This window comes from Amblyomma maculatum, chromosome 1 (assembly GCF_055883805.1).
Source record: "Amblyomma maculatum isolate TAMU_Amacu chromosome 1, ASM5588380v1, whole genome shotgun sequence".
Lineage (NCBI taxonomy): Eukaryota > Metazoa > Arthropoda > Arachnida > Ixodida > Ixodidae > Amblyomma > Amblyomma maculatum.
Genome location: NC_139344.1, coordinates 461,742,797 through 461,886,975, shown reverse-complemented (window position 1 = coordinate 461,886,975; position 144,179 = coordinate 461,742,797). Strand labels below are relative to the sequence as shown.

Here is a 144,179-nt window from a genome sequence, read left to right as displayed (position 1 = left end):
CTTGACCCCTTTGTGCACACTACATAAAGGCATCCGTACAACTTGTGCAGGTGCTAGGTGTTAGGTGGGTCCCCAAGCATTCTGGATCTTCTGAGCATTAGGCAGCGTCCAGTAAACCAAATCTGAAAACGTCGACATTGACGCTCATTATAAGCACAGTCCTTTGATTCTGTTCCGGCGTCCTACGGCAGTGCGGCGTTTATCTCATCAGCAGGAGGGACACCAAGATGAAGGCGATAGGCTGTCTTCCTACGAATCAGTCAGCACTACAAGGGGAGCGACTTTCCAAAGAAGGGAGGCTATTTTATTACACGCACGTGGTGAAACTTATATCGTAAAACTCTTTCTGGACTGCTTATAGGAGAGGAGTTTTACGCCAAGCAATGCTCATGTTAAACCATTCAGCACGCCATCAAGACCTTACCCAGCTACATAAGGACGTCGTTGACCTCTGAAAACTTGTTTCAGTCACGACTGAAGCGCCAACCGATTGCTGACGACGCATTCGAGATGTTCCAAACGAAAACCCTGTATCTCCGTCACGACAATTAATAAGCTTTTCTAGAACTAAAATGAGCTCTGAAAGCAACGCGGATCTGCACGGCACTCCTGTATCTGCTACGAAGTACTTTCAACATTAGCCATTTAAGGTCTCAAGCTAAAATATTTCTCGCTTATTTACCTTCGTTCGGTAAGTGAGGATCCTCACAAGATATCAGTGATCTGTCATTTTCAGTAAGGGATCCGCAAGACTTTGGTGTAAGCGCAAGCAATTATTAATTCACCCTTCGACTATTTAGTTAAGAATTTGGAATCAATATCAATAGGGAAAGAAAGATGTTTAAGTAAATAATACTCTAAATGAACGTTAAAGCGGTAAAGCGCCGACAAAACATCTTCCGCTGCGCATTATATGCGGTCTTCAGCCTCCAGTCTCATGGGTTGGATCCAGAAAGCACCGCTATGACATTATCCATTTTAGTTAAGTTTATCGTGCGTTGCAACTACCGTATTTTCCGGTGTATAATTCTAGCCTTTGTATAAGTGGCATATCCCTCCAAAAGGCAGTTTTTCTATAAAAAAAAAACGAAACAGAAAATTTTCACCGCTGTATAAGACGCACTTGTTCATTCGGTAGAAAAACTCATTGAGGATCACGCTGTGACAATGTGCCACAAAAATACATGTTACGGCGGTCGGCGCATCTGCACATATACCTTTATCGGCAGTACTCACACAGGTGCATGTGGCATCCAAAGTCTGCAAAATACTTTTCATAAATCTTTTATTTTGATACATACATATGGTATCAACTTGCACACGGCGTATAGGCAAGATCAACGGAGAGAAGAGAAAGAACGAAGGAAGGGAGAAGAAAATATGAAGAGAGGGCGAAGTAACGAGGGGAAATATGCGACGCCAACCAGACAACTGCCTGCCCTATGTAGATTTCTTTGTGCGGAGCCCACTGGCGGCTTTGCTCTAGTCCCGGATAAATTTTCTGCTGACCTCAAACTGCCTTCCTGGTGCCCGGTACCCATGGTCCTTGGCCAATTTGATTGCGCGCATCTTGAATTTCGCGTGGCAACTTTTATGCTTCTAGGCCGGCGACATGACTAGCAAGAAATAAGGCGTGACGCGGTAGATGTGGAGCAGGCATGAAGCGCGCTACTATGTTCACCACAGCGGTACAGTTATAGCGTACCAGAGTCCCTATTCTCGACACACATGGCTGCCGTTCGGCCTCATTTTTGTCTCTGATTGGTTCTCAGAACAGTCACGTGTTTCACATTTGTGTCGCGAAATATCGGTGTGTCGAAATGGCTTTTTGCGTTGACGTGAAAATGACGTGAGCGTGAAAACGGAATTTAAGCAGCGGTATTCATGATGCATGGAGGGTATATAGAAGTAACTGTAGAGGGAAAACAGAGGTATATATGATAGAAAGAGAAGCACTTACGCTTGTATCACGAATGAGCTTCAATGAACCGCCCACTGTCAAGAGCCGACTCCTGAGTTCTGATTGGCTGACGTTGTATGGTGGGAAATACGTCATGCATAAATATTTAGAGATGACGTCAAAAGGACGTTTCATTACGCAAAGGATGTTCTGCCATTGCTGTAAATGACCAAAGTTGGACGCCGCATTTTGAAACACTTGAGGTAACTTGAGGCGGCCGCGAAAAAAACGTGGTGAATTCGACATGCAGTGTAGGCGGCTGTTAGCTCACCGCAGTTTGGTAGAGAGTTTGGTGTGTGGAGAAGTAATCTGACACATCTCGTCATCTTGTTGTAATTGCAGAAAGCACTGAAACGACGTCATAAGGTAACTTTTCAGCTGGGTCATCGTTTAGAGGATTAATAATGAAGGCGCAGATTTACAGCCGCACAAGGGTCCTACCTACCCTTCTGTTGCAAATGCTTTGCTCTCCTAGAGAAACCATCGATCCGCGCCGTCATTGCCAAGCTCACCAATGCGGCCCGCTAACTCAAGAAGTTGGTCTGCGTGAGACGAGGCATTTTAGAGAGCAACAGAAGGGGAGGTTGGGCGAGTTGTAGGTTGTTCATGATGGTTTCGTGGGCACTCTTAAACACAGAGACAAAGAAACGAACAGAAATAAAGGCCCCAGTCCCGTGTTTTCTTCTCTTTGTCCCTGTGTTAAACAGCGCCCACCAAACCAACATGAATTTCAGAGAGCACCGCGATGCTTTCTAATTATCTGTCTGATTGGCTCGTGAGCCCAACCTGAGGGGTCATATTGTGCGGAGGCTGTGCAGGAACTTCGTGCGACAGGCAGCGAGGGATCAGTACAGCGTGTCTTCAACATCGGCCCTAAATGCTGCCTTTTTGGCTTGCACTATGCACTCACTTCCCTTCCCTTGGAATCCAGTTTGTTACCCTCAGGTTGTTAATGAATTTTGAATGTTAATGAATTGAACAGCCTTTCCACGATGGGCAAAGCAAGCAAAAATACTCACAGCTTCTATTTTAATAAAGGAATGCATGTTCCATGTACATGGCACATGTGTGCTTGCTGCATGTGATGTGTTTCATATATAAAGTTTCCTTTTAATATGCATGAGGGCTCCGGAGTAAAAACAACGCCGGAGCCCGTTACGACTGTACGTTCTAATCAGATGATGTAGTTGATTGACACTTTGCGTTGATCGCTTTTTTTAATGCAGCCTGAAAATAATCTCCCTTTATTGATTTGCTTTTTACCGTTTTGACGGTAAGGATTTTTTTCAATCAATCAATCATTTATTTCAATAAATATAGAAATTGCAAAAACATGTTGGGCCAATAGCCGAAGCTAGTTTAGGCCCGTACATGCATACATACATACATACATACATACATACATACATACATACATACATACATACATACATACATACATACATACATACATACATACATACATACATACATACATACATACATACATACATACATACATACATACATACATACATACATACATACATACATACATACATACATACATACATACATACATACATACATACATACATACATACATACATATACACAGCAGTGGAGACACGCTAAAGGACATGTAACAAATGTTTTCAGGCTTATACATAAGCAAACGTAAGAATCAATGAGCACACAAAGTAAAGTAAACGCGTGCGCGGCGCTGCCCTCGGTTCATACCACGATTTCCTCAGTTATCTTTCGCTTTCTTTCCTTATTGTCCGTTTAACCCCTTCTGCACGTGTACAGTAGCCTGAGAATCGCCTAATTAACCTTCCTGCTATTCTGTTCTTCTGTTTCCTTCTCTTTCACGGACATTTTTTTGCGTTTCGCAAGAATTTTTCGCACACCAGCGCATGAAAATTTAACCAACTAGGTGTAAGACCCAGCCTATGCCTTCCGCTTCCTGTGTGTGTCTGTGGAAGACTCTCTCTCTCTCTCCATGCAGCGCTTCTTTCCGTGCTCTACACAACTCAAGCCGAAAAATGTGTTGGAAACTTAAGCACACTTGGTGACGTGACGGTAGCTGGTCATGACGCGGCTTTTCGAAAAAGGTGGGTAGCCCAGCCAGTACCTAACAGTAATTAATACTTTGAGACTGCAGGCGTTGTCTTCAGAGGTGGACATTACCGGCTGCGCAAGCGCCTCTTTGTCAGTGCTTGAGCTACTTTAGAAATCTGTAGATTCCTTCTGTTTACGACCAAGTCCTTAAACGTTTTAGTTCCTGCATTTAAAAGCCGCTTATAAGTGAACGCGAGAGTTCATTGGCGCTTATGAACAGCAATGCGACTTTCCGCTCCCATTTTGCACCACCCCACTGCGAATATTCCATTGCCGTTCTCACTCTTCAGCTGAAACTCGCGTAGCCTTTCCGTGCGTAGCTGATGCCGAATGTTCGACCGCAAGTATGTCATGACACAGTAATACCGCAACGCCACAACATACTTACTCACCTCACTGCAACCCGAGGCTTCCGAATCATGGAATGCATCGTAGAGTATCGGTTCGTGCAGGAGCACCGTCATTTTTCATACTTGGCGCCATTATATAGCAGCAGACGAAAGCGCGCTTTTTTTTGTCACTTTAGGGCTATTTTTTTAATCTACACCAGCTACATCAGTGTATGTGGTTTAGCACAGTGTCATTTTTTTTTTTCGGTGTAAAAAAGTGTAGCTCCGCCCACCTACACAAACTTACACAATTTCATTTCTTTTTCTTGTGGTGTAGCATGAGAACTACACTCTCTACACCGCTGTCTTTGGAGGTGTAGACGGTGTAGAGAAGCGAGAGAAGCAGTCGACAAATATTTCTGCGGCAGTTCCAAACTCTCGCTTCTAAAGGCCGTTTGCAAGCGCGACAACTTGCGTTGGCAGACGAGCACTAGTGGACCACTGCCGCTGAGTTCGTAATTTTTAAGCAATTTTGAAGGCCCTTTATTTTTCTGGTGTGCCATGGAAGGCAGTATTCTTAGGAGTCTGAAAATTCGTATCCGCCTCGAGGACGGCAGCGAAGCGGCGACGCACACGCGGACAGGAAAGAACGGGAATCTTGTCTTTTTCGATGATAAGATTGCCTATGTCACTGACAGTACGTATCTGTTGCTAGAGGAAGGGCATTTTTGCGCACGATGTGTAGTGCTTCGGACGGTCATTTCCGTATATCTGTTATATATTTGCGGCCATTCATTCTTTATATGTTTTTGCTCGCTTTGGGTGCGCGCAGTAATGTACGCCAATTCATTGCAGCTGGGGTGCCGATCCTCGTTATTCCTGAAGCTGCCGGGCTGCGCACTGTTCAGTCGGCGCTGCCGCTGTCCGCGCCGCAACCCACACCTACTAATGCTGGAGGAGTCGGGTCCAGAGATGTAACACAGCCGGCAGTAGACCGTGACTGCTGACACAATGAGCGCAGCTGCTGGACGCATTCTAAAACGACCCATCTAATTGAACCTGTCAAAGTACGTATTTGTATTGTTTTATCCTGGCAATGTATATATATCCCACCTGAAAATGGAGGATATTATGCAAGTGGAAAATAGTTATATGTTCACCTATGGTCTGCGTGATTTCCATTTCCATGCTGGAAATTGCAATATCCTAGCTGGAGCTAGCTGGAATGAAGTAGAGGCTCTCCAGCTAGAAGCAAAAATATTTCAGATGATTTTCAGCTCCATGCACCCAGCTGAAACATATTTGATATGGAATATTGTGAACAGAAATTTCCAGCTATACAAGGGTGCGACTTCCAGACATGGCACACATATGCCAATATAATAAAGTGAATACAAATGTTTATTCAGCTGCACACACAGCACAGAAAAAATTATTTTCCCCATTATCGACTGCACCAGGGCATATGGTAAATCTATAGCCAAGATGGTTTCACAATATGTAGAACAAATATAGTTATAATCTTAAGTCTGGTTTACAATGACAATGTGCCAAGCACATTTTTTTATTGACTGAAGGGGCCCAGCTACCCCGAAAATCGGTCTTGCCTCCCTCCCCCACATCCTCATTTTATTGGCATTGGTTTTATTTTTCATGTGCCATACGGAGCCCCCCCCCCCCCCCCCTCCTTTGATGCATCGCAATAACACCTGGTGCCCTGTCCTGAAAAAAAAAAAAATTCGGTCTCTGGTTTATGTAAGATTTGTGTGTGTGTGCATGCAAGCGTGCGTGCGTGCGTACGTGCGTGAGTGAGTGAGTAAGAGAGAAGCAATTAACTGTGCCGTTTAGGTGCAGTATGTGTAAATTTTGTGTTATGGAGAAAGATTTGTGTAGACGCCTATACAACCATATCTCTGCATTTATTTTTCTCCCCCCCCCCCCCTACATACTGCAAACAGAACAATCTGGAAAATCCGGCTAGCTTCAGAACATGGAAGGCTACGTGGGAGGACCTGGCAGCACTTTTGAACAATCGCCTCCCAGGAAGTGCCATTACACCCCTGCAGGCACAAAACAAATGCAAAACATTAGAAAGAGCCTGCAGGAGAACTAAATACCACAACAGCATGACTGGCCGCCAACGCAGGACTTGCGAGTATGAAGAGTAAGTAAAACATGAAGAGTCATAAAATTACAGTTGATGCAGTTGATGCCACTGAAGTAATCGCATATTTTGCAATAATTTCACTCCTGAGTGAAGGGCTTTAAGGAATTATTGCGATATACATTAAAATTGAATAATCACAGTGACCCGCATTTGATGGAAAAAAAACAGACAAGAAAGATGCCACAGCGGCAAATGCAAAAGGTGTATACGAAGCCATGCTGCCATGATCAGTATGTGCACGCACCTTTTATCGCAATGACATACCCATGAATTCCTATCATACCTATGACCAGAATTTTAAAACCTACATGGCCTTCATAATTCATTGTAAGAAATTTATGGTCATCATCATCATCATCAGCCTGATTATACCCACTGCAGGGCGAAGGCCTCTCCCATATTTCTCCACTTAACCCGGTTCTGTGCTAGCTGCATCCACTTGACCCCTGCGAACTTCTTAATCTCATCCGCCCACCTAACTTTCTGCCGCCCCCTGCTACGCTTTCCTTCCCTTGGAATGCAGTTTGTTACCCTAAGCGACCATCGGTTATCCTCTCTTCGCACTACATGTCCTGCCCATGTCCATTTCTTCTTCTTAATTTCCACTAGAATGTCGGTAACTTGAGTTATTTCTCTGACACACTCTGCACGCTTTCTATCTGTTAATGTTACCCCTACCATTTTTCGTTCCATAGCCCTCTGGGTTGTCCTCAACTTAAGTAGAACTCTCTTGGTTAGCCTCCACGTTTCAGCCCCATAGGTGAGTACAGGCAAGATGCAACTGTTGTATACTTACCTTTTGAGCGATACCGGTAAGCTGCTAGTCATAATCTGCGAGTGCTTGCCAAATGCGCTCCATCCCAATCGTATTCTTCTTGTTATTTCCTTTTCATGATCCGGATCTGCGGTTACTACCTCTCCTAAGTATACATATTCACCTACTACTTCCAGTGCTTCGCTACCTAACGTAAACTGCTGTTCCTTCCTGAGGCTGTTGAACATTACCTTAGTCTTCTGCATATTGATTTTTAAGCCTACCTTTCTATTTTTCCTATCTAGGTCATCAATCATTATTTGCAGTTCATCCCCCGAGTTACTTAGCAAGGCAATGTCATCAGCAAATTGCAGATTACTGAGGTATTCTCCATCTACCCTTATCCCTAACTGTTTCCCTTCCAAGTCTTTGAATTCTTCCTCTAAGCAAGCTATGAATAGTACTGGAGAGATCGTGTCTCCTTGCCTAACACCTTTCTGTATGGGAATTTTGTTACTTTCTTTATGCAAAACTATGGTTGCTGTGCAGCCACTATATATATCTTCCAGCACTTTCACGTACGGCTCGCCTACCCCCTGATTTCGCAATGCCTGCATCACCGCCGAGGTTTCAACTGAGTCAAATGCTTTTTCGTAATCAACGAATGCTATTTATAAGGGCTGGTTTTATTCCGAGCATTTTTCTATCACCTGATTGATGCTATGGATATGATCGATAGTAGAGTACCGTTTCCGAAACCCTGCTTGATCCTTCGCTTGATTGCAGTCTAAGGTTGTCCTGATTCTATTAGCGATTACCTTAGTAAATACCTTATACGTAACAGACAGTAAGCTGATTGGTCTGTAATTTTTAAGGTCTTTAGAGTCCCCTTTCTTGTGAATGAGGATAATGTTTGCATTCTTCCATGGTTCCGGTACCGTCGATGACACCAGGCACTGCGTATACAGGGTGTCCAGTTTTTCTAGCACGATATCCCCCCCGTCCTTTCGCAAATCTGTAGTTATCTGATCCTCTCCAGCTGATTTCCCTCTTTTCATAGTTTCTAGTGCTTTCTTGACCTCGTCCTTCGTCACTGGTGGAACGTCTGACTGTTTTTCCCTACCGCCAATCTCATTACGGTCCTGACTACTTTGGCTACTGTAGAGATCTGTATAAAACTCCTCGGCTACTTTGACTATCTTGTCCATATTAGTGATGACGTTGCCCGCCTTGTCCCTTAGCGCATACATCTGGTTTTTGCCTATGCCCAATTTCTTCTTTACCGCTTTAAGGCTTCCCCCATTCCTTACAGCATGCTCAATTTTGTCCATGTTATACTTCCTTATATCGGCCACCTTGCGCTTATTGATTAGCTTTGATATCTCGGCCAATTCGATCTGGTCTGTTGGATTGGAAGCTTTCATAGTCTGGCGTTTCTTAATCAAATCTTTCGTCTCCTTAGGCAGCTTACCGGTATCCTCTCTAACTATCGCCTACTTCTACCGCGCACTCAGTAATGATATCTCTGAAATTATTGTTCCTTGCCTCTAGGGTAATGTCTTCATCCTCAGTTAGAGCTGAAAACCTATTCTGTACCGAGATCCTGAACTCTTCTGCCCTCCCCCTCACCGCTAATTCGTTGATGGGTTTCTTTCTTACTAATCTGCTGCGTTCCTTCTTCAGATTTAGCCTAATTCGGGACCTCACCATCCTGTGGTCACTGCATCGCACTTTCCCGATTACCTCTACATCCTGCACAATGGCGGGGGTTGAACACATTATGAAGTCGATTTCATTTTTAGTCTCTCCGTTAGGACTTTTCCATGTTCATTTCCGGTTCTTCCGTTTGCTGAAGAAGGTATTCATGATTCGTAAGTTATTGCGCTCTGCAAACTCAACTAGTAACTCCCCCCTGCTATTCCTAGAACCAATGCCATAGTCACCTACTGCCTTGTCTCCTGCCTGTTTTTTCCCTACCTTGGCATTGAAGTCGCCCATTAGTACAGTATACTGCGTCTTTACTTTTCGCATTGCCGATTCTACATCTTCATAGAAGCTTTCAACTGCCTGGTCATCATAACTACATGTAGGTGCATAGGCCTGTACAACCTTCAGTTTATACCTCTTATTAAGCCTAATTACGATGCCTGCCACCCTCTCATTATTAGTATAGAATTCATCTATATTACCTGCTATATACTTATTGACAAGGAAACTTACTCCTAGTTGTCGCCTCTCTGGTAAACCTCGATAACACAGTACATGCCCATCCTTCAGTACAGTATATGCTTCATTCGGCCTTCTAACCTCACTAATCCCTATGACATCCCATTTCATGCCCTCTAGTTCCTCTAACATTTATGGTCACTTTACCATTACTCTCGAATAACGTTCGAATAACTCAAACTGACGACCAGATCAGAAAAAACCGAGTCCTTCATTCCTTGCATCTTTGATTTGAAGAATAGGACATGTAAATTAACTACACCAAATCAACTTCCGCACACATAACAAATAAAAAGAGTGTTAGGTTATACTCTTATAACGTTGAAAACAATAAACTAAAAAATGTCGATACCTTCAAATATTTAGGAGTTACAATTACACATAACCTTCAGTGGCATAAACAAATTAATGATTGGTGCTCAATAGCTTCACAAAAACTTTACCTTTTGAGAAAGAAATTAGAATATGCAACAAAAGATGTCAAATTAACAGCCTACAAAATGTTCATACGCCCATCCTTGGAGTACGACTGCGCTGTAGGAGCCCCCACCAAAGCGTTTTAAAAGATAAACTGGAACGTATTCAAAGAATTGCCGCTCGTTTTGTTTTGTCAAGGTACAGAAGAACAGACTCAGTGACGAAAATATTAAAAACATGTGAACTCGAGTTACTTGAAAATCGAAGGCAAAAATCCAGGTTAAAGCTTTTATTTCAGATACTCCAAGGACATTTAAAGATAAGCCAAGATAGCTATATTCACTCCCCTGGAAAACGGAGCGCCAGAACAAACCACACGAGAGCAATCAAGCCTTATGTCACACGTGTTGATGTTTTCCGCAACTCCTTTTTTCCTGATGTGAGTGAATCTTGGAATGCTTTGCCAGTTGAGGTTTTTGAGCAGAGGGATGCCGAACGATCCATTGATGTTTTGTATACAGAGCGTACAACTTGACAACTTGTCATTATAATATGTTATGAATTGTATTTATTTCATGCCCTCCCTATATCAGCCCTCAAGCGAGGGTTTAGAGTATCAATAAAAAAAAAACAAATTTTCCCAAGGTGGAGTTTATTGCAAACATCATGTGTCTAACAAGCGGTTTCTCCATGGAATCATACTGCAATCAGCACCTATGTTGTATGCATTCTATTATGATTATTAAGGTATTTTGTCATGCAATGTGTTATAATGTTTTTGCAGCTTTAAATGTATACAAGAATAGTACATGCAAGTATACCAAGTCATGCGTCCATTTACTGTTTCTGATACACAGATGGTAATTGTAATGTATGTACTGCATTTACTTCTTTTTTGTAAACTTCTCATATGACACTACAGGGAGCTGGCAGAGACCCTGGATTCTCAGCATCACATCCAGCCGTGTTTTATAGCAGGGCCTGGGCAGTCAAGGTACAGCTCAATGTAACAAAACATTAATGATCCTTCAAAGAACGCTGTACATGTAAGCTTTATTACTGCTCAAGAACATTGCTATGTAATCATGTTAAAGGCCAGAATATGTTGAAATGAATAGATTCAAATAATTCAGCATGTTTCCTAACCTGAGTACCCACAGCAAAGAACATAATATACATAATAAAGGAGAAAAAAGAATTCTCACCCCATGTGAGGCACAAAGTAATTCTCCACGGCCCTGTCATGCAGCCTGAATTCATGAAACAGGGAAGTGTACACAATGGCTGCAGAAGGTACTCCTGAAAGTAAATACACTGCAGCCTGGCCAATTTCAAACAAAAGAAGGTTAGATGAATAACTGCAATGTGATGTTAGAAGGTTTGTTTTGTTTGATAAGCACAGCTGACTATATCAGTGCATCCGCTAATATTGTGATAGGTTTCTGATGTGCAAAGATCAAAGATGTGGAAGGCAGTGCTATGATTTTTTGTCACGTGGCAGGTATCAGACTTGTATTTTGTTGCTTTCAGTTTGGAAGAGCCCCAACCTGAATCGAGCAGTGCACAGCAGAAGGTAGTCAGCCATGAGAATATTGGACAACTTTCTGGACAACCATCCAAAAAAAAAGAAGACGACAAGTCTGGCAGGTGCACTGACTGAAAAGTTAGGCGAAATAGCCGCCTAGCTTGATGAATCCGAAGAGCAACGCCACCAAGAAAATGTCAAGAAAGAAAAGCTCGTCTCTTGGAGAAGCTTGTGTGGGCAATTGGGAAAACACATCCTGAGGAAAGCAATGAAAATTAGGCATTTTTGTATATATTGTGGGATTCGGGCTTGCTGCGGCTGCCCTTTGCGCGGCCGCCGCCCGGTTCCCAGTTGTTCTCATCGTTCCCTTTCTCCCGCCTGAGGCGGCGGAGAGAGGCTCGGACGACTTGTCACTGTCGTTCGGGCCATAGCTCCGCCCTGGCGTCCCAGTGGCGGTTCTCATTGGCGCTTTTTGGCGGGAACACGGCACCGCTTCGACGGCCGCGCTCGCGCGACTGTCCGAGCGGAGCTCAGGGAGAGACCCCTCCGAGACATCGTAAGGTGCGTACGCTACTGTTCTTGTCTGCCGGCCTTTGTCCGCGCAGACCAGTGTGTACTCGAGTTCGTCTGCTCCGGGTCGTACCTGAGAGCGCAACTCGAGCCTGTAGATCATGATCCAACGATCCCAGACAGGCGTACCTTGCGGTGGTTGCCCACTCTCTCTCAAAGGAACCCTCTGGTCACTGCGAGAGAGAGATCACAGCACGCCCTTGCGTGCTTGCGGCGCGCACTCCGTGTCACTTGTGCGTTTTGTATATTTTGTATGCGTGTGCATGTGTGTGTGTGTGTGTGTGTGCCGCTGGAGGATGGCGTTTCAATAAACGTCTCCTTCGTGAACTTGGAGGTTTGTGTCCTTGCAGCGAAGTGCTCTCCTCCCGGTGGAGGTTGAGTGCGCGCTGCGGTGTTTCAGTGTGCGCGTGGTGACGGCTGATCGGGGCTACGGTTCGCGCGACGCTCGAACCCGCGGTGGTTTGTGGCCTAGGACCACGTAGAAACCACCTAGTCTTAATGCAATTTTCCAATCTGTTCTTCACCATTCTTTTCATTTTTAACACTGATTATATATGACGTGCATTTTATAATCAAATATTTTTTTTGTTGCATTCTTTCTTTGTTTTCGTGTTTACCTTATATAACACATATTCTATATCACAGTTGTCTATGCAGTTCACATATCTGTTATTATTTTACCTTGCCCTGTAATTCCTGAAAAATATGTGCGTCGTGAGTGTTACTGTAGTTCTCGTTTTATGTTCAATCTGTTTTTACACCACCACCAAGAGTGATGAAAATTAATTCTAAAGTTGTAGACAGAACAATATGGGCTATGTTGTCATGGTTAAAACACTGTACACATTCCTAACATCAATCAGTTGGTGTTTAATGTTTGTGCAACTAAACTGCCCTTGTGTGTAAAGGCTTGAAATCTGTGAAATTGTACTGCAATTTTACTTCGTTTTCCAGTAATTACAAAAACCCTTTGATGGAGCTTGTATGCGACTTTTGCATGCCGAATGATGTTAGGCAAGGAGACAGAATCTTCCCAGTATTATTCACAGCTTTCTTAGAGGAAGTATTCAGAGACTTGGAATGAGAGCGGTTGGGGTTAAGGGTTGATGAAAAATACGTCAGTATACTCGGCGATTCGCTGATAAAATTGTCTTGCTTTGTAATGCAGGGTATGAACTGCAAAATATTATTGAGGACCTAGACAGGGAAAGCAGAAAGGTGGGCCTGAAAATTAATATTAAAAAGACTGAGGCAATGTTCAACAGCCTCAGGGACGATCAGCAGTTTATGTTAGGTAGCGAAGCACTGAAAGTAGTAGTCGAATATGTCTATTTAGGACAAGTAGTAATTTCCTGGATCCGGACCATGAAAGCGAACAAACACAAACACGTCCAATTCTTGTGCTGCTCGTGTCCTGCAACGGTTGCAGGTGTCGTGCTGTACGTCTTGCTTGTCCTCTGTCGATTTGTACAACGTAGGACCTTGATTCTGATGTTGGCTGTGTTACCACGCTGTGTGATTCAGCTCCAGCAAGGATGCGCACCGCTGTGCCTGGTGGTAAGCGCTCTCGGCTACGTATTTTGTGCGGGGCGTCGTATGATCGTTTTGCACGAGCTCTGTGGGCTTCATTATTTTGTCTGAATTCGCTGTCGTCCCACTTCGGGGCTAGAAGCTTCGAAGTGGTTGGTACTGTGGTGTTCAGTCGACGACCCATTAAGCGGTCTCGTGGTGAAATCTCTTCCTCGTTGGATGTGGCCCTGTAGGCAAGCAGCGCTTCGTGTAGGTTGGAAGACTTCCTCGAAAGCTGCTTTGCTGTCTGCACAGCCCTCTCAGCCATACGGTTGCTCTGCGGGTAGCAAGGGCTTGAGGTTGTGTGTGAGGCTCCCCAGTGATGCACTAGTTCTTTGAACTCTGTGGAAGTGAACTGCGGCCCGTTGTCTGTGCGTATTGTCCGTGGAACACCGTACCGTGCAAAAGTTGGCTCTAAGACTAGGGCTACGTTTTTTGTAGTTGTCCTCGGCAGCTGTTCTAGCTCGAAAAATCGGGAGTAGTAGTCTACTACTACAACATACTCTTTACCCTCCATCGGGAAGAGATCCATGCCGACTGTGTCCCAAGGGTGTGCTGGCAATGGGGTTTGAAGCAGGGGTTCTGTTTCTGGCTTTCTGTGCTCTCTGGAAGTTGTACACTTTTCCACGTAGTCTTCAATGTGCTTGCCTATGCCTGGCCACCATATGCATTCTCTTGCCCTCGCTCGGCACCTCGTTGTGCCCAAGTGGCCTGCATGGAGTTATTCCAGAACCTCTACTCTGATGTCTGGCGGGATGATTATTCTCTCGCCTTTGAATAGCAGACCATCAACGAGCGAAATCTCACTAGCCACCTCGACGTACCTTTTCATGTCAGGTGACAGCCCATGCACAGTTGGCCATGATGTAGCGCAGAAGGTAGCCACCCTGGAAAGTGTTTTGTTTGACTGGATGCTTGCCCTGATTCTGTCCAGCATTTGGTTTGAAGCAGGGAGCTGTTCAAGTGCTAATTCGTCAAACTCGCGCATTGTACTCTCGAGAGTTCTTTCTTTGTCTGCTGGTTTCCCAGATGGCTTCCGGCTGTGTACAGCTTTTTGCCGGGTGTGTGGGACATGGTGTAGTCGTACTCCAAAAGGCGCATCCTGAAACGTTGAAGGCGAGGACTCTGCTCCTCAAGTCGTTTAGTCGCCAGCAGTGGTATTAAAGGCTCGTGGTCCGTTTCCACGTGAAAGGTTGATCCCGGCAGGTATTTGCGGAAATGTTCGCAAGCCCTTGTGATTGCCAGTGCATCCTTTTCGATTTGGGCATATCTTTGTTCTGTATCCGTAAGGGAACGTGATGCATATGCCACAGGTAGGAGCTTTTCGTGCGACTGCTGTAGAAGTACGGTCCCAAGACCGTATGAGGAAGCATTCACAGACACTGTGTAAGTCAACTGAGCATCGTAGTGAGTGAGAATCGGCGTCCTGCTTAAAGCTTGCTTGAGTTTGTCAAAACTCTGCTGCTGAGCTGGGCCCCAGTGCCAGTCGGCGTCTTGGTGGAGCAAGTCTCTGAGAGGCGTCGTAGTCTGCTAACTGTGGAAGAAATTTTGCTAGGTGGTTTGCAGAGCCCAAAAAAGACCTGACTTCTGACAGATCACATGGTCGGTCGAGCTGGACTATGGCCCTGACCTTTTCCGGGTCGGCGCTGACTCCTGTTGAGTTTACGACGTGTCTTAAGAATGTTACTTCTGTTTCTCAAAAGGAGCACTTGTCGATGTTGAGGGTAAGACCTGCATCTTCCAGCTTCCTCAGCACCAGCAGTAGGTTGGTGCCGTGTTCCTCAGTTGTCTTCCCTGAGACAATGATGTCATCTTGTAGACAACTCACACCATCTAGTCCTTCGAGCACACGGAGCATTTCCCGTTGGTAGAACTCTGGCGCTGTAGAAATTCCGAAGGGACGCCTCGGGAACTGGAACCTGGCAACTGGTGTGATGAAGGTTGTGTATTCGCGAGAGTCCTTGGACAGTGGCACCTGCCAGTACCCTGCTCGTGCATCTAGGCGGCTGAAAACTGTTGCACCTGCTAATTTTGCAAGACGCTCGTCTTCCGTAGGCATGAGCACACGTTCGCATATTATTCTTTGGTTGAGTTCACCATAGTCCACGCAGATGCGCAGCTCATTGTTCTTTTTTTTTTGTGAATCCATTGGAAAACACCACTCGGTTGCTCGCTCGATCTTCTGGATGACTCCCAAGTGTTCCATCCTTTCAAGTTCTTTCTTCACAAGTGCAAGCAGTGGAAGAGGCACGCGCCTAGGATAACTGACTGCATATGGCTCAGCGTCCTTTTTGTCTTTGATGCGGTACTCAGTCTTCATGACTCCAAGCCCAGACATTAGCTTATGACGCCAAGACGTTGGGGACATCAGTTGATTGTGCGAGGGTTTCGTCTAGCTCAAGAGGGCACTGTAGAATCCCAAGTGATTCCATAGCTGGTCGAATGAGCTGCGGTTCTTTTATGCCTTTGATGATGAAGACTGCTTCTTGGACTTCAGTGTTGCGCCAGGTGACTGTTGCATCGATGTAGCCAAGAGTGGCTATCACTGTCTGGCCTGGGCCTATCAATAGCTGTTGCTTTGACTGGATTGATCCCATGACGGTTCTGTCGTACTGGTCGTGTGTGATTGCAGTCACATCCGCGCCGATGTCGACCATGAAGGTAAAGGCAAGTTGTTCACGGTAGCAGTAATCCTCCACGGCATGTTCACTCCCACTTTGATTTCGCCTAGATATAGCTCTCCGAGGTCTTTTGGTCGTTGTCGGATACTCGAGGTCTCGTCCTTCGGCTTAGACATGCAGACGCAGGCGTAGTGGCCTTTTTTCCCACACTGGTTGCACGTCTTGTCTATCGCGGGACACTGTGTCTTCGTGTGGTCCCGCACACCACCACACCACTTCAGCGGTCGTCTCCCGTCTTGTGTGTACGTTGAGGGCGCGACTTGAAGGTCACCTTCGCTTCGTTCCAGTGAGTTTTGACATTCGTCTGGCCGCGAACTTCTCCCATGTCGAGAGCTGGCTGTTCGATTGAGCGAATTTCCTTGTGTTGAAGTTTCACGCTCTCTGAATTGCGGGCAGCTGTGATTGCTTTTTCGAGAGAGAGTTCTGCGTCAAGCTGCAGCTTCTCGCTGAGGTTCACGTCTCGCAAGCCGACCACGAGCCTGTCCCGAATCAGTTCTTTGAGAGTTCCGTAATCGCATATTTCGGCCATCTTGAAAAGTTCAGTCGCAAATGCGTCGACGTTTTCATGCTGCTCTTGTTTCCGAGAGTTAAATCGCGCTCTCTCATAGATGACATTCTTTCGAGGTAGGAAATGCTTTTCAAAAGCACTCACCACGGCGGAGTATGATGCCATATCTGTTCGTCTGTCAGTTCCAAAGCAGCGAGCACGTCCTCCGCTTCTTCGCCCATGGCGTAGAGTAATGTGTTGATTTGCGTCGTCTCGTCCTGTCCTGTCAGACCGGAGATGAGTCGGTAGCGTTCCCACCTGCGGTGCCATCGTGTCCAATCTTCGGGCTTGCGGAAATCGAGCTTTGTCGGCAGTTCCACGGCGAGCGGGTCGAACGTCACTCGAAGTGCCGCTCACGCGCTCTTCGTTCGCGCCGCGAGTGTCTGGCATGACGCTGCGACCGCTTACGTTGGGCTCGCTGTCCTTCTGAGGGTCACGCTGCGTTGGTTATCCCGCCGCTGCCGCCATGCTGTAGACGTAGCCGGTATAACGAGCGAAACCGTTTATTTATACATCAGGTAATGGCGCCCGTTTTCGCTCTGCTTGGCGCAGTCGCCCATGCTGGGGTCTCCCGGCGGTCCGCCTGGTTAGCTTGCCGCTTGGGGCGCTGTCGTCAGTGGCGCCCACAACACTAACAAAGAGGGTTCTACTTAAGTTGAGGAGAACGCAGAGGGCTATGGAAAGAAAAAATGTAGGTACGTGTAACGTTACAAATAGGAAGGATACAGCAGAGCGGATCAGAGAAATAACTCGAGTTAATAATATGCCAGTGAAAATCAAGAAGAAGAATGGACATGGGCAGGGCACGTAGTGCAAAGAGAGAATAGCCGATGGTTGTGAAAGGTAACAAATTTGAATGCAAAGGAGTGCAAAGCGTAGCAGGGGGTCGGATAAAGTTAGAAAGGCAGATGAGGTTTAGAAGTCCTTAGTGGTCAAGTGGATGCAACTAGCACAGGACTGGGTTAGTTGGACTAATATGGGAGAGGCCTTCACCGTGCAGTGGGTATAATCTGGCTGATGAAGACGATGATGGTGTATGTGACTAGCATTTTGTACTGCATTTTTAGTTAGACTAAAATGGGAGAGGCCTTCACCGTGCAGTGGGTATAATCTGACTGATGAAGACGATGATGGTGTATGTGACTAGCATTTTGTACTGCATTTTTGAACCTAATGTGGCGTGGTTATTTTCTCATTTTTATTCATACATTTGTGACAACATATGGGATGATTGTTGTTTTATGGCAGTCTGTCTACTTTGGTCTCATAGGTGGTGTTCCCTTCCGTACATTGAGCGTGTGCTTCTGCATACATTTTTAGAATCACTAACTGCTGTATTTCAGCCTCACTAGCGGTTAGAGATATTTCAGTGCTTTGAACACCTTCCGAAACTTTTTTTTTGCACTATCTGCTCATTTTTAATGCTTCAACCTTTAATGGTTTTAATCTTGCCGCATGTTTTTAAGCTTTTATCCACAGCTAGCCTAGGCCATCAGGGAAAGCGTATATATGCCTTCTGCTCTGGTTGTTTGCTTAAATCGGCATAATGTATCCTAAAATAAATTGCCCTTTCTTATAAGAGCTGCCACAAACTCTCTAGGACATTTAATATGTTGTTCTCACCTCCCAGCTGTCAAATTGCTCTTGTACGTGTGCAGCATTTATCAGCAAAAAAGCACAACTGCACCGTATCAATTTAAAGAAGTCAAGGACGAAAATAAATTAATTTCTAGTTTTTGGCCCCATTCTTAAGGGGTCTTTTTATGCCATATACAGTAACAAACATACATCTATAGGCGACTGCTGTGAACTTGTTCTCAAACGCAAATTTGTGCAACCAACAAACAGTACCAGAAATAAGTTTTTGTATGAACACCCTGTCAACTTACAAATAATATACCAAGACATTTCTGGGACATACAAGGCCTTACAATACAATTGGATTATTGGGTCTTACAATACAAGAGCTAGTAATCAAAGTACATGCATGAGGATATGAATGCTAAGTGCAAACATTGTTAGAAATTGCAAACAGATTTGCATTATGCAAACGATTTGTCAATACATAAAAATGTAAGGAGCTTTTCAAACAATTAATTACCTGTGCATTGTGTGAACAACATGTTGAAGTTCCTAAGAATCTTTTAAGCAAGAACAAATTGTCATAGCCCACTCATGTGTCCAAGCACTCTATGTACGTATGTTTAAATGATGGAAGCAAATGTAAAGCAGTGCAACATTTTGCAATGCTGAAATTTGGGATTATTTCATACCTACACACATAGCTGAGCTCATGTGTTCTCATTCACCATTGGTTCTATAGACTAGCCACAGAATATACTTTCTGAGCGTAGCACGTGTGATGCAAATATTGAAAAAATACAGCATATTTACACACACTGTGCTACATCATCCCTAATTGCTGCTTGCTCAAGATGGAATCTCATTTTCTTCTTCTGCATTGCCGACATCCAACCCCTGGCTAGGCAACTCATCATTGTCCTCATCAATGATTGCCTCACTGCACACATTGTGTAGGACACAGGACCAAACAACAATAAGAACAACTTGCTTAATCGATGGTGAATTAGTATAAAAAAGCCTCCTGAGACGGGTTTTTAAAGGCCAAATGTCCCTTCAATGACGAATCGCTGCTGGCTGTGGACATGGTTGAACTTCTCTTCATAGATCATGCTTGGACACTTGTAGGGGGTGAGAAGCCATGGCTGTAAGAGGTAGGCGGAGTCGCCAAGAAGATATTCGCCTGCATATATTGTTGATAAAGTACTGTTGGTTGCATGACAGAAAATTTGCCCTCCTAGTTTGTTCATATCTACGGTGGCAGACATTTTTGCGCACTCAACCTATTAAATAAATGCTCGAGGATTAAAAGTGCATTGCAACTAAAAAGTATGCTGACTCTCTAGCTCTTCCTAACCATGCATGCATGTCGCTACAAAGTTTCATAAATGAAGAAAAATATGCATGTGCGATTACCTTCGCACTTTTCAGATGCCTCTTCTTAAAAGAAGCTGTTCTGAAGCACTCGCGCGTCATGAGCAGATCCCGGAAAGCCGGCAAAAACATCTCTGAACTTTTTCTCAGCATTGCAGATTCCTTGTAATAATACAGAGTAGAACGTCTTGCGGTTGAAATACGACGGTGCCGATTTTTCGGTTTGTGTATATGGCATGGCACCCGTCGATGCACCCGATGACCTTGGGCAAGCCTTGCCTGCTGCTTTTCGAGGTTGCCAAGGCCTGGAATTCTTGATGGCTATGTTCACGATCGGCTGGAGTAGGCCACCGAATTATCTCCGCACAGATGCTGAATAAGAAGCTAAGTAAGCGGTTAAGGCAGACTTTCACACAAGATTCGGCGACGTCGAACTTGTCGGCGATGTGGTTCATAGTGATCTGCGTCGCCAGATACATCAACCCGATCAGAATAGTCTCCTCGGCTGCTATCCGAAGTCTTCCATGCTCGCCTCTCGGGTAGTACGGTGTGCATCGAAACGGTCCGTCAGATCGCGGGCTGTCTCGCGGTTAAGCCGGAAAAGCCGTTCGAACTCGCCCTCTGTGTATCGCGGAACGACGGTCTCAACATAGAGTGGGACGCGACTACTATCTACATTTATCAGAAGCAAGGATGCTTCATGCATCATCTTCTGACAAAGAAGACTCAGCAAAAAACTCTGCGATCGCGTAAAGTTCCGCAGGTTTAATGTTTGCAGTAAGGAGACGGCGCGGCGCGGTTGTGCCGTGGAGTTCGTCTGAGAACAAAAACGACCCAGAATTGCTTTTTGCATTTCGTCGCCGCATAAAAACGCGATATAAGGTTGTAATATATCTTTATTTCGCTTATTATTGCACGACCATGGAAATGTTTTATGTTGTCGTCTGCTTCAGCAGACAACGACGCTCGGTATCTCGCCATTGGTCGATGCTTGCACTCAGCAGTGCAGCTCTTACGTCACGCTGCTAGCCCCGCTCTCCACCAACCTACACCACGCTGCACAAAGTGACAAAAAATAGCCCTTTTCTCTTTCTCTTCAGGATGCGTAACCCGATTATATGCTTACGTAACCTGGCACCGTCCTACTGCACACGTTACGCCTACGTCACAATTTGAACAAAATGGCGAATTGTTGAGAATAGGGCCCCAGATTAGGTTAGAGCTACAGCGAAAAGTACAATAACGATGTCATGGCGGACGCAAATGACGTGACTGGATGGGACTCGAAAAATTAAACTCTTTATTCGAAAAGCTGCCATTTTCCGCAATTTCCTTCTTGAGAAATAAACTGTTTTAAAGATGTACAAGCCAGATTTCAAATGTGCAAGAAAAGTCATTACTTTTTTTTTATTCTAAACGCAGTCACTGTGCATAATAACAGATGGCGCAGAGTTGTTACTCGTCATTTCCCTGATCGGCTGCATGCCTGCGCTATCCACCCCATATTTTTCGATGTAAACGTTGTGAATTCTGGGGTTTAACGTCCAAGAGTGGCACATGGGCTATTAGCCACGCCATACGTGTAGACTTCGAGTTAATTTAGACCACATGCGTCACTTCACGTGTGCTGACATGGCGCAGCACACAGACATCTTTACGGGCGTGGACCAGGCGTGGCCGCCACCGGCCCGTAATTATTCCATACATAAGTGACACCGGTCGATATGACGCACTGACAAAATGTTCAGAAAACAATGAAAAATACAGTACGATCTCGAGACACTCAGCTCAAAGATATTTGCCTGAAACGTAGCGTATAAATCCAAGTAAACACGGAATGAAACGAGACGTGCAAGCACACATATCGTGCATTCGCCTATTAACTTAAACTGGTTTAAAAATTTTGTTCCCATTATTGCCTACAGCTCTGTCTCGCGGCAAACAAGACACTGCCAAGGAATCTGTAACAACGAAGAATTTATATTTCTGCCATTGCGTGAATCTGCCTTGTTTGAACGTACCCACCCCATATTTAACTCTTTGTCGCGAGCCATAATGACAATTCAATTTTCGTCTGCCGTTGCACTGCTGTTCTGCGGTAGTGTCACCAAGTAAACCTTTTTCTTCACACCTCATTGAGGCGAAAGCCTTTCTTAGTGCATAAGTGGCAGGGTCAGATTCTGTGCGCTGAAAGTGTCCACTGTCTCCACTAGGAATCAAACCACTATTCTTTGGGCTTCCGACCACCAGCCGAGCGCGCAAACCACTACTCCATGCTCACCTCCTGACAAACCGATCCTAATTTTTCTCGTCTAGCAATTGCCTACCGTCTCCATGTCAAGAAGGGTGCGCGACTGTGTCTCGGCGGAAGGCATAACAGAAGGAGGAAGGTGGATATTAGTGAACGCGCAATGACGGCGGGGAGAAGCAAGGCCGTTTACATCCGCGCATCGACCATGGTCGCAAGTCATCTGCCGGCAATTCCCAAAACCATGCGGCGAAACGAGCGCGCACTATCGTCGCAATGGAGAACTGCTTGCCTCGATTCGATAGAAGCACTCGATAATTTTCAGAGTACCGCGATTCTTTTCCCCGCCCCGCTGCGCCACCGATTGGTCAGCATGGGTCACGTGGTGCGCCACGGCCCTCTTTCGCCATCAAGCTTCGAAAACGTCACAGCATGGACGCCTTCCAATGCAGTGAGTCTGCGGAGATTGCTGTATTTCGCGTCTGGCTTTTGTTGCTCGTTTTTTTTTTTCTTGTAAGAAGTTCTTAGCGGCAGAATACCGGGCTACAGCGCCTTCGGTTGCAGCAACCTGCACGAGCCCGAAAAGTTTAGGCGTAGCCTTTTTATGCTAGCCGTTTAGCAAAAATGTGTGCGAGTGATCTGTGCGTCGCAGCTGTGTATCGCTCGCAAATAGCGGATGTGTGGCCGGGAGTACGATTTAGAATGAAAACGATTGATGGTGATAGGTAATGAATAAAAGCTAGAGACATCGATATTGTTAACGACTATTGCTAATGACTAATAATGGTGATTATTAATGACTTGTATTGACCAGTACGTCAAACTGCAACTTGTAATGACCGCAACTGATTGGAAAGGAGTAAAATGCCTAGCGACGAGGGATAATGACCACAATGAGTAGGCATGACTCATCATGACTGCTAATGTCTACCAAACAACCAATATGTCACATGATGACTTGTAATGACCACAGCTGGTTTGAAACGAGTAAAAATATTTAGCCATTAGTGCAATGAGTAACAATGAGTAGGTATGACTCATTATAACTACGAAACAAAAATATGTCAAAAGACGACTTGAAATTATCGGAACTGATTGTAAATGAGTAAGATGACTAGGTAGGTTCTTCGTGACTGCTAATGACTACGAAACGACCAGTATGGCAAACGATGACTTGCAATGACTGCAATTGACTGGAAATGAGTAAAAATGCTTAGCTATGGATGGCAACGACAATAATGACGAGGCATTACTCATTATGACTACGAAACGACCAATAGGTCAAACAACGACTTGAATGATTGGAAGTGACTAAAACGAGTAAGAGTGCTCAGCGGTGAGTGATAATGGTTAATGGTAATGATAATGATCTTGTTTTTCTTTCTTTCTTTCTTTTTCTTTCTTTATTTGTTCCTTTCTATTACAGAAAGCCGGAGCGAAAGCTAAAGGCTACAGAGCCTGACAAAGGCTTCCGCTCCGGATGACGTTCAGCGTGCAGTTTGAAAAACGTATACAAAACATACAAAGGAGCACTTCGAATCATAAACACAACGCGCAAATACAGAAATTTGATTGCATGAAACTGAGTCACTCCAAATAACTATGGATAGGAAAAAAAGAAATACAAAAGATTGGCATTTTATTGCGGATTGCTATGTAATAAACCAACTGCAATTAATTCCGTTAATAACGATGTTTATCAAGCAAGCACGAGTGAGCTTGCCACAAAATGTGCGCGTGCATGTGCGACGACGTACTGTTAGTTGGCATCTGCATCACTATAGCGAATTATTCAATGTGATCATTTACAGTGGAAATCGAGGGAGGGAAAAACGTGCGAGTGATTACAGTACTACGAAAATCAGAACAAAATAGCAAGGGGTGGGATTAATCGATGGAGCTCTTTGGCAGGTCTGGGATGATCCTTATGCAGACCACCACTCAGCCTTCCGTACAAGCTTACCGTTCACAGTTCGCAAATTGTACTGTCTCTAAAGTAGCTGCAGCGCTCTTCAAGGCAATGCACAAGCAAATGCCCATGCTGCTTTCAAAATGTCCTCTGCGTTTGACTTGAATATGGTGGTGCCGATGGAGCGCATTTGGCAAGCACTCGCAGATTATGACTAGCAGCTTACCGGTATCACTCAAGAGGAAAGTATACAACAGTTGCATCTTGCCTGTACTCACCTATGGGGCTGAAACGTGGAGGCTAACCAAGAGAGTTCTACTTAAGTTGAGGACAACCCAGAGGGCTATGGAACGAAAAATGGTAGGGGTAACATTAAGAGATAGAAGGCGTGCTGAGTGGGTCAGAGAAATAACTCAAGTTACCGACATTCTAGTAGAAATTAAGAAGAAGAAATGGACATGGGCAGGACGTGTAGTGCGAAGAGAGGATAACCGGTGGTCGCTGAGGGTAACAAACTGGATTCCAAGGGAAGGAAAGCGCAGCAGGGGTCGGCGGAAAGGTAGGTGGGCGGATGAGATTAAGAAGTTCGCAGGGGTCAAGTGGATGCAGCTAGCACAGAACCGGGTTAAGTGGAGAAATATGGGAGAGGCCCTCGCCCTGCAGTGGGTATAATCAGGCTGATGATGATGATGATGATGATGATGATGATGATGGCGTGCCTCGAGCATTTGGCACACACGAAGTTCCAAACACTAATGTTACCCCCCCCCCCCCAGCCTCCCATTTTGATGCCCGCTCCGCTGTTCCCATCTAATATCGGTTTCCATTGGGTGAACAGAAGCATTTTTAGCTGCACTAAAAGTGCTCCCGCGAGTTTCAGCGCCTACCAGTGGTCGAACAGGAGCAGTAGCGTTGTGTTCTATTGGCAGAGGAGGCGCACTTTTGGGGTCTCGGGAGCAGCCGAGAGCAGTCCTCGGTGCCCGTCGCCAGCGGCGGAGTACAGGAAGAACGGAGGAAGTCACGTGTCCTTTTTGATGTTACTTCTGGCACGGCCGGTCTCGAGAGAGAGTGCGCGCGCTGTCTCCCTCGAGACCGGCCGTGCTTCTTGTTATTCGCCCTGAGCCCGGGCAGGAAGGTCGAGAAAAATGGCGCAAGACGGCAGTGGTGGCGTTCGGCCGGCAGATACTGGCAACGCAAGCGCGGGAAATGTTTGATCACATGATGCCTGGCGTCACACGCTCCGCCTCGGTACGCTGCTCGGAGAGCAGCGTGAATGTTCTGTTGGGGAGAGGAGAATGCGCGTCCCCAGTGCTCTCGTGCGCTGCTCTGGCTGCTCGTTGTTCTTGCTCCTGTTCGCCCAATGGAAACCAGTATAAGCATCCTCTTTAAGGAAAAATACACGTGACCTCAATCCCCCGTGTACATTCCCCCTCCCTCATAACTTAACGAGATTAGAGGAGGCTTCCCTTAGAAGGATAAGAACTGGGGCGGCCCTTACCCCGGCGGTAACATGCAGATGGGAATCTCAAGCAGACATCGGACCCACCACATGCCCGAAGTGTTCCACACCAGCTGCAGAAGTGGATGTTCGCCACCTGCTATGGACTTGTGCAGGGACAAGGGCATCCAAACACAGATTGTGCAGGAAGTGGAACGAACCGCAACGTGGGAAAAGGACTTTTCCAAATGGCTCACCGACAACGATAAGAGCAGGAGCCTTCTCCGGTTCCTTACGGAAAATAATTTACATAAGGTTTAATTATATGCCATATGGCAAACTTGCGTTTAAAAAGTCTCTACGGTTCTGGTACGGAAGAAGACGCTGCCATGCCCCTGCTACACCTAAGGGGCACGAGACCCGACTGGCGCGATTGCCGCGAACTAAGCTCCTCGTCCAAGGAGGCGCAGCAGCACCGTGACCGGGACCGCTTGCATGGCATGAGGGGGCCCTTGTCCAGGTAGAATCTTCACCCCAAATAAAAAACTCTCCCCCGCCTGGGAACGGGTCTTGCCGGTGATGTTGGATGGATGATGATATGTTGACGCGTTATGTGTGGTCTTGAGTTTTGGCAAGTTCTTTTGCTCTGTGGCAATAACAAGACGAGTAAACAAATTGTCTCAGAGTGTCAAAAGTTTAGTCGAATAAATATTACAGTAGAAATAGCCCCCAAAACTCTCGCCTTATCGCTATAGGAGGTCCTAAGTACCTTCTAGAATGTTTATCATTTATTGTAAACTTAAAGCCCTCAGATGGTGTTACACAAGGAAAGGGAAGGAGGGGGGGGAGAAACACATCATGCAACACCAGTTTGAATTACAATATGATTAGGAAGCTGGCTTCACTTTTGAATTACAATTGGTGGAAAACATTTGTTAAAGGCGGTAGCAGATCCACGTAAACACTAGATGCTCATGGAGGTAAAAAGGCGAGATGATGTACGCACTCATAAAATAAAAGCAAGGATGTCTACACACCTTCAGTTATTAATGATGTTTTGCATTGCTTGTATGCAGCTGCGGTTTGCTCTTCATAGTATTTGCTTATCGATTACACTGATCGCAAGGAAACGACCACCATAGCACCTGCCGGCGTATATGAGGTCAAGATCATAATGCCTGGGATTTCCAACGGTGTTACTGTTTCCAAATGTGTGACGAACTCTATTATTAGCAAACACAAGTGGCAGAGCTGTCTCCATCTCAACAATTTCACTGTTTTCTATACGGAGTTTGCTTCTTATCTACTGGGGCTAAATCAGGTAAACGCTAGTATTACCGAAGCAGGCCTAATCCTTGTTTTGAAACTGCACCACTTCACCGAAAATCCAATTTTCGAAAACTCCTACTTCCGGCCACAGTGTTTCTCAACATGGTATTTGTGCTTGCGAAATGAAACTTCTCTTCCCTATTGGACTTGTAGACTTTCTGCTGCGTTGAAAAGCCTGTAAATCGGATTGGTTTATGATAACCCTTGATAAGCCATTCTTATACTAGGATAGTTTATTCATACCATGAGGAAACTGTTCACAATATCCACGTGTGTTGCATTCAGCAGAGAAAAGCCGGCAAGTCGCTTGAAGTTATGTGATTTGAAAATCCCATTTCCATAGACCCTGCAGTCTATCGATTTGCTTTCTCAGTCATTTGTTTGGTTCTCTAGGCTTGCGAAATATCGCAAAAAGCCTAGCAATAGTGATAAGCGAGGACCTAAAATGTGCTGCGTGAGGCTCTTATTTATCCATTTTTCTGAGCGCGTCCGTTGTCAGATTGCAGTTCACCAAAACCGAAACGCCCCCTCACCGCTTCTACATGATATAGTTCCTGCCTTTTAAATACATGTGACAGATGCCACTTAGGTTTTGTTCTTTCCTCTATTTTACTGTTTAACCTACTTACAACGTAGCTGCCTTGCCTTTAAAAAAGTTATTTCTTGCTTGTGTTTGCGCTGCATTAAACTTACTCTCTTTCTACTTGACTCGAGGTTAGTATTTAATGAATCGAGTAGTTTTTAAATAAATTACAATTAATCTAACATATTGTGAGCCTTCTGTGGACCTTCTTTCGTTTTTACATGCCATCATCATCTTCTTTCATTTGTACATATCCATCATCATCGTCCCGCGGCGCCGGCTTCGGCACGTGCCTGGGTTGGTGATCGGATTAAAACGCTAGACAAGGCTTCGCTGTTCTTGCCGCCACGACCTCGCCGTCTTGCCCTAGCCTTCTTCCACAAGTGGTGGAGGTGAGAATTGATCCCATTGCTGTATTGTGCCCTGCTTCTCGCTGGAGCTACATTCCGGTCGCTGTTTACCGCCTGCCACCATCGTTATGTCTACCGAGAGCACCCACGAATCGGCAGGACCCTCTACCTCGGCTGCACCACCCCCTCCGACTGTGCCCTCACGACAACGCGACCCGCCGCTGTTCGCTGGTCGTCGCGACGAAGACGTCGGTGACTGGCTGGACACCTATGAACGCTGCAGTAACTACAACCGGTGGGCCGATGCTCTAAAATTTCTGAATGTTTCTTTTTACCTCATTAAGGTCGCCAGAACCTGGTTTATTAACCGCGAACCTCACACCACTAACTGGACAACATTCAAGCAGCAGTTCCGCCAATATTTCGCCGACCCAGCAGTTCGGACTGAGGTCGCAAAGAACAAGCTCGCCTCTCGCCTCCAAGGTCCCGATGAGTCGTACGCGTCTTACATAGAGGCCATACTTGCACTCTGCCGGCGTGTTAGTCCCACCATGCCGGAACCTGAACGCGTACACCACATCTTAAAAGGAATTAATTCTGTGGCTTATAATACCCTGATTGCCCAGAATCCTTCTACTGTTGACGCCATTATTGCGACCTGCCAACGCATCGACCAGCTGCAGTCCTCCCGATTGCAGCCCGGCATTGCTACTGGCCCGACCTATGCTGACCTGGATCTACGGGCACTCATTCGAGCCATCATCCGGGAGGAGCTCCAAGCCCTCAAGCCTGTCTGTCGACACGGGTGCGATCATTCTTCCGTACCTTCTAATGACGCCGGTCTCCGCAACATCATTAAAGATGAGCTGGCAACAATCACGTGACCTATGGCGTCCGACACTCCTGCACCCCGCCCAGCGTCGACTTACGCGCACGTCGCAGCATCACCCCCTCCTTTTGTTCCGTCGCCCCAACTGGCATCGCCCTACAATCACATCAATGCCGTGACGACGGCTCAGCCTACGCCACCCTATTACGCACCCTGGCGCCCCTCTCGCCCAGTGTGCTACTACTGTGGAATACGAGGACATATATCCCGCTTCAGCCGTCGACGCATTCAGAACGAGCGGCGTGGTTATGACTCCTTCGAAAGTGACGTAACCCCATATTATCAGCGACGACCTATTTCCAGCCAACCTCGAAGATCATCCCCACCTCCAGAATCCTCGTCTGAGCCTCGTGGAACCCATGCATCCCGACGTCGGTCCCTATCCCCATACCGCCGCTCAGTTTCGCCTCACCGACCCGCAACAACTCTCCCTGTCCGCCATCCGGAAAACTAAGCGTTGCAGTTTCCGGAGGTCAAACTGCAGTCTGCGAACTTACCAAAAGTCCTCCAGATCGCCCGTATAATGTGATTTCTGTTTTCGCTGAAGGATTACCGGTCGAAGCATTGATTGATACAGGGGCTGCAATTTCTGTCATTCACGCTGATTTGTGCTACCGTTTGCGAAAAGTTACGACACCATATGATGGGCCTGAACTCCGTGGAGCCAATGACGCCCCTTTGCGCCCTTTAGCAAAGTGCACCGTACTAGTTGTTACTGACGGCGTTCGCCATCATGTGCAGTTTGCTGTGCTCTCACCATGTGCTCATCTGATGATTTTTGGATGGGATTTTTTTGTCAACCGCTTCGGCGTTAATTTCTTGTGGCGACCGTGTTATCCATATGACAGACAGCGATTTTTCATCTGAAGTTTCCGAACGACATCATCCCCTCGTTGCCGCCGCTGATACTGTTCTGCCTCCTCAGTGCGAAAAACTGCTTACCGTTGTTTCTGACCACATCGCTGACGGGGACGTACTCATCGCACCATCTTATCGTCATCTTTCACGCGGTATCGCCTTCCGGTCTAGTCTTGTGAGGTTCTGCAACGGCTCAGCGACAGTAGCGGCCACTAACACTTAACGTGAATCCCTCGTGCTCCGAAAAGGAACTTCTCTCCCCTGCATGGTAGATGTTCAACCTTTGTCCTTGATGGTGCTCACCGCCCCTCAGCCTCAGCACCGTGTTTCGACAGACGTCTCTCTTTCTGTTCTCACAAAGACTATTAATCCTAACCTCACACCGAACCAACGCCAAGAACTGCTGACATTGCTTCGACAACACCAAGCCATTTCTGATGCCACTTCCCCACCACTGGGACGGACTAGTGTTGCGCACCATCGCATCATTACTGAAGGTAACTCTATCGTTCGCCGACGGCCTTATCGGGTTTCCCTCTCAGAACGAAAAGTAATATAAGAAAATGTAAACGACATGCTCCATCGCAATATTATTCGCCCCTCGACAAGTCCATGGTCCTCCCCAGTAGTGTTAGTTAAAAAAAAGGACGGCTCGGTACCCTTTTGTGTTGATTACAGCGCACTCAACAAAATTACCCGCAAAGATGTATACCCAATGCCAAGAATTGATGACGCCCTTGACTCTCTCCAAGGCGCCGAATATTTCTCGCCTTTGGACGTCCGCTCAGGTTATTTGCAAATACCTATGCACGAAGACGATAAAGAAAAAACCGCTTTCGCAACTCCCGATGGCCTTTACGAATTTAATGTTATGCCTTTCGGACTTTGTAATGCACCAGCGACATTTGAAAGGATGATCGACACTGTGCATCGTGGCCTAAAATGGAGAACCTGTTTATGTTACTTGGATGATATTGTCATCTTTTCGTCAACTTTTAACGACCATCTCAAGCGCCTGAATGAGGTCCTCACGTGTCTCGCTTCAGCGGGCCTTCAGCTCAACACCAAGAAGTGCCACTTTGCACAGAAGGAAATTAAAATATTGGGACATCTAGTCAGCCATGACGGAATTCGTCCAGACCCTGAAAAAGTTATCGCTGTCTTGAAATTTGCTCGTCCACAACGGACTACAGAATTGCGCAGTTTTCTCGGCCTGGCGTCTTATTTCCGGCGTTTTTTAAAGCATTTTGCAAGTATTGCTGCTCCACTTCATCAACTACTTAAAGCACGCAGCGCTTTCGTGTGGACTGAACAGTGCGAAGCTGCTTTTAATAACCTGAAGCACGCCCTCACATCAGACCCTGTTCTTGGCCACTTCAGTGACAGCGCTCCAACCATCCTGCACACTGATGCCAGTGGTCTCCGTCTTGGCGCTGTACTTCTGCAGCGCGATGCAACTTCGCGTGAGAAAGTGATTGCCTTCGCTAGTCGGACTATGACTCCAGCTGAGAAAAACTACCCTATTACCGAGAAGGAGTGCCTTGTCGTCGTCTGGGCTGTCCAAAAGTTTCGCCCTTACCTATACGGTCGGCACTTCACAGTTGTGACCGATCACCATGCCCTTTCCTGGTTGTCTTCGCTCAAAAATTTGACAAGCCAACTTGGCCGTTGGATTCTACGCCTGCAAGAATACAATTTCGACGTCACTTATAAATCAGGTCGCCAACACCAAGACGCCGACGCTCTTTCTCGCTGTCCACTTTCGGAATCCGATTGCTGTTTTTCTTCCCAATGCATTTCCACCTATGACCACAGCCGACCATCTCTTTCCCCGACGTATATCACAACAGTTTCATTTGACGACTCTGAGAACAAACACACTCTCCGCTCACAACAATTAGCCGATGCCTACTGCCGTCCCATCATCGACCGCCTTATTGGCGCTTCGGACCCACCCAATGCCTGGCTTCGCAGACAACTTCGCAATTTCAAGCTCGAAGATGGCATCCTACTCCGCTTCGTGTATTGCCCTGATGGAACTCGCTGGATCCCAGTCGTGCCGCGTGTGCTTCGCCCACGTATACTGGCGGCTCTCCACGATGACGCTACTGCAGGTCACCTTGGTGTTGACAAAACCTACGACCGAGTGAAAAACGATTCTTTTGGCCTGGCCTATCTGATGTATTCCATGATGTATTTGTGAAGATGTTTAAGTTTGCTTACATTTAAGTCCGCGTATTTGTTAGAGCCGAATGCACTGAATGCTTTGCAGAATGGCCGCCTGCCGTACAGAGTCACATTCTGGGAGTCACAGCCTTACGACATTTGTAAATAAAGCTAGTAACAGGAAATATGCTCGTCCGCTGCAGTGTTGGTTCTACTCTGGTGGCCTTGTGCTCGTACAAGCCTAATTCTGCCTACAAGCGCAGTCCTAGGCGCAGTCACAAGCTGCAGCAAACGTGCGAGAGCAGAAAGAAAAAAATCACCTCATATATTTTCTTTACTCTCATACTTCTAACTCCAGAATGCAAATAGCGCTCAACTAAAGAGAAATAATATTGTGTAATAAATACAGCCCCTTTGCTGCTATTCCTAAACTAATAAGGATAACATAACCTCGGTCATCTGACTGGACCTACTTTTCACTGTTTTTTGGCAGGAAATAAAAGAAGATTTCGGGCATTTACAAACCGCTTTCTGAAATAACGGAAAGGAAGAGAAAAACGACAATGCATGCGCAGAAGTACTTCTGAAGACGACTTCAGTCATGTGGCGGCCCTCGGTTTTGAATCCACATGCACTCCACTTGTTTACTAAACTACCACAGCGAAGTATGTATGTTCCTAGAAGGTTTGGACATAAAGTATATTCTTATCAAAAACAGGGGGTTATTTTTTAGTCGATATTTATTGTCTCAGGGCATCAGTAGGATATGAGATGAAGGATAAATGAATGATTTAATCAATGGAAAAAGGTTGGCCGATTGTATGAAGTCCAGAAGTGAGCGATGATGAGGTCCCTGCGTCCAAGTGACGTATCAGGCAGAATTGGTTGCTGAAAGGCCAGCTATGCTCAGGTGCCGTATTCGTGTTGGCTTGAGTGCTGGGCAGTCCCACAGCAAGTGGCGGATGTCGACCTCGACATCTTCGTGTCTACCGATCGGGCATCCTGGGCAAGGATATAAGTGTTGGAAGTGTGACCACGTCCTAGTGACATCTGGTGTAAGGGCAACACCGACCCGTATCCTCCTAAGCGCAACCTCCTCTGCACGGGTCAGACCGCGGGGGAGGGATATCGCACACGGAGGGATAAGTGCACGTGTGCGGCGCCGGAGGTGCTCCTTTGTGTTGGAAGTGTGACCACGTCCTAGTGACATCTGGTGTAAGGGCAACACCGACCCGGATCCTCCTAACCGCAACCTCCTTTGCACGGGTGAGACCGCGGGGAAGGGATATCGCACACGGAGGGATAAGTGCACGTGTGCGGCGCCCGAGGTGCTCCTTTCTTGACAAAAGGAGGGTAGCGTCGTCGACTTCGAGAAGCCGTGGGATTGATGCGTCTTGGTTCACGAGGCGGGTTCCTAAATTAGCTTGATTTTGGGAAGGCAGCAGATCCCTTGGGACCCACTCAATGCGTATTGATTGTGGGATGCGCGCCGCAAGCTGGTGGATTCTTGGCAAATTTTAGGGCAGCGTCTGATCCGTCGGAGCAGACGTACTGCTTGAAGTGCGTCAGTGCGGATGACAACGTGTGCTGTAGGGAGCATGGTTATGGAAGCCACGGAGCAGAGTGCCTTCTGAACTGCCACGAGCTCAGCGCAGAAAGATGTTAGTGGTTCCGAAAGCTGAAACGTAGTTGTCTGATTCAGGCTAGGTCTCCGTGGACAGTAGATTGCCGTTTTGGCTTCACAGCCTTGCAGGCTTCGATCCATCTACGTACATCACTATGGAATCTTGAGAAAGGTATCTTGCTCTTCAAATTTCTGGCGAAGCAACGATGCCGAGTAAGCAGACGTTGGTCTGCGGATGTCAGTTGGCTTGTTGTCTCCTAACTGTATAAATTTCCAGGGAGGGAGAACATGGCGCAGGTGGCTAAAGAATAATGTGTGACGTTGCATACGCCCTCAGTGCTTGCTTGGAATGTGACAAAGTGGCCTTGAGTCTGCGAGCATCACGGCGCTGCTGCACCAGTTCATCGGTGGTGTTTAGCTGCGCATTCTCCTGTAACAGTACGACCGATGTGAGTCGTGGAAGGCATGTTACGGTCCTCATAGCTTCTCGATTTACGGCTTCAAGGCGATCCCATTGTGCTCTTGTAAGATGCTGGAACTGGGCCTGATGAACAATACGTGGCTGCACAACCGCCTGCGCCACCCGTTTTAGGTGCAATTCGTCTTATTAAACTCATAGTTTGAAGGGCTTGCTTTTTTGTCTGAGAAAGCCAAGCAGTCGCTGATCCTGATGGGTGAATTGTTAAGTCCAGAACTTTCAGGCTCGAACTTTCTTGTATTGGGGTGCCTGATAGAGAGAGACGGATTGGATTTGAGGTAAGTTTACGGCGTCCCCAGCGGTTGGCGACTGACTTATATGAAGTTTTACACACAGAAATTTGAAGGCCAATGGAGGATGCGTAATCAGATGTTACGCCTAATGCTGACTGAAGGGCGGCATCTTGAGTGAGAAGATCATGGTGAGTGCTCCATACCGTGATATCATCTGCGTATTGCAAAAACTTGATTTCAGGGATGTCATGTAAGCGCCACGCCAATGGGATGAAAGTAATATTGAACAACGTCGGAGACAATACTGATCCCTGGGGCACTCCACGTAGTGAAACGAATGAACCAACAGTGTCACCGCTGAGGCGTATTGCAAATTTTCTTCCGTCCAAAAATGATGCGAGAAAAGGGCGTACTCTCGGAGGGAGATGAAGCATGTCAATGGCATTCAGGATTGCAGCATGACTGATGTCATGTGCCTGTTCAACGTCCATTGCTAATATGGTACGTACATTGCGGCTGCGGGTAGATGATAAAACTGCGGATGCCAAGACAGCCAGCCCGTCCTCTGTACCTATGTATGGACGAAATCCAATTTGAGCAGGGTCATAAAAACCGTGCTGTTCAAGCCACCAAGAAAGTCGTGTGGCTAGCATTTTCTCTGCGAGCTTGCAAAGCGTTGATGTTAAAGAGATTGGTCGTAAGTTGGCGAGGTATGTTGGAGGCTCCCCAGGTTTGGGATTAGGGATCACGACAGCGGTTTTCCAGCTCTCGGGTACGACACCATCAAGCCACACTTTGTTTATGGTGTCTAGTAGTTGAAGAAGTGCAGCAGTACTGAGATTCTTGTAAACCTCATACTGAATTTTGTCCAGGCCGGGCGCTGTTTTCCGTTTCGCATCGTCAATTGCAGCCAGCAGCTCACACATCGAAAAGGGGCTCGCAATTCCATCTACGTCGGCAGCAGATGGTAGTTTCCATGCGTCTGCAGGGATACCTGCCAAATTAAGGTTTCCAGCTGAAGGAGTAAATATATCGCATTTTGGGAAAAATTTTCGAGCTGCTTCTTTGGCGAAATCGCCCGGCGACAGATTAGCCGCAAAGTATGCTGTTGCTGATGCGTCAGTAGAACGGCGACCTTGTTCCATTGCACGAAACGTTCGCCAGAGTGAAGCATTCGATGATTTATCAGAAAAGTTTTCACACCATGCATGCCACTGGCGTCGCGATAGATCGCGTTCATATCTCCTAGCCTTCGCAGTAAGATAATTCAGTCGTGCACGTGCCTTCCCCGAAGTAGGGTCTCGCGTAGCAGCCAGCTCAGCTTGACGGCGGGCTGCCCACAAGTTAAGCAGGCTGAGATCTGGTGCTTGTCAACCTACATCAATCCAGATAGTCGTAGCGCTGTTTAGCGCTCTTTGTATACGGTCAACAAGGAGTGACGGCGAATCTGAAGACATACTGTCGAGACATGAGCGAAAGCTGTCCCAGTTTATCACAGGACATTTGTGGCGTAAAGGGCAGAGACGGGAGGGAGGGAGACCTATGAGAATAGGGTAGTGATCACTTCCCCAGCAGTCTGGCTCCACGTGCCATGAGGGAGTTCCCGCACCCAACCACCACGTCAAGTCTGGAGCATAGGCAGCACTACGTATGTGACGCACAGGCCGTGTTGCTGTCCAAGCGTGATTAAGCAGAATAAACACGGCATCAGTGAAGGCGTCCCGCACACGCCTACCACGAGGGCTTGCTGTCGGATACCCCCAATTCGGGTGAGGGGCGTTAAAGTCGCCTCCGACTAAAATTGGACACCCGGGGTATCGCCGACGAACACTTAATAACCAGCCAAGATTAATACGGGAAGAGGGGCCTCCAGCTGGTCGAACGTAACATGAAACAAGAACAACGGTTCCTTTCAGAAATTTCGCAGCAACTACTACTACCTCTTAGTATGATGTGCACCAGTTTTCGAGAGAAAGGCGCACATGGGAGGAATACGCGTTTCAACATATACCGCCGCCTTTCCAGGGGGAGAAGCAGTCAGCACGGGACGGTCGGTCATTGAAGGAAACACGTAGCCGCTGAAGCCCGGAATTGATGGCAAGGCGCTCGTTTCCTGAAGTAACATTGCCCACACCCGAAGCTTGTTAAATCGCAGTCGGGTCTTGAGCTCGGCCACCTTCGCGGAAATGTCTCTACAGTTCCAGTGTAGTACACCAGGACGACCGGATTTTGCCATTTTCGTCTGCTAGTCCAAGCGCTGCAGTATCACAGATGTCAGGTTGGACAACTGGTTGACCATATAGCGGAGCAGCGATGTTGCAGAGTTATCATTGGGCGTTGTGGTGCACTGGGAAGAGGCAGCAAATGGCCCTGTTGTGCGGGATGAAGGTGGCAGTGTTGGGCAATTACTAGATTTGGCGGTTACTTCTTCCCGCATGCCTTTTCTGTTTCTGGCCACCCGGCGGATCATTTTAGAGATCTGCTGTGTTGTATTCTTGAGGAAGTGGAGCAGGTGGTCTACTTTTCTATCGCTTTGGAGCCAGAGACCCAGTATTGGTATGAGTGGCACTTCCCGGATTGGGACCCCATGCAGGAGGATGCTAACATTGCCTGGTGATGTATAGTGGTACCCGCGTATGCGGATGACTTCAGATTTATCTGGGGAGCACTGCAGCCCGAATCGAAAGGCTTCTGTTTCCACACAGGTTGCGGCTGCTTGAAGTGTTTCTTCGTTCTGGCCTAGAGAGCCGGTGGTTGTCCAGATCGTAATGTCATCAGCATACAGGGTGTATCCAATGTTCGGAATCTGTTGCAGAGCCCTTGCGATTCTAGTCATGGCGATGTTGAAGAGGAGCGGGGAGATGACTGATCCCTGTGGCGTGCCCTTGTTTGGCATGTCTTGAAGATCCGATCTCATGTCACCCATTCCTATCGTTGCCGTTCGGTTGGACAAAAAATTCTTGACGTATCGGAAGGTGCGTTCGCCGCAGTTCAGGTTATTGAGCTCGGATAGGATTGCCTCGTGAGACACGTTATCAAACGCGCCGTTTAGATCTAGCGCCATAATTAGGTGCTCGCCTCCTCTCGGAATGTTAGAAAGTACCTCGTCCTTGACGAGAAGAGCAGCGTCTTAAGTGGACAGGCCCGATCTGAAGCCGATCATGGAGGGATGGAAGAGGCCGTTATCTTCTATGTAGTGTTGAAGTCGCGTCTGGATGACTCGCTCGTAGAGCTTGCCCAGGCACGAGGTGAGAGATATGGGTCGTAGCGTTTCGACCGCCGGCTTCCTGCCCGGTTTTGGAATCACGATTATCTCCAAGCGCTTCCACTCAGAAGGAATTTCATTCTTCTCCCACAGCGAGTCGTTCAAATACTTGGTGAGGTCGCTGATTTGTGCCTTGCTGAAGTTGCGGATCATGGCGTTGCTGATCTTGTCCGTTCCCGCCGCCGTGTTGCGGGTGCATGATCGAACTGCAGCATACACCTCGGCTTCAGAAATGGGAGCATCAAGTGCCGGATTTTCCTCGCCCTGGTAGGTCAAAGAGCAAGGAGGAGCTGGGGTGCCGATTGATATGGGCTGATATCGAGACGATAGATATGCTTGTATCCACGTCAACAGTAGATCGTTTTTAAAGATAGTATTTAGCTTTAGCAATAACTTTCTGTGTGAGACCCGGTCAAATGCTTTTTCGAAATCTAAAAAAATGACATCAATTTGACACTGCCTCAAATGACATCAATTTGACTGTCTTTTCTATCGCTTCACAAGGCGGCTGCGCTTCTGCCATAGCTTGAGAAGATGGCGGTCTACCTCTGGGGCTTCCAGTGTGCGTTGTATTATTTCGGTGGCTTGCTTATGTGCTTGTCTGATGTCTTCGCTCCAGTCCTGTATGGACTGAATTGGACCTGATGGGACGTATGCGTTGCGAAATTTGGGCCAATAGGTCATGTGAGCAGCGCCCAGAGCCCTCCGAATTTTGGTAGATGATATGGATACGCTTAGTATGCAGTGGTTACTTCCAAGGGTTTCTTCTAAGTTCGTCCATGTAGCCTCAGCAACGTTCTTGATCATGGTGAGGTCCGGGCAGGAGTCACGGGAGACGCTGTTGCCTTCCTTGTCGGATATAGAGGGTCGGTGAGGGGTTCCAAGCTGAGGGCTTCTATTGCTCGCGCAACTGTCACTCCTCTGGCTGAGTTTGACTGGTACCCCCAGTCCCGGTGGGGCACGTTCAAGTCCCCGACCACGACAAGGTGATTTGGTTGCGCCAGGTGGGTGGCTTCGGAAGGGAGGTTGGTGAAGTCGGCCTTTGCGGGTCGTGGCGGCTTGTATATGTTGATGACGAATGTACTCTTTCGGCCTCGTTTGTTAGGCACTATTTCTATCGATAAGTGCTCAACGTCCGGTTCGGATAAGGAGTGCTCGATTACAGTAATGGCGTTTGCGACGAGGATTCCAACCGACGGCATGTGGGGTTGGCGGACCGTGTAGTAGCCGTCTAGCGTCGGTGACCTGTCGGCTCCTACCTCTTGCAAACAGATGTCAGATCTGATGAGGGTGGTGCAGAGATTGTTTCAGCAAACCCTGTTTTCGTCTGAAGCCCCTACAGTTCCATTGCCAGATTTCTATGTGTTCGATGTTCGTGCTACGGTATGGGGTGCCAACGGGCAAGGGACGCGAGGCCACCTGACTGCTAAGGCCCATACTGAGTTCGAGCGCGGATTTTTTCCGAACGTTCGTGCAAAATAGAGCACGACTCATGTCCTGCACGATGATTCGACGGGCGACCGGAGGCAGCACAGGGGGCACACTTAAAGTTGGGGTCCCGGACGGAGCGAGGGCAAGCCGCCAAAGCATGTGACCCCGCACAACGGGTACAACACTCCTTCGAAGGATCATTCTTGAGCTTGCACTTCTTCAAAGCGTTACCATACTGCCCACAAAAAGTGCACAGGGGAACGTGCAGGTCCTCATGGACCTCGACGGCAGTCCAACCGATGGTTACACGACGCGCCGCACAGAGGCGGGCAAAAGCGGGTGGGTCAGTTTCAATAACGTGAAAAAACTGTCCGGAGCGCTGTGCAAAAGAGAGCCTGACCTTACAGGAAGAAGGGTCCAGATGAAGAGCGTGGTTCCGATGATTAATTGCCGCGATGAGCTCCTCTGGCCTTATATCGGCGTCAACCCCAGTCAGTCGTATGCGCGGATTCCGCTGCTTAGGGATTCGGACGTTCACGGAGTTCCGCGTTGCCTCGATCTGTGAAATTGCGGACTTCAGACGGTCGAGGTCCTCAGGGTCCCTGGAGGTAACCTTAAGGCCACTGCGGTTAGTGCGATGCGGTGAGTGCACTTGAGGGTTAGTGCCACTTACCATTCTTTGCACCAGTTAGCTATAGTGGCAAAATCAGATTAAGTACCCAAGGATCATTAGTAGTAGTTATTTCTTTAAAATTGAAGCAAGAAGAGGCGGAAGACCATTGAAGAAGACTATGGTCAAAAGAGGCCAATTATGCAAGACTTGAGCATCACCTGAATGCAACTCTGTAAATTCGTTTCTTTGTGTGTACATGGGAGGGAAGCATCGAACAAAGAGCATAGAGAACACAACAGTAATGGGCTGACGAAAGAAAAAAAAATGAATATTTAAAAATAAACGAAATCGAGCACTTAATAAGAACATTTTGGCTACCATGAGAAAACAACAATGCATGCAAAAAATACATCGCACAGAATTGTTAACAAGTGAAAAAGACAACAACTAAAAAATAAGCAAAATATGTTTATTATTGCAGTGAGAGTATCAAGTACATGCGCAGTGGGTGGCACCGACGTCTTCTATGAGGTCTGGGACTGCCCATCCCATCGCCACCTTCCAGTATTTCATACATTCACTGTTCTATAGGGGCCTGAGAGGCGACGCTGCTGAGCTGCCATGACCTGCCGCCCCCACAGGCCTTGGTCGCCAGGGCACAAGCGGCGTTAGACCCCATTGGGGGTCCGCAATAGAAGCTCCACCTAGATTTGTGGGAACAGTATGGCTTGGGCCTAGACACCTCTTTGCTGGAAACAACTGGGATGTGACATTATTACCTCCACTGTACTTAGGCAATGCATTGTTATCTTTTGTGTCCCGCTTGAAAACATTTGTAACCTCGCGTTCTATTCCTAAACCTATCCAGAATTACTTAAGCTAGCCAGAGTAGTACCAATTCATGAGAATTGAGACCGCAACCGTATTGAAAATTGCTCACAAATCTTTGTGTTAAGCTGAATCAATAGAGTTTTGAAAAACTCATAGCTAAAAAAGTAAGGGCTTTTCGAGAACAGGGAGAATTCTTATCCCCTTACCAACATTGTTTTAGACCCACACAATCCAACAAAACGGCTGTTGTATCAATAACGAATGCAATAAATTATTACCTAAATTACAATAAAATAGTGCTTGGAATATTTTTGAATATTAGGAAAGCGTTTGACACCGTAGATTATGAAAGCTTACTAAGAAAGCCAGTTCATTATGGATTTAGAGGTATAGGCTTAGAATTCCTTAGACGTTACCTCCGTAACAGGCCCCAAATGGTACACCCTAATGGTGTAAGGTGTGATTTTAAACAAGTCGCAATGGGCGTGAATCAGCGCTCCGTCCTAGGTCCTATTTTGTTCTCTCTGTACATCAACAATTTGCCGCACTTCATCACCCCTTTGCTATTTTCACGTATGCTGATTACACTGGCCTCTTATATGCTAACGAAAATAGAGATAATTAGTAAGTGTTGCAAATCAGGAATGAGAAACTGAACAGCTGATTTTCTTCCAACAAGCTTATCGTGGATAATAATAAGACAAACTGCATTGTGTTTTGAAGCCCGAGAAAAATAATACTGTTATGTCAGCCTGCGGTAGAGTGGCTTGGCAGCGTATTGCCATTCCATAAAAACTGTAGCAACGGAAATGCCGGCTGGCGTCACTAAAATATAGAACACAAAAAAAGGAAGTCAATAAAGCTCTATGCTTTTTAGTATACGTTTCAGTACATGAAATGCACAATATCGCGCTGCACGTTTCATTCTCGGTGACTATGGGCGTTTATCAAGTGTAACACTCATGAAGCACACATTGTCATTAGAACCTCTGTCGCGAAGCAGAAAAATCTCCCGCTTGTGCCTTTTCTCTAAAATGTATCACAATAATCTAACGCTGAAAAAATCACTTATAACTTCACCGGCATACGTCTCATCACGCATCGATAACGCTTGCAAAGTAGGAATACCTCATTTTCGAACTGCATCTTATCAATATCCTTTTTTACCCAAAACAACAACGGAGTGGAACTGCCTGCCTGAAACGCTGGTGTTTGCTGACAATGTCGATGAATTTAAAAGAAAGCTGTGTGTACTGTGCAGCAACGATTGATAGTAATATTTATTTTAGTTCCATAGTTTTATATGTTAAGTTGTGCACTTTGGCCTTCCAGCGATCATGTTGCGCGTTGTACGCGACTTCTTATCTGCTTCCTTTTTTTTCTCGAGTGTTGCTGTTTGTATGCGATATCATGTGCGTCATTGTTTTTTTTCCACCCTATCCTGTATTTATGCATTCAATATTTGCAACCTGTATAATTTGTTTTGTTTGCTGTTATTATTTTATTGTGTGAATTCTGCATTGAATTCTGAATTGTGCACATCATTTGCCTTCATAACCTACAATGCCATATACCCATGTTCTTTCCTCCCCTACTTTTTTTTGCCAACTCCCACTCCCCTCTATAATGCCGACCGGGCCAAGAGGGTAACTGAAATAAATAAATACGCAATAAAAAAGTTTGCTGGATTAAAGTTGCTTGCAATAATCCTCTGATAATGCCAGTTGCGTCCGTCGCGCCATCGTTACTGCGTTGAACCAAAACGAACAAGAGCGCATTTAAAGAGTTCGCTACCCATTGCTTCTGTGGTGGAATTGTCTCAGGCACGTTACAGAGACGGCAATTCACCGTCCAGGGCACGAACATCTCCTTATCATGAAGAAATGTCTTGACAGGCAACGTCGCGGTTTTCTGCTTTATTGCTTTATTTTGTGCCGTGATACTATGCTCTTTTGGGACATACTACAAAAACCTCTTAAAAAGGACATTGAAATTACACCATATATTAATTGATTTTTGCCTCCTGACAAAAGCTCTGTCATGCCTTACGATCTATTTTTGTTGATTTGACTATTTAGTCTTTGGAAAAACCGTAACATGGACAGGCATGCCGAGCCACCAAGATCGTCTAAATCCGTGTTTCGGGAGCAGTGCGCTTTGGTGAGGAGTGTATATGCTGCACGTGAAGAACCTCCAAACTAGATGCCGTACCTAGAGTCATGTGTTTGCCTCCCAGAAATTTGATGTTTTGATGATGATGCATTGTCAGGCTAGGTATAGGGCGGGCTCCCATTAAGCCGCCCGGTAACTTTAGACATGAACAAGTTTAAGTAAGTACAGTTTTTCTATTTTTGTTACGGACGTCTTCCTATGCAATAACGAAAAAAAGAAAGCTTCTTTGGCGCAATGAATTAACACTACGTACCTGATTGTAAGACATGTGTTCGATTCCTTAGGCACAATTTTTTTATTTTTAAATTCACAACAATCAAATAAATGACGACCATAATTCATGGGGTATGTTTCCCTTTAGGTTGCTTAATACCATGCTTTTTTGTTTTGCTAAGAGCAGCAAAACCAGCCGGGAACGCAGCTTGGATGTGACGGTATGACAAAGGCTACACTATTCAATTACCTTTACCGTAATCAATTCATGTCTTCAATGAGCGTTTGTTACCTTTAGGTTGCGTTCAGAGACAGCTCTCAGCAGAAATCGCCCTTTAACATGCTTTAAAGACTTTCTTACTTATTTACGCCACGGCGATTTTTCAAGTTAACTTTCTCAACGTCGCAAACATAGCGCGACGGATGCCAACGATGTATTTCGCTCTTTAGAGTAATTTTATTCCATAAAACTGGATTATTAATATTGCATTGCAGTTTCCGTACTGCGCTTCATGCTCGAACAAACATAACGTTGCGTTTTCGTTTTGAGTGACGCACCCGGTACTTCCGTTGCTGCAACTTTAGGGGAACGACAATGCGCGGCTTGGCAGACCTATTCAGTATGTGGATAAGATTACTTACCTGGGAGAAATCCTGGATAAGAATTTGCACTGGAAGCCATAAATTCAGGCATTTTGTTAAAGGTTATGTGCCGCCTTTTTTTCGTTGTACAGATGCCGTAAGCACTCTGATACGCATGGAACTGTGTATTTTTAAATTTTTCAAAGTCAGTTGTCACGCTGCATTGAGTCCTGGGGTCACACTTACTAGTCGTAATTTGTGCCACTTAGAATGTTACAAAAAAAGGGGTATTACATTCAATAAACAACCGTATTATAACGCCCACACGGCTCCATTATTTAGCAGATAGATACAGTTCCTCTTAGTTCGTTGATTCAGTATAGGACTCTACTCACAGGTCACGCATGCCTAAAAAAAATTACCCATTGCATTCACCTGTATAGACTATGCCTTCAAGAAGCGCTCGTAGAACCATAAGTGGAAATGTTCATCTCCTGAAGACTAACAATGTGTATGGCGAAAGAACTTTAGTTTGTGTTGGTACTAAACTTTGGAATAGCTTACCAAAAGTACTACTTTTTTTTCATGGAATTCGGTGTTTCGCTCTCTCCAAGAAAGTAGAAATTGTTTTTTTCTTCTTTCGATCTTATCTGTTCGCGCCACGTGTCGTATTGACAGGAGACTGACGGGGGCGCTGCACATGGAGGCGTGTCTATTATGTGCAGGGCAAGTTGACTGAGAAGGAGCGCTGGGCGCACTTCCACAATTACAGTCCTGGTGTTTGCCTGACGGCTCTGTCGTGCTCAGTTCAGTTCAGTCGTTCAGTCGTGTCCGACTCTTCGTTACCCTATGGACCATATCACGCCACGCGTTCCGCTCTCTATCTTCCTAACATCGCATAACTTCATCTGCAGCGCCTCGAGGATGCCATCTAACCATCGCGTTCGCTGCCTACCCCTTCTCCGATGACCCTCAACCTTTCCCAACATCAAACTTTTCTCCAGCGACTCCTCTCTTCTCATTAGATGACCAAAGTAGCTCAGCTGTAACTTTATACTTTGACCCTCCGATGAGCAACCAGGGTTTATGATCGACAATGTTGACTGATTTGATCTTCTGGCCATCCAAGGAGCTCTCAAGAGTCTCCGCCAGCACCACAATTCAAAAGTGTCAATTCTTCGGCGGTCAGCTTTCTTCGCAGTCCATTATTAATGTAAAGTAATTTTAAAGTAATTTTTTAAAGTAATATTTTATGCAGCAGGTGAACCCAGGGGTTGTTTCACGTGACTGTTTCGTTTTCTTCGTGTTTGTTTTTCTGGGCCTTGGAGTAAACGGCTTAGGCTTAGTTGTGAGTCAGCGCATGTACTGTGGCTTTCTTGTTTCTTGTCCCTTGTCTTCGTGTTCGCGCTGTTTATATTAATAATGAATAAGTACCAACTCGCCCAACAAAGTATCTTGGTTCGCAGTCCAACTCTCGTATCCATGCATGACAACTGGAAAGACCATAGCACGAGTTATGCGGATCTTGCTTGGCAGTGTAATGTCTCTGCTCTTTACTAGGCGGTCAAGGCTAGCCATGGCTCTCTTTCCCAGAAGCAGGCGTCTCTTAATTTCATGGCTGCCGTCTCCTTCCGGGGTAATCTTACAGCCCAAGAAGAGAGAATCTATCACAGCTTCCACTTCTTGTCCCTTGATGCTCGAGGACTTGATAGGGCAAGACACCGTGGTCTTTGTATTTTTTTTATGTTCAGTTTAAGCCCAAACTTCTCACTCTCTTTTTGTATGAAATAAATAAACTTGAAACTTGTACACGCATCAGAAGACTTTTGAGTTTTACATCACTTGCTGCCATTAAAGTGGTATCATCCGCATATCTAAGGTTGTTGATACGTTTCCCGGCAGTCTTCATTCCTACTGAAGACTCGTCCAGACCGGCCTTCCTCATGATGCACTCAGCATATAGTTTAAATAGGCAGGGCGACAGTATGTAGCCTTGTCTAACTCCTTTCTCAATCGAAAACCAATCAGTAAGACCATGCCCAGTTCTGACTGTGGCATCTTGCCCTTCATACAGGTTCCTGAGGAGATAGATGAGGTGATTTGGAACTCCCATCTCTTGGAGATCTTGCCACAATCTGCTGTGACCTACGCAGTCAAACGCTTTCGCATAATCAATAGAGCAGAAGTAGATGGGTTTTTGGAACTCTCTTGCTTTTTCTATGATCCAGCGAAGGTTGGCAATCTGTTCTCTAGTTCCTCTGCCCTTACGAAACCCAGCTTGCACGTCCGGAACTCCCGGAGCTGTCCTCAACTGCTTGGCACTGTATGTTCAGGAAGGTATTCTTATCTCTTCTTGATATTTTCTGAAAATCCACATTGAGAACCTTGTACCTTCCTCTTTCCCCCATAACGTTTGCCATCCTCCTTTCCTCAGCTCTTTGCAAAATCGCTTCAGATAACCAGTTTGCTTTCTGCATTTCTTTTGCCTTGAACTACCTTAGTACCAACTTCTTGTATTATATCACGAACATCAGTCCACGTCTCTTCAGGCTCTCTGTCTTCTAGATATAAATCTTGAAATCGATTCCTCACTTCCACAGCATATTCTGATGTAATTCGATCCAAATTCTACCTGAAAGGCCTTGTAGTTTTCTGCGTTTTACTCAATCGAAGCTTAATTTTGGCAACAAGAAGCTGATGATCGGTGCCACAATCGGCCCCAGGCCTTGTTTTTACTGCTTGTATAGCGCTTCTCCATCTCTGCCGACAAAGAATATAATCAATCTTATTCCTGTACAGACCGTCTGGTGAAGTCCATGTGTACAGGCGCATCTTGTGCTGCTTAAAATGAGTATTCGCTATGGTCACGTTGTTTTCTTGACAAAACCCTACTAGCCTCTGCCCAGCTTCATTTGGCTCACCAAGACCGAACTTGCCTGTAATTCCGGATATTTCTTCACTCCCCATCTTAGCATTCCAGTCTCCTATGAGAAAAAGGACGTCTGATGTTGGATTGCGGTGTAAAAGGCATTGCAGGTCAGCATAAAATCTCTCAACGTCAGCTGCTTCAGCAGTAGTGGTTGGTGCATAAACTTGGATAACTGTTATGTTGAAAGGGTGACCTTGGATCCGAAGTGAAATCATACTTTTTTGAGGAGCAAGGTTACTTTTTAGTGAAGGCACCGCGTTTCGCGCAGACTTTACCTTATTGCTTTTCCTTGCGCTATTCATCCTTTGTTAAGAATTTCCTGACCCTTGTGCAACCCATGCTTGACCGGCTGGTCTCTTTGTGTATGTGTGCATTCCGAAGTCTTATGTTGTGCCCCCGTGTGCAACTTACTGTGACTACTGAACATCTTAGTTAACAGGAACTCATCCTGGAGTCGCGTCTATTGTGTGTAGCCCAAGTTGAGGGAGAAAGGGCGCTCGGCTAGCTGGGCACACTTCTATAATCATAGTCCTGGTGTCTGCCTGAGGGCTTTGTCCTACTGGGGTACTTTGTTGAGGGGCGAGGTGATTTGTAGGCCAAGACACCGCGTTGCGCGCAGCCCTTACCATGCTGCTTTTTCTTGCGCTGCTGACCTTCTGTTAATAATTTCGGACCCCTGTCCAGCTCATGCTTGACTGGCTGGTCTCTGTGTTTGTGGGTGGGTATATGTGCATTCCGAAGTCTTATGTTGTGCCCCGTGTACAGTTTACTGTGACCACTGAATATCTTTGTGAACAGTGAGTCATTACGTTCCACATGCAATTTGTACCTTTTGAAACGGAAAGCTAGCAAAGCTACAACAGCTAGCACAGAATCGGGTTAATTGGAGAAATATGGGAGTGGCCTTCGCCCTGCAGTGGGTATATTCAGGCTGATGATGATGATGATGATGACGACGACGATGATGATGATGATGACGAAGCGGAAAGCTTCCATACGAGAGTCGGAGCTGAGTTTCGTGTATGCTGCATGTGGTATGCCGCGACAGGGACGTCACAGCCAAGGCAAGCTGCGCAGCTACATCACCAATCTCTGCCAGCTGTTCATCGGTGTAGCTCAGCCGTCGACGTAGCTCAGTTCTGCTTCCGGCAACCGAGCTGAACGGATCGCAGGGTCATGGGCTATAACGGAGCGGCGATAGTGGCCCTTGAGGGCCGCGGAAACAGGATCGATGCAAGCGAAGATAAGGAATACCAGATTATTTTGCCTACACTGCCAACCGGTCATGTTATTTTAAGCATGGTTTTACCTCACGGTGATGTTCGAGTGAGGCCTTTCCGGGTTGAAGATTTTCGTGACGCCCTGGCCGAGTTCGGTGCACTCCCCGACGTGGTTGCGTTGGGGGCGTACCAAATCAACCATGTCTGGGCGGTTACCCTGCGGAGTGCGGAGGAAACAAAGAAGCTGCTCGCCTTCAAGGAGCTGCAAGTGAAGAAACGCCGCTGTCTTATCATCGACCAGGAAGACCAGCAGGTAAAGCTCCGGCTTCACTGGATGCTTCACGGCCGACGACGACGTCCGGACGGCGTTCGCGGCGTTTGGCATGGTGACGGAAGTCACGCGTGAGCGGGGGCTGATACAAGGCGTCAATGACAAGGGTTCTATGACAAGGACTGTCCTACTGAAGTTGAAGCCGGGCCTGAAAGTAGACGACCTGCCACATCAGGTACGCGTCGCCGGAGAGTTGGCCCTTGTCGTGGCGCCTGGACGCCCGATGCAGTGCCTTCGCTACCACGGCACCGGTCACGTGCGCCGGGAATGCAAAGTCCACCGCTGTACGAAATGTCGGCGGTACGGCCACGGAGACAACGATTGTGTACGCACTTACGCGACAGCTACGGGTGCCGCGTCAAAAGACGACACGGCGGAGCTCCTGATGGAGGTAGTGGAGGGCGATTAATCCGCAAAAGGCATTGAGGTACAGGAAAAGAAAACCGGCGCTACGGACTCTTCAGGACCTTCCAGCAGCGATGCCGGGTGGAAACCTGAAGCGGGAGAACCTGCGGGAAACCAGATGGAGGAGCCGACTGAAGGAGTAAGCGGGCCGGCACTCAAGGAAGCAGAACCAGCGTCTCTGTTTGAGCAGAACCATGACAAGAGCGCCGCCCGCTCCACCGGCGTTCCTGCCCCATCGAAGCGGCCCCACGCCCAGACCAGTGCTAAGGGAGATAAGGCGACACCTCTCAGCGTCGAGGAGCCGCCAGCAAAACCAGCTAAGGACGGCGGTCCTTGGCTGTGTTTAAATATCATAGAAAACGACAAAATTCGTGGCTTCCAATTGCAAGCTGCAGAGTTCAAGCTGCTGGCATATGTGGACGATGTGCCTGTATTCGCAGTGAATCGCAAAGGGGTAATCGAGGCCGTGTCGTCTGTAAAAGAATTCACAAAGGTTTCCGGCAGTAAAGTTAATTGGTCAAAGTCCCTGGGGCTTTGGCACGGAGAATGGCCAACGACGCCCGAGAAGTTCGCAAACATGTCCTGGGTGACAACACCCGTAAAGTACTTGGGAGTCCCACTAGATAGTTATCGCGATAGCGAATCGTACTGGAGGGCACAGACTCAAGCCATGCGGGAAAAGGTGGAGGGGTGGAAAGGGCAACAATTGTCAGTTTTCCCCAGGGCCACAGTGTGCAATATGTTTTTTTATGTCGAAGCTGTGGTACGTGATGCAAGTGTTGCATTGTGCAAGGATGAACGTACAGAGACTGCACCGGATATTTGCCATATTTGTGTGGGCAGCAGAATGGGAACGATGTAGCCGGACCAGTTTGTTTAGGCGGGTGAAGGACGGTGGACTGGGTTTGGGGCATTTATTTCTACGACAGATTGTCAGCAGATTTCTTTTTGTTCGCGATGTAAAAGATCCATTTTTGCGTACTGTGTGCCAATCAAGGCTTGAAAATGCACTGCCGGACTTTGTTGCCTCGACCGAAAGTGTATCGGGACGTAATTTTGGTTGTCGCTAGTGTGCGATTCCTGTCTGTTTGATTTTCTTATGAATATTTATCTTGTACGTTAGCAGGAAGAAGCTGTACAAGGATGTGTGTGACGTAGTTCTTCCCATACCAATGTACAGGACAGTGGAGGATCAGGACGTGACGTACTTAAGCGGGTGAAGGCGATGCAGGTGCCGTCAAATGCAAAAACTTTTTTCTTTAAGTTACACACGGAAACACTGCCAGTAAAGAAGTTCTTGGAAGGGAAGAATTTATTTTTACCTTGGGGTTCGCATTGCTTAATTTGTAAACAGCCAGAAACTATAGACCACGTTTTCCAACATTGTTGGGAAGGGGTATACTTTTGGGATATTTTACAAAGGACTTTAAAAAAGAAATTTCCATTGGACTCGCACGGTATTAGGTACTTGCCAGTAGAGAATGAGGATGGGGTGCCAATTGACCTTATTATGCTAATGGCCCTCCACTGTATTTGGCGCTCGAGAATGGCAGGATACCATTGCGATCCTGACGCACAGCCAGCACGGATCTATTTTCGGGAAGGCATGAATAGATATATTGAAATTCTGAAACTTGCTCCTGAAGCTCCCGAGTGGCTCGGAAGATTAGAGCCATTAGTGACCCTAAGAGAATTTTAGCATGACGACGCCACAACCCACCTGGCTGATTGTTGTATTAATGAATGCTCATTGTGCCCTGTAAGTGGTTTTATGTGTTGTGCCGAAGTCAGGCAATAAAGAAACAAAACAAAAAAGGTCGATGTACCTCAGTTAACTGGTATAGCACTGGACGCGACATGCAAAGGTCGTGGGTTCGACTCCCACCATCGGCGCGTTGTTCTTTCTTCCGCTTTGTATTTAATATTCTTTACCCCAATAATCACCATAGCACTAATTGTTGTCAAATACCAACAACATAACATGAACAAAAAAATCCCCAATGTTTGCCTTGGACTCGTAGACTGTCAGCTCCTTTAAACTTTAAACTAGCTCCTCCTTTCCTTTTCAATTGTTTGCATAAGAGCTTGCAAACAATTGTAAAGGTCGAAAAGGTAGCGTAAGTGGATCACACAGCTGCCGCCTTCCCTAATGATCACGTGCTACGTGGCTCTGGCGGTATAACAGGATGTGCCACATCCGCCACTAGGGATAAGGGTGGCGCTGGTGAACCCCCACAGTTTTCGGTTAGTCTTCATAAATATCAAAGCAAGCGGAAGGTTGTACAGCCGTTGATGTAGCTCAGTTGGAAGAGCACTGGGCGCGACATTCTGAGGTCGTGGGTTCGACCCCCATCGGCGCGTTGTTTTTCCTTCCGCTTTGCATTTCACATTCATTATCCCGAAAAACACAATAGCACTAATTCTTGTCAATTGCCAACAACAAAACATGAAATGAAAACCAACATTAGCCTTGGACTCGTACAATGTCACCTCCTTTAAGATCCATAATACCGAGCCCCTCATTTCGCTTTCAATTGTCTGCACGTATATATATATATATAGAAGGATTGATTATTTATTTTTAATTAGTGTGTGTGTCGTAATCACAGGCTTACGGAATAAAAATTATTGCACCATTACAGTGTTAAAGCAATGCTGGTTTTGTCCTTGCACCGCTTCTTGATAAGTTATTTTGACAATCCAAAAATACCTGTGTGTCTATGCACACATGTGCGCAGCTCTTTACATTCGATCGATGCGAAACCTTAATTAAAATTGTAAACTTTAGTGCTGCCAGCAGGACATCTTCGAAAAATGTATGAGACATTTGGTCGTAAGAGGAGTATACTGCAGGCCCAGTCTAAAAAGTGGTACATTGTGACTGTAGTTCTTGCACTGTTAGTAATCGCCTTCACCGTCTGGACACAGGTCTCTGTTATGCTGCGGAACAGTGACACCACAGATGTCCACAAAGTAGTCGATGCAATGCTGGGGCACGTTGTCCTTGACTGCTCTCTGCGCCCACAGAGTGCATTCTGAAAAGAGGGCCATGTAACAGAAATCAGGCTGGTGAAATTAGATATATGAAACCAGTTTATTATTCTGCGTTTGCAGTGTATGTCTGCTTTGTTTGAAACGTTTCAGATAATTACAGGCATGTATATTAAATACTTAAGCAAACAGAGCACACCATTCTATTCTTATTTAGATCACAGTGTTCGTATTACCTATAAAGAGACATAGTTTGTCCATGACGAAGCTTGCTAGATCACGCTGCCTTCTGCTACATACTGCCACTTGACTTCCAGTTAGAAAGAGCTTGCAAAATGTTAGGAGGCTCACGGTGCTGAAGGCTAGTTCTGTACACACTCGAAATTCAAATTGCAACAGAGTGACAATTTGTTCTTAGGTGAAACACAATTCTTGCTGTCTGAAGTCTTGAGAAATTTGCTCCGCTAACAGCATTGTCTTGCTCATAGGGAAGACATCAGTTGTAGATAAACGTGCACAAATGAATAAAAGCATTGTTGTTACATACGGAGAGCAGTATTTGCGACTAAGGCTAAACTTGTAAAATGAATCCAGAAAGACTTGTATTAGTTTGTCTGCACCACAGCGCAGAACGGACTTTCACTTCTCAACCAGATGTTATACACAAGCGTCGGCCGTACATGCATATGTACATTTCGAACTGATGCATGCCTTTGAATCCCGACACTGCACAGTCTCCGTGTGTGGAGCTCTCAAAAAACCTTTCGAATACCTTAAGCTACGCTGGGAGGTGCTGATCTCTGAGAATATTTCAACAATGACTGAGACCGAGATTCACGCCTAACGCTTTCAACAGTTTCAAACATGACGCAAACGCTTGATCGTGTATTGTGAGCAGATGACATGATATACCTCTTCAAGGTTTCAGAGCACAAAAATGCGCAAACATGTTTCGAAAGTGGTTTAAAAGGCAGTAAAAAAACAGCGAGGCGAAACACATTCAAAAGGAGTGAGTTGTGTTTACATTAGAATGCATAAGCAGCGGTACACCCCTGTTTTCCATCTGAGCAGGAGATGTGAAGCGAGACACGATTATACTATATAACAAGAGAAGGACGCCGTATTTCGCAAAATTTGAGGAAATAATACACTGCACGGAGTAAGATGAGAAGAGCTTTCTCGATTGGCACGTTGCTAAGGATTGAAGAGTCGACTGACGAGTGGCTGCAGTGTCCCTGAAACGACTTGTTTTTCATCAATAGCAATGCTGAAGCATTCCTTCTTGATGAGTGGTGTAATCAGAGCGTGTCATCAGCGCGTGCCACCAAAGTGTGTCACCAGACTATGTGCTCAAGACCTAACAGTTCAGAACAATCGTGTCCAAGCCAGAGTCAAAACATCATCGGTATCCCAGCCGAGCGCGAAAACCATTCCTCTACGCCTGCTACAATAATGTTCCGTGTCACAATAAAAGACCAGATTGAGCACAGATGGCGCACTGCCTAAGTTTGATTTAGGTATAGCCCCTGCTTTCTTTCCAAGTGTACTCGACCGACTTGTTTCCGAAAAAAACAAAAAAAATAACGATGATGCGGAGTTCCAATTTTATGGTTCTTCAATTCTGTTTTGCCGTTATGACGAATATGGGTTCGATAGAACATCAAGAAATGTTTTTGTTTTGCATTCTAGAGCTTTAAATAAAACCACAAAACAAAGGAAGGACATACAGGTATGAAACTAGCAGCTAAATATTTATTAGCAAATTAGACCGAGCAGAACACAAGATCACTTTCCACCCGTTATGTAGCCACGGCTAAATAAGACCTTGTAAAAACGCTCGTTTAAAATATTTTGAACCATTGCTTGGGATAAAATCTATAAAACTACTCAATAAATTTGGCATTTAATTCAAAGGCTTGATCAATTCAGCTGAATATAGACTAATAATAATAAAGCGACCATATACCCGCACCTTTTAGACAGCTTTATGCTGTCGAGGTCTCCCACTCCAATTTATTTCGGTTCTTTGAAGCAAACCAATAAATAGCCTTCACCTTAATTTACGCGCTCATGTGTGTGGTCGAGCTCGCTTAACATTGAAATATTTATAATACCTTGATAAAATCAAGCGAAACTAAAAATCAAAGCATCGCATTTCGTCTACATTTTTCTATAGCTTATTTCGAAAGTAGGTTGTCTAACGACAGCTACTCTTTGATTGATTTGCTTTTAAACTTTTTATCACAGATGATCAATAAAGCCCCTTTCAGGGACATCACTGGAACCGAGAAATGGTGCGATATTGTCATAAACATAATCATGTCAATATTATAACATCCTACAAGATGAAAAAAAGCTGAGTGTAAATTTTTTCTATCGACACAACGAGTAGTTAATGAGAAGAAGTATATAAAGAAGGCAAAGTACGCACACCCGAAGGTCTGACATTTTAGCTAATATACATGCTAGACACGGAGGATGGATATAAAAGTGATTTAGAGAAAGGAGGAAGAGGATGTGGCGAGCAGCAAAGTCATCGGAAACAGCTACGGGTATCTGAAAGGAGAAACTTGCGTTCATACCATATAGGGAATTGATATATAGTCTATATAGAGTACTGATATACATTATAATATATATAATAGATTGATGCATCGCTTGGCAGTGATATATAGTAATATATCTATGCCCTGCAGTATGCAAAAATTTTCAATTAAAGAAAATTTACCGTTAAAAATATTGCGGCAGCCATAAATTTTAGTGTACAAAAGTTAGCACCAGATTTCTTAATACCTCAACTGGGTGGAAGGTAAGGAAAAATATTTTTAATGCTCGAAACACATCCGTTATGAAGCCAGATTCACAATTATTTACCTCAGTGTTTGAACTATTTGGTGTTGGCATGCTCTTCTTTAATCATGTCATTAGCTGGCATGACAATATTTCTGCTGTTTCTGGATTTGTTACAAGCTAAATACCTCCCTTCATATTCCTGGTACACAGCTAGGCTATGGCGTGCGTATGGAGCTTAATAATTGCGGAGCCACCTTCTTCAGAGTAAAATTAATATAATTTTATTAACTCATCTTTGCAGCAGCATTGATATGACAGTGCTATAGGGTAGGCTGAGAAGCGCGATAGGAGAGTTTGCTTTTCATACGACCGCCAAGAAAAAGGAACGCCGCCTTCGAGCCTATGCTTTTGGAATCGCTCAGGCCAAATGAATGACTAAAAAATGAGAAAAGCGTTTTGAAGCACGAGGTTGAGACAGACGGAATGTACTAGCGCACATAAATTGTATTCAGATAGCAATAAGAAACAGCGGTGATTTGGGTACGTTTTATTAGCATACAGCTGAGGTTACATGCGCCTTACTAAGAAATTAATAAGCAATTAGGACGCGTCCTTGAAAAATTAGCGTGAAAAATTTCGCAAACATTAGAATGAACACCGAGTAGAATGATATCTCTGGAAATTTCAAAACAGAACTCACGATGTCCTTGGTATTCCAGATCGGTAATGATGCAGTTATCGTAATCCGTGTAGTAAAGTAGGCCCTCAAACTGGGTTGGATCTGGAAACATTGAGGCATGCGGAGTTGACATATGTGGCCTTTGTGTTCTCTTTACCACTGGCATAGGCCAAGTTTTGAAAGAGAAACGACTTAGAATACAGGCAGCTCCCTTGAAACAACGACACCTTTAGACATGCATGACTTAATTACAACATTCAGCATCAAACACATGAGTTATATTCCCTAACATATGCCAGGCAGCTGTCAGTTGACAGGCTACATGACCTGCGCCGATTCACCTACATGTTGCGTGATATCAGGAGGCTGCTTGATATTCCAGGTTGGCTGCAATTGTAAGCTCAGGGTGCTTCTTGCACACGCGGGAGTTTCATAAGAATCGAACGCGGAACCCTTTCATCTCGAGTCATAAAAGTCATGCTCAGTCAACGCATGTACAGATTCGTATGGCGGCTCTAATAACTGCGCCATTGCGGGCGACACAGCAATAGCGCAAAAAGAATTGGGAAGCCATTCAATGCATCGTACCTGCATCACTTTGCTACGCTCTTAAGTCATGCAAGTGCAGAGGTGGCGCAGAGGAGAACATCCGCCTCAGGGGCGAAAGGGCCGTTGTAGACCCATGAATTTTGATGATGAGATGATGCTAAAGACATCCAACATTTTTGGCTGGATTTCTAAATAATAAAGGCTGGTTCGGGCAGCCCCAGGATCTCAAGACTAGCCTTTTATTTTGGAATAAGGGATAGAGCGATACAATGAGCTGGCTGCTTTTCCATTCACTACAGTAATTTCTTATGGTATGTAGTGTACAATGAAAATGGAATTTCATCTGCTCCAGTCTACGCATTGTTTTCCATAGAAAGTACGAGTTTTGATAGGCAATCGTAAGAAATGTTTGGACTCACCATCGTCTACAGTAAATATTAGCGCTTCGGGCTCATCTCCAGCCATGACGTATAAGGTTATGGCTCCCCTGCGTATATAGGTGGCATGAGTGAAACACTTCAGGACTTCAGAAAGCTTTACAAGCACCACTGCGTAAAAATCAGGTCGCCGCAGTTTAGACTAGATGGTACCCAAAACCGACTTCAGGTGTTCCCACAAACACTTTATTGATTGTTAAGACGCTGGTTTACACTGTGGAGTCGATCAAAATACCTTGAAAAACGATTTACAACCACGCCTCAGGAAATTCCCTAACTACCGGCCAACAAAAATGAGAATAAGGTACCATACGATGTGACAATAGTTCTGAGCATCTACAGCATTTGGATGACGAGAATGCAGGTCAATCACGCCGTTGAAAATGTACGTTTTACAAGAGAAAACTTCATTGAAAGTGTCGCATGTGTACGAGACATTTTCTGTCCTTAGCGCGGGCCACCCGAAAGCTCATCCTGTTCGCAAATGCGGCTACATTGAAGGAGTTTTAGTGCCCTGTCTAAACGGATGCATGATAAAGAAGGGAATAAAGAATAATAAAGCGTCATGGAGGCTTGTAATGTCCCTGTGACGCATGCTGGTGACCTGCGTTCGATTCCAACATAGAGCACAATTTTATTTACATATTGTCATTCAATAATCTGTTAGGTGGATGCTTTAGGACCACTATGCAGTAATTAGATGTGCCTGTACGCAGATTCAAACGTCGGAGCGTCGGGAGGCTCTCCAAAGGAACCTTAAGTAATAATTTCCGTTTATTGCTTTTCGTGCCGGAAATCTCCCGTTTGAAAATGAGGACGCTATATTATATAATCTGGTAATGGCTTTGGGCCTTCATAGCATATGGAGATGCATAATGGCGGGCCGTCACGCAGGTATTGACGCAAGGTCAGTGAGAGAATGGTTTAAGGAAGCAATTCTGAGGTATTCACAACTTATGAAATTTGATGATGCGGCAGCTGAATGGGTCGCGCGCATCGAAAAATTAGTCAGTGAAAGAATAATTGGTCATATTACCTGAAACAAACACGCCTGAGATTTTCTGTGTAAATATTGTAAATTTTGAGCGCAGTTAAAGAACAGATTGACTGCGTCCACGGCTCGCACCTCGGTGGCCAAGGCTGGATGCCCACACCGAGTAGTATAGGTAAATTTGACCGTTATTGTGTCAGGGGAGTCCCGCTGAATTTGATTAAAACCTTTTTAAAGAATAGGCAGCAATACGTGGTCATTAATTCCACAGTATCAGAACTCTCTAGAACGAATATTGGTGTTCCTCAATGATCACTTTGGGGCCGATTTCTATTTTAGCATATGGACTGTATACGGTACGCTGAAGACACCAACATATCTATAAGGTTTGTCTTGTGGGGTTTAACGTCCCAAAGCAACTCAGGCTATGAGAGACGCCGTAGTGGAGGACTCCGGAAATTTCGACCACCTGGGGTTCTTTAACGTGCACTGACATCGCACAGCACACGGGTGCCTTGCTTTTCGCCTCCATCGAAAAGCAGCCGCCGAGGCCCGGATTCGATCCTGCGTCCTTTGGGAACAGTAGTCGAGCACCGTAAGCACTGCGCCACCCATGTGGGGGTATTTATAAGAGTTGAGATTTATGATGTTATTGAAACCCTGGCTCAAAGAACGCTATAAAAAGTTTTTATGGCTATAATTCAATACGGCCGAAGCGAACACAAACCTTGTCCAAACATGGCGGTGACCATTGGTCACCGCCATGTTTGGACAAGGTCTGCGAGGAAGAGAGTGCCATTTTCCCCTTGGCAAAGAAGAGGAAGATGAGAAGAAGAGGAAGTTGAGACGTGCCTGAGTGTAGAAGAGGAAGTGTTTTCCGGTTCTTCTTACAGTTGGTAGTGTGCGCGTGTGTTGTGTATCTTCTCCTGTGTTTGTGTTTGTTTGCGCCACATATCTGCATACAACATCGCACACGCACACGCAAGAACTACCGCCGTGCTGGAAGATGTCAACGCCGACTCTGTACCAAGGGTAACGGGGTATCGGACGCATCAGGAACGGCTCACATTGCCCTGGTACGGTGAGTTCTTACAGACATCGCAACTGTTTAACATCTGCGCAATATCGGATCTCCGTCCGGACCAAAATATTAGCTGTCGAGCCCTTGCTTCACTTTTATTCAAGACCAAATGGACCCCCTCATGTAGACGCCGAAATATTTCCGCCCTCATCGACTTTGGGATGACTACTATTGTCCCCATTAACACAATTCCTTCAATGAGAGACACCTCTGTAGCGAATGGCTTCATACGGCCAACTAGATCACCAATATCTGTTAAATAACGCATCACTTACTACAGATCAGGATTCCTTGCAGTGGCCTGAACAAGTTGATTTATTGTTTTGCTGCTCACCGGATCTGTGACCACTCCAACTGCCCGCACCTCTACATCATCGGAGAAGTCATCGATGTACTCCATTTCCTTTGGCAACGATCTTGACTGCACGTCAGCGAGCAGTACCTCTTTTCCTGGTGCAAATTTAAGGGAATAATCGTACTTCAGCATGCGTAACAAAAACCTTCGAAGCCTCGGCGGCATATAGCCGATTCCTTTCTCCGCTATCGCTAGGAGTGGGCGATTGTATGTTTTAACTATGAGGTTTCCAAAGTTTCGCCCCCAAGTGTAATTCTAATGGCTTCTTTTTCTATTTGCGAGTACCTTTGTTCAGTTTCAGTCATGACACGCGATACGTAGGCCGCCGGTCGCCAGCTATTCCCTTGATGCTGCACAAGCGCACCTCCTACGCCATTTTTTTTTGATGCATCCGAACTGACTTTCGGTTCTTCAGCTGGATTGAAAATTGCCGGCACAGGTGTGCTACTTAAAGCACTACAAAGAGCGGCCTACTCAGCGGCATGGCTCTCTGTTCACTGAAATTCTATGTCCTTTTCGATAAGATCTCGCAACAGCTTGGCCTTTCCAGCAAGATGCGGAATATACCCCAAAATTTGATGAACCGCCGTCTTATCAGTTCTGTGTGTCATATCGGAAAATTAAGCTCTGAACGTAGGATTGGGCTTTTTCCCGTCCTGGCTGATGATGTTACCCAAGATTCTCACCTCTGTGCTCGCCAATTTGTATTTGTTCGCATTTAAAGTCAGGCCAGCTTTGGTAATTCTAATGTTCCACGAAGGCGCTCATCGTGTTACTCCCGTGTTGTAGCCCAATTCAGTATGTCATCTATATACACGCGAACGCCTGGAGCTCGGTCAAATATCTCGGTCAATGTTTTTGGGAACACCTCCGGTGCTGAAGCAATCCCAAACGGCAGTCTCAGGTAGCGATACCGCCCGTAAGGTGTGCAAATGTGCAAATGTTTGAGGTGGCCTCATCCAATGGAATCTGATGAAACCTTCAACTTGCATCTAGGCGGGAGAAGTATTTAGCGCCAGCGAGCTCCTCCTCAATATTGATAAAAGCCATAGTTGATGACGAAGCGGAGACAATCAGTGGCTAGTAGGCGTAGACGATGAAGTGGTTGCTGGTTGGCGTAGACGACGAAGTTGGTTGCCTGGAACCGCGCTCAGACCGCTGCTCGGACCACTCTCAGACTTCGGCAGTCGTCTAGGCTCAGGGCGTTGCCTGGACGTGGGTGGCGACCTTCGAGCGAGTGGCTCGGTACAACGGCTGTAGTAACGAGCGAAAGCTCAATAATCTTTACTCCGCCCTAGATTCGAAAACCACGAGGGCGCCCTTACCACCTGACAAGCATTTTGCCGTGAACCTCTGACCACCTTCCCCGACGCCGACCGCTGCGAGAAAGCTGAAGCTGCACTTCAGTCCAGAAACCAGCGGCCAAATGAAAGTGTGTGCATGTTCATGCGTGGAGCTAAGCAGGAGCTGTTTGCGGGCCTCGTTCGCAGTCCACCGCGTGCCGTTGCTGAATTCCTCGCGGAGGCAACCACCATGGAAACGACGCTCTAACAACGGGACCGGCAGTACAACCGAGATGTCAGCAGCCTGGCCCCAGATGGTTTTTCGTCGTGCCATGGAGGCGGTGTCGATGCCTTATGTGACCTCATTCGGTCGGTTGTTCGAGAGGAAGTCCAACGTTTCCGTCTGCCTCAGAGTGCGCCAGTGACGTCACTGACCGAAGTCGTCAGAGATGAAGTACGCCAGGCTGCTCGTAAATTCCCGGTCACCAACGTACTGCAGTGCGTCGACGAAATGCCCACGCACATATTCGTTGTTCTTCAGGCAGCTGCCTACGATCCTGTCGCTACCATGCCTCCACGGGTCGACGACAAACGAACGTACGCGTTCGTTGCACGTCAAGCAGCTGCCTGTGGTCCTATTGACCCGACACCGGTGTTTAGCCACATCAGTCCTTATGACGCATCGGCTCAAGCTGTGGTGCCTGTTCCACGCCCTCGCAAGTCGGACGTGTGGCGTAGGCGGGACCGCAGGCCAATCTGCTACCACTGCGGGGATGCCGGTCACCTTTACCGTGCATGCCCGTATCACCGAGTGGGACTTCGCGGCTTCGGACCCGATGCGCCCTGTCCACGGTCCACGGAACGGTGAACGGCCACTCGAAATTGAAGCTTATCTGTCGGCCCGTCAGAGGCCTGGGAGATACAGGCGCTATGACTCAGGATCGTCATCTCCGCTGCGGTACCGTTCTCCAAGCTCTCGCAGGGACGCCAGCAATACTGAGCGGCGTTCTCCCAGTCCACACCAGGAAAACTAATTCCAGGGGTCTCCGGAGGCAGGGCCGCTTCTGCCGGATAAATTGAAGATCATCCGCCGCCGATACACCGATACGCTGATTTCTCACAGGGGCAGGGTAGCGACAACATCCGACGCGCTACTTTGATTTGTGCGTGACACATGACGCAACTGACTCGATCGCTTTAATTGACACCGGTGCAGACTATTCAGTTATGAGCCACGCCCTCGCCCAGGAATTGAGCAAAGTTGTGACGCCATGGTTGGGCCCTAGTATTCGCACGGCTGGAGGTCACCTCATTAGCCCGGCCGGAAGGTGCACAGGCCGGATTGGCATCCGCGGTTTCGTCTACGTCGGAGAATTCGTTGTCTTGCGCGAATGTTCGAGAGATTTGATTCTGGGGCTCGACGTTCTCCAAGCGAGCGGTGCTGTGATCGACCTACACGAGGCGCGAGTCACATTCTCGACTAAACGGAGTGGCACGCTTGGATACTCGCGATCCCTGTAGCCGTGCTCTGCGTATTGTGGGGGATGATGTCACGGTGCCACCACGGTGCAGTGTCGTAATGCGCGTGCAGAAGGACCTATTTCATGACTTTGAGGGCATGGCGGAGGGTCATATCCCGCTGCTGCTTGAGAGGGGTCTCATTGTTGCCCAAGGTCTCGTCCACCTACGGGATGGCTGCACTACCGTTCTGCTCACCAACTTTTCGAACGAATTTCAGCACCTCGTCAAAGGCACGGTGATCTCCTTCCTCCAAGATGTCGCGGAGTTTCCAAATTTGTGAACAGTGGAAGAAATCCTTCAAGACGACACTGGACCTCGCCACATTCTGCCACCTGTCGAAATAAACACCGAGTTATCGTCGGCTCAGAAGGGTCTGCTTTCGGCTGCCTTGGCAGATTTTGCAGACTGCTTCGCAACGTCTTCCAAAGTGGGCCGAACTCCGGTCGCCAAGCACCGTATAATAACAGAGGAGACCACGCGCCCCGTATGCCAACGCGCATACCGCGTTTCTCCAACGGAACGACCAGCGATTGAAAGACAAGTCACCCAAATGCTTTCCGACGATGTCATTCAGCCGTCTACAAGCCCGCGGGCTTTGCCGGTTGTTCTCGTCAGAAAGAAGGACAACACTCTGCGGTTCTGTGTCGATTTCAGAAAGCCTAATCTCGTCACTAAAAAGGACGTTTACCTACTTCCCCGCATAGACGAAGCAATCGATCGACTGCGAGATGCCCGATACTTCTCGTCGTTAGACCTAAAAAGTGGGTACTGGCAAATAGAAGTGGATGAGAGAGACCGGGCGAAGACGGCTTTCGTGACACCCGATGGCTTGTATGAGTTTAAGGTGCTACCGTTCAGCCTATGTTCGGCACCGGGCACGTTCCAACGCATGATGGACACCGTTCTGTCCGGTTTAAAGTGGCAGTCGTGTTTGGTTTACCAGGACGATGTCGTCATATTTTCGACCACCTTCGACCAACACCTAGAGAGGTTACGCCTAGTGTTAAAAGCTCTCCGAGACGCCAACCTGACAATCAAACCAGAGAAATGTCACTTCGGCTTTGAGGAACTTCGCTTCCTTGGTCACGGGGTCAGCGCAAAAGGTGTTCGACCGGACCCTGAAAAGACAGCTGCCGTTTCTGGTTTTCCGCACCCTACTGACAAGAAAGCTGTTCCACGGTTCTTAGGTTTGTGCTATTACAGACGCTTTGTACGAGACTTTTCGCACATCGCGGAACCGCTAACCACAGTGACTCGAGATGACACGCCGTTCCTGTGGGGAAGTGAACAAGAGGCCGCTTTCCTTGAGCTTCGCAGCCGCCTACAGAATCTCCCGATACTAGGCCATTTTGACGAAAATGCCGCAATTGGCGTTCACACTGATGCCAGCAACGTTGGGGCTGGTGCAGTACTAACTCAGTGGCAAGACGGTGCAGAATGGGTCATCGCTTACGCGAGCCTAACACTTATCCGCTCCGAAACCAAATATTCAACAACTGAGAAAGAATATCTGGCGGTAATATTGGCCCTCACCAAGTTCCGACCATACCTCTACGGCCGACCTTTCCGCGTTATAAGCGACCATCATTGATTATGCTGGCTCACGAGCCTCAGAGACCACTCAGGACGATTGGCTAGATGGAGCCTTAGATTACAAGAGTATGATGTAACAGTCGTATACAAATCAGGACGGAAGCGTCAGGAAGCTGACTGTCTGTCGCGCTCGCCCATCGCCATATGTCCAGAAGAAACGGGCGATGATTTTCCCTTTCTGGGGGCTATTAGTACAACCCAAATGGCACAGCTGCAGAAAATGGACCCAGAGTTAGCGTCACTCGTCGACTATCTGCAGGGCTTCGACGCCCGTATTCCCCGTGTTTTCCAATGTGGGCTTCAAACGTTCAGTCTGCGTGGTAACGTGCTCTACAAGCGAAATTTTGCTAACAGTGAAGAGACGTTTCCCCTTGTTGTGCCCTCCGAGTTGCGCAGAGATATACCGAGTGCCTGTCATGATGAACCCACCGCCGGCCACCTGTGGGTGAGCCGTACATTTGCACGAATTCGTCAAAAGTATTATTGGCCCAGGTTACTCCCATCGGTGCAGGCCTATGTACGCTCATGTCGTGACTGCCAACGACGGAAGTCTCCGCCATTGAAACCCGCTGAATTTCTCCAGCCTATTGCTCCGCCGAAGATCCCTTTCCATCAAGTGGGCATGGATCTTCTCGGTCCTTTTCCGAAGTCCTCGTCTGGCAACCATTGGGTAGTCGTCGCGACAGACTACCTAATACGGTACGCAGAGACCGCGTCCCTTGCTAAAGGTACTGCAGCCGAAGTTGCTCAGTTTTTCGTTCAAACCATTGTCCTACGTCATGGCGCCCCCGCCGTGGTATTCACTGATCGTGGAACAGCTTTTACGGCTCGCCTAATCCGGTTGGTGATGTCTCTGACTGACACTAGCCATCGACGTGCGACGGCGTATCCCCCTCAGACCAAAGGGAGCGCCTCAATCGCACCCTCACCGACATGATTTCTATGTATGTGGACGCAGAACATCTCACCTGAGATGCGCTTTTGCCCTATATAACTTCGTCGTCCACGCACGTCGTCCACGGCTTCGACAGAACGCACTACCAGTCCTAGCGACTCAGTTGCCTGTAGTCCTAGTATTGCCTCGTTGATCTTCTTCACAATGAAGAAGGTGAATGTCTCAGTCTTGTAGTTCATGACCACTAATAAGGTCGCCATCCCAAAGTGTTTAGTCACATCCCCACTGTACGATCGAAGAATGGAGGTGCTTGGCTGCTGTGATGTCTCTGCTTTGCACTTAAGAAACACCGAATAAGGCAGAAAGTTTACCTGAGACCCAGTGTCCACTTTGGAAACAGCATTCTGGTTGGCACACTTTGGCTTCCACCATCCAATCAGCTGTCCTTTCAATAATGCAGATGCTGAAATTTTGGATTTTGGAGCTGTCCTCCTCCTGAGCTACCGCACTGACTGAAGGCTCTTCCTGGCATCTGGCTAAAAAATGATTAGCCCCTCTGCACGCAAAACATGTCTTTCCAAACGCTGGACACTTGTTCCGCTCCTGCCTCTGAGTGCATCTGCTGCATCGGAATCTGGACGATGTTTCACCGTAGCCACTTGCCTTTCTATTTGGACCTAAGACTCATTCTGTCGGGCTGACACTTCAGCAGCTTTACAGATCTCTTCTGCCTTAAGCAGCGTAAGGTCTTTTATGGCTTGCTTTCTCAGGTAGCGCACAATATGTTCAAAGGGTTTGGCTTTTGCCTGGATTCTTGTATGAAACACATATATCTCATAAACTTCATTCTGCACTTCTTGGCAGTAAATTTAAAACTTTTTATGGCTGTTGTATAGTCATCTTCGCTCTCTTCCTCCGAAAAAGGGGAGTTAATAAATATCTTAAGGGCGTCGTAGTTAGCAACACTCAGCAGCAGAGCCGTCTTAGCCGCTTGTGTCTTTGGTTGCTTGGTCCACGCTGAAGCATTCAGGAAGGCCTCGAACTTCTGTCCAAACAGCGTCCACTTCTTTGCTATGTTCTCTGGCAGAATAAGTTGGTCGGCTTCTTGAGTTGCTCCATCCTCCCTGACGGTTAGCGACGTCTTTTTGTTTCTTCTTTAAGGCATTTCTTGAAACGCCAACAGCCGGTTCCCTTCTAGCATCCCGTTACAGTAAAGAGAGGTCAGAAACAAATGCGCGTTTATTGAGTGAAGCTGTGCTTTTCTAAAGAGGCTCATCGATACAGGCATGTGTTAGCGTCTGCGGCAGCGTTCGCTGCAGACTGTCGCTGGCAAGCACTGCGCATACGCATCTTCTAAACACACACACACACACACACACACACACACACACACACACACACACACACACACACACACACACACACACACACACACACACACACACACACACACACACACACCTTATATTCTGTAGGAGCTTCGCAAATGTACGTGCATAAGCTTGATTCTTGATTGGCCTCAAAAGTTGGGATTACTGAGTGTTGATTACTTAATGCGTACTCTGCGTGAAAAAAAAATGAGTGTTAGGGATATTATTAGATTCATAGAGAAGTGTGTTCATAACTGAACGCCAAATAAGAAATGTTTTCGCGACCTTTCACCGATTTTGCCTGCCTTTCGTTTCCTCTATCTCATTTTGCATCGCTGAAAGTTTTACAGCTAATACTGGGACGTTGGGGAGGGTCTACTTGACAGATAACAGCTTTTTGTGCTTTCGTGCTTCTGGGCTTTCGAGCTCTGGATATATTTAACATACTATTTCTCCGACGCAATGGGAGCGTATTCTTGGTTTGATATTTATGCGTGCATTCTGAGGAAGAATAGTTATGGACTTTGGGGCCAAACCTTATCAATTAAGAAATGTGATGAGCCGCTAATACGGTTTTATTTTCATAATTATTGTGCAAAATGAGGTGTTCTGTTCAAATCGAATTCTCTCCTGTGAAAGCTAAGAAAGGAGAAAAGAAGACGTGAACCGATTTTTAAACTCCTTTTGCCCCAGCGGAACACCTGCGGAAAGAGTAAAGATCGGCTAATGGCAGACTGAAGACTAACCTCCTATCATTGATCATGATTCAGGAAACTATGTTCCGGTTTCTTTCCAAACGCGTCATGCTGCCATGCATTTCATCAGACTAGTGCACAAAAGACTAAAATGAAACTATGCGTGAAATTTGGTGCAATCGATAGCTCTCCGGTACAATTATGATATTGTTTTCGAGCGGAGGTTGTAACGTCTCCAAAGAGCTTTCGTCAAGCCGTTTACAGTGCAATGTGCCTCTCAAGTATGGCAACCCATAAATTGTTTTCTTTTCATTAACGAAACAAAAGAATTTATACTGCAAAAGTGGGGGCTCCTGCTCTTTCAGCACTGGTTAAAACATTGTGAAGCCCAGACATGGAGACAAGAGAAGCTGAGGTCGATGAAGAAGCGGCTCGTGCTGGGACAACAGAAAATGAGGTCGACGAAGAAGCGGCTCGTACTGGGACTCGCAAGTGGACACAGCTGGGTCTTCAACGCTAATCTTGCGTCAACTGAAATCTCGCTTGTAACATCTTGGTGAGAGACGCTGGGTACACGGTCACCAGAAACCCCGAAGACAGATTCCCAGCTTGAACCGCGCCGAAGTCGCCGTCTTGCCGCCATCTGAGCCTACATGATCATCATCATCATCATCAGCCTGACTATACAAACTGCAGGGCGAAGGCCTCATCCATATTTCTCCAATTAATCCGGTTCCGTGCTAGCTGCATCCACTTGACCACTGCGAACGTCTTAACCTCACCCGCCCACCTAACTTTCTGCCGCCCCATGCTACGCTTTCCCTCCCTTGGAATCCCGTTTGTTACCCTAAGCGACCATCGGTTATCCTCTCTTCCCACGACATGTCCTCCCCAGGCCCATTTCTTCTCCTTAATTTCCACTAGAATGTCAGTAACTTGAGGTTTTTCTCTGACCCACTCTGCACGCTTCCTATCTCTTAATGTTACCCCTTACCATGTTTCGTTCCATAGCCCTCTGGGTTGTCCTCAACTTAAGTATAACTCTCTTGGTTAGCCTCCACGTTTCAGCCCCATAGGTGAGTACAGGTAAGCTGCAACGTTGTATACTTTCCTCTTGAGCGATACCGGTAAGCTACTAGTCATAATCTGTGAGTGCTTGCCGAAGCGCTACATTCCAGTCTTATTCTTCTTGTTATTTCCTTTCCAAGGTCCGGATCTGCGGTTACTACCTGTACTAAGTAGACATATTCGCCTACTACTTCCAGTACTTCGCTACCTAATGTAAACTGCTGTTCCTTCCCGAGGCTGTCGAACATTACCTTAGTCTTCTGCATATTGATTGTCAAGCCTACATTTCTACTTTTCCTGTCTAGGTCATCAATCATTATTTGCACTTCATGCCCCGAATTGCTTAGCAAGGCAATGTCATCAGTAAATCGCAGATTGCTGAGGTATCCTGCATCTAACCTTATTCCTAGCTGCTCCTATTCCAAGTCTGAATACTTCCTCAAAGCAAGTTGTGAATAGTACTGCGGAGATTGTGTCTCCTTGCCTAACACCTTTCTTTATGGGAGTTTTGTTACTTTTTTTATGCAGAACTATGGTTGCTGTGCAGCCACTATATATAACTTCCAGCACTTTCACGTACGGAACATACCCCCTAATTTCGCAATGCCTGCATCACCGCTGATTTTTCAACTCAGTCATATTCTTTTTCGTAATCAATGAATGCTATGTATAAGGGCTGCTTATATTCCGAGCATTTTGCTATCACCTGATTGATGGTATGGATATGATCAATAGTAGAGTACCGTTTCCGAAAACCTGCTTGATTATTTGCCTAATTGCAGTCTAAGGTTGTCCTGATTCTATTAGCGACCTTAGTAAATACCTTACACGTGACAGACAGTAAGCAGATTGGTCTTTAATTTTGTGGGTCCTTAGATTTGGATTGTGGGGTTTAACGTCCCAAAGCGACTCAGGCTATGAGAGACGCCATTGTGGAAGACTCCGGAAATTTCGACCACCTGGGGTTCTTTAACGTGCACTGAAATCGCACAGCACACGGGCGCCTTGCTTTTCGCCTCCATCGAAAGGCGGCCGCCGAGGCCGGGATTCGATCCCGCGTCCTTGGGAACAGTAGTCGAGCGCCGTAACCACTGCGCCACCCCGGCAGGGCTGAGGGTCCTTAGAGTCACTTTCTTATGATTGAGGATAATGTTTGAATTCTTCCATGGTTCCGGTACCGTCAATGACACCAGGCACTGCGTATACAGGGTGGCCAGTTTTTCTAGCACGATATCCCCCCGTCCTTTAGCAAATCTGTAGTTATTTGATCCTCTCCAGCTGACTTCCCCCTTTTCATAGTTTCTAATGCTCTCTTGACCTCGTCCTTCGTCACTGGTGGAACGTTTGTTTTTCCCTGCCGCTAATAACGTTACAGTCCTGACTACTTTGGCTACTGTAGAGATCTGTATAGAACTCCTCGGCTACTTTGACTATCTTGTCCATATTCGTGATGACGTTGCCCGCCTTATCCCTTATCGCAAACATCTGGTTTTTGCCTATGCCCAATTTCTTCTTTACCGCTTTAAGGCTTCCCCCGTTCTTTACAGCATGCTCAATGTTCTCCATGTTATACTTCCTTATGTCGGCCACCTTGCGCTTGTTCATTAGCTTTGATATCTCGGCCGATTCGATCTGGTGTGTTGGATTGGAAGCTATCATACTCTGGCGTTTCTTAATCAAGTCTTTCGTTTCCTTAGACATCTTACCGTATCCTCTCCAACTATCCTACCGCCTACTTCTACCGCACATTCAGTAACGATATCTCTTAAATTATTGTTCATTCCTTCTAGAGTAATGTCGCCATCCTCAGTTAGAGCTGAATATCTATTGTCTAGCGAGATCCTGAATTCTTCTGCCCTCCCTTTCACCGCTAATTTGTTGATGGATTTCTTTCTTAGTAAGAATTTGTTGCGTTCCTTTTTCAGATTTAGGCTAATTCGGGACCTCACCATCCTGTGGTCACTGCATCGCACTTTCCCGATTACCTCTACATCCTGCACAATGGCGGGGGTTGAACACATTATGAAGTCGATTTCATTTTTAGTCTCTCCGTTAGGACTTTTCCATGTCCATTTGCGGTTCTTCCGTTCGCTGAAGAAGGTATTCATGATTCGTAAGTTATTGCGCTCTGCAGACTCAACTAGTAACTCCCCCTTGCTATTCCTAGAACAAATGCCATAGTCACCTACTGCCTGGTCTCCTGCCTGCTTTTTCCCTACCTTGGCATTGAAGTCGCCCATTAGTACAGTATACTGCGTCTTTACTTTTCGCATTGCCGATTCCACATTTTCGTAGAAGCTTTCAACTGCCTGGTCATCATAACTACATGTAGGTGCATAGGCCTCTACAACCTTCAGTTTATATACCGCTTATTAAGCCTAATTACGATGACTGCCACCCTCTCATTAATACTATAGAATTCATCTATATTACCCGCAATATACTTATTGACAAGGAAACCTACTCCTAGTTGTCGCCTCTCTGGTAAGCCTCGACAACACAGTACATGGCCATCCTTCAGTACAGTATATGCCTCATTCGGCCTCCTAATCTCAATAAGCCCTATGACATCCCATTTCATACCCTCTAGTTCCTTTAACAGCACTGCTAAACTAGCTTCACTAGCTAGGGTTCTAACGTTAAACGTTGCCAGGGTCAGTTTCCAATGACGGCCTGTCCAGCGGAGCCAGAAGTTCTTAGCACCCCCTGCTGCGTCACAGGTCTGACCGCCCCGTGGTCAGTTGTTTCGCAGCCGCTGGTGACTGAGGGCCGGGGTTTTATGGAGCTTATCATGAGAGGTTGCGGCCAATTACTGCACCATGGTGGCCAACTCCTGTTTTGGTGAGGGAGTGCATTGCCGGAGGTGTTCACCTGCATCAGGTCGCACCTCGCACCTGTTTATTCAATTCCATCGACACGTGGATTTTTTTTTTTAAATCCGGTGGGGAATTGTCCGGCACCGAGATTTGAACCCTGGTCCTCTTCATGCGAGGCGGACGTTCTACCGCTACGCCACCGCTGCACGAGCGTACGATGACTGTTAACACCGACCCTCTGAGGTTCGTGCTTAGCAGCTTATGGCAGCATACCCGGGAGCCGCGTTCATTCACGGGCTCATCCAGCAAATACGCGGATGATTGGCTCACTCACTACCAGCGGATGAGCCATTACAATAAGTCGGACTTTTCCGCCCAGCTAGCTAACGTAGTCTTCGCGCTTAACGGCACAGCCCTCACGTGGTACGGCAACCACGAGGACACTTCTACCACCTGGGACTGCTTTCTGGTAGGTATAAAAAGTGATTTGGAGATTCTGAGGCGAAGAAGCTAGCTGAAGAAGCGCTCTCTCAAAGAGCTCAGCATCCTGGAGAAACGTGCACCAAATACATCGAGGAAGTCTTGAAGCTGTGTAAGCTTGTCGATGCTCACATGAATGAAAAAGACAAAGTTGGCCATCTGCTTAAAGGGTTTGCCATAGATATTTATAATTTCCTTATCAGCAAATCAAGCCTTGATTCAGTGGCTGACGTGATCCAGCATTGCCGCACGTTCGAGACGCTGAAAATGCGTCGGATAATATCCAAGTTCGGACGTTTGGCTGGCGTTACGTCGGTAGCCGCTGTTGACGCTGCTGACGTAACATCATCTGGTGATCTGGCCACCACAATCCGTCAGCTCATTCGCGAAGAAGTGAGCCGATCCCTAGAACTAGCTTGGGGCTCCTCAGCGCTGCCCTCGTCGCATCCGCCGTGTCCGCTGCCTACAACCGCCTTTAATGCAGCGGGCTTCGTTAATTCAGCGGACTTCGATGAATACATGGGACCGCAGCAGCGTCGACAGAGCAACATACAGATAACAACCCCAAGGCAACGGGCCCGCTACTACCAGCCGACACATACCCGGTATGAAAACAGTCGACGCGACGCCCTCAGTTGCGACTACCTGCCTGCGCCACCTTAACGCAGACCTCCTGTGTGCTATCGCTGCGGCGCACCTGGCCACCTCTCAAGATCATGCTCCCGCCGTCAAACATTGCGTTACGGCTACGACTCCATGAACTACCCTTAGCAACAGGGTTACAATCCTGTCTTTCCTCGTCGTTCGCGTTACCCTCCTGATTCCGGCGACCCGTGGCAAGCACCTTTGCGGGATATTTCAGCAGCATGACACCACCTCCAGCTTCTCGAGCGCGCCGTTCTCCATCGGCCCGGCGCCGCTCACCGCCGCCAGAAAACTAGTCGGCGCGACCGATAGGGTTGAAGTCGCTGTACGTTCGCTGTTACAAGAGATACCCCCGGCTGGGCTGATGTTACGGAACAAGTTCATCCACGTTTTAGTGGTGTTGTTCCTGTGATGGCTTTAGTTGATACCGGGCCCACCATATCAGTAATAAGTTCTTCATTTAAGCGTCGCCACGGAAGAAAAGTGTTATTTAAGTGGGATAAAAGTGTTCAGTTTTGTGGTGCGAGTGGCGAACCATTTCTAGCTGTTGGGGTGTGCTGTGTTAAAGTTTCTTTGGGATGGTAAAGTGTTCCGTGCGGAAATGGCAGTGCTCGCCAGATCAACACACGACGTCATCCTTGGGCTCGACTTTTGAAGATATGTGGTGTCAATGTCGACGTCCAAGCTGACGAGCTTAGCGTCGGCAAATGTGTTACCCCTGGTTTGATGAAAGGCTCGGGTTGTGATGTGAGTGCGTTGTGTTTGTGAAGATACGGTTGTGCCACCATCGTCGGCTGTCTATGTACAGGTTTTCTGCCTCGACGCCACCCTGGACATGTCTGAAGCGACTTTAGAGCAGCTGCAGTTCACCTGCATCAAGAAAAATGTCTTGATTCCTCACACCATGGTGTCTGTTGCCAAAGGCCGCACTGCATTCTTGGCAATGTATCACTCTACGAAACCTATCATTCTTCCCACTGTTTGAAACTTGCATCCTGCAGTAATGACCCACCAATATCTGTTGACTTGATTACCGACGCCGTAGACAAAGCAGTGACTGATATCCAAGATGAATTGTGATTGCTTCGAATTATTGACCCCTCGCTCTTAACGAAGGAGCACCGTGCACTGCTGGGCATTCTAGGGCGACTCTCCTCCTTTTTTTACTTTTCCCAACCAGGTGGCCCAACTTTAATTCCTGTTTCACCTATCCTACACAGGATCGACCCTGGCGCCTCGCATCCGATTCGACAAAAGCCCTATGAAGTGTCACCGTCTGAACGAAAGGTGATAAATGAACAAGTCATCGAGATGTTAACGATATGTGTTATCCAAGAGTCGTCGAGTCCTTGGGCTGCTCCAGTGATTCTTGTCAGGAAGAAGGATGGCACATGGCGTTTTTGCGTTGACTACCGTCGTCTAAATGCAGTCACTAGGAAAGACATGTACCTCTTCCTCGTATAGATGACGCCATTGACTGTCTTTTTTCTGCCTCCTACTTTTCCACCGTTGATCTCAGATCTGGCTGTTGGCCAATACCTGTCCACCCGGAGGACAGAGAGAAAATGGCATTTATCACACTCAATGGCCTTTACAAATTGAATGTAATGCCATTCGACCTCTGTAATTCACCCGAAACCTTCGAACGATTCATGGACACGATACTCCGCTGTTTAAATGGGGGGTGTTACTTGGACGATGTCGTGATTTCCGGAAAGATGTTAAACGAGCACAATGAACGTTTAGCTCTTGTGATCCTGATTATGTGCAAAGCTGGCTTCGTGCTGAACTCAAAGAAGTGTAGTTTTGGAGCACGCCAAGCGCTAGTTCTAGGACATATCGTCGATAAAGAAGGCATCAGACATGATCCCGCAAAGACAGCAGCGGTTGCCTCTTTCAAGCCACCCCAGACGGCCAAAGAACTACGGGGTTTCCTGAGTTTGTGTTCGTATTTTCGCTGTTTTATTCACCGTTTGCTGAGATCGTACACACCCTAAAAAGCCTCCTTCATAGAGATGTAGCTTTCGAGTGTACACCTGAGCTAGATTCCGCCTTCCACCACTTGAAATTTCTTCTTACGTCGCAACCTGTGCTCCGCCAATTCAATCCTTCAGCGCTCACAGAAGTGCATACGGACGCAAGTGGTGTTGGAATTGGCGCGGTTCTTGTCCAGCGCTGCGAAAGCAAAGAGCACGTCGTGGCGTACCCGAGTCGCTCCCTTAGTAAGCCGGAGCGCAATTATACTGTCAATGTCAGGTATGCCTCGCTGTCGTTTTCGCCATACAACGCTCTCGCTCGTATCTTTATGGACGCCCGTTTACCGCTGTCACAGATCACCATGTCCTCTGCTGGTTAGTTAATCTCAAGCATCCGTGTGGTCGACTTGCACGATGGGCCATACGGTTACAAGAGTCTATGTGACTTTACAGTCACATAGAAAACTGGCCGTAAGCACGCTGATGCAGACTTTTTCACGCCTTCCTCTTCCTACGACGAAGACTGACGCCGATGATTTCGAGAAATGCGTCGCGTCGGTGTCAAAGCTTTTCCTGACATCTCCAAGTTTATAGAAGAACAACAAAGAGATCCCACTTTGGAACCTCTTTTCGCAGCGGCTCAAGATCGGTCAGGTAGACACCAATTTTGTGTGCATGATCGCCTGCTCTGGAATAAAACTAATCCTCAACAAGTCCCCGCTTCCTTTTGGTTGTTCCGAGGAGCCTATACTATCCTATATTACAGGACATGCACGACGACTCTAGTTTCGGTCATCTTGAAACTGCAAGAACGCTCCACCGCACTCAGGATCGCTTCTATTGGCCAAACATGCGAGCAATCCGCCTTTTGCGCGAGTTTCCTGCGCATACGCGAAGTTGTAGCGGCGACCAATGGAAATACATAGGACGGCGTCGACGGTGTTTCTCGGCGCCGCCAGTGTACGGGGGCTGGCGGCACCGGGCGGCACGGTGACCGTCACAGGCTTGGCAAAGCGATGCCAGCCACATCTGCCACGTACGGTTGCCACTCTCTAGGCGTGCCGGGATGCAAGACGCGGTTTTTCAGGTTTCCTTCGGCGAGCCGCGACCGACAACGACGTGAAGCTTGAATTAGGGCCACCAAGCGTCAAGATGTGAATGGCCGACCTTAGGAACCGACTGTGTACTCTCGACTGTGCGAAAAACACTTTGTTACAGGTATGTATGCCTCTGAAGGAAATGTGCATGATAGTACGCATTTACTCTAGTTTGCACCAAGCCTGTAACCCACCAGTGATAGCCGCAATGAGGATTTGTTCGGCGCGTGTTCGCTTTATGTGCGACGGAGCCTAATGGCGATGTATTTTGTCGTTTGTTTTCTTTATGTGCGAAGGGGCCGGGTAGCGCAGATATCACAGGTGGCTGTGTGCACTAGACCGTAATATTTATCATGTTTTATTGCAACTGCCACCTGACTAAAAAGAAAAAAAATTGGGCGTTACATCGCCATCAGGCCCCGGCGCAACTAAAGCAAACACACACCGAAGAAATCCTCATTGCAGCTATCACTGGTGCGTTGCAGGCTTGGTGCAAACTAGAGTAGATACCTACTATCATGCACGTTTCCTTCAGAAAGAAAAGATAACTCATGCTTGAAGCTACAAAGAAACTGAGCTATATTACCATGTGGGGGTCGGTAAACTACACAGAAAGCCTGACAGCCAGATGTAACTGTCAGCATTTCTATGTTCTCGTCAGTTATGCAGTGATCGGATAAGATATCAGAAGAATATTCTTTTATCAGTGTTGCTACGCCTCCGCCCCGGTTCTTAACAAGATTAAGAAAAAATGATCTGTACCCAGGAAGGCGGATGACGTCACTATCTGAGCGATACCACGTTTTGGTTAGTAAAATAACATCGAAAGGACTGGCGAGGCTGTCTAAAAAGTATGTTAGTTGGTCAGCTTTGTTAACAACCGATTGCATATTTAGATGTAAGATCTGGCAGTATTTGTCTGTGTTTCGTAAGAAATATGCGCTAAGTTGCGATGGTGTGAAGAGTGGTGTTTCTTCCACTGAGAGGTACTTCAACATATGTCGCTGTGCGGTATTTCTGCCGTCATTTTGGACAAATCTGCTCGCGAGTGAATTTGTACTATGGAGGAGACGTCAGTTTGGCGGGCCAGAATAGTGCCGTTCTTTGTCCACACGTTTCCACGAGACTTCTTCTTTTTTTGCTATGGCAGCGCCAGGAGCCTTTTGTTGTCCGGTGTTAAGTGTTCGTTCACAAAGATCGGTGTCGTTAATAGGCAATCTGTGCCGATATCCTTGTTTGTGAGACGCACCTTTTTCGCCTTCTGTAGTACTACGTCCCGTTTAACTCGGGATTTAAACTGAACAATAATGTTGGGACTCTCTGAGTTGCGGGTAGGCACACGGTGGCAACGCTCTTCATCAGACTCTGTGATAGGCTCATGAATATCATTTCCAAGGTTAGTCACAAGACTCCCGACATTTTCCTCGTCTTGCTGCAGGACACCTTTAATTTCAATATTACACCTTCGGGAGTACTGTTCTCCTTGATTAACCTTCCTTTCAAGTTCTTTAGTGTTCTTTTCAAGGGCATCGTATTTCAGGCGCAGTTCCTCCTTTACTTGCTCCAGCTTAGAACTTTTTGCCTTTTGATCTTCTAGTTGCTTCTTTAAGTCCTCAATTTCAGCATGTGCGTGGTCAATGCTCTTAATCATTTCTGTTTGCTCGTTTCGAAGTAACCGGATTTCATTGCGCATGCTTCGTTCAAAAGCTTCTCGCGACATTTTAAGCTCCTGCTTAAGATCCTCCTGCAGTTTCAAGAAGTCGTTTTTTGACATTTCTAAAGAAATAAAAAATTAGAGTACACACAAAAGCAAAGCACAAACTTGGCAGCAGCGGTGACGATCTAGGACAGACGTTTCGCAGAGTGCGTGAATACTAAGCACAATCACTAACCTGCAGAACCAAGCAAAGCAGAGCGTTAGGCGTTGTTTCCCTTGCGTCGTCGCTACTGCTAAATGAGGAGTGTAGCCAGCGATAGCAGTTATATAGCCAGGCCGTAGTACGTCACTGCAGCCGGTGATTGCAGATTGCCTGTGCCATTGATAGCCGCGTCTCCTGGTGCTGGTTGCCTTGTCAGGCCGTGCGTCCAAGCAGCGATGGTGCTCAGTCGGCGTGGGACGTTTCCAATGCAACAGGCAGGAGCAATCTGCGGAACCAAGCAAAGCGGAGCGTTAGGAGTTGTTTCCCTTGCGTCGTCGCTACTGCCTGTCGTCGCTACTGCCAGTTTTACTTAATTCCTAGAATGCTCCGTTGTGCTGCAATAATGCAATTTGGTCGATACTGTTCCTCGCCACAGTAAAATAGTCTTCATTTCGTATATTTTGGATCTAATGGCTACCTCTGTAGTGATAAGTCAAACATATTTCTCTTTATGTTGCTGACAAAATAAGCAATTTCATTCATTTTTCCTTTAGTTGACAGCTTTGTATTAAGCGTTTCAGCTGTCCTTTGTAATCTAAAAGAATGCAGAGAAACATTCATGCAGATACATACCCAATACCAGGAAAAAACCACGCATATGTGGCTGTTCCAGCATCGAGGTCGACGTCCGTTTGGGTAGTGTACATGCACTCGAAAAACGTGTCATTATCCGAGTTAGAGATAGACACAGCATATTTGAAACTTGAAAACGCCTGCAAAATAAAGAACGCATGAGGCACATAACAACGGCGTTACATAACGAAGCATTTTGTAATTGATGTTCTTGAAGAAAAAGCCAGTCTATTGGATTTTAACAAATGATTGCTGCTACAGATAGACGTATAACGTTGGCGTCGTGAACCTAATTGCGAAATGGAACAGTGATGTTCTTGAAAGACCGAATTTTTGCAATAGCATTTTAAAAGCTGAAAGAGCTTGTGACAGCAAATGACAGATCATGCAGACTCTTACATCGCGTACGCACGAAATGGCACCTGTATGGGCCCCTGCTTCTGATATCAGTCAATGATACAACAGAGGTGAATGGAAATCATCCCTTTTCGTCTTTTCCATTATTATAACGTAAACTTTGTTATATTTCAAACCCACTCTAATACATAAATATATATAAAGGTATCATCGACACGCAGTATGCCCGGCATTTTTCATTGCCTTTTTTATAACACATTCCACTCCTTGTCCAGCATGTAACAAAGTGCGAACCCATTCGGAGTAAACAATAGAAATACCCAAATCTGTGTGCGCCAGTAACTCTACTGCAGAGATAAACATGTTCGTTTAGACGTCACCAAAGACGTCATTTGGAAAGCGCTAGAATAAGCAAGCATAAACGATATGGGCGAGAGTAAGCGCTGTTCTTTCTGTCTTAATTCACATCTCTTCTCGTGATTTCAAAAATGAGTTTATACGCAAAGCTAGCTTGATCTACAATTGTTTAAATGTGGTCGAGGATTCTGCCAGCAGCTTTGAAACGAAAACAGTGCACTTACGCGGTATTACGTTTGGAAACAAAGGAGGGTCCAAATCCTTCAAGGAAAATGTCAGTGCAATAAAATTATTTCCAATGCAAAATGACTTTAGTGTGCTATTAGGGTTTAGCGAAGAGACGTTAAGTTGGACTAGTGTGCCTTGTAAATAACCATAGAGCTGGATGTGCTATGATTTATTGCTGCAGAAATAATGCAGGTATAGGAATTAGTTTAATAAGCGGTATAATTTGAAGGTTATACAGGCCTACATGCTATATATACTGAGTCAAGATGGCCAGGCAGCCGAAAGCTTCTACGAAGGTGTAGAATTTCCAGTAGGAAACAAAACATTTGCAGCCGATTTGCATACTCTATCAATACGAACCATGTGCGTAACACTGTTTATTCCTTTAATACTTTTCTGTGCATTTTACAATTTGTTATGCTTTCGTTTTGCTTTGATATAAAATCCTCTCACGCATATGATTCAACTCTGCACATTGTTTATATATATGTATTATATTGACGTTTGTTAAAGGAAATGAAAGACGCAGTATCTGTCATACTTTTAGAGCGCAACTCTTTGGCGCCCGTTCCTGGGTTTCGCGTCGTCGCCGTCGGCATTGTCCCTTGTGACAGCTCCACTTCACTCCCACTGTTCTTCCTTCCCTTACGACGCCGTCAGCTGCTCACAGAAATAAGTATGACAGATACTGCACCTTTCAAATCCCGTAATGAAACGCACGCTGCAGAGCTCAAGTGCCAGACAAGACCCCCCTCCCCCCCCCCCCATGGTACCCACTACAAAGATAATTCATGAACAGTGCGAGTGCCCACACCCAACTGCAGCGTAAAATGTGCAGTAACAGAGAATTCAAACATAGAAAAGCATCATATTTTGATGTAGTTTGCGTACATACAGCTAGTTCACCACGGTAAAGAAGCCTTCGCTTTTCAAAACATGCCCCAAATGGCATCGTTCAGCATTAAGTTCTTTGGCGCCCGTTCATGCGTTTTGCATCGTCGTCGCCATCGGCGTCAGCGTCGCCGTTGTTCCTCGTAACCAGGGGCCGGATTACGCACCGCTCTCAAAATCGCTCTCAAATTTGAGAGCGTGACGTCAAAATGATGAGGCTCAGACTTGTGAAGCGTGACAGCATCACGGCTTTAGCCAATTACAAGCAGGCTAGGGTGCTTAATAGCAAAGCCCCACCCCGGAAACTTTTATTTTCACAATAAAGGGGCCGTGTGCAAACATTTTTCGTGAAAACGAAGCGAATAAAAGTATAAATGTTCTATTTACCTAAGAAACATTGTTCGAAGCTATAATACGGCAACTAAATATAGAAGCATTTTCAGTATTACAATTAAATGTGCGCCTAGGTAACGATTTTCGCCGCGAGGGTCAGCTAACGACAGCGAGGCGTGAACATGGCGGCCTGCAAAGAAACAGCTGATTTTCCCGTCTAGTTGCTGCTTTTTACGCGTAGTTTAAAATCGAGGTCCTCTGGGGATGTTGTTAGTTGCCGGAAAAATCTGACTGAAAGCAGTAAAGGCTACGAACCTGCAGTGAACAGCTTGGTGAAAGTGTTTGTCACGAAAATAGCTTGCTGAAGAGTGTTTTTCATCAGTGCTTACCAGCGATGACAAGAGCGACGAGCGGTAGCCATGTGATCTAGTGTTGTTTCTTTGGAAAATACAAGAGGAAAATGAAGGCTACACTATTACTTCTGCCGATAGATGGAAGCTGACAGTATCAGTAAAGTAGGTGTCAGCCGCTATGCAAGAGCTCGCGACTGCAGTGCGGGAAACGAGATCCGACGCACGACCCTTCACCACTGACTTATCGTGCAAGCCACAGTGACTCGCTGCTGTGCTTCGCAACCAGTTGACTTCAGGCACATTGGGCTCTGTTCTTCATATTGCGATTGATGCTACTGCTGCTCCATTCCGTTCATGTTTAGTAGCTGATGTTCTGTGTGAGGTACAGAAACCGACGTTAACGCTCCGTTTTGGTTTGTTCAAGAGAAAGAAAGCACTCTTTTTTTTTAATTGTCACCGAGGCGAGAACGAGTTTGTTTTACCAGACCTCAGTTTAGAGGCGATAAAGGTAGGCCTGAGCAGGGATGTCTAGTATGTTGCATTTCACGCAGCGGTAAGAGTGATGGTGTTGGTCGCACATTGTTGCAAGGCTTCTCTGACGGTGTCATATTTTCTGTTCGTCCTAGATGGTGTCCACTCTGTCGGCAGGAAAAGCAAGCGTATCATGCATGTGATGCCGCGAGCGAGCTCGAAATCGTCTCAATTTCTGCGATCGCACTATGACAACTAGCTTTCAAGTGCCTTTATATCCATCAAAGAGTCTTTAGTGTTTCAAAATATGTTCATTTTACACGCATTACGCATTCTCTTTCAATATTGTGTGAATTATGTACAAGCCTTTTCTATTAAAATATCAGTTTGAACAGAAGATGAATTTTTTTGGTTATTTGTTGAAAAGACAGAAAATAAATGCCAATGACAAAAGTAGCTGTGCAAAATGTGTATATCACACATTTATGGCGTAGTCATTTATTGTATGCTTAAAGTTTAGCTTCCTCTACTGTCTTCAAGCTATTTAGCATTCTTCTTGACAGTGTTGCACGTTTTATTAGTGTAAAATAACCTTTATTCACACATAGCCCAAGCAATGCATTTGTTATGATTGCAGTTATTTTATTTTCACTAAGATTTTTGTCATTCAGCAGTCATTCTGGGCACTGAAGCCAAGTAAAATGCACTATTCTCCTAGCGGCTGCTACAGCAGAGCAGCAGCTACAGCTTTGTTATATCTGATATATAAGCATTTTGTATACTGCACCATGCCTACAGTACCTATTTGTATAGGTAGCTTCAATATGCAATGGAATGGCTTCTTTGGGCCTAGTAATTTATTCTCGAATGTACATGTCAATGTTGTATGGTCAATGTATATCAAGGTACATGTGCTTCTCTATATGCTGCCTCTTTTGCAGTAAAAACACTCAAGTGAAATGCTGCTGCCAAGAAATAAGTGTTTCTACTGAATATAAGTGGCAGTAAAAAGAAAAAAAGATCTTTGTTGATAGCATTTTCTGATTACAATCAGCATCATGAACATTTACTGCCTTGCTGTAATACAGCACTTTTCAGTTTAAGCATGTTTACACCACAGTGACCACAGCCAACTGCACCAGGCTGCAAGACGGTAGCAGAGAAGAGACAGCGAGCTGGGACTGGGATGGCTTGGCGCTGGTGTAATCAGCCATGACTTCAGTGGGTAGTTGCCGTCTCATGGGTAACCAAAATATGACATCCACTTAGGCCCATCTTTTGCTAATCTCAACAGCTTTTGACCATGCTTTAGCACTCAGTTGAAGATCCATACTAAGTAGCCCACAGCCAGAATCGTAGACATTCGCAGGAATGCTTACAACATGTGCCAATGCTGTTTAGGCAAGCATCATTCTAAGGACAGCCTTGTAACTTGGTAGTGATGATTACCTGCATAAGAGAAGATATTTGTCTCCTATTGCTTTTGCCATGAACAAAATTTCACTGCAACATGCATTCTTTGGCATATAGCCCGTCTCAGCATATTCAGGAAATGTATCTCTTGCCAAAGCCGAAATCTAAGTCAGTCTCTCCCTGCAAGGCTTGTTTCAAAAAAAAAATCTTGTCCTCAGAAAAGACTCCCGGTCTTTGCAGAAATGAAAAGAAGCAGGCGTTTTTACGGCGCATTCACTTTCAAGCCGCGAATGTGTCGCAGGCAGGGAGCGTGGCAAATGGCCCGAAACCATTCATCGATGAGCAAGGCGCGCTGGACAATCAATAGTCCCTTCATCCTGTGCTTTACATATAAAGGGCAGGTATACAGAACCCTTTCGACAGCTCTCGCTAGGTCATTTTGAAGACAACTGTTAAAAAACAATGCACGAGTGGGACGAGACCTTTTGGTTGGAAAAAAAGCATTGCAGAGAAGCCGACTTACAACAAGTGGTATTGCACACATCAATGCATATAATCAAGATCGTTCGATCACCAACACGGGTTTTTAGATCTTAATCAGGAAAAAGACGCAGGTGTTCAGCAGACCTTCGATCACCTTTCGGTGCACAGGAGTACCGCTATCAAACATTATGGTGTCGCAGCGCTGGCAGACAAGGACAAGACTAGGGACACACACAACTGCACTGAACTTACAACTTTATTTTGGACGCTTTTGATTCGCGCATATATAATTGACAGAAGGATGAAATCAAAAGAAGCAGGCGTTTTTACGGCGCATTCACAAACGCTAGACGAACGCGCCATGGAGGAGGCGTTGGTCCGGCGGGGCAGCCAGGGTCACGAAATGCGCGTGTTCGCTTCGCAGATCTGAGATAAAACAGGCACAATACAAGTTTACTATGATCTTCAGAACTCTTCGGCAAACACACGCAGTCAATAAGAAAATCTACTCACTATTGTGATGTTCACAACGTGCGTGGTGTGGTGGTGAAAAACTTTATATTTGGGAGCCTTAAGGGATTACATTCTAATGACGGGTCGGCTCTTGGCTGCGTGTTGTGGCCGAAAGCTGGTGCTTCACAGCGACACCCAAAGCCCAGTCTGTCAGCCGCTTTTGAACGGCCGGGTCAGAGCTGGACACCGCAGCCTCCCATCGCTCGAGGTCGGAGAGTTGCCAAGTGGCTGGAGGGTGGAATTCCGAGCATTTGATCATAATATGCTCAAAATCAGCTTTAGGTGCCCCACACAGAGTGCACTGCGGCGAGAACAGTCCTGGATGGATCAAAGATAAGAAAGCGGGGGATGGGAATGTACGGGACTGAAGCTGGCGCCACGTCACCTGTTGTAGCTTAGTCATAGATTTATGAGGAGGAGGGTAGATGGTTCGTTGATCACGGTAATGGAGAGAGATTTCGTGATAGGATACCATGCGCTCGCGAGCATCTCCCCAGGCAGTGGCAGTCCCTGCTCGGCTGACGTATCCTCGAGCAAAAGAGTGAGCTGCTTCGTTGCCTGGGTGACCCGTGTGAGCGGGCACCCATATTAGTTGAATAGGGTGTTCGGGTGGGGAGAGGGAGGCGAGGAACCGGAAGGCTGGGGTAGAGATCCGACCGCGGGCGAAGTTCCGTACGGCGGATTTAGAATCGCTAAAGATGGTTGTGGCTCGGGTGGTAGCTATGGCGAGGGCAACCGCCGCCTCCTCCGCCTCCAGGGAAGTGGAGGCAAAAGTTGTACCGGCCGCGACCAGTTGCAAAGGGTTGGAAACAGCGCTGAGGGCGAACGCTGGGCGGGAGGGGTATGAGGCAGCGTCTGCGTAAACGGTCTCTGGCTGGAAGCCATAGTTTTTGTGAAGAGCTTCTGCGCGTGCCTTGCGGCGATCGACATGGTGCTCTGGGTGCATATTCTTTGGCAGGGGATGCACCTTAAGAACGCGGTGTATCGCAGGGGGAAGTGTATGTTGTGTAGAGCAGTGACCGGGAGGTGAGAGATGGATGCGAGCAAGGATGTTCCGGCCGGTGAGGGTAGATGATAATCGCTCCAACTGGGCTGAGCGGTGGGCTTCTGTGAGCTCAGCTAGGGAGTTATGGATGCCCATGTGAAGAAGGCGTTCATTGGAAGTTTAGCGGGGTAAGTTGAGGGCGGCCTTGTACGCCTGTCGGATAAGGGCGTTAACCTTGTCTTCCTCCACCCGCGTGAGGAAAAGGTAGGGGAGCGAGTACACAACACGGCTCAGGACAAATGCCTGTACCAGGCGTCTGAGGTCATGCTCGCGCATGCCGCGATGGCGATTGGCTATGCGACGAATGAGGCGGATTGTTTGATGAACCATCACCGTCAGCTTAGTGATGGTTGCGGTATTCTTGCCATTGTTTTGTATCAGAATACCAAGAATCCTGATGTTGTCCACTTCTGGTATCCGGGTGTTGTCAATTGTCAAGAAGATGGGGGGAGGAGGGCCTTTGTCTGTACGACACCTAGGAGGTCGGAGTATGAGAAGCTCCGATTTGGTAGGGGAACAAGCCAAGCCGACATTTGCTGCAAAAGATACAACAATGTCTGCTCCGGCCTGTAATGTATCTTCCATGGCGCCAATGCTACCTGTGGTGGTCCACAGTGTAATATCATCGGCGTATAAGGAGTGGGACAGGGCAGGGATTTGGTTGAGGGCGTGTGCCATGGGGATAAGGGTAATATTAAAAAGCAGTGGAGAGAGGACAGAACCCTGTGGGGTGCCAATGCTGCCGAGTTTGAAAGATGGAGATGAGAGCGAGCCGATGGTGATTTCTGCTGTGCGATGACTAAGAAAGGCGGATATGTACTGGTGGACACGCGAGCCGACTTGAAGCGATGAGAAAGCATCTAAAATGGCTGCGTGGCGGACATTATCAAAGGCCTTTGTGAGATCTAGGGCGAGAATTGCTCGGGTGCGCTTTGCGTGGCGGGGGTGAAGGACATCTTAGAACCCCTTGCCTAGCGACTTGTTTCCGTATCCTTGACGGCAATCATCGTTCCGCCCGATGGCTTCCGCTACCGACGCACTGCGTGATGCAAACGATCTTACATTCCCTACGTACGTTGGAAGCACGGTATAATCGTGGTTTGAGGCCTCCGGTAGCAAAAAAATGCGGTGCGCTTGCCGCCGCGGTGACGACGCACTCGCCCGCAAGCCGCCGTTCATCGATGTTCGTCGGCAATCGTCGCGCAGTCACTACACTTTCTGCTTGTTCCCGAGTTGAACAGAACCGTAGCAACTTGTCCGGCAAGTCAAACGCGTGCTCGTGCTTCATTCTTCGCTGTGGGTCGCCGATACAGTGCATCAAAGCGGCGCATCGCAATTTACGCGGCCGCCATTTTCACTCTCAAACGTTTGTGACTACTTCTGTCGCTCTCAAAAAAACGCTCTCAATTGGCGGCCATATTTAGGTGCTCAACGTCATCATTTCTTTCGTGTTCATGACGTCTGATGACGTCCACCGGTGACGCAAAACTGACCGGTCAGAACTGACCAATAGGACATAGGCCTTTGAGAGCAATTTTGAGAGCGATCCGTTTGAGAGCGGTGCGTAATACGGCCCCAGCCCCGCAGCAGAGGCGGCGCGCGATCCTTCCTTCTCCTCTCCCACTTCCTGCGTGGCGGCGACGGTGTTCGGCTGCCGAAGCACCGGCTTGCTATTAGCGGATCACGGTGTGTGCACATCCGCCTTGGTGTGCATACCAAGCCGAAACGCACAGCCAAGTTGTCTTGAGCGTCAGCGGCATCAGTCAGTCGCTGCAATGTCTTCTGGTCACACCATACTAATCCCAAAAACCACAGGCGCATTTCGGCTGAAAACTGTTGATAGGTATCGTGCGATATCCTTACGCAACGTACATATTAATATACTTGCGAAGGTTCTTTCTTGTCGTCTGCAACTTGTGGCATTAGTCTATTCGACGCGCGTCTTTCTGTCGTCTTGTTCTTTCTTTTGTTCTCCATTTGCTCCTGAGTCCGCACGAGGCAACGGCGGTGGCTCAAGCTCAGCTACAGAGCCAGTAGCAGGCCTGTGCATTTTCTTTGCCTTCTTCCCATAGCCGGCAGGACAACAGATGGAGCGATAACGAAGAGAGATGCCGGAGTGGAGGACCACGGCGTAATTTTGACCCCCTGGAGATTTTTAACGTGCGCTGACATAGCAAAGCACGTGGACACCTCCCTGAAGGCAGACTCCGGCAATCGGGTTCGCTAAGCCAAAGTTAAAGCCCTAAGCCACGGGACGCACGACGCCTCGTCTTCCTCTACTTCAGGTTCAGGTTCACATAGAGAGGGAGAGATAGTGCGGCTTCAGACAGGCATCGGCGAAATCTATGACTGCGACTAGAGTACTACGCACTGAAACGCTCTATTCTGAGGTAATTGGCGACTTCAAGGATAAGGTGGGCAGAAAGCTTCCAGCAGACAAGGCAGTGAGTGGCTATGGAATTTGGGGCATTGGGCCTAGGAATTGCAAGGGAGAGTTATTGGCTAACTTCGAAGAAAGCTATAACTTAATTATCATGAATACCTTTTTCAAAAAACGCAAGACCCGGCAGTGCACATGGGGGAGACTAAAACTGAGACTCTACCTAGGTTATGGAAGCGTGAACTACAGTCACTTCAGGATGGTAAACTCTAGAATAAGTGTAGACTTGAAAAAAGAACGAAATAGGCTAGTAAGGCCCACGTCCGTCAAAAGGTTAGCGATGAGAGTGAAGGAAGAAAAATTCACGATAACACCATGGAGCAGGTACTCAGTCTTAACGAAGGAAGACGACCTTAGTGTAGAAACAAAGAACATTTTCAGTGATATTGTTACGACGGGGGTTTGACATCGGAGCGCTGCACAGGTATAGGAGGCAGAGAACTCAGCTGGTGAACGGCTACGAGTCCTGCACGGGCACGAGTCTTCTCGTCTTTCTCAACTTCCTTTTTCCTTTCTTCATCTATGTGTTTTCATCTTCTTCAGGATTGCTACATTTCCCCCTGGGACAGCCGAAGCCCCCCTGGGCGAGGGACTTAGTCCTTCCCACGGGATTGGCACGGCTTCATCCGGGCGACATGAGCGAGTTCCGTTGTAGCTCATTGACAACCACTTGCGGTCATGCGTGCGATTGCGTAATTCAGGTCACTGACACGTCGAGGACAACGTAAGGGCCACCGTAATGCGCCAACATTTTTTGGGCTAAACCACGTTTCCGGAGAGGTCGCCAAAACCCCACTAAGTCTCCAGGTGTGTGGCGATGCTGTCGGTTCTACCGAGCTTTGGAACGCTCTTGCGAAGCCAGAATCCGCAAACGGGCCAGACGGCGAGCTTCTTCAGCCCGGCCAAGAGTTTCGGCGATGCAAGGGTCGTCATGGACAAAGAAAAAAACATCATTTGGTACTCCGGATGGCCTATTTCTATACAACGTGATGCCCTTCGGGCTATGTAATGCGCTGGCCACTTTTGAGAGATTTATGGACACAGTACTGCGTGGCCTCAAGTGGGAAATCTGCATGTGCTATTTAGACGACGTTGTTATTTTTGGCCGGACGTTTACTGAACATAACACGCGACTCGCTATTGTTTTAGATTGCCTGTAGAAGGCTGGCCTTGTCCTGAATTCTAAAAAGTGCCGTTTTGGCGAGCATCCAGCGCTGATACTCGGACATCTCGTCGACCGCGATGGAGTTCTGCCAGATCCACAGAAGACTGCAGCAGTTGCAGCATTTGAAAGATCCCAAAACCAAAAGGAGCTCCGCCGTTTTCTGTGGCTGTGCTCCTACTTTCGACGATTCATCCCAAGGTTTGCCGACGTCGCTTACCCTCTGACGTCCCTTCTACAAAAGGACGTCCTTTTCGACTGGACCTGAGATTGTGACGCGTCTTTCCACCAGCTAGTTTCTGCTTACGTCACAACCCATATTACGGCACTTCCACCCCTCCGCTTTGACGAAAGTGCACACTGATGCAAGTGGGATGGGTGTTGGTGATGTGCTTGTGCACCGTTCGGCAACCGGCGAGCATGTAGTTGCGTATGCAAGCCGTTCCCTCAGCAACCTGAGCGTAACTAGACTGTTACGGAGCATGAGTGCCTCGCTGTAGGTTTCGCTGTTCAGCGCTTTTGGTGCTACCTATATGGACGCCATTTCACAGTTGTGACGGACCATCATGCCCTGTGTTGGTTCGTCAACCTTCGTGATCAATCTGGTAGTCTGACGCGCTGGGCCCTTCGTCTGCAGGAATACGACTTCACTGTCTCGTACAAGAGTGGCCGCAAACACGCCAACGCAGACTGCCTATCACGTCTCCCCTTTCCCACGACCGAATGTGACTCCGCTGACGTCGATCACTGCATCTCCTCTGTTTCCCTCAGGCCCACCAGAGTGAACATCCTGGACGGAGCACGCAGGAAATGGATCCGACGCCTGCTGGGAGCAACGCAGTGCTCTAGGATTGCGGCAACACTGGCAGAAGCCGGCGTCTACCCCCTGACCCTGCAGCTCCTCCAGAGAGGCCTCACTCACGTGGACCGCCTTCACCATGCCCCTGACGGAGCTTCCCTCCTGGCACGGCTGTGCAGCGCCCCCCATTCACGGATGGGACAACTGACGGCTGTATACAGGGACTTCATCGGAGATGCCCCAGGGTATTCCATCCTCCCTCCTCCACCAACACGTCCTCCTTTGCAGGTCACCCTTGACCTGGAGGGGGTAAGCAAGCGCCGCTCCCCAGTTGCTGCCCTGGGCCAGGCTGCCGCAGCCCTGATTGAAGAGGGCAAAGGGAGCACCCTCCTCTTCACTGATGGCTCGGTCCTGCCTTCACGGGCCAGGCTGCAGCGGCTATGACGGCTCCACAGGTGGGGGTGTCCAGCTCTTGCAGGCTCTCCTTCCCAGGCAGCTCTACTGCAGCCGAGCTGGCGGGCCTCCACCTAGCAGCGGACTTCCTGGAGACTAGTCAGCCCCCAGGCTTCTACACCATCCTGTGCGACTCGAGGCCGGCACTGCAGCTCCTGCGCAAGCCGTCCTGCTTCCAGCTATCGGCTTGCCATCTACGAGCGCGCCTCCAGGCCCTGGAGGATGCCGGCTTCGTCATCTCGCTGCACTGGATCCCGGGCCATGCGGGCATCCAGGGCAACGATGAGGCCGACGCACTTGCCAAGGCGGTCCACTCCAACCAGGTAAGTATGACTAATCATGTATCTGCCTTTGACTTTTCCAGGCTCCCCCTCAAGAAGGCCGTGAGGACCCTGCACCCCGATCGGCGGATCGCCGAGGGGAGGACATTCCACCGCCTGTCCGACAAGCTCGCCCGCAGGGAGCGAGCTCTCCTCCTACGCCTCCGCACCGGAGGTTCCTGGACGCCCACGGAGCTGTATGTCCGTAGCCAGGCCCCCTCCCCAGCATGCCCCTCCTGCTGTGATGCAGGTACGCTGGGGCACCTCCTCTGTGTGTGCCCGGCACACGCCCACCCCCGTCGCAAGATGGAGGTAGGCTACCGGGCCCTTGGACTTCCTGCTGCCACCGAGGACCACCTGCTCTTCCCGGCCAGGAGCCCCCTGGCAGCCCACCGGCTCCTGCTGGCCTTCCTGGAGGAGTCCGGCCTGGCTGCACGACTGTAGTCCACCACCGGGCCTGCTGACCTGCTGGCCACAGCGCCGGCGACGGAGCCGATGACAAGGACGACGAGAGCGACTCCACGACGATGATGACCCCCCCTCCCCTCCCAACATCCCATCTCCCCTTCCCCCCGGACACCAAGAGTGCCGCCGCGAATTAAGGCCGGCATAACCCGTGTCCGGTATCCCCCCCCCCCCGAGAATAACCCAAAGACCCCAACCAACCAACCATCTCCTCCGTTGTTACCGAGTTTCCTGACGCCTCGGCACTGCGGACTGCGCAAGAAACCGACATAAGCCTCAAGCCACTGCTTGCAGCTGTGGGAGATCCCACAGCTCCCAGCCCATTCGGTCTCCGTGATGGCCTTCTGTACAAAACACTTATTCCAGCACCGGCGCGAATTTTCTACTTGTGGTTCCCGAGAGTTACCGCTCGTGCATCCTGCATGCAATGCACGACGACCCCACTTCCGGTCACCTGGGCTCTGCACGAACCCTCCACCGTGCCCGCGGCCGGTTTTATTGGCCGATGATGCGCCAGACGACTGAGCGATATGTGGCGAGCTGCACTGAGTGCCAACGGCACAAACGACCTACATCCACGCCAGAGATCTTGCTGCATCCTGTGACTCCACCCCATGGTGCATTTGAGAAACGTGGAATCGGCCTTATGGGTCCCTTTCCGAAATCTTCCGATAGAAATCGCTGGATTGTAGTTTGTGTCGACTATCTCACCTGCTACTGCGAAACGACCGCTCTTCCTTCAGCCACCGCTCACCACGTTTCCATGTTTCTGCTCCGTTCCGTCATCCTGCGCCATGGACCTCCGCGAGTTCTCATCAGTGATTCAGGTCGGCAGGTTATGGCAGATGTCGTGGAAGAGCTTCTCCTTTTGTGCTCGCCACATTTTCGACATTCCCACCATATCCCCCTCAAACCAACTGTTTGACGGAGCGCACCAACCGCACACTCGTCAGCATGCTCTCTATGTACATTGCATCAAAATTCAAGAACTGGGATACAGTACTGCCGTTTATAACATTTGCCTTCAATACTGCAACGCATGAGACGACCGACACGTTAATTCTTCTCTATGCCCGTGATCCTCGGTATTCCCTCGACACGATTCTTCCCTATTCTACCCATGACGAACCTTGCATCGCCGAAACTGCCAGGCTGAAGAAGCTCGCCGTCTCACCCATTTGCGGATTATGGCTTCGCAAGAGAAATGTCAAAGTATGAAAGCCTCATAACCAAACACACAAGCTTCAGGGGCAGAGCTGTCAAAGGTAATGTGTAATGTGTTCGATGTACAGTGGTATAACGGGGAGAAAAACGAACATGCTCTAAAGAACGGTTGCAGCCTGAAAGCGATAGAGATATTAGGCATAGGCAAAACTCAGATATATATGCTAAGGGATAAGGCTGGCAATGCTGTTACTAATATGGAGATAGGGAGATTGTCAATGTAGCCGACCACTTTCCTTCCGGCAGTAGCAGAACTATTAATGACAACAATTGGAATGGCGATAGTAAAGAGCAATCACATGTTCCGCCAGTAGCGAGGAATGAAAATACGAAAGTTTTAAAAGCTATGAATAGGGGCACAGCAGCAGGGAATGATAGGTAAATACAGATTTGTTAAGAACGGTCGGGATATCGTGCTACAAAACCGACGGCCATATATGCGCAATGTTGATGACGTGTTTTGTGGAATCCGTGGTGATGCTCTCGAAGCGTGTATAAGATGAAGTAACACCGCATAAGTTCTGCACTAATTCTGTAGCCTACGAATTTGTGTCGAAACACAAAAACGGTTTCTTGGCATGCATGACTTGTGCCGTCGGCGTAGATTTCAGCTTCGGTTGTCAGTACACTTTTGATCCGTAATGTCTAGCAAGACGCAAAATCTAGGCGACCACGTCGGGGTTGTTGCGTTCATCAGAGACGCTTGACAGCCTAGCGTGGACAGCAATAGAAGAGTCTAAACGGTATAATGTGAACTCTCCAAGCCACAGTGATGCCATAAGCGGCGCCAACACAGGCTGAAACCCCGTCCCTCCATTCGACGTGGACATATATGGCAAGTGTGCGATCACCTTTTTTAAAACCTCTCTAAGCCTATTATTTAGGGTATGTTGATTCGTCATATTGATACTTGAAAAAAAAAACAAGAACGAGACGAGTGACCAGACATGGCTACTGATGGAACGCACTTGACGTCTTTAAGTGTGCTTGCCTGCAGCGATACATGGCTTGCATCGGCTCTGCAGTGAACGAGCATTTTTGTCAAGTCATAGGAATTGTTACGGTGGTGTGTCGCCAGAGGGCAACGGATGTTAAAAGACAATACGCCCGAAATTGTCAAAAGTCAATGGCATTCCAGTAGCCATAGAAAAGACGAAATAAGCATAATCAAGTTGTGTAATGCAAAGGCTGGATATTACATCGTCGCTAAAAGCTAAACTGGTTTCTGAAGAAGACAAGCTTAAAAGGGGCGGCAGACAGGTGGTCAGATGACACCAGAAAAGGAAAGAAAGCCACCGGCATACTTGGTGCTGCATAATGTAAAGAAGTCAGCTCAAGATACGGAAGAAAGTCAAAAGGAAAGACACATAGGCAGTCATGAGCATAACAGAAACCTAGCCTTATTAATATCACTCGAGTCTAGAATAGCTGTCTTCTTAAACTTTGCCCTACACGTCCTGTCACACGAACAAGGTGTTGCACGAGATTCACATTAGCGCCCATGAGAGATAATATAAATCTCGTAACTGTCCTATGTGCCCTCTTTGGTGTTTCGTGCCTATTTTGCGCTGACGCCATTACATCATGAGGCCGCGAAGTTCGTACAGATCACATTTGTGTGCATAGCGGGGACAGAAGCGGGTAAACTGGACAAATCTGCTAGAGGCATTTCCCCTACAAAGGTTATAGTCAGGCTGAGGTTTATTATACTGATGATGAGCTGCGTTTTATTACAATAATCACCGAAATCAAGCCAATACAAAATTACGAATTTAAAGTTTTTTTTTTACAGGTATCCACTCCACTGAACGTTGGTGCTTAAAAAATGGGTATACGTAATGATGACAAACAACGAGCCCACGTATAAAGCCTAAAACGCAGCTCCACAGAACGTAGACAATGACAGCAAAAGCACAGATGTAATTCCTTACCATTGCCACACGGATGTCACAGAATGTAATATTTTGATACTCTGAATAGTGTGTGCCTATCAGTTCTAAATTCAAAGATTTTTGAAAGTGTCGCCAGCCATAACGTATGCCAACACCATCTGCATGGTGTTATGAGTGCATTGTGAAGGATAGAACAACAGTACAAAATGCAATAAAATAACAATGTGTACACACACACACACACACACACACACACACATATATATATATATATATATATATATATATATATATATATATATATATATACATATATATATATATATATATATTATATATATTTCATAAAAGTTTTCCAGGATACAGAAATATGTATAAGACGAGGTAGGGGCGCACAAATGAAAACAAAGGTTTATTTCCGACGTTACGGCTGGAGGCCGGCCTTTGTCAAGGAATGCCAAGGAATTCCTTTACGAAGGCCGGGCCCCGGCCGAAACGTCGGAAATAAACCTTTGTTTTCGTTTGTGCGCCTCTACCTCATCTTATATATATATATATATATATATATATATACTCGGTGACTGTCGACGGTGACAAAGACGACGAGCATATGTCGAAAGGCGCGTGCTACAAAGAAGACGGCAGACAAAGAAGAAGACGCAAGAGACTGACGCACTAGTTAAACGGTCGACCGGAACATCGACCTGATCTTGAACGTACCCTTACATTTGGTGGAGGCTGCTCTTCGTTCCCTCCTCTCACGCCGGAGCTTCGCAGCCGCACACTCGCTCCGCCATCCGCTATGCCTGAGGCAACAAGCCAGACCGCCACTCCATGCTCGACTGATCCCACCGCTTCCCCTACCATCCTGTGTTCCAGTGGGCTTCGCCAGCGTGACCCTAGCTTCTTCAGTGGCGCCGACGACCAGGGTGTCGATGATTGGCTATCCTCCTACGAACGCGTAAGCGCCTACAACAAGTGGGACGATACCACCAAGCTACCCAACGTCCTCTTTTACCTGACCGATGTAACAAATTTATGGTTCTGCAACAACGAACCCGACCTACCCAACTGGTCGGCCTTCAAATCGAGCTTTTCCGAGATGTTCGGCCGCTCCGCTGTGCGCAAACTGCGCGTTGAACAGCGCCTCGAAGCCCGCGCTCAGAATCCTGATGAAACGTTCACTAGCTACATAGAGGACATTGTGGATCTGTGTAAACGAGTTGATCCTTCTATGTCCGAAGTTGAAAAGTTCACCAAAATCCTGAAGGGAATCTCCGACGATGCCTTTCACATGTTGACGGCCAGAAACCCGCAAACCGTCGTCGAAGTGGTTCAGCTCTGTCAGAGTTACGACGTCCTCAAGGGGAAACGAGCTTCTACTCGGCGTTCTCTCGTCACCGATCGGTTATTCTTGCCTCCGACAGCGCGCAGCCTCACTTCTGAACCACCTTCCCTCCTTCCTAAGATCAAGGCCTCGCCAACTGTCGCTCCTCCCTGCTTCTGCCGCAACCACCCCACCGCTAGATTCTGCACTTCGACGCACCATCCAGGAGGCAGTTGCAGACGTTTTACCGCCAAGCTCTCAAATTACGCCTGTGACAGCCCCGCTAACGCACGCCGCTGTCGCCGCCAGACCACCACCCTGCCCTGTCGCGTATGCTGCGCCGTAACCACCGCTACCACCTCCGCTCCGCCCTTATCTGCCTCCTCGATGTCCGGTCAAGAATCCATGGCGCACCTCCGAAAACCGTCCAATTTGTTATTCATGCGGCGTTCCTGGCCACGTCGCCCGGTTTTGTCGCCAGAGCGCGCAGTCGTACCGCAATGTCCCCCGCCTGTACAGTTACAACTACAGTTCAAACTATGAACCTTCCCCTCCCCCTGTCCCAGCTGGCACTTCTACCGACTCATTTTATCCTGACCGCTCCTCCCACTCCTCTCGCCGATCGCCGTCTCCCCGCCGTCGTTCCCTCTCGCCGCTGCGCCGTCGCTCTCCTGCTGGCCCGGAGGAAAACTAACAACCGCAGTTCCGGAGGCAAGAACTGCGTTTTCGTTTACTTGTGCAAGTCCTCCGTCTTCCCCGGCCAACGTTATCGAAGTGTTTGTTGATGGTGTCGCAGTTCTCGCGCTTTTAGACACTGACGCCGCTGTGTCTGTTATAAGTTCCAACCTTTGCCGCCGACTTATTAACGACGCCTGTTTCGAAGCATTTTCTCCGAACTGCCAGCTCGCATCGCATTAAACCGCTTGCGGCATGCACAGCCCGAATTGTAATTCAGGGTGTTTTGTACATCACCGAACTTCTTGTGCTGTCTCACTGCTCTCACGAACTGATTCTTGGGTTGCCACTTTCTCACCAGTAATCAGCGATTATTGATTGTGCCCGAGCCAGCATCGAATTGTCTCCGTTTTCACCTGCCGCCTCGTCCGACACACCGTTCCACGTCGATAAGATAACCGTGGCCGAATATACTGACATCCCTTTCCTGCTCTACCGCCCTTGTGCCCGTTTCCTGCGCCCGCTTTTGTGATTCGACAGTTCTTTTCACTCCTACTCATGCGGATAATCATCGCCATTGCTAAGTCCGGCCTTTCGCCCTTCTGACTTTCTGTGGTGGCTACAGCGGCATGTACGTCTCTAACCCGTTGCCTTGTCCGTCAACGCTTCATCGTGGAGAACGTCTTGGTCATGTCGCGTCCTTTGATGACGCTATGACATATGCCGTCTCAGAAGACACAGCCCCACTTCAGCTCAATACTATTGACTTGCCTGCTTGTGTAGAGAACGACAACTCCACTGCAGCTTTTTCTGGCTGTCTTGATGCCAGCCTTTAGCAGATCAACGCGACCAGCTCGTCAGCTCGCTGCGGCGCTTCCGTTTCTCATTCGACCTTCCTCGGACATCTTTGGGGCGCACATTCGTAGTCACTCACTGCATCGACACCGGTACGTACGCCCCGGTACGCCAGCGCCCTTATCGCGTATCGGCTGCAGAACGTTAAGGTATCACCGAGCACGTTAATGACATGTTTCACCGTGGCATCATCCAGCCTTCGCAAAGCCCTTGGGCTTCTCTAGTTGTTCTCGTGAGGAAAAAGAATAGCTCTATGGTTCTGCATTGATTACAGGCGTTTGAACAAGATAACGCGAAAAGACGTATACCCCCTTCCACGTATTGATGACGCTCTCGATTGCCTTCAAGATACCGAATTCTTTTCATCTCTGGACCTTTGCTTGGGCTACTGGCAGGTACCCATGGCAGCTGACGATCGACCGAAAACCGCTTTTGTGACACCTGACGGTCTCTATAAATTTAATGTCATGCCGTTTGGATTCTGCAACGCGCCGGCCACCTTCGAGCGCATGATGGACACAATTCTCTGCGGACTCAAGTGGCATGACTGTCTATGTTACCTGGACGATGTTGTCGCATTTTCAAAAGATTTTACATCACATTTGGACCGTCTCGAGCGTGTGCTAAAGTATTTGACTGATGCTGGCCTGCAACTAAATTTGAAAAAGTGCTGCTTCGGGGCTCGCCAGCTTCCTATATTGGGACACGTTGTTTCGAAAGAGGGTGTTCGTCCAGATTCTGCGAACCTCCGTGCAGTATTTGAGCTTCCACGCCCAAATTCTGTGAAGGCACTGTGTAGTTTCATCGGGCTGTGCTCGTATTTTCGTCGCTTCGTCCGCAATTTCGCTTTGATCATCTCGCCGCTGACTGAGCCCCTTGCCGGTGACGCTATTCGTTTGTCTTGGACATCCGACTGTGATGAGGCCTTTTCGATGCTTTGGCGCCTTCTAGTGTCGCCTTCGATTCTCCGCCATTTTGACCCTCCGGCGCCTACCGAAGTTCACGCTGAAGCCAGTGGTGTAGGTCTCGGCGTTGTCCTTGCACAGCGAATGCCCGGCAACCCAGAGTATGTTATTGCTTATGCCAGCCGCACCTGAACAAAGGCCGAAAAAAATTATTCTGTAACCGAAAAGGTGTGCTTGGCCATCATTTGAATCATTGGGAAGTTCCGCCCATATCTCTACGGTCGTTCCTTTTCTGTTGTTACGGACCATCACGCACTCTGCTGGTTGTCCACCCTTAAAGACCCATCCGGTCGTCTTGCTCGTTGGGCCCTCCGCTTACAATAGTACGACATTCAGGTCACCTACCGGCCTGGCCGTAAGCATTCTGATGCCGACGCCCTGTCTAGGTCACCTCTTCAATGCGGCTCTGACTCGACAGCTATCACCATAGGTTACTCATCTTCACTAGAAATTGCCGACATGCCCAACGAACAAAGGCAAGACCCTTGGATCGCTATTTTTCTCACAGTTATATCTACACCTTCTTTGCACCCAGCTTCATTCACGAAAGTTCCGCCGCCAATCTCGTACTTTTTTCATCCGCGACGGCATGTTTTACCGCCGAAATTACCTTTCCGACGGATGCGTGTGGCTCCCTGTCATTCCTCGGCACCTCCGTTCGGAAATATGTGCCCCTTTTCACGCCGATCCTCAGTCTGCCCATGCGGGAGTGTTGAAAACTTACACTCGTTTTCGCCTCCACAATTACTGGCAGGGTATGTACCGCTTCGTGCGTCATTACGTTCGCGCATGCCAGTAATGCCAACGCCGCAGAAACCCTCCACACCACTCCACCGTTCCGATGAAGCCCTTGCCCTGCCCCAGCCGGCCATTCGATCGTGTGGGTTGTGGTCTCTACGGGCCACTACCAATCATCCCAGCTGGTAACCGTGGCTGTTGACCACCTTACCCGCTACGAAGAAACATCTTTTTTACCTTCTGCGTCGGCGCCAGACGTTGCGTCTTTCGTACTGCACCATCTCGTTCTGCGCCACGGTTAACCTAAAGAATTGCTCAGCGACCGTAGCCGTGTTTTTCTTTCCGAGACCATTGAAGCCCTTCTTCACCAGTGCCGGAATTGTCCACCGTCCTACCTCGGCCTACCATCCGCAGACAAATGGCATGACGGAACGTTTTAACCGCACCTTCAGTGATATGCTGGCCATGTATGTCGCGTCCGACCACTCAAACTAGGACCGCCTTCTCCTATACGTCACGTACGCATATAATACTGCCATACAAAGCACGACCGGCTTCTCCCCTTTCTTCCTTCTACACGACCGCGAACCCACCTCAACGAGGGACATGATACGTCCTCATCGCCCTGACACCTCCGAAGCGACCACCATCTCTCAAGAGGCAGCATATGCAGAAGAACGTCGCCAGTTGGCTCGATCATTTACAACCAAGAACCAAGGTCACCAGCGGTTCCTTCGCGCACCTTCTTGTCCAGCGCCTTCATACAGCACAGACTCCCTCGTGTGGCTTTGGGTTCCTGCCACCCCTTCCTGGCTCTCCACCAAACTTGCTTTCAAATACTATGGCCCATATCGGGTTATTTGCCAGACCTCTCTGGTGAACTGCGTTACAGAACTGCTTGTACCGACACCGGATATGCGTCGCCGCGGGTGTGAAACAGTGCACGTGGACCGCCTCAAGGCCTGATACGACCCGCCTGTTGTGCCAACGCTATGAGTTGGCAGGATGCCTCTTTTTTCTCCCGGGGATACCTGTAGTGCCACACCAACGCTCGGTGACTGTCGACGGTGACAAAGACGACGAGCGTATGTCGAAAGGTGCGTGCTACAGAGAAGACGGCAGACAAAGACGAAGACGCAAGAGACTGACGCGCTAGTTAAACGGTCGACCGGAACACCGACCTGAGCTTGAAGGTACCCTTACAATATATATATATATATATATATATATATATATATATATATATATATATATATATATATATATATATATATATATATACCTATTTATAATACTCGACGTTTTGATGGGGGACCGATCTTTTTTGAGTCGTGTCTTCACTGCTGCTTCCCCTTTTGTAGGGCCTGGGCAAGTAAGAAAGAGACAGAAGTAAAACCTACAAAATAACTTTTAAATTTTTGCTTTTGTTCTCGTTTCGCTTGCCCAAGTATACAAGGGGAAGTAGCAGTCAATTACTCTTGACAGAGATCGGTCCCTAATCGAAACGTAGCGTCGAATAAAAATGTTTCGTTAAATGAAGCATGCACTTCGCTGTGTAGTATTTAAGCGACAAAGTACGTTATGTTCCAGCATCTCATATATGTATAGATGCGACGTAATGGTGACAAGGTTGCAGACATCAAAAAAGGAGTAAGGCATAATTGCACTGAAATCAACTCTTTATTGGGCAGAGTTGCTCCCGCAAAAGAACTAAGGAACTCGGCGGCGGCGATAACCGCAAATGTTCTCGCAGGCCGTCGAACAAAGAATGCCCTTTCCACTCGTAGGCGCTCAATTTAAAAGCGACGTAGAAACACTAGATAAAACCGAGCAGAGTGAGTAGCATAACCGGGAACATTGTAGAAATACAAGCGTTTCGCAGGAATCCTTCGAGATACATCTTGAATTTCCTCGAAAGATATCATTTCGAGATGCATCTCTAAAAGATAAAACCCCCTCTCGCGACAACTAACATGACCAAACAAAGATTACGGAAGTGATGCGCGCGCTAGGTTCGCAATAATAAAATCACATGCCTGCGGCTGTTGAAAAAGAAGAAATGAACATGGCTATATATATATATAAATATATAAATATATATATATATATATATATATATATATATATATATATATATATATATATATATATATATATATATATATATTGAAATGGGTTTTACTGACGGTTCAACGGAATATAGTCCTCTGTAAGCTGCACGGCGAACAGCACAGCTAGGAACACAGTCCGTCTAGGCACAGACCAGCAAGCTCGAGCAGCGCAGCGGCACTTCGTTGTTCTCTTCTTCGTGTTTCGTGACATCCGCTCTTCGTTCACTACAATTTCCCCGGGAACAAAGAAGAGCCACCGTGGCGACTTATGGCGAGGGCAAGACGAGCAGGTCGTAGTATGTTTTGAGGCGGCTCACGTGCACAGTTTCGCGGCTGCGATGACGCATATCCGAATAGGGAGTGAGTGGCTCCACAATATCATTTACAGGAGAGGTTTGGTGAACGATGCGGTAGGGGCCGTGGTATTCAGTTCGAAATTTCAATGACAATCCCGGTGGGGTACCAGGAACCCAGATCCAAACGAGGGACCCTGAAGGGAAAACATGTGGCGTCTGATCTTTGTTGTGACGATGCTTTTGGCGGCCTTGAGATTCCGATGTTAAACTGCGGGCCAGCTGGCGACATTCCTCTGCATGCTTTGCAGCGTCAGAAAGTGGAGTCCACTCGGAGGAGTAGGGACGATGTGGTAATATAGTGTCCATTGTGGACAAAGCCTCACGCCCATAAAGGGGGAAGAAAGGGCTAAATCCGGTGGTTGACTGCGTGGCGGTGTTGTAAGCGTACGTCACGAAAGGAAGAACAGCGTCCCAGTTAGTCTGATCTGCAGCACCGTGCATCGTGAGCATATTTCCGATAGTACGATTGAAGTGCTCAGTCAGCCCGTTAGTTTGAGGGTGACATGCTGTTGTTGTCCGATGTATGATGCGACATTCGGCCAGTAGAGCTTCAACGACATTGTAAAGGAAGACTCGGCCTCTGTCACTGAGCAGCTCACACGGCGCGCCATGGCGAAGAACAAAATGATGAAGCAAGAACAGGGCAACCTCACGGGCAGTAGCGGCAGGTAGGGCAGCGGTCTCCGCATATCGGGTGAGGTGGTCGATGCCGACGATAATCCAGTGGTTCCCAGAGACCGTGGAGGGAAGTGGCCCGTAAAGATCAACGCCAATGCGATCAAAAGGACGGGCCGGGCATGGAAGGGGGTGTAAGGGGCCAGAAGCACGAGGTGTGGATGGCTTGCGGCGCTCACAGGCGATGCAGGAGTGGACGTATTTGCGAATCTAACCGTACATGCCGCGCCAATAGTAGCGTTGAGAAATTTTATGAAACGACTTGACTACACCAGGATGGGCATACTGAGGGTCGGCATGGAAAGAGGTGCAAATTTCATGTCGTAAATGACGGGGAATGATGAGAGGCCAACGTCGACCCTCAGTCATATAACTGCGGCGGTAGAGAAGACCGTCTCGTAGGGCAAAGTGTGGTGCTTGACGGCGTAAAGTCCGAGAAGGCGCAGCGTTGGGAGAAGTGGACACGATATCGATAAGAGATGCGAGCCACGGGTCTTTTCGCTGCTCCGCAGGCATATCAGCGATGGTTAGAGATGAGAGGACGGGATCAGCCGCCGTGGAGCAAGCAGGTTCGCTGGATAGGGGAGAACGAGACGGAGCGTCGGCGTCCATGTGTTTACGGCCAAAACGATATACAACGCGAATATCAAATTCCTGAAGGCGGAGGGCCCATCGTGCGAGGCGGCCGGACGGGTCTTTAAGACAGGACAGCCAACATAACGCGTGGTGGTCCGTGATGACGTTAAACTGGTGACCGTACAGGTAGGGTCTGAATTTCGTTAGTGCCCACACAATTGCCAAACACTCCTTTTGCGTAACTGAGTAGTTGCATTCAGCTTTAGAGAGAACACGACTCGCGTAGGCGACGGCGTATTCGTGAAAGCCGCTTTTCCGTTGAGCCAATTCAGCTCCGAGGCCAACGCCACTCGCATCAGTATGGACCTCGGTGGGTGCTGTCGGGTTGTAGTGGCGAAGTATTGGTGGCGATGTCAAAAGATGGTGCAATGCGGTGAACGCTTCGTCGCACTCGGCCGACCAGTCACTTAACTCACTGTTTCTCCCGAGTAGCTTTGTCAGGGGTGCAATAAAAGAAGCAAAGTTCCGTACGAAGCGCCGAAAATCCGAGCACAGACCTATGAAACTTCAAAGTTGCTTGAGTGAGACCTGGTTTAGAAAACTCTGCGACTGCGCGCAGCTTGGCCGGATAAGGACGAACACCTTCCTCAGAGACAATGTGACCCAAAATGGCAACAGCTGGGCACCGAAGTGACACTTTTTTATTCAGTTGTAGGCCAGCGTCAGTAAGACAAACCAAAACTTGCCGCAAGCGCTCCAGGTGTGTAGCGAAGTCAGTGGAAAATTCACGAATGTCGTCCAAGTAGCAGAGACAGATGTGCCACTTGAACTTCCGCAGGATGTTATCCATCATCCCCTCGAATGTGGCGGGCGCATTGCACAGACATGACATTAAATTCATAAAGGCCATCCGGCGTCACAAATGCGGTCTTCTCTCTGTCACAGGCGGCCATTGGTACTTGCCAGTAACCGGAAAGTAAATCAAGGGACGAAAAGTACTCGGCACCTTGGAGGCAATCAAGAGCATCGTCTATACGCGGAAGGGGGTAATAGTCCTTGTGGGTAATTTTGTTGAGGCGCCGGTAATCGATACAAAAGCGAAACGAACCATCTTTCTTCTTTAGTAGCACCACTGGTGAAGACCAGGGGCTTTGAGATGGACGGATCACACCACGTTGTAGCATGTCCTCAACTTGCTCATTGATCACGCGACGCTCTGCCGCTGACACACGATAGGGGCGCCGTCGAAAAGGCGTGTTATAGAGCCGGTCTGAATGTGATGCGCGACTGTGGAAGTGCGGCCGAGAGGTGTGTGGGTGGCGTCGAACGCGGAGCGAAACGCCTTTAAAAGGGCCACAAGCTGCGTCCGGTAGGTGGAAAGAAGGGCGTCATCGATGGCGGTTCGGAAGAAGTCGTCTGGCAACGAATCAGGCGTCGGATCGGACTGGAGAGCATCGATGTAGTTACCACGGTTGGTCTCGGGTGCATCCAGGTCAGAGAGAAGGTAGGCTGGTTCAATAGAACCGGGAGATTCCCCACGTAGCAAAGTAATCGGGCACGGAAACGGATTGTAGATGAGTAGCTTCGTGAAGCCACCGTGAACATCGAGAACATCAGATGGCAGCGGCAGATGCTTGCGGTGGATGAAGGATGCAGACGGCGTAAATAGAACACTAACGGCTGACACGGCAGGACACGAACGAGGCACAAGGGCACAAGCCTCTGGAGCTACGTCGATACCTTTAGCGATGGTGAGCTTTTGAGGACACACTGAACGGTTGTCGGCGTGCATTACGTCGCACAGTGCAGAAAATTCTACTTCATCTCGGGCGCAATCGATCACGGCGTACTTTTTAGACAAGAAGTCTCATCCAAGGATCACATCGTGACAACAAGACGACAAAACTACGAACTCGACACTGTATAACAGACCTTCAATGACGACACGCACTGTACATGCTGCTAAAGGTGCAATCCTCTCTTCGCTGGCAGTGCGGAGCGACAATCCGTTAAATGGCGTTGTAACTTTTCGTAATCGTCGACAAAGTCGCTCATGAATCGCAGACACTGCAGCACCTGTATCGACCAGCGCATATACAGACAGACCATCGAGAGAGATTACTATAACGTTCGTGGGCAAAATATGAGGCATTGAGCTTTTAGCAGAGCACGCAGTTCTCGCCTCATGAACCGCTTAACTTAGTTTCCCTCATCAGAAGGGGGTGGTCGCCGACGCATTGGTGACAGTGACCTGCGACGTGGAGAAGGAGAACGATGGGTCATATACGAACGCTGTTCGGCGGCGTATGCAGGCGAAGAGGGAGCAGAACGAAGCAGCGGTGGGGAGTACTCCGAAGACGCAGGCTCGGGACGAGCAGCCATGCGGCGACGGCACCGACGGGCCACGTGTCCAGGGCAACCACTGTAGTAACAAATAGAGCGATTGTCCGAAGAGCGCCACGGGTTGTAATAGCGCGAAGTCGCAGGATGAAGCGGAGCCGTTTGAGGAAGCGGTGCATGGCGTAGGACAGGCTGCATGGGTGGTAACGGCTCAGGCGGAGGCCGCGCCGCCACTGCCGCGTAGGTCAAAAGGGCTGGGACAGAAGGTTGGCTATATTTTACTGGTGCTCCGACGTATGTCAAGAGAGCGACAGCAAGAGCCGCATGAAGCGTGGGAAGTGCTTCTGCGATTTGTTCGCGGATGACTTGCTGTAACCTTGGCACCAAAGGAAAGGAAACGTCAGGACGATGGGGAACAAGGGACAGTTGACGGGCCACTTCTCGAACGCACTGCTTGATTTGTTGCAGCAAGGAGGACTGTTCTGCGTCAGCTGTTAAAGCTGCAAGAGGCTTCTGGTGTGAGAGCGAAGAACGAGTGATTTGACGGCGCATGCGTAATTCCTCAAATTTTGGTATGCATTGATAACGTCGACCATGGTTGCTGGGTTTCTCGCCAGAAGCATCTGGCACGCGTCATCGTCGATTCCTTGTAAAATATGACCAATCTTGGCATGTTCTGTCATTGAAGCGTCCGCGCGCTTGCACAGGTCTACAACGTCTTCAATATAACTTGTAATATTTTCGCCGGGTAGCTGTGCACGGCCGCGCAAGCGTTGCTCAGCGCGCAGCTTGCGGACTGCAGGCCTGCCAAAGATATCGGAAAAAGTGGTCTTGAAAGCAGACCACGAGGAGATATCGGCCTCGTGGTTGCGGAACCACAGGTTGGCAACATCCGCTAGGTAGAATACCACGTTATTTAATTTGAGACGGTCGTCCCATTTGTTGTTCGTACTGACCCGCTCATATGAGGACAGCCAATCCACGTAGTGGTCGCGGGTTCCGCTGAAGATAGGAGGGTCCCGTTGGTGCAAAGCTCCAGCGCAGAAGACAGGGGACGAGGAGGCGGTTGGACTAGGAGTGGTAGCAGCGGTCATGGCTGTTGTCAGTAGTGTGCGGCTGCGAAGCTCCAGGGCGGACGGAAATCCTCACCTCGACCAAGTGAAATGGGTTTTACTGAGGGTTCAACGAAAAAAAAAACAGCACAGCTAGGAACACAGTCCGTCCAGGCACAAACCAGCGAGCTCGAGCAGCGCAGCGGCAGTTCGTTGTTCTCTTCCTCGTGTTTCGTGACATCCGCTCTTCGTTCACTACCGTATATATATATAGCTTCATCTGATTTCAAGTCATCGTGTATCTGCTATCTCGCACGTAAGGATCCACCATCGCCCTCTGCGACACCTACAGCGCCTCTCGTCTGCCTACAAGTAGCCGCGAATACAAGCGGCTACCGGGATTTGCAGCCGTGTTTTCGTGTGCTAACGGGTCCTACTCGCATTTTGTAGGTGAGCTCCACCCCACTGCTTTTTCGCGGTCATTACTGTTTCCATTATCGGCTGCAAATCCCACTTATGTATTACTGACTTGGTATGGGTATCGACGTCTGATTGTATCGTGCCCGTATCGTGACCGTATCGTGTCGTGGCGGAGGGGCTGGCGAAACTCGATGAAATCGTGAGCTCTGCTGTGTAGGGCCACCCAAGATAGACAGGTCACGGCAGAGAGTTCTGACAAAATGTGATTCACTGCAGAAGGTAATGGCAACCCACTCCAGTATTTCCTGCCAAGAAAACCCTATGCCCAGTCACAATACCATTAATGATATGGCGCCGGAAGATGAGCCTCCCAGGTTGGAAGGCGTCCCACATGTTACTGGGGATGAACAAAGGGCGATTCCTAATAGCTCTAGGACGAATGAGGCGGCTGGGCTAAAGCCAAAAGGACGCTCAGTTGTGGATGTGTCGGGAAGCAACCGGAAAGTCCGATGTTGCAAGGAGATATATTACATAGCAACATGAAATGTAAGATCTATGACGCAAGGTAAACTGGATGTCGTCAAGCGAGAAATGGACAGATTGAACATTGATATCTTGGGTATCAGCGAGCTCAAGTGGACCGGACTGGGAGAATTTAACTCCGGCGAACATTATGTCTTTTATTGTGGGCACGAATCCAAGAGAAGGAATGGGGTCGCTCTCATAGTAAACAGAAGAATGGGCAAAGCAGTGCTAGGGTACAACCCCAAAAACGACCGAATGATTTCACTTCGGATCCAAGGTCACCCTTTCAACATAACAGTTATCCAAGTCTATGCACAAACCACTACTGCTGAAGAAGCTGACGTTGAGAGAATTTATGCGGACCTACAATGCCTTTTAGACCGCACCCCATCATCAAACGTCGTTTTTCTCATAGGAGACTGGAATGCTAAGGTCGGGAGTGAAAAAATATCCGGAATTGTAGGCAAGTTTGGTCTTGGCGAGCCAAATGAAGCTGGGCAGATTCTAGTAGAGTTTTGTCAAGAAAACAACCTGACCATAGCGAATACTCATTTTCAACAGCACAACAGGCGCTTGTACACATGGACTTCACCGGACGGTCTGTACAGGAATCAGATCGATTATATTCTTTGCCGGCAGAGATGGAGAAGCGCTATACAAGCAGTAAAAACAAGGCCTGGGGCCGATTGTGGCACCGATCATCAGCTTCTTGTTGCCAAAATTAAGCTTCGATTGAGGAAAATGCAGAAAACTAGAAGGCCTTTCAGGTATAATCTGGATCAAATTCCATTAGAATATGCTGTGGAAGTGAGGAATTGATTTCAAGAATTAGATCTAGAAGACAGAGAGCCCGAAGAGATGTGGACTGATGTTCGTGATATAATACAAGAAGTTGCTACTTAAGACTCTTAAGAGTTTATTGGCCTGCCAGAAGATCAAATCAGTCGATATTGTCGACCATAAACCCTGACTGCTCATTGAAGGGTCAAATTCTAAAGTTAAAGCTCAGCTACTTTGGTCATCTGATGAGAAGAGAGGAGTCGCTGGAGAAAGATTTGATGTTGGGAAAGGTTGAGGGTCGCCGGAGAAGGGGTAGGCAGCGAACGCGATTGTTAGATGGCATTCTCTAGGCATTGCAGATGAAGCTATGTGATGTTAAGAAGATAGTGAGAGACCGGAAAGCGTGGCGTGACATGGTCCATAGGGTCACGAAGAGTCGGACACGACTGAATGCCTGAACTGAACTGAACTGAAAGCAAAAGAAATGCAAGAAAGCAAACTGGTTATCTAAAGAGGCTTTGCAAATAGCTGAGGAAAGGAGGATGGCAAAAGTTATGGGGGAAAGAGAAAGATACAAGGTTCTCAATGCGGATTTTCAGAAAATAGCAAGGAGAGGTAACAATACCTTCCTGAACATACAGTGCCAAGCTTTTGAGGACAATAGCCAATAAGGAACACAAGAGCTCTGTATAAGACAATCAAAGATATCAAAGGAAGCTTCTGTGCTAAGCTGGGTGTGATAAAGGACAAACGAGGCAAGGACCTCACTGAAGCCTCAGAGATAAAGAAGGGGTGGCTGGAATACACAGAAGAACTGTACAAGAAGGACCCGAATGTGCAAACCCAACATAAGACGGTTGTGATTACTGATCTCGAGCCGGGCATCCTGAAGAGTGAAGTTGAATGGGCCTTAGCCAGCCTTGCTAAGAACAAAGCTAGCGGAATTGATGGCATTCCAGCTGAGCTGCTTCAAAACCTCAACCATGACGCTGCTAACATTCTGCATACATTATGTCAGAAGATTTGGACAACCCTGCAGTGGCCACAGGATTGGAGGAGGTCAGTTTACATCCCCATTCCAAAGAAAGGCAGTGCCAAAGATTGTTCCAACTACCGCACGATCGCGCTTATTTCGCATGCTAGCAAGGTGATGTTGAAAATCCTCCTAGGTAGGCTGCAGCAGTATGTGGATCGGGAGCTTCCGGACGTGCAAGCTGTGTTTCGCAAGGGCAGAGGAACTAGAGACCAAATTGCCAACCTTCGCTGGATCATGGAAAAAGCAAGAGAGTTCCAGAAACCCATCTACTTCTGCTTTACTGACTATGCTAAAGCGTTTGACTGCGTAGATCACAGCAGATTGTGGCAAGTTCTCCAAGAGATGGGAGTTCCAATTCACCTCATCTGTCTCCTCAGGAACCTGTATGAAGGGCAAGAGGCCACAGTCAGAACTGGGCTTCGTCTTACTGATTGGTTTCCGATCGAGAAAGGAGTGAGGCAAGGCTGCATACTGTCGCCCTGCCTATTTAACCTATATGCAGAGTGCATCATGAGGAAGGCTGGTCTGGACGAGTCTTCAGCTGGAGTGAAGATTGCTGGAAAACGTATCAACAACCTTAGATATGCGGATGATACCACTTTAATGGCAGAAAGTGAAGTGGAACTCAAGAGACTTCTGACGCGCGTACAAGAAGATGGTGAGAAGTTTGGGCTTAATCATGGCGTCTTGCCCTATCCAGTCCTGGAGCATCAATGGTCAAGAAGTGGAAGCTGTGACAGATTTTCTGTTCTTGGGCTCCAAGAGTACCTCAGAAGGAGACTGCAGCCATGAAATTATGAGACGCCTGCTTCTGGGAAAGAGAGCAATGGTTAGCCTTGACCGCCTAGTAAAGAGCAGGGACATTAGTCTGCCAACCAAGATCCGTATAACTCGTGCTATGGTCTTTCCAGTTGTTTGAAGTTTGAAGTTTGAAGTTTATTTTCATTTCAAAAAGAAATGAGGGACCCGAGACAAAAAGTGAACGTTAATTCACTTAACGGCGCTCGGGCCCCAATACATGGCAACAGCGAGGGGTTAGTAATTACTATATCGGTGCATCCAAAATTCAGATTGTAGTTTTAAACAAGAGTTACAAACATCTTCCTTTTCCACATAATTCAGTCTGCGGAAAAGCTTAATATAACTGCACAACATTAAATATCAACAGGACCAGTGAATACCATCAAAATGTATGTGATGTATGGATGCGAGAGTTGGACCGTGAAAAAGGCTGACCGCTGAAGAATTGACGCATTTGAATTGGAGTGCTGGCGAAGACTCTTGAGAGTTCCTTGGACTGCCAGAAGATCAAATCAGTCGATATTGTCAACCATAAACCCTGACTGCTCATTGGATGGTCAAATTCTAAAGTTAAAGCTCAGCTACTTTGGTCATTTGATGAGAAGAGAGGAGTCGCTGGAGAAAGATTTGATGTTGGGAAAAGTTGAGGGTCGTCGATGAAGGGGTAGGCAGCGAACGCGATGGTTAGATGGCATCCTCGAGGCACTGCAGATGAAGTTATGTGATGTTAGGAAGATAGTGAGAGACCGGAAAGCGTGGCGTGACATGGTCCATAGGGTCCCGAAGAGTCGGACACGACTGAACGATTGAACTGAACTGAGGCGGTCTCGCTCGCAGCCAACTGTATGGCTGCAGTCACAAGGCCTGTCTCACTTGTGGAAGCCAGGAAGATGCCTGCTTGTAGCCTTGTTTTGCGCCGCGCACTCGTTAGTTTGCGCTGGCGATGTACAAACAAACCCAAGCCCGGACAAACTGGATCAAATCTTATCGCGTGTGAAAGAACCAGCCTTGTCAAGTGAAATCTTCCAAAACGAAACTTCCAGCAAACTGAAATAAATTCACACAAATATCGCAGAGATGAAAAGACGACTCTCCCCTCCTGAGAGTCGCTTTAATGTAGTTGACAACCTGCGTTAGGACGTTAACAGTGTGAACACAACACTCAGTGAATCTCAGGCTCAGCTAAGAACCCTGGAGTCAAAACACACTGAACAAGCAAACCTGGTCCTTGAGGATCTGAACAACAGAATGCGCAGAAACAACCTCGTTTCTAAAGGTATTGAAGAAAAGTCTCCAAGAAAATGGAAAGATAAGGAAAGGTGATCAATGAATTTATATCAGAAAACCTTGGCATCCGGCCAGGTGTAATCGAACGAGCCCACAGGGTGGGACCATACAAAAAAGAGCATCTGTCCAATTGTTGTAAAGTTCTTGAACGTTAAAACAAGTCTAATATCCTGAGAAACGCCCACAAACTTAAAGACCTAGAGACGTCCCGGGTATGGATTGAAGATGAGTTTTCACCCAGAATTCAGTTCGCAAGAAGGAAGCTCCCGGATTTTGTGCGAGCAGAACGCGAACTTGACGAAACATATGTAAGCTGCTATTTGACAAGGTTGTGTTCAGAAAGAAGCTTTATATATATGGCAGCTTACAGGACCGGGTCATTCTACTAGGAAGACGTGATTGTAGACACCGGTTCCGACTTGGACATGTTATGGATTGCAGTGCACCTGTCGACCCATGTAGCCTGTGCCTTCGGTGTCTGTTACCGTCTTCCAGATGCACGAAGCGATTTCGTCGATAACCTCAACGAGTCACTTATCTTCTCATAAAACCAGCACCCAACCACACCAATAATTTTGGCTGGTGATTTCAATTACCCGGGAATAGACTGGCGGACGTGTAAACCCCTGGCGGTACAAGGCAGCGCGAAAGTTCGGAATTTGTTGATCTGCTTTCTTTGTTCAGCCTGACCAAAACCGTACCTTGTCCAACACGTGGAAACGCCATTTTAGATCTAGTACTGACGACAGAACCAGACAGAACCAGGTGAAGGAAGACGAAGATGGCTGGCTGACAGGCGGTTCTTTTCGCTTCTCTTGCTACTTCGCTTTTATATTAATTTCCGGGTGTCTTGGTACCCATGTTACTCGGAGGAGACCGGTAAGACCTGGGAGAATCTCCAAGTGGTCTCCTTCCTGGCGCGCCGTGCCCTCGGATTGCTTTTTCCCACGTTCTGGTCTCTGGCTGCTGAATGGTTAGGCCTAGCGGCTGCCTGTTTGGTCATGGCTGACGAGGCTGCTCCAGGCAGCCCATCGTCTCTCTGCGACGCGTCCTCATGTCGGGCGGCTCAAACACCGCCGCGGACCAGCCTTCGTACCACCCCGACGACCTTGCACCTCCTGGTGCGCTTCGTGAGTCCCACCCTGCCTCCACCTCCGCCAGTCTCTATTTGAAACCCGACATCTCTGAGCATTCAGGGTTCCTGGGCCTTTCGCCACGGACAACTGCGGACTCGGAGTCGCCGCAACCTACCCGCTTGGAGCTTGGCACAGGCACGGACGCCATGACGGTCCATGAGCAGATTGTTGCGGCAATTCTGGACAAAGATAACAAGATTGGTCCCGGAACCAGGGCAGTCCTTTTGCCTCTGGCCTGTGCCCTGTACCGACACACTGCGCACTTCTTTGCGTGTGCGGTCACTGAGCTGAACCATTCAGAAACGCTCCGGACCTCTTTGGCGGCGCGAGAGCACGAGCTGGGTGTCCTCCGAATGCGGCTTGCTTGCGGGACTACCTAGGACACCACTACTGCGGCGGACCTCTGATACGTGAGGCGGTAACCCCCGGTCCCTCGGACGTATGCTGCCACGTTGAGCGGCGTTTCAGATTCTCACCAACAGGGAGGCGCAGCCATTGCAGCTCCAGCTGCAACATCTCATCCGTTCAGGCCTCCTCAGTCCCTCAGTCTGGAGACTCCTGCCCGGATCCTGAGATGCACCGGATGTTCCTAACTTCTGTTGCACCCTTGGACGACGTTGGCAGCCAAGTGGCGGCTCTGCTCAATGCGAACATCGATTCAGAAGCTCAGGGAATTGGAGCTGTTACTCTCAGGATCTCTCATCGCGCCCTGACGGTTACCTCCAGGGACCCTGAGGACCTCGACCGTCTCCGGAGGACCAAAATCCGGAGGGATCTGAGCGCTGCCCCCATCCCCGATTGGCCAAATTCCGCAACGCATACGTCCCATCAGGTCCAATTTATTCCATACAGGACCGGAGCGAAGACATCAGACAAGAACACAAGCAAGCCACCGAAATAATACAACGCACACTAGAAGCCCAAGAGGTAGACCACCATCTTCTCAAGCTATGGCAGATGCGCAGCCACCTTGTGAGGCGATGGAAAAGACAGCGCCTAAATAGACTTCTCCGTCTGCGGAAGGCTGAGCTCACGGAGGAAGCCCAGACATACGCCACCAACCTAGCACAATAAAATTGGCAACAGTTTTGCGAGTCATTGAGAGGAACGCTGGGAACGTCCCGTACTTGGACAATACTGCGGAACCTCATTGACCCCTCTAAATCAAAATCCGCATCTACACGGACCCTGAAGCGTATTGCTCACCTTTTTCCAGGGGACGACGCCACGCTGCTTTAGGCTCTTAAGGACAAATATATCGGCACCAGCCCAGCTCCTCCTTGCTCTTTGGCCCACCAGGGCGACGAAAATCCGGCACTCGATGCTCCCATTTGTGAAGCCGAGGTGTATGCTGCAGTTCGATCATGCACCCGCAACACGGCGGCGGGAACGGACAAGATCAGCAACGCCATGATCCGCAACTTCAGCAAGGCACAAATCAGCGACCTCACCGAGTATTTGAACGACTCGCTGTGGGAGAAGAATGAAATTCCCTCTGAGTCGAAGCGCTCGGAGATAATCGTAATTCCAAAACCGGGCAAGAAGCCGGCGGTCGAAACGCTATGACCCATATCACTCACCTCGTGCCTGGGCAAGCTCTACGAGCGAGTCATCCAGACGCGACTTCAACACTACATAGAAGATAACGGCCTCTTCCATCCCTCCATGATCGGCTTCAGATCGGGCCTGTCCACTCAAGACGCTTTTCTTCTCCTCAAGGAGGAGGTACTTTCTAACATTCCGAGAGGAGGCGAGCACCTCATTATGGCCTAGATCTAAAAGGCGCATTTGATATCGTGTCTCACGAGGCAATCCTATCGGAGCTCAATAACCTAAACTGCGGCGAACGCACCTTCCGATACGTCAAGAATTTTTTGTCCAACCGAACGGCAACGATAGGAATGAGTGACATGAGATCGGATCTTCAAGACATGCCAAACAAGGGCACGCCACAGGGATCGCTCATCTCCCCGCTCCTCTTCAACATCGCCATGATTAGAATAGCAAGGGCTCTGCAACAGGTTCCGAATATTAATACACCCTGTATGCTGATGACATTACGATCTGGACAACCACCGGCTCTCTAGGCCAGACAGAAGAAATACTTCAGGCAGCCGCAACCTGCGTGGAAACAGAGGCCTTTCGATGCGGGCTCCAATGCTCCCCAGATAAATCTGAAGTCATCCGCATACGTGGGTACCACTATACATCACCAGGCAATCTTAGCATCCTCCTGCATGGGGTCCCAATCCGGGAAGTTCCACGCATACGAATCCTGGGTCTCTGACTCCAAAGCGATAGAAAAGTAGTCCACGGGCTCCATCTCCTCAAGAATACAACACAGCAGATCTCTAAAATGATCCGCCGGGTGGCCAGAAACAGAAAAGGCATGCAGGAAGAAGACACGATCCGTCTGGTGCAGGCGCTGGTCATCAGTCGCCTCTCCTATGGACTACCTTACCTCACCCTGCTCCGAAGAGATCTCAACAAAGTAAACGCAATGATACGTGCAGCTTACAGGAACGCGTTAGGCCTCCCACCATACACCTCCAACGTCAGATTGGAAGCTCTAGGACTGCAAAACACATTTGAAGAAATTCAAGAGGCTGTCCTCCTGTCCCAAAGTGAATGCCTTCTGTCAACTGAGACTGGCCGGCTCACTCTCGAGCGCGTTGGCTATCCTTCGGACGTACGAGCTATAAAGTCAACGACTAACATTCCTGTTCCGTACCAGGCAAGAGTATATCCCCGCTCCCAAAGAACATGTCTCCAGTCCCCAACGAAGGCAGAAGACACGCCCGAGTGAATTATCTTAAGCGTGCAGTGGAACGCAGTCCAAGAACTGTCGATGTGGATGTCGCTCTGTACGAGCATACATCGAACGCAGCAGCAGCCATGGTGGTGGGCTCTTCATACACAGAAGTCTCCAGCATGTCCATCCCGCACTGTACTATCACAGAAGCGGAAGTGGCGGCGATCGTGCTGGCCATTACCTACGGAGACGCGACAAATCGAGAGCTTCACGTAATCACCGACTCACAAGCGGCGTGTCAGCTCCTTCTTGCAGGCAGAATACCTGCAAAATTAGCTCGCTTCACAACTAACCCATTGGCTACAATCTCACAGCTCAAACATCAGATCACTTTGGTTCCGAGGCACTCTGGATTGGAAGGTAATGAGGTCCTCTAGCTCGAGGTCACACAAACCGAGCGGCCACCAATCCCGATCTCACAACCAGCATTCCTGTACCAGCTACTTATGGCGTGCGACTTAAGTACCTACAGGAACAACGTAGGATTTACCCCCTTCCACACATGGGTCTAAATGCACAAGAAATGCGAGAATGGAGACAGCTCCAAACCAACACTTACCCCAACCTACATGAATACAACATAATGTTCTCAGAACGCTACACAGACATATGCCCCTGGTGCAATGACCAGGCCACTGCCTACAGCGTCACATGGGGGTGCGCAGGCCCCAAGCCTCCACACATAAACATGCACCATTCGGAGGCGCAGTGGGAGGCCACTCTGCAATGCTATGATCTAGAGATCCAGCGTAGGCTGGTAACTCAGGCACGAGCGGCAGCCCAGGCCACTGGGGTCTTGAAATGAAGACTCCACTCACTGCCCCCCCCTCTTTTTTTTCTTTTTTCTTAAATAAAGTTTTCTCTCTCACACAGAACCAGAACATGTGCATGTAAATGTGTTGGATTGCATCAGCGACCACAATTTTTTGCACTGTGAGTACGCATCAGAAATCAAAAAGCCTGAACTACCAAACAAGGTCATATACGATTACACGCGAGCAAATGTTGACTGCATCATCGGAGAACTTTTATCATTTTCTGGAGAATCTTTGAGCGCAATTGCCCGTCGTGATAGCACAGAAAAATGGAAAATAGTTCAGAATAAGTTAATTGAATTAAAAGAAGAATATATTCCTAAAATAACATTCAGATTGTAATCGCACAACTCATGGTTCACTTCACATGTAAAGCGATGCATCAACAAAGAAGAAGCGATTGTGCTCTAAAGCGAAACTGAGTTGCTCGGATGGTGATTGGAAGCTTTACAGGGATCAGGCAGAAATATGTAAGAGAGAAAGTGAAGCCGCTAAAGGCAAATTTTTTAATCACGATATATCAGAATTACTAAAAAATAACGCCAAGAAGTTTTGGGAAGTAGTTAATCCGAAGGCCTCCGCAACAAACTTCATATCAATTATCAAGGACGATGAGCTTCTTCCGCCATCAGAGGTAGCTTCAGAGTTTAATTATTTCTTAGCTCCGTTATCACTAAGGAAATTTAATCCCTCCTCGTCCTAATTTAACTTCACTGAGTGCGACCATGAATGATCTCATCATCACTCATGAAGGAATAGAAAAAGCTATTGACCGGCGCCAAATAACTCTTCCCCTGGTCTTGATGGTATATGCCCAAAATCGCTTAAGTTAACAAGACCCGTAATCTCACACATTCTTGCCGTCTTATACCAGCAATCGCTTGACACTGGATACATCCCTGAGTATGGAAACTTGCTCGTGTTACCCCTGTATTTAAATCCGGTGACTCATCAGTGGTAACAAATTATTGACCCATCTCATTAACCAGTATACCTTGCAAACTGCTAGAGCATATCATATGATCTGCTATTATGAAGTACTTAACCGAACACAACTTTTCTTCACCCAATCAGTATGCATTCCTACATGGTCGTTCCTGCGAGACTCGGTTGGTTGAATTATTACCTGACCTGCATGATGCCGTAGATGCTAAATTAACAACGGACGCTATTTTTATTGACTGAAAGCATTTGTTAAGGTGCCCCATAATCGTTTATTACTAAAACTAAATAGTATTGGCATAAACAACAAGGTTATTACCTGGATTACTAATTTCCTTACCACCCGGTATCTGTATGTACATATAAATGGATGCTGCTCTGCCTTAACCTTGGTAAAATCGGGCGTTCCACAAGGCTCAGTACTCGGACCGATTCTATTCCTGATCAACATTAATTACATAAGTGACACTATTGCTTTTACTACAAGATTATTTGCTTACGATTGTGTTCTCTACAGACAAATTACCAGCCCTGCTGATGCTAACTCTTTACAGACTGATTTCGATAGAATCACCTTTTGGTGTGAACAGTTGCAAATGCAGATTAACGTCTCTAAAACAAAGACTGATGATTGCCACTAACCTTAGGCCTCATAACCATTTTTACTGCATGAATAGTACTCCCATTGAGAATTTTATACACTGAAATACCTAGGGGTTTTACTTTCCTCTGATATAACATGGAACAACCACATCGATGCAACTGTAAGCAAATCATCCAATGCACTTGGCTTCATCAGGCGTCACTTGCACCAAGTGACCTATACCTGCTACCAAACTTTTGGCATACACGGCCCTCGTCCGCTCTAAAATAGAATCCGCCTCTTCACTTTGGAATCTGTGTCAAATGTACCTAATCAACAAATTGGAGTTGGTTCAGAATGAAGCAGCCAGATTTATAACGAAAAACTACTCTCGCCATTGCAGCAAAACCGCCATGAAAGCATCGCTAAACTTATCACTTGAAAAGCGAAGACTGGTATCACTATTATCTTTTTTGCACAGGCTCTATCATAGTCACTCATCGTTCGCTACATGTTATATCAGACCCGCCCACCGGATATTTCCGCGCTTAGATCATAACTTCAAAATTGAACCCACGTTTTCACGTACGCATCTCCTTAGTCACTCGCCATTATTTCTTGCCATCCACCACTGGAACAAATTGTCTCAAGGTATTGTTTCCAGAATAAATCATGCTTTCATACAGAAGCCGAAGAAGTTCTAGAAAGCAAATTCTTAGTGAATAGGCCGCATTCAGCACAAGGTCAATTTAACATTTATGTTATTACTATTAACCACAGTCTCTGTTATTTTGACCATTTGTATGTGCTTGAGTGTGTATTGTATTGAAAGTGTAGAACATGTCTTGTATTCAACTATGTAACCCCCCTATGTAATGCCCGTTAAAGGGCCTTTAGGGTGTTTGAACAATAAAAAAAGAAGCAGGCAAAGATCTCTTGGCTCTTCGCGGCTTCTTCCGCCAGGTGGATGGCTTGTTGCTGTATAGCAGGGACCTCGCTCCGCAGCAGAGCTTCCCAGGCTTCTTTACACTTTATATTTGTTTTAGCCCCTGGGGAGCTCGCATATTCCCAGATTATATGGTTGAGGGTCCTGCTCTCCCCACAGTGCTTGCATTTATCGCTTTTTCTATCGTCTATCTGGACATAATAAGCCGAGACCAAGTTTACAAACTTCCCAACTTGCAGACGCCGCTATTCGACTGCTTCCCGATTGTTTAGCCTTTTATCCGGTGGTGACACCAGTCTCCTGCTTAACCTGTAACTTTGAAGAATCTCCGTATAATTTTGCCGACGCTCGCCCATGTTCCGGCACTCGGGCAGCTCCACAGTTACCTGCGAGTAAAGAGCTCGGGCTAAATTGTGGGCCGCTTCGTTGCCAGAAACGGACGTGTGTGCCGGGGTACGAATTAGGCGAATGTTTCTGTTTAGCCGTCTACTGGCCAGAATCCTTGCCGCTTCCGGCGGGACCCTACCTTTTCTAAAATTCCAAATAGCCGTTTTGCTATCGCTGAATATGTAATCGGTTTGCGTTACAACGCAAGCGAGCGCTATTGCAACTTCTTCGGTCGTTTTCATGTTGCGGCTTCTGATGGTGGCAGCTGTTACCGGGGCACCTCGGCTGTCGACCACCGAGGTGACCACCGCCCCCGTTTTGCCACTTGTCGCATCCACGTACGCAACCGACTTGCTGTCCATCGAACTGAAGCGTCTGATTAGTTCTGCTTTCTTCTCCCTCCTCTCTTTGTTGAACATGGAATGCATGTTACGTTGGAGGGGGAGAATGATTAGATTTTCTCTTCCGTACTGTGAGATACTTGGTTTTTCTAATAGTCCGCTATCTGTCTGCAGGACTACCATTCGAGTATAGTTTCGAGTCGTCGTAGCCCGTGGTCGTTCGACGTAATCTTTCCAGCTGCGAAGCTCGAATAGCCTTGATATTTTGTCCCAGTTGTGCACTCTCATAGAAAGGCGCTTCTCTGTGGATGTGGTAATTACTAAGCCTAAGGCCCTCTTTATGCATCGTCGAATGAGAGGGTCTAATCTGCTCTGACCTGATATTTAAGAACGACGTGGCATTGCTCACGCGACTTATTACGTAAGCTTGGGTTCAGCTGGTGATGACGTCTACGGATGGCTCACCTACTATCAACAAGTGAGCCGCTATAACAAGTGGAACAATAACGACCTGGTGGCGATAATCGTTTTCTAGCTCACGGATACGGCCCTCAAATGGTAAGAGAATCACGACGATACCTTGACACCCTGGCTTCGCTTCGTTAACAAAATGCTTTGATGATTCCTAGGCGGAAAAGAGGGCTGCAGAGTGCAGAACTAGCTGATCGGGCTGAACTTCCTGGTGAGACATGTACACAGTTACTAAGGCAGTACTGAAGCTCTGCAAGGAACCCTCGCCTTATATGGTTTGACGAGGACAAAGCGGGCCATTTGCTGAATGGCTTCGCTGAGGACATTGCGTTCCTTATCGGCAAAGAAAGTCGTGGCTGATGTATACGGCATTGTCGAGTATTTGCGAATTTTAAGATTCACCGAATAGTACCAAAGTTCGGTCGCTTGGATACAGTGACAACCATCGCTGCTATTGTAACAACATCCGAAGCCACTGATCTTGCCTCTACTATGTGTCAAATAGTTCGAGAAGAATTGTCCCGCTACCATGCACACCCTTTATGCCACACATTCACTTCTATGCAGTGATTGGGAGAGTCTTATTCCATTAGCGGAAGCGCGATTCGGTACGCAGCAAACGCCTCACTATACTCGACCACGCAATGCTCCGAGGTCGCGCCAATACCGAAGCTATGAGCGGCCACTGGCCGTTCGCGACCAATGGGGGGTTTCAGTGTGTCCTGGTGCCGATGAATGCTACCAGACACGGACATTTGATCGCTCCGACGAAGAACGCCAGTCGTGGGCCGTTAATCGCCAGCCTCTGGTTTGCTTCCGCTGCGGGAATCCAGGCCATATCGCATGATTCTGTCACCGCCGTCGACCTTACAGATGCGGGCCACCAATATTCCCACTACGACCGGCTTACCAGCGTGCATCTACCATGATTGCATACTCGACTTCTTAAACAGAACTTAGGCATACCACACTTCGTAATTCGTTCCCGGCGTCGGCTCGGAGTGTCACCCCTCCCCCCCACACTTCGAACGCGGCAGTCTCCGTCACTTCGTCGTCGGTTCTCACCATCCCGTCCGGAAAACTAACCTGCGTGACCAATCGAGATGACACCGCTGGAATTTCGATCTATTCTGATATTCCTCCTCCAGTCTAATGCTCAAGAACAAAGTTCGTGTGGTCGTTAATGGCCTATCTACATTAGCTCTCGTTGATACCGGTGGAACTATTTCTGTGATTAGTATGGAATTCACATGTCTGCTGGGGCTCAAAGTGCTGTTCACGTGTGTTGAAGCCTCAACGTTTTGTGGTGTGAGTGGCGAGCCGTTGCGTCCTCTTGGAGCGTGTTAATCGTGAAGTTGAAGAGTTGATCAGTTTATAAAGCGGAATTTGTGGTTATCCCTAGCTCTACCCTCTATGTAATTTTGGGAATAGACGTTTCGAAGCTGTGCAGAGCGATGGTCGACTGCGCAGGTGGCGATGTTAATTTTGAACTTATGAATGTGCCCAGTCTTATGAAAAGGGCGTGTGACGCAAGAACGGTGGTTTGTTTATCTCAACATTTAATCGTACCATAGCGGGGTTCAGTGTGTGTTCCCGTGTTTGTTGCTATTGGCAAAGGGGGAATGTGTCAAGCGCTAGTGGAACCAGTGCAATCCACTTGTTTAAAGTCCAACGTCACAGTGCAACCCTGTCTGGTATATGTGGTTAATGGCAGCGCGTGGTTGTGGACATTATTGCATCATCTTAACACATCATTTCACCAAGTGGCTTAAAACTTGTTTTATGTGCCCGATGAGCCTCCAGTATTGGCATCGGTCGTGGCTGCCCCGGTTGAACCCGTTTCAAGAATGTTCGCGCTACAATATACACATATACACAAGAAAGCAGGAGCTACGTACAAAGGACAAGCGCGCACTATCAACTAAGGTTTATTGATAACAGGGTACGACGAGACTGCGGGTACGACGAGACTATAGGCCACATTCTTTGTGAGTGCCCCATGTACAGCGAGGAAAGACATTGTCTATGCCGTGCGCTGGAGCGTCTAGATGGACGCCCACTGACTGAAATTAAAATCCTAGGTCACTGACCATGGCGATCGTCTGCAGTGAAGGCCTCCCAGGCACTGCTCTGCTTTATGAAAAGCACAGGATTGATCGAAAGGCTATTATATGACTGTGAAGTGATATGACTGTGACGTGATGTCATGTGACATGTCTGTAATGTGACTGTACTGTCTTCACCCATCCCTCTCTCACCCACAACTTTTATACCCACCAACCCCTCTTCCCAGTGCAGGGTAGCAAACCGGTTCTTTTACCGGTTAACCTAGCTCCCTGCCTTTTCTCCTCATCTTCCTCCTCCTCATACAGTTAGGTTAAAGCGGGGCTTTATATGTGGGCTGAGGAAGAAGAAAAACAGAAGAATGCTCGGTCACCCACAGCAAATGCTTTCGCTCAATATTTGGTTTAACAGCGTTGAACTCTTGTAATTTTTTTTCTTGCTTTTTAGCTCAGATAACCTTTAAACTATACCGATTTTACTTTTACACTAAAGCTATACCTAATACCCTTGTTTATTTCGACTTCGCTTCCATGCATCACCTCCCTGCTATTTATCCACCAATCTTCAACCTTGTCTTCAACCAGGCAATCGAACTTCCATCCTTTAAATCCCCAGCCCAGCGCCTTAACAGTGCGCTGCGACATGCCTCTCATCGTGAAACGCTATTCATAATTCCCCTTGTCTACAGTGAGAATGGTAGTGAGATTCCTCGAGTAACAGATACACCGCCTTTCCTTTCCTGTAGACGAATTATGGAACGCCGGTGAACTTTGATGCGTGCAATGAAATTGCAGGGGCGTCAATGGGAATTGACGTCGCTCCTCCCAACCGTGGCCTCCGCGATCGGCGCTGCGACGGAGCCGATCGCGGAGGCCACGTCCCGACGGGTATGATTGCGGCGCCTGCCACGGAGTGGCGCAACCAGTCAGCACGGCAGCTGCGCTACATGACAGGGGCGGGGCGAGATGATTGTTGATTGCAGACGGCGTCCGCCGATGGGATTACTTTACAGTGAGTTTGCTTTGTCAGCAGTCTGCCTAGTGCGAGTGTGGGGTTTCGCCACTCCACACATTAGAAAGTCAAAGTGTCTCCTGAATTTTTCCATGAACTATTCCAGTTTTTAGCCTATGTGCTCTTTACCTCTCGTTTAATGTTCTTTATTTTTCCGTCCTACCTTCCAAAATACGTACTGGTTAGTTTCTGCTTCTTTTTCGCCATTGCGAGAGAATGTCCTTTCGTTTTAAGCATTAAAATACTTTAGCTGTCCACCCATTGTCCTTCATTTTTTCCGAGGTGTTCTTCGTATATTACTTTGCTCTGAACCTCACTGCCTCGAAGGACGCCGAACCCATGTCTCCCTGTACTGCTTCGTTTGTATCTTTGCCGTGTGCTCTAAGTGCTAACTTTCCCATAGATCTCTGATTTATTTCTAACCTCGACTGTACTTCAGCTCTTACGACCAAAAAACGCGCTCCCGAAGGTAAGATACGATACCATTATCCCTTTCCAAATACCATTAAGTACTTCATATTTGTTGTATCCCCTAGTGCATTAAGTGTTGTGTCCCCTAATGTATCAAATAGTAAAATAGTTATTTAAATCAGTCAGTTAAGGTGACGCCAAGTATCTGATGTCACGCAAACTGACGTCGTGCCGAAAAAGGGCATAGGAAGGGATTGGTGCGCAATTTTAAAGACCCAAAGACTAAAATGGATAAACAAGAAGTGAATTAAGCAACCACAAGCAACCAACAGCAGCATTCGTGCTTTTCACTCCTCCAATGCAGGTTCTGGCTTGCTCCTAATTTTTTATTATGGCTGTTTCCAGTGCTTTTACAACAAGTCCTTGCTTCTTGCAGCAAATCCATTAAGTAACTTGGTTGAAATTTTGTTCATTCATATGAATGTACATACAGTGATATTTGCGTCCGCCTTCTTCCAGTCAAAATTTGGCAAGTGCAAGCTTTTTTCCTTCATGCTGTCTGATATTGTTTCTTAATTCGGGGTAAATACCAATCATCGCGCCTAAATGATTCGGCAATAATTAATGTAATATAGCCTAAGGTTGTCATCGCCCCCCCCCCTTTCCCTCAGAGTCCGAAACCTCTTCCGGCTCACTTATATGGCACCAGAATGTCTATGTCGCCTCTTTACTGAGTCGCGTACTTCGGTCATCCGGCGATCGGTGTGCTGTTTTATTTCACTCTGCACAAGTATCTGAACTATCAATATCTATTTCGTGTTCATATACATGGGCTTTCGTAGCTTTTCTGGCTTCTCTGGAAGTTATTCATCATCGTTCAATTGCCTGTTTAATTTGCCTATTCCCCCAGCTTCGTGGAGTACTCTTACCTTTCCACCAATAGGAATCTTTTACTTCTCGAATTTTTGTACGGATGAGTTGTGCTAACTTGTCTTATTCCTACTGCTCCTTGAGATATTTTTTATCGTTTCTTCCACCTGACGTTATTAGCTCTAGTTGAGGCTGCGTTAGCGCCCCACTTGGCCAGTTCCTCGTCTCTGTCATGAAGGCTCCCTCCCCGTCACCGAAAAAGTCATCGGCTAGGTATGTGCCGCTTATTGTGGAGGCGAGATTTCGAGTCGTTAATGGGGTGGAAAAATTATATCGATGTGCAAAAGCAGGAAAGGAACGAAGCTTTTGAAGCAGGCCATGTATACGACGTGAAGGAGATGAATAGCCCGGTGCGTTGCGCAGATAAGCATGAGCGCGTCATCGAAAACCATCAAATTAAAGGTAAAAAATAAGTTATTCTCTTGCCTTTTAGCACGCCTACTCTAGCGTTGCTAGCTGTATGAAATGTTACAACCAGCCCGGATTACTGCTACATTTATACCACTTAGAGTGATGCCTGCGATAGCATCCGAAACAATCAGTTGCACTTGCTCTTTTGTAGGCTGGCGAAAAAAGTACAATTGGGTCTTAGGACGGGTGCCCTCCTTCGTACGATTTTGCATTTCCCACGAAATGGATGCTGCATATCCTGGATTTAGTCCAGAATGCAAAATTCGTGTCATCTTCGCTGTAATGGTAAACGTAAAAACAAATAAGCAGCGAACACTGCTACGCGCATACAATGAACGGTCTACGGCGCCTTTATCCAAGGTCATGTATGTGCAGCATTCACAGCAGATGTCAAGAACGTCGCTTTTGCGCATTTTAAGACTTCAACAAGTGCCTGCTTCTATGGCATGATGTGCGTAAAAAAAAAAAGGAGCGTAAACTTACTTTTCGCGGCGAACAAGCTGACTCAGACGCTGCCGTCGTTCTGTCTCCCAATGCCACGTTAAGGAACCGTAAAATTTTGTTTCAGGAGGCGAATTACCGTAAGTACTGCAGCAGCCTACAACGCAGCAGTGTGTTTGTTTTTGCGCGGCATTTGTGATCAAAAAAGAGGCACAAAGCTCATTCTTGACGACGCGCACAGCACGTTGCTGCACGGCACATTAATGTAGGCGCCGTCGTCTTCTCATAGCCTTCATGTCAAGGGCGCCCTCGCCGCCGCTAGTGACACACATGTCGTTCCGAAGTTAGATGCGCAGGGTGCCTATATGATCAGCGAGTGGCTGATATAGAAGCGACAGCTGCGATCCAAGCAAGGTTCTGCTCACAACCAGCTGCCGCCATTGCGGCACGGCTGCTTCGGTCCGCCTCCGCTAAAAAGTGGAGCGAAATTAATCATATTTTGCTTTTATTGTTAGGGAATAGGATTGAAGGTTAGGCAGTTCTATGAGTAGACCATTTACTATAGCACGAAAGAATTTCATAGCGCCGTTTCATGTACTGTGCCATCGATGAAAAACAAAATAAGCCTAGGGACGACTAGGGAGCAGTGCAAGGCAGGGCACTGTCATCCGCCGCACCAGCGGGCGGCACTGCTTTGGTAAGGTCCCGCCATAATATGCTGTAAGCGTTGTGATTTTGCCTACTCTGATGATACAGTCGAAGCGGGAGTTTTTCCGACGTTCCGCTCAACACTGGTTCAAACCCTGCTTCAGAGAGACACGTCTACAGTACGCTGTTGCTACGGGTGTCGGACGTACACTCGGAGGCTGCTGTCGGGCGCAATTTGAGACGCTGCCTATTTTATGTGTTGCTCTTTAAATGTCATTTAGTGTGAAAAGTGCATTGTTGAATTGGACCCAGGTCGTGCGTTTTATCACTCGGGCGCCGACGCAACGCTGCCGACGCCGGCAGTTTTTCGCTGCATGAGGTTCGCACGGCGACGATGCGTGGGCGTTCCGCCGCGCCGCATGAAGTTCGCAGAGAAAGTTCATTCCATGTGGTTGGCCCTTAAGGGGCATTTTTGAGACAACACCTCAATCAATAGACGCGCCTTTGTCCATTTCAAACCATCTAGCTGGCGTAGCGGAGTGGTTAGCTTGTCGTCTTGCACCTCGGAGGCCCACGTTCTATTCCTCAGGTCGGTGATTTGTCCTACTCGTTTTTATTTATTAATGCTTCTGGGACTTTTCGCCCACGGCCAACGCCGGACGACGCGGGAAGGCGGCCGCCGATGACGACACTGACTTTTCCTTAACGCTATCGCGTTAAAACGTCCTCGAAATAAAACGTCCCCGGAAGACACGGTCCGGAAGAAAAGTCTCCTCAGGAAACAGCCCCTAGGAAAAAATATTCCAACGAAAAAATTTACTCAAAGAGTAAATCTGACAGGAACTCACTTCGCCAAAAATTGGCCATTTCATTGGTAGATGTTTTTCTATGGGATACTCACGCATATCTTCTGGTAGTGAGGGTCAACCATTTCCGTGGAAATAATTCGATATCCTCGCTACACTTCCACCCCGCCGCGGTGACGCAGTGGTTACGGCGCCCGACTACTGTTCCCAAAGACGCGGGATCGAATCCCGGCCTCGGCGGCCGCTTTTCGATGGACGCTACAAGCAAGGCACCCGTGTGCTGTGTGATGTCAGTGCACGTTAAAGAACCTCAGGTTTTCGAAATTTCCGGAGTCCTCCACTACGGCGTCTCATAGCTTCAGCCGCTTCGGGACGTTAAAACTAACAAAACAAAACAACAAACCTCGCTACACTTACGATGGGAATGCAGAAAAAGCAGATCTAGCCTGCCCTTAACCACTCGTTCACTCTGGTCACACCCAATTACCGCTCCTGTCCATCGAAATTGCACTCTTTCTTCTGCTAAAGAGCAGCAGGGCTGATTCGAAATACCAGATCACACTAGTATCATTGTGTGCAAGTTTTGGAAAGAAATATTACCCCTACAGTCTGACAAGTGGTATCATTGAAGCGCAGAACTGTTCAAGAGACGCTCTTGTCCTCAGCCGCGTAGCTTTCAGTGCCATAATCATTTTTTTGTTTAAGAACACACAGCATCAGTTCCATTTTCTTCAACGTACAAGGAGACGGGTAAAAAAAGCGCTATACGGCATCCTATACTGCAGCTAGCCGCCGGAAACTCCGTCTACGCCTTTAGTAAGCACATCCAAAGAGCGTGAAAATACAACGGCGGGTTTCTAAAATACAAATTAGGTTAAAGCTAAATCATAAACGCAGCTGTAAGGTGAAAACAGGAAAAATTGATGACAATGAACACAATATACCCTTGATGAGCCGAGCACCAGACAACGCGAAAGGTCCACTTTGCAGTACATTTAATTGTACCGATTTGGGCACCTTTTTTTGAACTCCTTAAACGGAAAGTTTTTATCCTGAGATTTTTCCAGGGACATGTTTACCGGCACCATTTGTTGCGGGGACCTTTCTTTCGTTTTTACCGGAACCCAACATCTGCACCATCATCAAATGGTTCAGATGTATAAGAAACCCTGTTCCTTCGATATATTGACTGAGTTGTAGTCAACGTTTGACTCTTTCCTTTCCTTTTCTTTTGCGATGTTCCGTCAGAAAGGAGTAAAGAACATACCAACCTTGCAGTTTCAGCTAGGACTGCTGCCTTCTAATGAGGAGTACATCACTGCTTTTTCTTTGCACCATTACCTCCTAAGGTCCTGTTGGCACTTTTCATCGCTTATTTCCGAATCTGTTGCAAAACACTTTCACTGGGTACACAGGCACTCTAAACGTGATTTATCCCAATGCATAGTTTACCCCACTGGCAAAAAGTATGCATTTCTTTAGCATTTGTGCGCTCACAAAACATCATCGTGACGTAAACAGTCAAGGAAATTTATCCGCTTTTTAGTTCGCCTAATGTAGCCGAGAGTAAGGCATGCAGGTCCTGAACACATTTCCAACCTTAACTCTTGAATCAAGCTGCTGCCCTTGGATGCGGGCTCTTTCAATCACTTCTGGTTGCTGGCACCGCGTCATTCGCACTAAAAACAACTCATCATCATCATCATCATCATCAGCCTGATTATACCCACTGCAGGGCGAAGGCCTCTCCCATATTTCTCCACTTAACCCGGTTGTGTGCTAGCTGCATCCACTTGACCCCCGCTAACTCCCACCTAACTTTCTGCCGCCCCCTGCTACGCTTTCCTTCTCTTGGAATCCAGCTTGTTACCCTAAGCGACCATCGGTTATCCTCTCTTCGCACTACATGTCCTGCCCATGCCCATTTCTTCTTAATTTCCACTAGAATGTCGGTAACTTGAGTAATTTCTCTGACCCACTCTGCACGCTTCCTGTCTCTTAATGTTACCCCTACCATTTTTTGTTCCATAGCCCTCTGGGTTGTCCTCAACTTAAGTAGAACTCTCTTGGTTAGCATCGACGTTTCAACCCCATAGGTGAGTACAGGTAAGATGCAACTGTTGTATACTTTCCTCTTGGGCGATACCGGTAAGGTGCTAGTCATACTCTGCGAGTGCTTGCCAAATCCGCTCCATCCCAATCTTATTCTTCTTGTTATTTCCTTTTCATGGTCCGGATCTGTGGTTATGGTCCGGATCTGCAAAAACAACTACTCTACCGTAATATTGTACCTACATGAGAGTAATGCTGTGCAGTGTTTATAGAAATGACTGCATGCGGAAAAAGTCATATTATATCTCTGCTCTACTCTAATACCGGTTTCGATTGGGCGAACAGGAGCACTTTTAGCTGCACTAAAAGTGCTCTCGCGAGTTTCAGTGCCTACCAGTGGTCAAACAGGAGCAGTAGCGTTGTGTTCCATTGGCAGAGGAGGCGCGATTTTGGGGTCCCGAGAACAGCCGAAATGTAGGAGCCTTAGCCGAGAGCAGTCCTCGGTGCTCCGTTGCCAGCAGCGGACTACAGGGAGAACGGAGGAAGTCACGTGACCTTTTTGACGTCACTTCTGATTATTCGCCCGGAGCCCGGGCAGGACGGTCGAGAAAAATGGCGGTAGACGGCAGCGGTGGCGATCGGCCGGCGGATACGGGCAACGCGAGCGCGGGAAAAGTTTGATCCCATGACGCCTGACGTCACGCGCTCCCCCTCGCTACGCTGCTCTCCGAGCAGCGTGAATGTTCCGTTGGGGAGACGAGAACGCGCGTCCCCAGTGCTCTTGTGTGCTGCTCTGGCTGCTCGTTGCTCTTGCTCCTGTTCGCCCAATGGAAACTGGTATAATATACTATGGTCTAGTTACAGAAAAAAAATGCCCTTCTATTTTCAGCAATAACCGAAGAAAAATGTTTTATGCAAAGTTTTACCTGTTTTTCTAGCTGTTCCGAATACCTCACAATGCACCCTTCTGCTGAAAGTAGCTAGAACGTAACGCAGGCCTCGATTTCTACGGCAGCCAAACAGGAAATGCACTTCCACACCTCGATACTTCTGTGACTGCGCCAAACCTCTGCGTAACGCGGTGTCGTCCGCTGTACGGAAGCCGAAAAAAGACGACCAGTCGGTAAATCTGTTGTGAATTTGTCGTAATACTGCATACCTTTAGGGTGTCCACAACATCATGGTGCAGTCTTTGTGGACCTCCTGGGGGCCCAAGTTTCCCCACCACTTCGTGCGTGCCGCACACAGTAAGCAGAAAAAGAGCTAGGAAGCCTGGCATCCTGTTTCGCCGAAAAGCTCACGCTCTGAGAGCAGCACCTGTTCGTTTCTGACTTTCCTATAAATGTGTGTAACTACGCGTGCACGATTCACCTTATATCAGTGTAGTCGATTTTCTATTAGGCCCAGACAATGTTTTCGGCCTCGGCAGCGAATGAACGGCAGTCAATTCAATTTTTCATTACATTTTGAAACAGCTGAAGGAGAGTAACTTTTTTATTATTACTTAGGTTGTTTTTGCGGAGAGCTCGAATTTTATAGACAGCCAATGTTGCTACATGTGTAAACGTACTGCTGCCTGAGCAGCAGGACATATTTGACAGCTTGTCTCTATATAATTGTTGAAATTCTGATCCTTCAAATTATCTGCTACTAAAACACAACAGGCAGTAGGAGTTCAGTTTCATTTTTGTACTTTAGGGATACTATGTAAACAGAAATTTCCGAGAGCACAGTTCAATGTACTCTGCAGAAATCCGAAGTCTGAGCTTTGCTGCTGCACAGGATACTTTGCCATACTTTAAATTGCATACTTTAGATTGCATACTTGGCATACATAAGATATCCGTGTATGCATTTGATCAATAAAGGGCTTTGACTGATATTTGATAGCAAAGACAGCAAAAATTTCGATTGCTCTTTGCTGACATTGAATTGACAATATTTTTGTTTGTTCAGTGTTATTCTGTGGACTAGTGCGATAAATATTTATTACCTGTATGATGTTTATAAGGCTCCTGGTCCACGGGTAGTTATTTCGGTGGTAAAAACGCTCTTTCGAAAAAAAAAACTTATTCATATATCGCGGATTGACAAAAAATTGGAGGCTTATCAAGGTTAAGCCCAGTGGATGCGAAGCATGTTAAGCAGCTGCCTCAGTGTGGATGGGGCTAAGTAACGTAGACGTGGTTTTAGGTTAATCGTCGTAGGCATCTTGACCGCATACACGCCCGGCGCAAAGACGCTGGCGCGGTTGCGGACATGTATGATGTTTATAAGGCTCCTGGTCCACGGGTAGTTATTTCGGTGGTAAAAACGCTCTTTCGAAAAAAAAAACTTATTCATATATCGCGGATTGACAAAAAATTGGAGGCTTATCAAGGTTAAGCCCAGTGGATGCGAAGCATGTTAAGCAGCTGCCTCAGTGTGGATGGGGCTAAGTAACGTAGACGTGGTTTTAGGTTAATCGTCGTAGGCATCTTGACCGCATACACGCCCGGCGCAAAGACGCTGGCGCGGTTGCGGGCACAGAGACTGACGCGACGGCGGGCGCGCGCCGCTTCATCCCTGGCGTGACGTCACATATCACGTGATGCAGCGATGGTGGCGCCGCCGCCGTGTCGCGCGCGACGGCGCGAACCGAAGCGTGGAGGCCTCCGCCGGGCGACGCCCGACGGCGCGATATGAGGCCCCATCTGCAGCCGGTGTGACGTCATCACGTGACGTCACATCATGTGATCTCACTTCAAGGTCAATGGTGGCCACCGCCGGGAGGCGACCGACGGCGCGATATGAGGCCCCATCTGCAGCCGGTGTGACGTCATCACGTGACGTCATGTCACGTGACCCCACTTCATGGTCAATGGTGGCCACCGCCCGGCGTCGCGCGAAGGCCCGAAACCCACGTTAATATGCTTCGCTTAAAAATCTCAGAGTACGCCCCTGCCTACCTGCACAAAACAAAAGCGTCCTTTACCATAAAATCATCCAATTCTACTGGCCAGAAACACCTCTAACTACAAACCAGTTCACATTTTCCCTCCGCCTGACTTGCACTCAATAACGTGCCCGCAACCGCAGTCCAAAACACCGTAGGCAAAATTAGCTTCGAATGCGTTTTAGCACAGCCGCTAAGCTACAGAATTGCCTAATAAACCTTCGCCTCACTCGAATCATCTGCGGACGCCTTCAACATCACGAAATCATTGTCATTCGTGAGAGAACCTCCTGCTTAGTGAGAACGCGCTCAACAGAATGAAATCATCAAGGCAATCCGCAATCCTAAATTCAGATGTTTTGGTAGAATAGTGGCGTCAGATAACCCCCTTAGCAGAGAGATGACGCCTTAATAACGAAGGAAAAGCCCCTACCTTCACGGAAGGACAGTTTTCTCTGCTAGGAACTATTAAGACGACCACAGTGCCAACGCTTCGCAAACTCGCACACCTGCAGTGTTGATACCAATAAAACCCCTTGATTAAGGCGGTTTAAATACAATATCTCACTCGCCACTATCGGCGAGCGCTGTTGTGTTTCGTTTATTTTGTATTCCGCACTAAACCGCGACATCTGGTGCCTTGCGTCAAGGGAGTGGAAGTCTCCTTTGGATCACTGGTAATTAGACAGATAGGTGAATTTTGCTCATTTATGGTTGTTTATGGTGGCACTTGTCTCTTTTATGCTCCTGAAAGGTTAGTTATACCACGCCTGTGGGTTCCAGCGGTACCGATGCATAAAAGAAGGAAATGCGCGGGTAATGAAAACTCAGTCAGCTTATGCCGAAATTTGTCCTCGGCCGCTTTTCACCAAAAATCGCAGCTACACCCGTGGACAATGGAGTTTTTCTTCCCATAACGTTCTTTCTTCTGCCATGCTTTTCCTCTCGGTTGCTAAATATATTCCAAGAAAAAATTCATGCTCACTGCTCCGCGGTTACTAATAATGCAGAGTTGTTCGACGGTTTTCTTTAAAGTTAGAAGGAACTTCTACTTTCATCACCGGCGCCGTTCGCGGCCTTCAAATTCAGGGTATTTCGTAGTTGTCTCGTCTGATACATGCACTCGCCACAGATCTTGCGAATTTGTAACAATTTTGAACGAATTTGAGCAGGAAGTAAGGATTTCTCTGACTGTGGATTACAAGTTGCTTAAGCCGGGTGGATTTCAGTACTGATTTTGCAGCTACTTTGCACTCGAAAAATGCACGTGCCAAAGAGGATGCCAATCGGCAAGCGCTGAGGCATCAATCATTCTTGCTCTGAAGCATGTCTTCTTTTTGAACGCCTTACGTGTGTTATGTACCGGCTCTCCTGAGGCCAAATTTTAGTGCGAATGCACTCACGCACTCATTATCATCGCCCAAGAATCTTGTGCGATCTTTTTGGTGCCATTTCATGGCCTCGTACGGGTAATTTAAACTCAGTCATCTTACACCAAAATTCGACCTTGGCAATTCGTACCAAACGGCGACCCACTACGGCTAACACGATGGTCACCCCCAAATTTGGTCCGAGCGCACACGAAACTTTGCGCATCCAAATCCGAACTTTGGCTTGGGCTTATTGCGCGAACATTGAAGCACAATCTAAATATAAAACGCATAACGCGATGGCAACCTTCAATTTGGCAGGCACCTCACCGAGCCTAGTTCACCAACCTCCGAAATTTAATTTTGACCAATTTAGACCTAAATCAGTATCCACCGTAATGTGACCACTGCCGCAACGCTGGTGATATCCAAATTTGTCCCACTTTGATGGATGTCCACTTACGCATTTGAAAGATATAAAATTTGTGATGTCATTGTTGTGATCTGCATAATATTATAAGTACTATACATTTTAATTCTTTATTTCAGATGACAACAAAGAAACACCGCCAAATCTAGGCATCAATGAATACATTCAATCGCTCCCAAAGTTTGCACCTTACCTCGATGCTTTGCTTTCAGAAAAGGGTCTTTCGAAAGCAACATGTCGGCAAATGATAGTGCAAAATAACAGCTTGAGGGGCGAGTTGGTGCATCATCGTATTCAGATATGTGGCGCAAACAAACACAAACACAGGAGAAGATACACTACACACGCGCACACTACCGACTGTAAGAAGAACCGGAAAACACTTCCTCTTCTACTCTCAGGCACGTCTCAACTTCCTCTTCTTCTCATCTTCCTCTTCTTTGCCATGGGGAAAATGGCACTCTCTTTCTCGCAGACCAAAACCTTGTCCAAACATGGTGGTGACCAATCTCTTCTTCCTCTTCTTTACCAAAGGAGATAGTGACACTTTGTTCCTCTCAGCCCAAAAACATCGATCAAACATGACAGTCACAAATTCTATACTGTCTTGTAAATCCACACCTCTGCTTTGCCCAGTAACTCCTACCACGCTGGACAGGCAAATATCACCACATAGTCACAAGTCATACACTAAAAACACCACCACACATATACAGTAGGACATGTCCATCTACACCCCATAACTTAAGTAGTCCCTATGTATTGAGAAACTTTATCTTGCCAACATCTAAGAATCCACGAGGCCCATGTACTTGAGGGGAAAAAATTCTGTAAACTCCTATGCCCTCAAAACGTAAGATGAGTCCAAGAATAACAACTTTAGGCCAAGAATAACAGCTTGAGGCCCGATAATGATCTCGTTCTTTGCATAACTCAGGAGGATTGCTCAATAAAATTAAATTCTTTTCTACGTAAACTCAACGAAGCTTCACTAATGCATCTCTCATCTTTCTTCTGTATCCAATACGCCTCTAAAATTTCGCGTGCGTGTTTGTTTGCGCTACATATCTGAATACGATGAATAAAATGATAGTGCAATTTAGAAATGAACTGATCACAATATTGAAGTAGGTGAATGTCACTTCTAACTTTGTAAAATACTTTGGGCTTTTTTGCTGTAGAGTCTATTCGTCCTAATTAAATTATACGCCATTTTTTGAGAGAACCATACAATGTTCAGAATCTGCTCTAAAGCAATGAAAATACGCAGGCCTGGAAGAATCACTGGCAGCAATTTATCCGGAACTTCGTTGTGAAATATTTATCAATTTCCGGCTGGATAATCTACTCAGGAAGGCTTGACATTTGGAGGGATCTTGATATTGCGAGGTAACTTCATGCTATTATATGTGTTACTATATGTTTGAAAACCGCGAAACTTTTTGCAAGCCACTGTAAAAACAACTTATAACTAAAGAGACGGGGATTATTGGCCTAGTATGGGAAAAAAACATTTAAAATATTTTCGAATCTGTTGCTTTTATTTTGCCTGCCAATCAAAAGATTACACAATGCCTTTTCATACTGGTTTACTTGTTCTTGTGGTAAACCCTATTAGCTCTGCAAGCTTGACAAGTGAAATAAGAAAACTTTGTGTGAAAAAAAAAAAACACGTGTTACATCTACTGCTCACAAGGCTGATCATGTTCAACGAGATGTTTCAGTAACTGATGCCCTACCTGATTTGAAGGTGTTGTTAGCCTTGCTTGTCATGTAATAGTAATTTCTTGTAATAGTACAGTCGCATTACAAAAAACACCGATACGATTTACATGTTATTTGTCATTGACTTTGGTGCCCATTAACGCATCAGAATTTTAATGTTATTCATTGCGTTATAAAACGGATCCGTACATAACATGATCGGTGATAACTTGATGATTTTAGTACGCGTAGCATTACTTACATAATCGTAGGAAAAGAGCATTGACTTCACTTCTTTTAGTTTGCCCTAGTATCTTTCTCCGATTGTGTCTTCTGCTTTGTTACCTCCGTATAGTTCATTGAACTGCCAGTTTGAGCAATACCTCGGCAAATTATAAAGGGCAGTTTCGTAACAGCCGGTTCAAAAAACCTATTTTTAAATATGTGCCTAAGTGAGGTGTTTTTTGGGAGCTTGCGCTTCAAGCTGAAATTAGCTTTAAATATATACGATGAAAGATGCCGAAAGAACATTCAGGGATGAGCGGCCTTCACTTCATAGGGAAGGTGTTCTGAAGGTTTATGGGTGTCTGCGGCCAACAGATTCAGAACGTCTAAATTCTGAATAAGTAAAAACGGGTAAGACAGCATCGTTTTGTAATCATTCCTGATAGATATAGTGAAATAAAAAATGCATAAATATTTGTGGCACCCAGACTGTACAATAGATGTTTCAGTAATACTGGGCATAAATGGGCTGTAAACTTAAGTGCATTTAGGTTTTACTGTTTATGTAAGAGACGATTTTTTTTTCCACAAAAATGTAGCGAGGCGTGGTAATATTTACCTCTTCCACTGATATAAAAATGGGGATTAAAATGACTGCTCATTAGCACTACTAAAAACAATCCAGTGCTAAAATCATCATAAGCAGTGATCACTGTTTATCTTGAAGCTAAGACTCAGTTGAAGCGTTCATACATTTCTGGCACTACTTTAAAGATAGTGACTATTATTTGTGTTTTATTGCTTTACATTTGAAATAACGGAGAATGCAGGTCATCACAGCAAAGCAAGCAATTGTTACTTATAATTGTTCCTTAAAACCAGTAACCTCTTTTTGCATAAAATGGGGAACAACGCTGACAGGCCGGTGCAGACCAGCTGCCAAGGGCCGTTATTTTGTTTTTGTTGACTGCCTCGTTTTGAACCTTTCCTATCCACATGCATTTGGACAACCGTTGGTAGTAATTTAAACTTTACTGTTCTGAAACAAAAGAAATTGATAAAGGTCTGATCAGCTTCAAACTGAAGAGCCTGCTTCATCATCATCAGCCGAATTATACTCACTGGTGGGCGAAGACCTGACCCATATTGCTCCAACTAACCCAGTACTGTGCTAGCTGCATCCACTTGCCCACTGAGAACTTAACCTCATCTGTCCACCTAACTTCCTGCCTCCCCCTACTGCTCTTTCCTTAATTTGGAATCCAAATTCATTACCTTTCTCGACCAACGGTTATTCTTTTCGTAATACATGCCCTGGGCATGCCCACTTCTTCTTGTTGATTTCCACTACAATATCATTACTCCAGTTATTTTTAGTTATTTTGTAAGCCTTTGCGAGAGCTTTCTATCTCTTAAAGGGGTCTTGCAATGCCAAAAATGGGGTAAATCAAATCGGTCGAGAGATAGATACTCCCTTACAAGTAAATTCACCGCTGTAATTTTTTAGCTAGCTTCATTAATACCAGAGATATCGGCGATTAAAAATAACGCTCCTCCTCGCTTCCCTCAACACAACACTCGGAGACAACAGAAAAAAAAACGAAGAAAACAGCTCGGGAACTCCGCCCCGCTAGCCCCGCCCACGAAGCGTCATCGGGTGACGCTCGGTTCTCAGACTTCCGGTCATTGCGCCTGTTTTCCCCGAGCGTCGCCCATGCATTCACGGTCTTAGCCTTTCCCGTCCCGTCTGCGTTTGCATAGCTTTCAACCTTGTCTGTTGTCTTCCTCGGCCGCCGGTTTCTTGTTTCTTGACCTCTCGGAATTGTGTGCGACAGCAACCGGAACGACTCGGTTCATTCGCGAGGGCACACCTGCAGGTGGGAAGCTGCTGTCCACACATACCGGTGGCCGCCGCGGAGGGAGCACTTTCCTTCATATTCCTGTCCCATTCAGCGCAAATTAGCTTGCACTCCTGCCGAGCACGGCTTTCTACAAGACCGCTTTCTTCTCTCGCGCTGCCTGAAGCCGTGGTTACATGAATGCGACAGCTAGCGCATCGCATCAACTTTCTAGCGTATCGCATTCATGTAAACAGGGGTAATGCGTTAGGTAAGCGCATCGCATTAATGCGCCAGGAGGGGCTGGATTGAGAGGGGTAAGTCGACTTTCTCCTTGCATGTAAGCCCGGTCGCATCGCATTACGGACAAGATGGCGGCGTCCGGCGAAGCGGCGGCCGCTCGCCGCACCACCTTTTCGTCATTGCCGCTCCACTGTGTCTCGCGTTCGCAGCAAACGAGTGGTCAACGAAGCTTTTTATTTGACTGAAGATGCCTGCACCACGCAATTCTGGCGACAAAACGCCTCAGATTTAAGGATTGTTAAGGAAGGCTTAGTAAGCATTGTTGGGCGCCATGGACAGAGAGCGCGGGATAATCAAATACTTTCGGGTTGGATAAACAAAGGAGAAGTATTTAATTTCGCTTCATATGCTGTTCTGGTATTTATTACAGCGTTCCTTTCATTCTGGTATGTATAAAATAAATAATAAATGAATTTGAAAAATTTACAGCCTGGTGCCACTAATGCTTTCAAGATGCGACACCGCATGTCGCCGCCACCGCGATGGAGGTGATGCGCTACATGTGAACGCTGTCGCATCGCATTACCGTGAGGCGCTCGAAATGCGATGCGATGCGCTACTGTCGCCTTCATGTAAACACGACTTGGGTCAGTCTTTTCGGTATCGTCTTCTGCGGTTTGACCAACGGCGGCCGGTGACCCTTCGCGGAGTTGACGCGATAGCATCGACTCTGCATGGATGCTGGCAGACGATCGAGTGTGCGAGTGGCCCGCGTGCAAACATATGTCGTCGTCGCTTTTAGTCCGGAGCTGCTTTCATTATGGTCGGCGAGAGGCATCTCTTGTGCATAACGACTGCAATATATACGCGTACGTATCACCGACGAGACCATCGACTGATGATCGCTACAGAGTTTGGATATCGGATGACAGGTGAGCACGAATTATTCGTCCGCGAATCTTAAAATTGAGACAAAAAGGATAGTGTAGTGTTTTTTTTTGACGTCCTTTCGCACATCGTTTAGGAAGTGCCAATGCGTAACGTGCACGCGTGTTTTATCGCATGTGTACGCATCATCCGAGCCAGAATCGACGGCGCAAAACATCAGCAAAGCAGCTCGGCACATTCAGTTCGGCAGCGCAGGTTGTCACTGATTTTCGCAGCGACACACAAGAATCGTGCACATGAGCATGCGAGTGGCTACGCTAGAGGCGCAGCGAAGCGGGCGATTCCAAAACGCCGTCCGCCATGGCTTCGACGCAAATAAACAAGGCCTAGCGACGACCAGGGAGCAGCGCACGATCGGAGTGCCGTCGGCCGCAGCGCCCGCGGACGGCATCTCTGCGGTAACCTGGCGACATCCGGTGCAGCACATAAGTGGTGCGAATTTGTGTACTTTCGCGATGAAGCTGACGACAGACCTTTTTTGACGCACATTTCATTAACACGGAGGTTGATGCTGCCTTTTTAATCGGTACAGTGTTGAATCGGACCAGCTCGTGCTCTTTTCGCACTGCTGCACCGACGCGCACTTTAAGTCGGACGCACGTCGTTTAGGAAGCGGCAATGCGTAACGTCAACAGTATCTCTTGCTGGGCTAGTTGGTGTGACATTGTGCTTAACCAAAGGAAAAACAGCGCTAAATGTTGGACAGAATACACAGAAAGACGAACGGGACAGGCGCTGACTCCAACTAAGTTTATTAAAAGATACATGCTTACAAATATATAGCCCGTAGACGGTGAACGCCTGCGCAGTCCTGAAAGGTAGGACGAAAGAAAAAGCAAAAACGTTCTCAGGTAAAACTTGTCATAACCTCGCATCTTTCAACAATCTATGCTCACTTTCATGCAGAGATATAGAAGTGGTGCTGACAAACCTAACCCCCCCCCCCCACCCCCCTCTCTTTGATAAAAAGGCTTCTGCGAGCTCGCGAGCTAATCTGTCTTTATTTCTGGTTAGAATTTTATTCTTTCCAAATCGTGGTTCACAACTTACTTTTTTTAGTTTCATCAAAGCAGGAGCGGCAATGGCTGGGTAGGTTTTGGAACGAATCTGGTGCGTTCCCTAAAGACCTGGAATGTTCACCACGCTCGTTAACGCAGCGCCCGGTCTGACCGACATACACCTTGCCACACGTAAGGGGGATCTCGTAGACCACTCCTGTGACACCTTACGTAGGGCTTCGAGTGTTTCTTTCCTCACCCCGATGTTGCTTTATCACTGTTGGTAACCTTGGGGCACATATTGGCCAATTTGCAGCGGCGGAGAAGACCATGGCGACTCCGTACTTGTTGCCAACTCGTTTTAAATTCTGAGAAAATTTGCGGATATAAGGTATCACCACTGGCTTGGCTCCACGAAAGGTTTCTTTCCGACATTGCCCCTTTGCCTTGCCCTTGAGTTTTGAGGCGTTGCTACAAAAACTCAAGGGCAAGCCAAAGGGGCAACGTCGGAAAGAAATAGACACTGTCTATTCTGGCTAATAAAATGTGTGTCCCACTAATATAGGTAATCTTATGGCACATTCGGTTGGGGGGATGAGAGCAGAGGCGCCGAGCTGTACAGAACACTACAAGAGCACGCCAATTTAGGCTGTAACTGTCCTCCCAGAGGAACGCCCTCTGGGTATCGAGAGCAGAGCTCCACGCCAATGTGACCGCACTTCTCCCCAGCATTCTCCAACTGCCCGCAGTGGCGGCAGTTGCAACCAGAGGAGAGGCCAACGCTCCGTGTAGAACCGCTTGTTCTGTACGCCTTTGTTGTAACAGCACGGCGATCTGCCTCCTTTCGCCCTTTCGACGCCAGCAGCGACTCTCAAACATGCATACAGCACCTGAGCAATGCTTTCCGTTTGCCGAGCGCAGACGCTTTGTAGCCGCCATTTCGAGCGTCGCCGAATCAAGAGAAAAAAACGAAAAAAGGTGGAGCGGATATGGCGCTGTATGGCATGTGGCTTCCTTTACTCTCGCTTTAGACGAGGGAATAGCCGGGAGTGCACTCGAGTGCTCTCAGCGGAGGAAAAGCCATACTTCTCTACCATTAGAAGCCAGTGATTCTACTCCTGCTCTCCCACTGGAGGATGCCCGCTTGTCTGAGAGCACTTTCGAAGTGTTTTATAGTACGCCTGCTCACCCACTCGAATTCGCTATTAATAATGTATAATGCGTTTGATGGTAGTGCGGCTCAACGGTAGAGGAATACGTATGTATTATGTTTGGTGATAGTCATGGCAGAATAATTTCATCGATATCTCGTGTTTTGTGAACGTTATAATTTACTGCACACTCCCTTGTGTTAAATTCACAGGATATGCAATAATATTGTTCAAACTTATGTTCATACTTTGGCAAACGTATTCTACTATAATTTTTACAAACACCTCATTGCGTACAATGACCTAAAGTGAAATATACGGTTCACAAGGCACGTGGAGCAAGTCGTCAGATATCTCACTGATGTATTGTTCATATATATTGTGAGCCTTCCACGGATCTTCTTTCATTTGTACATACCATCGTCATCGTCCCGCGGCGCCGGCTCCAGAATGCGCCTGGGTTCACCATCAGATTAAAACGCTGACAGGGCGTACATTGCCTGCCGTCACGACTTTGGCGTATCGACCTGGCCTTCTTTCGCAAGTGGTGGAGGTGAAATTTGATCCCCTTGCTGCCTTGTGCCCTGCCTCTCGCTGGAGCTACGTTCCGGTCGCCGTTTGGCAACAACCACCATCGTTATGTCAACCGAGAGCAGTCCCGACCTGGCCGGACCCTCTACCTCGGCTACACAGCCGCCTCCCACTGTGCCCACTGTGCCTACACAACAACGCGACCCGCCGCTGTTCACCGGTCGTCGCGACGAGCACGTGGATGACTGGCTTGACACTTATGAACGCTGCAGTGCCTACAACCGGTGGGATGACGCTTTAAAATTCCTCAACGTTTCCTTCTACCTTATTGAGGTCGCCAGGAATTGGTTTATCAACCGCGAGCCCCACACCACTAACTGGCCCACCTTCAAACAGCAGTTCCGCCAATACTTCGCCGACCCGGCAGTTCGGACTGAGATCGCGAGGAACAAGCTCGCTTCCCGTCTTCAAGGTCCCGATGAGTCGTATGCGTCTTACATAGAGGCCATACTTGCACTTTGCCGGCGTATTAGTCCCACCATGCCTGAACCTGAACGCGTGCGCCATGTCATGAAAGGAATCAATTCTGTGGCTTATAGCAGCATACTCGCCCAGAATCCATCAAGTGTTGATTCCATTATTACGACCTGTCAGCGCCTCGAACAGCTGCAGTCCACCCGATTGCAGCGTGGCTTCGTTACTGGCCCCCCTCTACTGACTTCGATCTACGAGCCCTAATTCGAGCGATAATCCACGAGGAGCTCCAAGCCTTGAGCCCTTTCTGTCGGCACGCGTGTGATCACTCTTCTTCTAATGACGCCAGCCTCCGCACCATCATTAAAGAAGAATTGGCAGCTATTACCCACCCTGTCGCACCTGACCCTCCTGCACCTCGTACAGCCACGACTTATGCTCACGTTGCTGCATCCCCTCCTCCTTTTGTCCCCCCCCCCCACGACAAGCACCTCTCTACAACAACATCAACGCCGTGACGACGGCTCAGCCTACGCCGCCCTATTACGCACCTTGATGCCCCTCTCGCCCAGTGTGCTACTACTGTGGAATCAGAGGACACATTTCCCGCTTCTGTCGTCGACGCATTCAGAACGAGCGGCGTGGTTACGACGCCTTCGAAAGTGACTAACCCTCATATTATCAGCGACGACCTATTCCCAGCCCACCTCGTCGATCCTCTCCACCGCCGGTATCCTCGTCTGAACCTAGTGGCGCCCATGTATCCCGACGCCGGTCCCTTTCCCCATACCGCCGCTCTGTTTCTCCACTTCGACCAGCAGCAACTGTTCCTGTCCGTCATTCAGAAAACTAAGCGATGCAGTTTCCGGAGGTGAAACTGCACTCTGCGAACTTACCAAAAGTCCTCCTCATCACCCGTACAATATGATTTCCGTTTTAGCTGAAGGATTACCGGTCGAAGCTTTGATTGACCCAGGGGCTGCAATTTCTATTATTCGCGCTGATTTGTGCCACCGTTTGCGGAAAGTAACGACACCATATGATGGACCTGAACTTCGTGGAGCAAATGACGTCCCTCTACATCCTTCAGCAAAGTGTGCAGTTCAAATTGTTATAGACGGCGTCCGCCATCATGTGCAGTTTGCTGTGCTTTCACCGTGTGCGTATCAGATGATTTTTGGATGGGATTTTTTGTCGACCGCGTCAGCGTTAATTTCTTGTGACGACCGTGTCATTCACAAGAGAGACAGTGATTTTTCATCTGACATGTCTGGAGGACGTCATTCCCTCATTGCCGCAGTTGACACTGTATTGCCTCCACAGTGCGAAAAACTTGTTACCGTTGTTTCGAAACACATCACTGACGGGGATGTACTTATCGCACCATCTCATCGTCATCTTGCTCGTGGAATCGCCTAACCATCAAGTCTTGTGCGATTCCGCAGCGGCTCAGCGATAGTAGCTGCCACGAACACATCCCGTGAATCCCTCGTGCTGACTAAAGGAACTTCCCTGCCATGCATAGCGGATGTTCACCCTAAGTCCATGATGGTGCTTACCGCCCCGCTACCTTAGCAACGTGATTCATCGCACGTCTCTCTTCCGATGCTGTCGGAGACAATCAGTCCGGACCTCATGCCGCACCAACGCAAAGAATTGCTGGAATTGCTTCAAGCTCATCAAGTCATTTTGATGCCACTTCCCCTCCACTGGGACGGACTAGTGTTGCACACCACCGCATCATTACTGAAGGTAACTCGATCGTACGCCTTCAACCCTATTGGGTTTCTCTCTCGGAACGAAAAGTAATCGAAGAAAATGTGAATGACATGCTCCGTCGCGATATTATTCGTCCATCAGCAAGCCCATGGTCCTCCCCAGTAGTATTAGTTAAAAACAAGGACGGATCGGTGCGATTTTGTGTTGATTATCGCGCACTCAACAAAATTACCCGTAAAGATGTCTACCCGATGCCGCGAATAGATGACGCCCTTGACTCTCTCCAAGGCGCCGAATATTTCTCGACCTTGGATCTCCGCTCAGGTTATTGGCAAATACCAATGCATGAGGGCGACAAAGAAAAAACCGCTTTCGCAACTCCCGATGGACTTTACGAGTTTAATGTTATGCCCTTCGGCCTGTGTAACGCACCAGCATGATTGATACGGTGCTTCGGGGCCTAAAATAGAGAACCTGTTTATGTTACTTGGACGACATTGGTATCTTTTCGGCAACTTTTAACGACCATCTCACGCGCCTGAATGAAGTCGTGACGTGTCTTTCTTCAGCGGGCCTTCAGCTCAACACCAAGAAGTGCCACTTTGCACAGAAGGAAATTAAAATATTGGGACATCTGGTTAGCCGTGACGGCATTCGTCCAGACCCAGGTAAAATCAGCGCGGTTTTGAACTTTCCTCGTCCGCAACGGACTGCAGATTTGCGCAGTTTCCTCGGCCTGGCGTCATATTTCCGGCGTTTCATAAGGCATTTTGCAACTATTGCTGCGCCACTTCATGAACTACTTAAAGCGCTCAGCTCTTTCGTGTGGACTGAACAGTGCAACACTGCTTTTACCGAACTAAAGCACGCCCTCACATCAGATCCCGTTCTTGGCCACTTCAGCGACAACGCTCTTACCATCCTGCACACTGATGCCAGTGGTCACGGTCTTGGCGCTGTCCTTCTGCAGCGCGATGCAACTTCGCGTGAGAAAGTCACTGCCTTCGCCAGTCGGACCTTGACTCCAGCTGAGAAAAACTACACCATTACCGAGCAGGAATGTCTTGCCGTCGTCTGGGCTGCTCAAAAGTTTCGCCCCTACCTCTATGGTCGGCACTTAACAGTTTAGACCGATCACCATGCTCTTTGCTGGTTGTCTTCACTGAAATATTTGACAGGCCGACTTGGCCGCTGGATTCTGAGCCTGCAAGAATACAATTTCGACGTCGTTTATAAATCGGGTCGCCAACACCAAGACGGCGACGCACTCTCTCGCTGTCCCCTTTCGGAATCAACTTGCAGTTTTTCTTCCCAATGCATTTCCACCTCTCACCAGAGCCGACCGTCTCTTTGCCCGACGTATATCACAACCGTTTGTTTTGACGACTCTGAAAACAAGCACGCTCTCTGCTCACAGTAATTAGCCGATGCCTACTGCCGTCCTATCATCGACCGCCTTATCGGCGCTTCGGACCCGCCCAATGCAAGGCTTCGCCGACAGCTTCGCAATTTCAAGCTCGAAGATGGCATCCTACTTCGCTATGTGTGTTGCCCTGATGGAACTCGCTGGATCCCAGTCGTTCCGCGTGTGCTTCGCCCACGTATACTGGCGGCTCTCCACGATGACGCTACTGCAGGTCACCTTGGTTTTGACAAAACCTACGACCGCGTGAGAAAACGATTCTTTTGGCCTGGCTTATCTTCCACCGTTGCCAAATACGTCGCATCCTGCCCTCTGTGCCAACGTCGCAAACGGCTGACTTCTTCGCCCGCTGGCCTCCTACAACCTCTTCCTTGTCCCGCCACGTCATTCGACGTAGTTGGCATCGACTTATATGGTTCCCTACCTCTCTCCGATGGGGGTAACCATTGGATTATAACGGCTGTCGACCACCTCACATGCTACGCTGAGACAGCACCTGTACCGACTGGTTCCCCTGAAGAAGTAGCAAATTTCTTTTTGCGATCAATTGTATTGCGTCATGGCGCTCCTCGGGTTGCTCCTAAGTGACCGCGGTACAGCCTTCTTATCGAAAGTCGTTGCCGAAGTTCTTCACGCGTCATCCACCCTTCATAAGACAACCTCAAGCTACCATCCCTAGACTAACGGTCTCACTGAACGATTTCATCGCACCTTGTCGGTCATGATATCCATGTACATCACACCAGATCATCGAAATTGCGATACTGTTCTACCATCCGTCACATTCGCCTATAATACAGCAGTACCGAACTACCGGTTGCTCTCCATCTTTCCTTGTTTATGGCCGTCCTCCCACTACAATTCTCGACGCTTCCTCCTTCTCTATGCCCGACTACTCCACATCAGTACCTGGCCATTTTTTATCTCGTGTGGCCAGATGCCGTCATCTTGCCCGTCTCAACACGGCAGCGTGCCAGGAAGACCGCAAGACTCGCTATGATTCTACACATCGAGTGGTCTCTTTTCGTCCTGGTGACGAAGTACTGCTTTATACACCATTGCGCACCCCTGGCCTTAGTTGTAAATTCCACCACCGCTAAGTCCCTATGAGGTCATAAGCCAAAGTTCCCCAGTGAACTACAAAGTGATGCCTGTTAATCCCCCAGCTGATCGACGCCACCATGGAACTGAAATTGTTCATGTGTCTCGCTTGAAACCGTTTGTGCGCCGCGATGCATCGGTTAGTTAGGAGCGGCCAGGCTGGCCGCTTTCGACCCCCCGGGCAGATTGTGTGAGCCTTCTGTGGACGTTCTGTAATTTGAACATGCCATCATCTTCCTTTCATTTGTACATACCATCATCATCGTCCCGCGGCGCCAGCTCCGGCACGCGCCTGGGCTTTGTCATCGGAGTAAAACGCCAGACACGGCATCCGTTACCTTGCCGTCTCGACCTGGCCTTCTTCCACAATATATATATATATATATATATATATATATATATATATATATATATATATATATATATATATATATATATATATATATATATATATATTTATTTATTCATTTATTTATTTATTGTGAGCCACCGCTGGAACAAACGTCTTTATTCCAGCCACAGTCTGAAACGCTGAGCGTGATCTTGCGAACACTGGGGAATAATGACGATGCTGCGTATGTACAGGTGAAAGAGGAGAACGTTCTGGCACCGTGCTCAAACAAATCCCCCCCGGGAAGGAAGCGGCTACCCAGGTCGCTGTTTAGATGGAAGCGGGTCGGCGGGTGTACGGCTTCATGCGCGAAGCATGAACAACTTCTGAGCGCCGACGCCGATCGGCGACGCTATGCGATGGGACATGTTTGCTGGAGCACGGTGTAAGGACCGATATAGCGATTGAGGAACTTCTGGCCCAATCCAGGCGTGCGGATCGGCGTCCAGAGTAGCACGTCATCCCCAGTTGAGTATGAGGCAGTGCGGTGGCGCTGGTCTTAGCGGTGCTTCCGTTCTTGCTGGGCGGCTTCATTGTTGCGGCGAGCAATTTGCCGGTAATGTGTCATACATGTAGAAACCTGGTCGCCCAACAATGAAGATGGGGAGGCAGGAGCAGAGAAGAAGGTGGAGTCGAATAGAGTTGTTGGTTGACGGCCATAAACTAAGAAGAAAGGGCTGTAGCCAGTGGTGCGCTGAACAGCGGAATTATAGGCATAGGTAACGAAAGACATACTGGTGTCCTGTTCTTATGGTCAGGACTAACGTACATGGATATCATGTCGGACAAGGTGCGGTGAAAGCGTTCGATGAGGTCATTGGTCTGAGGATGATAACTAGAAGATGTCTTATGGACGGTGTTAGCAGCGTGGAGTACTTCCGCCAGGACTTGGGAAAGAAATGTTTTCCCACGGTCGCTAATAAAGATACGGGGGAGCACCATGACGCAAGACGATCGCTCGCAGGAAAAACTCGCCAACTTCAGAAGCGGCGCCGAAGCAAATAGGGGTTGTTTCGGCGTAGCGCGTCAGATGGTAATGGCGGTTACAACCCATCGATGACCGGCGGCCGTGAAAGGTAGGGGGCCGAATAAATCAATCGCGACAGAATCGAAAAGCACGGATGGGCAAGGAACAGTTTGCAAGGGACCGACACTAAGAGATGTTGACCGCTTACGATGTTCGGAAGGCGCACATGCAGATATGTATTTGGCGACGCTGATAGAAAGCCCGGGCTAAAAGTAGGAGCTTTTTATACTGTCGTACATCTTGCGTTGTCCTAAATGACCGGCAGTGGCATCGTCATGGTAAGCCTTCTACACTCAATGGTGGAGAGAGCGAGGAACAACGGGAACTCACCGGTGATCAGTCGTGATGTATAAGCTGTAAAACGTTCCGTGTTGAATCCAGAGAAGGTAAAGCTGACGATGCAGGCGATTGTTGGGTGCCGGTGATTGACCGCGGAGGCAAGCGGTAATTGTGCTGCAGTAAGGACCAGCCTGCTGCAATGTCGGGAAGTTGTGCTTGGGTCAAGCGGAGAGGCCTCGATGGGTGCGACATCTAGATCACCGGAAGGTTGACGTGAGGGGCAAAGTGTAGTGGCCGCATGGGAGTTGTTTTGAGTTGAAGAGAGTGAGCAACGAGAGAGGGCGTCAGCATCGAGGTGTTTTCTACCGCATTCGTACGTGATGCTAAAGGTATACTCTTGCAAATGTAGCACCCAGCGACCGAGCCGACCTGATAGTCATTTAACGACGACAGTCAACAGAGAGCATGATGGTCGGTGATGATTGCGAAGTGGCGGCCATACAAATAGGGTCGAAATGTTTAGACAGACCAAACAACAGCAAGACATTTTTGTTCCGTAATGCTGTAGTTACGCTCAGCTGCTGTGAGAGAGTGGCTAGCGTATGCCACAACCTCCTATTCGGACGAAGTGTTGCGTTACAAAGTAACGGCACCGATGTCTTGTCCACTGGCGTCAGTGTGAAGAATGGTGGGAGCTGTCTCATCAAAATGTCGAAGCACAGGAGTTGAGGTGAGTGCTTGCTTGAGGGATTGGAAGGCGTGT

At 47.6% G+C, this 144,179-nt stretch overlaps 1 protein-coding gene across 1 annotated transcript; it reads right to left on the bottom strand.

The window, feature by feature from the left end:
• Positions 1-49,107: 49,107 nt before the first annotated feature.
• On the bottom strand, positions 49,108-121,370 carry LOC146209794 (uncharacterized). Its single transcript, XM_084603811.1, has 5 exons — positions 121,166-121,370; positions 75,705-75,844; positions 55,329-55,396; positions 54,382-54,462; positions 49,108-50,932 (listed from the first exon to the last, which is right to left on the bottom strand). Exons 2-5 carry the CDS (start codon positions 75,776-75,778, stop codon positions 50,796-50,798), a joined length of 360 nt encoding a protein of 119 aa, XP_084459937.1. The 5' UTR covers positions 75,779-75,844; positions 121,166-121,370; the 3' UTR covers positions 49,108-50,795.
• Positions 121,371-144,179: the final 22,809 nt, after the last annotated feature.

Excerpts from the sequence above, each read along its gene's own strand:
- LOC146209794 (XM_084603811.1), bottom strand. The coding sequence starts at position 75,778 with ATGTACACTACCCAAACGGACGTCGACCTCGATGCTGGAACAGCCACA. Across the intron at positions 54,463-55,328 it reads AATATTTACTGTAGACGATG|ATCCAACCCAGTTTGAGGGC; the intron begins GTGAGTCCAAAC and ends CAATGTTTCCAG. Across the intron at positions 50,933-54,381 it reads TCTGGAATACCAAGGACATC|AATGCACTCTGTGGGCGCAG; the intron begins GTGAGTTCTGTT and ends CCCTCTTTTCAG.